At 47.2% G+C, this 104,411-nt stretch overlaps 2 protein-coding genes across 4 annotated transcripts; both read left to right on the top strand.

Annotated features, from left to right (window-relative positions):
- Positions 1-3,274: 3,274 nt before the first annotated feature.
- On the top strand, positions 3,275-44,482 carry LOC134146610 (protein diaphanous homolog 1-like). Of its 2 annotated transcripts, XM_062586949.1 has the most exons (17): positions 3,275-3,394; positions 22,653-22,679; positions 23,325-23,480; positions 24,469-24,570; positions 29,344-29,474; positions 29,704-29,790; positions 31,145-31,208; positions 32,006-32,145; positions 32,313-32,421; positions 32,674-32,784; positions 33,329-33,447; positions 35,426-35,542; positions 38,072-38,187; positions 38,775-38,839; positions 39,557-39,736; positions 41,307-42,230; positions 44,239-44,482. In XM_062586949.1, the coding sequence occupies exons 1-17, from the start codon at positions 3,278-3,280 to the stop codon at positions 44,401-44,403; spliced, it is 2,730 nt and encodes a 909-aa protein (XP_062442933.1). In that variant the 5' UTR covers positions 3,275-3,277; the 3' UTR covers positions 44,404-44,482. The 2 variants fall into 2 exon arrangements, with proteins under 2 accessions (XP_062442933.1, XP_062442934.1); XM_062586950.1 differs by lacking the exon at positions 22,653-22,679.
- A 23-nt stretch (positions 44,483-44,505) lies between these two features.
- Positions 44,506-95,907, top strand: LOC134146611 (protein diaphanous homolog 1-like). Of its 2 annotated transcripts, XM_062586952.1 has the most exons (12): positions 44,506-44,691; positions 72,132-72,230; positions 72,325-72,419; positions 72,686-72,787; positions 75,855-76,094; positions 76,240-76,369; positions 77,577-77,702; positions 78,401-78,564; positions 78,728-78,863; positions 83,963-84,049; positions 90,060-90,106; positions 93,080-93,203. In XM_062586952.1, the coding sequence occupies exons 1-12, from the start codon at positions 44,586-44,588 to the stop codon at positions 93,116-93,118; spliced, it is 1,371 nt and encodes a 456-aa protein (XP_062442936.1). In that variant the 5' UTR covers positions 44,506-44,585; the 3' UTR covers positions 93,119-93,203. The 2 variants fall into 2 exon arrangements, with proteins under 2 accessions (XP_062442936.1, XP_062442935.1); XM_062586951.1 differs by lacking the exon at positions 90,060-90,106 and having other exon boundaries at positions 93,080-95,907.
- Positions 95,908-104,411: the final 8,504 nt, after the last annotated feature.

Genomic DNA, 104,411 nt, shown 5'->3' with positions numbered 1-104,411 from the left:
TCTGCAGAGAAAGACTTGGGAGTGCTGGTGGACGACAGATTGATCATGGGCCAGCAATGTGCCCTTGTGGCCAGGAAGGCCAATGGTCTCCTGGGGTGCATTAGGAAGAATGCTGCCAGCAGGTCGAGGGAGGTGATCCTGCCCCTCTACTCAGCCCTGGGGAGGCCTCATCTCAAGTACTGTGTCCAGTTGTGGTCTCCCCAGGACAAGAGAGACATGGAGCTACTGGCGAGAGTCCAGCATAGGACTGCAAAGATGATCAGAGGGCTGGAGCACCTGCCCTGCGAGGAAAGGCTGCGCGAGCTGGGCCTCCTCAGCCTGGGGAAGAGAAGACTGAGGGGGGGATCTTATCAATGTGTACAAGTCCCTGAAGGGTGTCAAGGGGGCAGGGACAAACTCTTTTCAGTTGTCCCATGTGACAGGACAAGAGGCAATGGGCAAAAACTGAACCGCAGGAAGTTCCACCTGAAGGTGAGGGGGAATTTCTTCACTGTGAGAGTGACAGAGCACTGGAACAGGTTGCCCAGGGAGGTTGTGCAGTCTCCTTTCCTGGAGAGATTCAAAGCCTGCCTGGATGTAATCCTGTCTAACATGGTCTAGGTGACCCTGCTTGAGCAGGGTGGTTGGACTAGATGATCTCCAGAGGTCCCTTCCAAACTTACCGATTCTGTGGTTCTCTGAGGTGGAAGCCCTTGATCTGGGAAGTATGCTAATGGTGACAGAGTTGTGGATCCCTCTGACAGTCCCCTCCAGAGCCTGACCCACCTTGGCCAAGGAGGTGTTCTAACAGGCCAGCCTTGTGCTTTCCTCGGATTTTGCAATCTGCAGTTGTCCCAGAGGAACACAGCTCTGATCAGTGCTGATAATCTGAAATGACGACTTTTCATATAGCCTGACCTGGCTCACTAATTGCTTTGGAAATTAAGACCAAAAGCCTTAAACAGCTCTTACAAAAATGACTGGGTACCAACAGAGTGACTAGAGCAGGTGCTTAAAAGGAGATGAAAAGAGAGGGAAGACAAGGTACTGTCCTGTACTAGCAGCTGCCCCTTGGACACAGTGAATGACGTAATTTAACCTGGAGGCCACAGATGAGTCACTAGCTCCCCGTTTGGAAGCAAGGCGAGTCAGTGGAGCTCCACAACTGAACTGGCAGCAAAAGGAAGAGTGCTTAGTCATCAGCAGCACATAGTGACTGTAAGACTGGAACATGGATGCACCTCCGTGACTAGGAGCAGCTTGGCTTTAATTACAGAGGATGCCTTGACTATCCCCTCAAAACATTTTCAGGTCAATGTCAGAGTGGTCTTGCGTGGTGTGAATCTGGGAAAATGGGTGCTTGGCATTAGAAGTGTCCTCCCTCCTTTCAGAGAGGAGACAGGACTGTGTTTTGTTGAGCATATTCTGGGATTTCACGGGCAAATGGAACAGAAGCAAACAAGCATTTTCTTGTCATTAAAAGGAGAAAACTTGGACTTGTTTGATGAATGCACTTTTGAATAGCTGCTTGTTTCAGGCTTGCATACTGTGCATCAAATACTAGTTATGACATAAGCAGGAAAGATGCGTGGGCATTATTCTGATAATTCAGTTTATCAACAAGCAAGTGCGGCTATGCTGCCCTGCAAGGTGACTTGCAAATCTTTTGGTGGGAACAGGATGTAATGCTGGGTGCTGAATAAAGGTGCGACTGTTTTTGCCACTGCATTGTACCTCAGTTCTATTTAACAGAAACTTAGATGAACAGGTCCTAAGAATTCATTTGGATCTGAAGAGTGAATACATTCAGAGATGATCCTGTCCTTGGTGAGTAACTCTGCTTTATTTCTATTTTAGTATTTGCATAGATCATGTTTCAAGAGAGAAAGGCTAGCTGGAAATGAATGCATGTTGTTGTTACTCCAAGGATGTGATCAAGCTGCCACTGCAGTAGTGATGTTTTAGAAAAACGTCATGTATAATCCAAGTGGTGGATTGTGAGGCTTCTGCAACAGTGCTCGCACACTCGGGTCTAACCCTTCCCGTTAGGGACGCGTCTGCCGACTCCTGGGGGCTGGACACACAGCATGGCTAGTTTGGATACCCAGAATGGATGCCCCATTGCCCTGTAGGGATAGGGGCTAAGGGCTGAAGGAATCCAACTTGAAACAAAAGCATCCTTTTTATCCTGAGCTTGGCACCCTTCGAAATATCCTGTGCCTGCTTGTTTGAAAAAGAAACAACCTGAGGCCCAGATGGATGGAGGGTGGAAATTCCCTAGCGATCCTCCAGGAGGTGGTAGAAAAAAAGGTTGGGAGAAATACTATGGTATGTTGGCAGCAAAACAATAGGTAAGTAAAAGCCCAAAGGCCTTTGCTTGCTGAAGCGGACCTTAGATCACTGGCACCACTACCTTTAGAGAAGGGTTGTGACCTGAACCATGTTGCAGCCTCAGAAGGACCCTCAGAGCGCGTGAGTGGGATGTTTCAGGCACGCTCAGATAACACCCGCGTGGGTGAACTGGTGCCCGGCCATCCTGGCCCTGCCTGTTCTCTGTGGTGCCGCGGAAGGTGAAGCGCCTTCACTGAAGGAAAGAATACGGAAGCACCTCGGAAGAGGATCCCCCGCGGCGTGCCACCACGCGCGCCTCGCGCAGCGCCGGGGACCCCACGCTGCCGCTCAGTCTAATTCACCGGAGTGTTTTTCGAGCGTGTTAAATTCTGACCACGTTTTTTTTTTGGGGGGGGGGGGGCGCTGCCGACCCCCGGCTTGCGGCCGTGCCTGGAGTTATTTGGAGGAGCGGGCGCTCTCGGGAAGAGGCGCCTCAGCCTTCACGGCTGCTTCTGCCGCGGCTGCTGGAGCTGCAGCTCGCGTTTATTCGTTCCTAGCGATGCTTTTATTGGCTTTTTTTTTTTTTTTTTTTTAAGGCTCGTTAGTGGGAAAATTGCCAGACGACAGAACCCCGGCCCCCTCCTCCGGGGCGCCGACACTCACTCAGGGGGCCGGGGCCGGGCCCCCCGCGCTCCGCCGCCCCCGGGCCGCCTCGCCGGGGCGGGGGCGGGGCTGGGGGCGGGGCTGGGGGCGGGGCCGCCCGCCGGCGGGGGGCGCGCGCGGCGGCGGCGGCGGCAGGAAGTGCGCGCGCGGCGGGCCGGAAGCGGCGGCGGCGCCTCCTGCATATTCATGAGGCTAATGAGATGCTGCCTGCGGGATGAGGCGGGCGGGGCGCGGCCGGGCGCGGCCGGGGCCGTTGGGCAGCGCGGGCTCGGCGGCCTGAGGAGCCGGCGGCGGCGGCGGCGCCATGGAGGGCGGCGCGGGCTCGGCCCGCGGCGGCCGCGACAAGAAGCGGGGCAAGGCCCCGGCGCCCGAGGAGGCGGCGGCGGCGGGGCCCGGCGACCCCAGCAAGTCCAAGAAATTCGTGAGTGGCGGCGGGACGGGGCGGGACGGGACGGGACGGGGCGGCGGCGCCGCCCGCACCTGCCGCAGGTGCCGGCCCGGGCGGCGGCGGCCCGCCGCGAGGGAACGCCGGTGAGGGGCGGCGGGCGGCCGCTCGCCCCTGCGGCCGCTGTCGTTTTCCGCACTCGTTTCCCCCGAGAAAAGGGGCGGCCGGGGTGCGCGGCGGGGGGCGGCCCGGCCCGGCCCGGCCCGCGCGGCGAGGCGAGGCGGAGCGCGCGAGCGGCGGCCGCCTGCGCGCTGCGCTGGAAGCAGCCGAGAGCCCGGGCGCGGAGGTGCCGCCGGCGGCGCCCCGGTGGCGGTCGCCGGGCGATTTAAACTCTCCTTTCCTTCCGCTCGGGTCCCGCACCGCTTCTGCCGCTCAGCGGCTCTTGCTGAGTTGGACGGTGGTTTCCGAAACACCCGCCGTAGCAGTTAAAGGCGAAAGTGCGGTGATCTGACTGTTCAGAGCTGCTAACGGTGCCGGCTTGTTCCCAGCACCAGCCGCGTGGGCCCCTCGCTGCCCTGCCCTGCCCTCCCCTCCCGGCACACCGCCGGGCCCCCCCGCCGCCGCCGCCTCTCCCCCGTTAGGTACTTTCTTCTCCCTTGGTTGCAGCCCGGTCGCAGCTCATGCACTGGCGCGTTGGCCTGATGCCGCTTGCCCGGAGGAATCACGTTCCCAATTGGCGAGTAGAAAGTTTTGATCTAAAAACAGGGATTAGCCTTGTTTGTTTAGTGTTTGCACTTTAAAAAAAGAAAAAAAAAAAAAAAAAAAAAACACAAGCTCACTTTCATAGATTCAGCTGCTCAAACATGTTTTTGATGTGTAGCTGTGTCTATCCTTTTACCTTAAAGCTGACACTTTTTTGCTATCCATAAGGGTATGTTGTGTCCATACAGTTTATCTATTAGCTTATACAGCAGGCAGGTTTTTTAGTTCCATTGTTATTACTAAACACACAAAAAGATGTCATGTTTAGTATCTTCTGCTGTTTATAGAGGTTTGAGTTTGGTAGTTTTAATCTGCTGTACAGCCACATAGTAATGTGTCAAATGGCCTTAACTAAAACAACCAAAAATATATTGATCATACTGGTTGCAAATAATTTTTGAAGAATGTATTAAGCAAGGGGATATGAACTGGAATTAGATGAGATGGATTCTTGTCTTCTCACTACATGCCAAATTTTCAAAGTTAGTAGGTACTTAAAGAAGCTGCTACTGGGATTTTGACAAGTCTAAACACCTTTGGAAACCTGTCCTTACTGCTTGTGATTTCAGAATAGAGGGTTCAGTTCCTGTAGTGAGCTTTTTATTTGTGTAAAAGGGGGGGGGAAGAAATCAAAAACAGACTCCAGTTTGTTAACTTTGAATGACCTGCTCCAAATTCAGAAGCTAATCTTCTATGTCTGCTGGCTAAGCAGAAATCCAGAGTAATTAATGCACAAGACTTTTTCCATATGCTGGGAAACAGAGTACTTCTACCTGGGAAATACAGCAATAGCAACACTTGCTCCAAGGCTGAAAATAGCCTAAGCACCTAATACGATAGATGATGTGGTAACATATTTATGAAGCTGACTTTAGCCTCACAAGTTAGCTATTTCTTTGTCTTCCCTCTTGTGTACTGCACAGTTTTGCATATGAATTCAGTCTTCTGTGAAGTAACATTTTGGCTGCTGAGAGCTATAAATACCATGCAATTAATTGTTATTGTTTCCCTAGTTGCAAACTTATGCTCTCTAATTTGCTCTAAGCGTGCAAATCATCACTGCTCTCTGTTAGATTAGTTTACTGCTGCTTCTGCTGGAGTTGCAAGTGCATCTCGGCTTTTAAGCAAGTCCTGCCACTGCCTTCCCAACATCCAAACGCCGACCCACCCTTCCTGTCCCAGTGACTAACATACTTGTGCACTCCTTGGTCATTTCCCAATTTCTTCATTGCGGCAGCCTCCTCCTTGGTTCTGTTACTTCATTCTACCCAAAATACAGGTCCTGTGTTTGTCCCTTGTGATAAGGAAAAAACAGATTATTAAAAGTCCGTTTATGCTATTTGTTTGCATCAGTTACAGCTTTCTAAACAAGTCATTGAAAAATGCTGGTGTGATGTTAGAAAGCAGTGAAAACAATTCTCTTCAGAGCTCTGATAGAAACTTGCCACTTTTTTTCCCCTTCACCTTACTTTGAGGATCCTGTTCAGCTCTGCCTTGTCTTGCATCTGTTTTTGTTTCTTGTCATAACCTATTACATTTAGTTAGACCAACTTCTTCCTCCTTTTCTCTCTTTTCCTCTGAGGGAGACTGATTTTTCTCCTCCCTTTCTCTGTGTATCTTCTTCTGAATCTGTTTTCTGTAACTGTTCTTAATGGAAACACTTTTTAATACTGTTATTGCATGCTGGCTTCAACCTTTTCATTAGTCTCACTAGTCATGCTTTTTGAAGCATTTTTGAAAAGTTTGGAGTCTGGCTTATGTCACCGTTTACATCCTTTCTGATATGGTTAAGAGAAAGGGGCTGCTATAAATATGCAGCTGTAGCTCAGATGCAGAGGAGACCAGTGTCAACAGGGAAGACGTTTGCAAACTCTCCCACGCTGCCGGAGTCCGCGAAGCGTAGAGCTGTCAGGTCTCACAGCAGAGCGCGAGAAGAAGCCTTGTCTCGGGGTGCGCATCTCTGCTCCGCAGCTTTGGGCTCTCGGTGGTTTTCAGCGTAGCCGGGTGCTTTCCGCCTCTGGGACGCGCCTTGCCTGTGGATCCCGAGCTCGAGGAACCCGGCAGTGCTGCCCGCAGCTTGGGCCCTGTGACAGCCCGTTTCCATGCGTGCTGGAGACCCTCTCGTCGCACGTGTGGCGGTGCGTCGCTCGTACCCACTTGTCACTTGGAGCTTCTTTTGCTAGCTTTCAGATAAACTGAGGTCTGAAAGCACCTTACTAGCACACTGTCTCAAGTTTTTTTTGGTATTATAGGGAGGAAGTGCAGTAGGTTAGAGCTATATATCTCTGCTAGATCTTTAGGGCAAAGTCCTGTTATGTTTCTAGATTTTAGAAGAGTTAACTCTAAAATCTTGTTCTGCTTATTTTCTTTTTTACTAAACTATTGCTGATTAATATGAAAAGTTTTTTTCCATTTGACCTACTGCTATTTTGATAGTTTATGCAGGCACCTGGGGTTTAGTAAAATGCAATGCTTAGTAAGTGCTGTTTTTCTTTCTGGAAAAAAAAATCTAAGGTATATCCTCCTGTTATGTCATGTAAGGGAAATCATATGAAATTAGATTTGTTATTTGTGGATGAATGCTGAAGTCTGCCAAGCTAAGCATTCAGAAGTTGAAGTTAGAATGAAAATTGTGTGACTGTAAATTTGCATCTTCAAAAGACTCAAAAATATGTAAGGTATAAATTGTTTGGTTAGCTGGTTGATGCATTTATCCTGTGATACTGAATGACGTCCCCACCTCTTTACAGGTCAAAAGCCAGAACAGGATTTGTTTGCCTAACATATTGTAGCACCTGACTGATTTATTACTTGAAAATTTGTTGTTTATGATTTAATAAAAATCAAAATGATGTTAACAGTGTATGTAATATATGAAGTTACTTGAATATCAAAATAAACAAGCATAGTTTCTAGTAAGCTGTTAGATGTCTCTTATTTTTATGTTTTGCTCAGCTGAAGCAAACTCTAGTTTGGAATCTGAGGCTTTTCAGGAGCTTCTTTCTTTCGTATGGAAGTGTGGAGCGGAGCGCCAAAGTTTGAGACTAGCTCAACATGGACTAAACAGTATCTTGATTATAGGTTTGTGGTTTGTTTAGGCTTTGTAGCCCTTTCATTATCCTGTAGGTGTTCAGATTTTGGAGTTTATGAGCTTGTTTTGCAGCTGATGATTTTTCCAGGCAATGCTGACTGTTAAACCCTTGCCTACTTTAGGGAGGGGGGGAAAGTGTTAAGCTCTAATCTCTTTCTTTAGCCTGTTAATTAGTGAGAACACTACAAGCCATCAAGCTCCAATCAGATAATTTAAGAGCTCTTTTTTTCTCCTAGTTGAGAAGACAAGTTTGTGCTTGGATACCAAGAGTCCTGCCCAGGAGAGGCCTGATGGTTTTAGCTTCTTTGTGCTGGACTTTGCTTGTGGCCACACCAAAATGCGGCTTATTTGCCCCTGGGAAGAGCACCCTTGCCAAAGCCCTGTCCAAGTGACACTGCCTGGCAAACGCTTTTAGCTGCTGATGTTGTGATGTGAGCAGAGGAATCTGTCTCTTGCAGTAGTTTTCTCACTGATCTACTGATTTTTTTTTTCTTTGCCCCCCAACTCAAAGGGTCCACGCTAGGGAACGCTGATGGTATTTGTGGGCTTTATTGATGCAGTGACTGGTGTAGATTCCAGGCTGTGTAACTGAGATCATAAAATCTCTCTTCCAATTCCAGAAACTGTCGGATTGGGCAGTGGTTAATAATTAAAGAGTAAATTTTCCTAACAGCACACAGAAACTAATTATACTGTCTTGTTTTTCCTCACACTCAGAAACCTTTGAGAAGTGACCCGCGACTGCTGCCTTGGGTAGTATTGTACTGTTTTCCCCTCGCTGCAGCCTGATGTGGGTAGGAAGGCAGGTTTCCCACTCCTTATTTTCTATTTTTGCTTTTGGAATGTGAAAAACCAAACTCGGGCACTTCCAGCCAAAAGAACAGCCCTGTTTAGATTGTGCCTGTGATAGGGGAAGATATGTTTTAAACATGTATTTGGCTGATATGTGTTAAAAATGCACCTTTTCCTACTGCAGGCCTATGACTAAGGTCTGTGCCCGGTGAAACTCTTTCCCTCCCTGCTGCACAGTAGAGTGGAGAGGGGGATGGGTATGCAGAAGTTATGCAAGAGTGCAAGTACAGCAGCAGTGGTGTTGCTACCAGGAGGACTTTGGTCCGCTCTTTTCAGGCTGCCCGGCTGCCCAGGTTCTTCTGAACAATCCCTCCCTTTCCCCTGTCTGCTCAGCAATGTGATCTTGCTTGTGAGCTTTCTTGTCTCTTTAATTCAGCATGGTCTTAACACGAAAGCTTTTGTTTCTCATTAGTGCTTCTGGGGTTGAGGAGGGCTTTTCTTTTTGTTTGTTTGCTTTTTCACTTCCTGTGCTGTTTTTAAAAAGCTTGTTGTAACTCTTTGCGTTTTTCATTAAATTAGGTAACCGGACTAAGTTTCTGACTAGCAGCATCCACTGCCGTTAACATCAGTCACTCACCACTTTTATACCCATGGAATTTGACCTCGGAGTTGAGATGGATGGATGAGTTGTTTCCAGGATAAGTGAAAAAAGCAAAATTTAAGAATCTGTGCTCTGAAATGCAGATCTGATAGTACTGCTGCATCCACATACTGGCTTGAGAAATCTTTGCAGAAGAAGAGCCAGGTGGAGGAGGGATGAAATCTCTGCAAAGCGGTTAGCCTTGGTAACTTTGCAGAACTCCTATCATCACTTCTCAGTGATGCAAGCAATGTTGGTGTGCTACAGCTTGCAGTTGATGATCCCATCTAAATAACACAGAAACAGGCCCTCTCGTATAGGTTATTCAATATGGACCTCGAGCACTCACTGTTTGAGTTTGAATCAAGGGCTAAGTGAAAAGCATGCCATGTAAAATGCAATGAGATGCTCCAGGACTATTAGGGAATCAAACACCCTGAAACTGTTTGGCATCAGAACTACCTGGATCAAATTTAATGATGAGTCTTTGGGTGTCATTACCATGCCACGTTCAGACTCAGCTATGAGATGGAAGTTGCTGTCTCTGCTGTGGGGTGACTTGCATGTTGGGCGGGTTTTTTTGACTGTTGGAGATTGCTAGGGTTTGTTCCGTTAGTTTTAGCACAAGTTTCGTTTGCTTCCTGTGCTTGAAACCACAAGAAGTGGCAAGTGTCTGTTTTAGTCAGATATGCTGTATGAGGGGGTGAGGGAGGGGAAGCAGCCTCGCTCGTCCTGGGTTGAGAGTCTTTCTTTGCAGCAAGAGTAATTAGGTTCTGGAAGAGGTTCTAGATGAGATGGGGTATAACCAGAGGTATATGGGAAAATAAGGGGGTCTGTACGAGACCAACAGTGATGTCTTAGGTCAATGCTGAAGCAAAATCAAGTGTCCCTCGTCTCTTTACTTTAAAGCATTTAAAAGGTAAACCCGCTGATATAACCGAATCACAGCAGCTGTAGTGGTTAGAAGAGTGGCTGCATATGGAGTTACGTCAGTAACGAGAGCAACTTCACTGCTGCAGAGGTCATTTTTCTGTTCTTGCTCTGGCGCTTGGCTCTGGTTCAAGGCTCAGGTGCCCTCATAATAGGAACAATAACATACCTGTGAACCTGTGTGGAACTCCTGGTGGAACGTGTTTGTTGGTTTTCTTTTCATAAGTGGTAGTGATTTGAGCTCATTTGTATTTGATACTTTGAAACGCCTCCTTACTCTAGCTTGGAAAGGAATGGAAGATTTTCCCTCTTCACTTATTCAGCAAATCGAACCTCTGCGTTCTGCTTTCTTACTGACTTGGGTTGGTATCTACAGCTGCCGTTGCTTCCTCTTCTGTACCCATCCCCAGTTTTGGGCAGTGATGCTGTAAAACTGGCAGGACTGCTCGTTTTACAGCTGTCCACAGCTCTTGGAGCTGTGAAGCTAGGAACAGTGGTGTTCCCGTATTTGTGCAAGTGCTGTATCCTGATAGGGGCAATGGAGCTGCCTGAATTAAGACTTAAGGAGAGGGGCAGTGTAGTAGTGATGAGCACAAATTATTGCTGCCTTTGGGTAAGGGGTCAGCAAGACTCTTGGGATGGAGGAGTAGGAAGTAACTGTCTGTTGTCTGCTGCAGGGGCTTCCCCCTTAATGTGAACTCACTGGAAGCCCAGGATTGACCCTTCTGCTAGTGAAGGCTGTAGTGCAAGGTAGAGCTGGAGCTTCCTCCCTCCCTCCACCAGGAATCTTATTCTTACTGCACTGTCACCCAGCACCTTCATCTGAACCAGAACTCAGCTGAGATGCAAGAGCAGAGCTGCTAGGTGAGGAGCTGGGGCTGGGGGATGGAGTTTGGTCAGCTTGAAGCTCCTTTGCTCCCTACGGAATGAGTGTGCAGAGATCATATGAATGCACTTCTGCGTAGGGAGAAAAGGAGAAGGATGAGACAAACATACCTAAAGAGTCTGCTGGACCGTGGAGCATACTGGGACAGGTAGAGACAGAAGTTAATAACTCAGGTGATACTACAGTTATATGGAAGTAGTTGTCTTGCATGGATTTCAAATTGCAGTGATTCTGTAATAGGTGTATTGCCTACTGCTGTGGTACAACATCTGTTTAAATTCATTTGAAGGCTTTTCAGTTTGACAAGGGTTAGTCTTCAAATGTCTGAAAACTGAAATCTCAATATTATAATGACTTAATATTTTTGTAGACATCAAGAAAAAAACTTTTCTCCCCTAGCTTTGAGCTAATTACTTTTAAAAGACCCTAGGGTTAGTGTTTGTCCTTCAGCCTGCTTTTCATTACCTCTTCTGTTTCCCCTCCGACCCCCCACCTCACATTCTTGCCTCCAGGACTGTCCTTTTCTGCTTTCCTGAAATTTCTCACTCGAACATGTGGTGTTCTTTGGGGAGTTATCTACGCGTTCTTTGTTCAGGAGGCTCAGTGGACCTGGGTACTTCGCTGGTGATGGGTGAAGAATAATGAGGTAAGGGAGGAAGAGAAATCATGGGCCATGTGTACTTTTAAACCAGAACACAGAAGAATAAGGAGAAATTCCTATTTCGAGTTATTTTAGAAAGGATCTTGGCAGAAAACCTGCTTTATGAGATGTTTTTAAAATAGCTAGAATATCTAGTTTATGTTACTAAATGGAACAATACTGAATTTTTTTCTGTTAGCTACAGTTTAAAGATGGAGAAGTTCATCTATGTGCATTGGTACTGGCAGCAATTTGGATTTGTCAAACATGACTAGCAATGACTGAGCTTGCGTGGAGGGGAAGCGGGGCTCCAAGAGTCTTGTGATGTGGAAGGCATCAAGAAAAGGCAAAGTCACGGAGCAGAGTCGCTCACGGTGCTTGCGGAAGCTTGGTGCTGTGTATTTTTTTTTCCCCTTCCCCGTTTCCCCACCCTTCTCCTGCGGGTCATTTCTGTAATCTGGGTGCGCCTCCGTCATACCCAAGCTTGATGTGTGGCAGCAGTGGCAGTTTCCGGTGTCCCAGGTCTACCGCTTGCCCCCTCTTTGGCAGGAAAGGGCAGTGCCCGCTGCTCACATGCATGGTGCGAAAGGGAAGCTTTACTGTGTTCCCATAGTAACAAGTAAACAGCATTCCTTAGTCACTGGGACAATTTTTCTGTTTTAACAGACCAACACCCAGGTGAAAGGCTTTTCAGCGAGTGGAACAAATTAGGGTAGTTTTTTGGTTAAGGTTGGAGAGGCGAGAGGCTGTTACTCTTCTAAAAATGGGAGGTTTTCCTACTGCGTAGCTACAAGTATCTGTACATGCTGTCACAGGCATTTGTTGCTTGAAGGTCCGTATGTTTCTTTTACGGCCACTTGGAGAAATGTCCCCTAAGTGCTCAAGAAGAATGCACCTTGAGATGCCACCCCAGAAATGTTTTGGTAATGAAAAAAATGAGATCTGCCTCTGATGTCTATAAATACAAGCTATTTTGGAAAAGTGTTCAGGGAACCTGTGACAAGCCCTGCTATAGTGCCTCCTGCGTAGTATTTCTTTATTTCTTTTTCTTTTTTTCCCCCCTCTTTCCCTCTTAGTAGCTAATCCTTCTGACAGATACAGTATGCAGCAATGCTCTTTCAAAAAGAGCAGTACAATATGTCTGAAGAGCTTGCCCGAATGAAGCAGCAAAGTAGCTCAGCTATCCTCAAAGCAGATATCTGGCACTTGGGAAGAGCTGCATGTGTCAGTACCTGGCAGTCTCTCCCATGTACTGCTTTCTGAATGTGACCTTTAGGCCGTTCAATACCAGCATCAGGATTTATAATTTTGGCTTTGGTAATTCTAGTACTGACATTGTCAGCACACATTGTTGCTTCAGTGCTGGTGATCTCAGAATTGCCTCCAGCACCAGCAGACTTGGAACCAAGATTCATGGTACATAAAGATAGTGCCTGACTGCTGTGTTGTTTGGCTGTTCCTGACCTTACAGGCAGATGTCACTTGCCCCTTGAGCAGTAAATGTCTTCCCAAATACGTGTGCCTTGTCTGCTCTCCATCCTCCCAGAGGATTTGCATGCATCATGTCCTAGGATGCTTGCCAAATCAGCTCCCCTGGTGTGCTTCAGGTCTTAGGGATGACTATTCGTGTTCTCCCCATTGCTTTGCTCTTCATCATGTGGAGGCTTCAAGACTCGCATTACTTCTAGAAATGAGATGTTGGGATGGCTATCCTATGTGGTGGTGTTCCCTAGCTTGCTAATAAATTTTAACACTTGACAAAGTCTCCATCCTGTCAAATTGCTTTCTTTTCCCCCGTCCCCTCTCCAGGCTCTTCCAGCAACCTGAGAAAGAGAAGCTATTGCAACAGAGGGTGCAATTACCACTCAAGTCTCATCAAAAAAACAAAATAAAACAGAACAACTGCCACACCCCTCTCACTGTGTTCTCTTCCCTTTTTTGGATAATGAAAAGCAAGAGGTCATTTAATAGTTGACTTGAAGTTATTCCTAGAGTTAAGTTTAGAATCTCAATGCTCCAGTAACTCCTATCTCTAGTGCTCAGGACTGATTTGTTACTGTCCATCTGCATAAAGAACATCTGTAGGATCTCTAGCCAGGAGTTAGATGTCCAGAAAAGTCTGTCTATATAGACGTAGAGGGCTGTCAGCCCTCAGTCTAGTAAAATGTCTTGTGGTAAGTAGTGTATATTTAGGGGGAATGTAATTCACATGCATCTTAAATAAACAAGTTGTGTCTTTTTTGCTGGTTTGCCTGGGGGAGGTTTATAACCCTCTCAGCAGGTCATAAACAGTATGTTATGCTATGCTTTACCAGTTGGAAATAATACATAACCAGAAATGCCTTCCCTTAGCACCCTTACAGAACAAAAACCTATGAGAGTATTTCTGGATGCTACAGTAGCAAGAACATGCTTACCTTAGGCCTTCAAAGCAGTGGATAATTGTAAAGAGGTTACAAAAAGCCAATTCCCTAGTGACTCTGTGTGTGTGTGTCTAAATCCACACTCATTCATCATGGCGAAACTTTTTGTGGGCAAGGATGGGTGAAGTGCAATATATTGCAGATGCAAGTATTAAAACTGGCCAGCCAGTATAGCCAAAGAAGTCAAATTGCTTTTAAATGAACTTGTGTGCCTTTAAATATCCACATGTGTTGCTTTTTTCATTCTTGGTCTCAGAACAGCATGCTGAGAGGTATTTGCCATCCAGGTGAGGGAGACTCATCTAAGAGCCATCATCAGTCTCAGTATTTGTGCTCTTTTGTGAAGACTTAAGTGTTTAGGATAATTTTATTGTTGATGTTTCTAACTCTGCTCCTAGGTTTTTCATTAATGTTTGGTATTTGCTTTGTTTGCCTTTGTAATGACTTGTAAATGCTTTCCGTTCACAGCTCTGAGCATCGTCCTTTTCTTTTTTAATGGCATGTGAACTACATGTTTCTTTGAAAACCCATAAATAGCTTTTGGGTTTATCTTGAGAGCAGAGAAAATAGGGGACTCTTTAGACTAGAGAAGCAAATGCAATAGAGGGAGCACTTCAGTGTTCTTTCTGTGATGATAAAAGTCTTTACTTGCTTTAAGTTTTGTTTTTGTTTTCGCATTCTTTAGCAATATGTAGTTAAACAATTGGTCACTTCAGCAAAAAGAGGAGGAAATAGCTTCCGATGACTGTGCATCCCTTTGAAAGAAGTACCTTGGATATACAGAAAACTTATGTGAAAAGCCATTCTTTCTGTGTCAGCACTGGGCACCACATCTCACTTCTAGTGCTTCCTCGATGGGTAGGGTAGTGTTTCGTCCGTGACATTGTCCAAACTGCTTTTTAAACTGAGCAATTTATTCATTTGCAACTTTTAGTAATATTTTACTTGACATGCAGCTTCTCGTGGTTCATGTGTCATCTGGTGGCTTCCAAGAAAGTGCCTGAGATAGCGGCAGATTTTGTTGTCACTGCCGTGTCCGCTCTTTGCGGCTTAAGAAAGCAGCAGGGAGATGGGGCACCTCTGCATTTATTTCTGGCATTTGATCTGTGATGCTCGTTCCAGATTGCTATCGGTTGCAAGATGTAAGGCAAAAGGCTTATCCTCATTAAATGCTGCGTGTGTAATTTCAGAGGCTGTCTACGTAGAAAGATTTCAAAATTAGACTTTTTGTACTTATTTTGAGATCTTACAGAAAAATAGGAAGTTTTTTTCCCCCCCTTCAGGACTGTGCCACCAGGATAGCCTTTAGGAGACTGACCTTCCCCTTGACCCTTAGAGGAAGGGGCAGTGAAATACCTGGGAATCTTGTGCATGTTTCTAGTGCTCACTGGAACTGTTTGTTTTTGTGGCAAGCCAGAGGTTGAGTAGTTGTTAAGGTAGGTATTTGCTAAGACTCACGGACCACGTGCTGTCAGAAAATAGACTGGTTCTGTCTCAGTGGTGTCCTTGTGTTGTGGTCCCAGACTTAGTTTTTTTGCTGCTTAGTATCAAAGTAATTTCAGACAGTGTGTGGATTCTTTGTCACTTCTGAGGAGGAGGACTATGATATCTTGTGTATTTTAGGAGAGAGACTGAGTAATGTCAGGGGTGGAAATGTGGAAAGGCTTGTAAGGGACTATTAGCTTTAAAATATTTTGTACGGGCCTTCAGGACAGAGTTTTAAAAGCCATTTGACTACAGGAAATTCCCCAAGGTGAATTACAGCATTTAATTCTGATAGCAGTATCTGCTTCTTTCATTAAAATGCAGAAGTTTTGAGTGATTTGGCTGTTTTTCCTGATCTCCAGGTAGATTACTTTGCTGGTGCATCTGTAGCAGCAAGTGACTGTAGTTTCATGAAGGCCTCTGACTGGCATCTGCTGAGGGGATGCTCCTGTGCTTGGAGCAGTTCCTCCCTCTGCTTGCTCGTTCCAATACACGCGCTGCGCTGTTGAATGAGGTTGGGGAAGTAACCCAGCTTAAAACTCATCTGGCAAAAGTGGTTAGTTTTAGTAGTTAGCGTTAGAATTAACTTAAATTAAACTTTGAATTAATTTTTAGGAGGGCTGTGAGATTAGGAGGAAGGACCAGGACATAGGAAAGTATGTGCTTACTCAGGTGTCAGATATTTGTTTTCTGTATCTTTCTTTAAGTGAGTGTCAACACAACTATCCCGAGTTTAGGCTGTTCAAAGGTTGACCTGAACATGATATCAGGCCTATGCCTTGCAAGGTGAGGCCTGGATGCAACCCTTTGCAGCAGCCTCTGGCCAGGCCTAGAAATCTTCGCCCTCCCTTTCCTCCCCAGCTTTGTGCACTGGAGTTGCCTCCTACTGTTAAAATAATCATCTGGCAAATGCTGCACACTTTCGCACAGATGCAGGACTGAGGAGAAGCAGAAATGGCAACACAGATGGCAGCGTGATACTCTCACAACCGAGTAGTTTTTTTGTGTCGCTGTGTCAGAGGAATTTCCACGGCTTGGTATCTAGCATGGAACTATGGAGATCCTCCAGTTTTTCAGGTCTGGCTAAATGATTGCGCAGCTCTGAGTGGCTAGCAGAGTCTCTAGGAGTTTTGGTGTGCGCTCGCTAAATAGTTTGCGGACAATTAGCTCCCTGGGGCTTGGCACCTAGGGAGAGGAGCACAGCTGAAGCTGTCACTTCGTGAACCTCAGCAGCGCTGTTGGATCAGTGCAAGGGGATACACTGTACAGGTGCTGCAGAACCTGAACTTCCAAGCTTTAGATGTAAAGCCTGAGGGAAAAGGGTGGGAGGAGGAGGGAAAGGGTCTTTTGAGACTGCAGTTATTGATCAGGCTCTGGAGCTTTGTAGGCAGAATGCTCCCCCTGAAACTCCTCCTCCTCAAAGGTCTGCTGTGCACTGTACCTCCTGCTTCATTAAATGCTACCAAATATGACTGCTTTTCTCTCCTGCCTGAGTTTCTAACGAGGCACAGTACTATAGGAAAAGAGCTATGTCTGGTGGTAATAGCTGAGTAGGAGGACACAGAGCAGGCACTGCTGGGAAGGATTTGTCTTGCAAGGTCCAAATGCTGCCCACACTGAAGTAGGAGGCACTGAAACATGATTGGGAGAGGGGGAAAGGGAAAAAGGGAGAGGTGGGAGGTAATAGTTGAAAATTAGATCCCTGATTTCCCCCCCCCCCCATGCTGCAGTAGTATTTGCATCTGGATTCTCCTTTCCAGTTTTAAATGTCCTTTTCTAATGATCATCTGTAGCAGAGCTCTGGTCTGTCTTTCAAGTAAGATGAGCTGAAGCAACAAAGTATCTGCTAGTCCTACTGAGCAGGGCTAACGGAAAACACATTCTGCATCCTTGAATTACTGGTGCTTCTTTCTTTATGATCCTACTAGTATTGACTGAGCTCCTCTGGGGCTCCTGCCCCACAAGTTAGGCATAGCAGTAGCGTGGGAGAAACCTTCCCAACTTGTGTATTTTCACTAGTGCCAGATACAAAGAAGGGTCAGGTAGGCAAAGGAGGAGCCACAGAAGTGGCAGGATATGGGAAAAGGTGGCCTGTGTTTGCCTCGGAGGGTGATGTGGGAAGTGTTTGACTGTTCAGAATATAGTGTCTGGGCTGGAGTGTGTTTCGTGTCTTTGTTTTCGGTTCCTCTCGTCTCTGTATGCCTCTGCTTGCAAAGGTAAGGGCTTTTAAGGGAGCTGCTATTCCTGCAGGTGCAGCCAGGACTGTCACCGTTCTTGAGACTATTTCTTTCTCATGCTCTGGGTGGCAGCGTCCCTTGATGTCCTAGCTTTGCTTCTAAAGTGAGATCTGCCTTGTTTCTGCTGGCTTGGAAGTCTTTCATTTGCTCAAAGTGTGAGCTGCTTTATATCTGCGCTTAGAGTGCCTGCGTGTGTTGTGGGCTAATGCTTTCCTGTGGGAAGAAGAAATCTCCCTTGAATGGCACTCTGTTCACTAATTAGATAATTCTCCAAGACCTGGGAGCTGGTGGTGGTTCTCGCTTTCCTGTCCTTGGCTGCCCTTTCATGGGCAGCCGTGGGATAAGGCGGCTGCTGTTACCAAGTTTGCAGCCCTATGAGCTTTGGGATTGGAGCTACCTGAGCTGTTTCCACTGGTTATGGTAGTTGTTGGGTCCTTGTGTTAGACTCTGTGTGTGACTAGTGAGATAGCTCTGATCTACTTGAATGCTCCTCACGCCTGTGCAAAGCATCTAGCATTTTGGATTTTCCTTATTGCTCCAGCCACTGAAAGCCAAGTGGATTTTTTGTTTGTTATTTAAATTAGGATGTAATATGTCTCTGTTTTGGAGAGAAGACTGAGTAAAAGAGCAGAAAGCTGAGGTAGGTCTAGAAAAGTGGAAGGGAGAGGAGTGGAAGAATATTATGGCCAAAATCGGGTATAGATTTTGATCTGTCCAGAAATTTTTATATCATCTTTCAAACTTACTTTTAAATGAGTTAGTAACAGTGAATGGAGAATGGGGGGGGGGGAGTGAGAGAGAGGGAGAGGGAGAGAGAGAAGGGCTCAGAGAGGATTTGCAACATCTCATGCTGCAATAATCCGTTCAGTAAGGGATCCCTCCTACTCTTCCCAGAGCATTAACATGCCACTGCTTTGGAGTCAAAAGGGATGACTCAGGAGGACAACTTGCCAATGACACAGCTGTAACTATTCTTAACTTGATAATTTCCCTTTAACCCCTGACCATGAAAACCAGAAATACAACCCTTCTCTTGAGAATATACATCAGACAAGCGAGTGCACAGGGAACCAATGCAAACAGTAGGTAGTGAGAACAGGACTTCTTATTCCTGCCTTCTGGTGGTGGGATGCAGTGGGCTTTAAAATCTTGTGGAGGGATGTTTCAGGGGGGATGAGACACAGGGAGCTGCTCGTCCGTCTTCCTAGAGATGAGACATCAGCCTGCCACAGTTGGGTTTCTACTGTGTAGGAAAAAAATCCACTTTTCATCCTGATTAGTTAGGACAAATTCATTTTAATACATACTATCTTTATTTGCCCATGGAAAATCAAAGTAGGCTGGTCCCCACATGGATCTGTTCCAGCCAATTTTGTAATAGCCTACTAATTTTATCACCAAGACTTCTCCTTATTTAGCTTTTGGGTTCAACCTTCATTTCGTGTTTCCTGAAGCTTAATATTTATCCAAGTCTGTGTTGCCATAATTACAGTTTGAAGAATACCCGATGTTTTTGCAAGTGGTTGTAGAAATGATGTCAAGCTTTATGGTTCAGCGTTTTTAGGGCTAGAGTGTGTGTGGGGGGGGAAATGACAATTTCTATCCCAAGAAAAAATTTCAATGCCACCTTTTGAGGTTAAAATTTGTCACAGAATATAAATTCGTTTACAAATAGTTTGATGCTTCTGAAATCAAAGTACTTCATTGGGGGGGTCCCCCCCCAGTTTTGGCTTTTCTTTCAGCAAAATGTTGGGTCGCTGCAACATCAGAGCACGTTTTTGACACGTTTGTTGCTTTCTCACACTTTTCTCTCATGACTCCATGCTCTGCTTTCTTCTCTGTTACCATCTCTGCGAGGACCTGTGCAACACTATCAGAGGGGAAACTGTGTGCTGCTTGGCATATAATACAGTCCTCTAGTAAGCCTGATGCACAGTACGGGGTATGAGACAAAACTGTAATTTTTAAAAGGGATCTCAGGTGATTTGGGGGGAAATATCCATTTTTTCATGGAATTTGATATGAAATCTTTCAAGCTGTTTCAGAAAAATGCAATGTTTTGATTTGAACTGAAGCTACTGTTTCAAGCACTTGCTGATGGAAAACTAAAGAGTTTCTGTAGAATTTGAAACTTTTGTGTGGAAAACTTAATCTCTATCAGAAAAAACAATGTAATCTGGCAATCTGCTGGGGCGCTATGCAAATATACCCTCTTAGCACAACTGAGTTTATTATATAGTTCTTCATTGGCTAGTTGAGAATTATAATCTCTTTGAAAGAATAATTGAGCAGATGTCTAGGCGATAAGCATAAATAGCACCTCAGAAATATGATAGCAAATAATAGTCCTGGTCATATTATTTGGAGATAATTCTATTTGCAATGAGATATACTAGACACTTTGCTTCAGAATATAAATAGACATCTGGTACATCTTGGAAGCAGCAGAGAACTTTCTTAACTTCTTCATATCTGTGCCTGCAGTTGAATTCCTTCCTTAGGTGTGACAATTTTAATAGCTGCAATAAATTGAAAACAAGATTCTTCTTCTGGAACTGGAGTGAGAGCAGTAAGTGATCTAGCAGAAAAGCCTGTCTTCTCCCCAGTGGATAGCAGGGTCATGGCCTTTGACAAGTCTGGAGTTACCACTGGAAATAAACACTTACTCTGTTTAAATTTTGAGGAACGGACAGCAGTCTGGTAAATCTAGCTTTGCCTCCTGTGCTGCGTGCTTCTTTTGATGCTGTTGGGCCATTCCTGTATTTTCAGTAACATATTGTTACTGGAGCTCATTTCCACTTTTTGAGTAAGATTGCACTTAGATGACATGGAGGAAGAAAAAGGTTTTGGAGTAAATTCTAGTGTGTGTTAAAGAACCAATCCTACGTGGTGCACTAGTTGTCTTTAGGTAAAATATACCTAGCTGGCAAGGATCCAGTCTGCTGCAGGAAAGACGTGAAATCCAAGTGAAGAGCGTTCTCCTGAGGCAGTGGAGTTCCTGTGCAAGGCCACCATGAGCGTCTTTGCGTCCAGCTTGCCATATTGAGAGTGTAGCGCGCACCTTCCACTGCCTGGCTACTTGCTTGTCTCCCTCCCAGGAAGATGGTAGAAGCTGTTCCAGGAAGAAAGCTTACCTGAGGTAACCACTGCACAGTTAACTCTTCCCCATCTTCTCTTTTTTTCCTTAGAGCCTAGGATTTTGACTTTACGTTTCTTCAAGTAGTGGAAAATATCTCATCTCCCCTACTTTTACAGCCTTGCCTCAAATGTTTGGATTTGTAAAGACTGAAGTGCATCAAGGGCCCTGCTTTTGAGAATATTACTGGCCAAGTTTCTCTTTAGTTCCTCTCAAAGGCAGAAATATAGAGGGGTCAGCAGAACTTGGTTAGAGAGATGCATACCTCTATTTATCTTTCAGAGGCCCCTGCAAAACCCAAGTTGAACTGTTATCTTTCTGTGCTGCAGTTGCTCTGCTTGCCACTCGTGTTTCCTCTGGGGGAGGAGGGTTGTGGGGAGTTGGTAGTTCGTACCTGGCACGAGCGGTTCTGCATCCTCTTGTCCAAAAGGACAGATCCCGTGCATCAGCCTCTAAAGTCTGCACGAGTGCTAATCTATTCTGTTTCCGTTAAATTCCCCTCATTCCCACCTTCTGACCCTTCAATCCCTGTGCTTGGCTATGAGTCAGCAGTGCAAACTGAAGGTTTTTTAAAGAATGAAAATAACTATATGGGTTTTACTTCCTCATAAATGACTTCTGAGGGGGTTTTTCTGCTTTCATGTGCAGCCTTCATGTGGCCAGATTTGTGATACGGGCCTCAGCTGGCGTTTTGGGGTCGTTGGGCAGTTGGGTCCAGGGTTTCTTTCCTTGCTTTGGATGGTGTATAGTGCGTTTCAGCCACTCTCTTTTAATCTCTTGGCTGCTATGACTCCTGCCAGCCAGCCGCACGCGGGAACGTGGGTGCGCAATTCGGTACTCTCCTTCCTGCTAGGAGGAAGACTGACGGGAAGGGAAGGCTGGGGAGCAAGAGGCAGGTAAGTCAGACTGGTGAAATAACAGGTGACAGCAGGTGACAACCTAGAATGCAGTGGGACATTCCCTGGCCAAACTCCTGTATTTTCCTGATATGTGACACTTTGCAGAATACAGTAAGTGAAGCCCACAGAAGCTGGCCTGAGATGAAGACATAGTGGATGGCTCTTGGTTAGTTTTAGGTTATTTGTAGACAACTTCTAAGTTGCTTACATTTGGTTTGTGTATTCAAGGTCATTTTATTAAAATAGGAGCAGAAATTCTGTCTTCTTTCCTTAATAAAAAAAAGATCCTGTTGTTAAGGGATTTGGGAGTGTTTCAGGTCCCAGAGATAACAACAGATTGCCACAATAGGGAATTTTTGTCTCGATTCTATCACACAATCTGAAGATAACTCTTCTAATATCTTAAAATTTCCAAGTTATTTTTAAGTGCTCTGTGGGGCATGTGATGCGTTGGGTTGCCAGCTGAAGGACTGCTGTTCCTGTGCTCTGTTAGACCGTGTAACCTGTCTCCAGGGCTCCCGCTCTGCGTGCTCACTACTGTGTTTATGTTGTACTCGGTCTGTGTCCTGTACCGGAGGCAGATATGTGGCTTGCTCGTCCTGTGATGTGGATGCTTTCTGCCCTCTGCTGGAATTTCATTCATGTGAAAAGCTGAAACTTTTAGTAGTAGTGGGAACTGGCGTGACGCAGGATGAACCCCACAAGCAGTGTGACTAGGGGACCTGAGCACCAGGCCTCGCGGTTTGGGTGCAGTTGTGATCATGGAAATGCACGAAGTCGAGCTTGGGATGGATTTGCATTTCTGAGGAGCTGCTTCCCAACGTACGGTTTATGACAGGTTCTCTTTATTCAACTCTGCTGAGCCGCAAGACCTGTAAGCTGGGGAATTTTAACTTTTAGCTGTTTGCATCTCTGGTGGAGGAAGGTCTGGGCATAGCCGGGTGATGGCTCAATTCGTACCCCTATGGAAGGAAAAGACGGCATTGCATATTGAAAGCAACTGTGCCCTCCTTGCTGCAGGGTATGCACAGTGGTGGGATTGTCTGCTTTTTCCAGAGCTTGTCAATATATGACGTTAGACAGAGTTTTAGTGTGGGACAAAACTTCCTGCCCTGAAGGAAGAGGTGCTTAATCCATCACTTTAATTGCTATGAACTGCCCTGGTGCTCTGAAATGTTTATGTTGGAGGAACTCGCACCAGATATAGCATACAGGATGTAGAAACTGAGCATTTCTGGCTTTTGCTCAAACTGAAGAAAAGGAAAATCTTGGATGATCACTACATACTTCCTTCCCTCCACTTGTCCTCTTTTGTGTCTGAAACATTTTGTCACTGATTTGTTTTTCCCATTTCTCCTTCCCTTGTCTCACAGACTTTGAAGCGGCTCATGGCAGATGAAGTAAGGATGGTGTTTTTTTATGCATGTGTTTTGCTTCTGCTTGTTGTAACCTCTTTGCGCTGGCTGTTTCCCCAGCAGCCGATGACACGTCATATGGACTGTCTGTTTGCTCATGGCAGGTTCTATTCTAGTGCTTTACTCATACAGGAATTCTGCCCGTACTCTGCCAATAATGTTTACCTGTTGCATGCGAGTTAGTCCTTGTGAAAGGCATTTGGGGGATTTTTTTGTTGTTTTTGTGGGGGGAGGTTCTCTAGTTTTGCTTCTTGGGTAGAGACTAATGTTCTCTTCTATCTCTGTTCTTCTAAGTGTCTACCTAACTGGCAGTCTTAACACTAGCGTGAATCAGAAGTTTGGCACTATAAAAATGTTTGGATCTGGCTAGGATTTGGTCTTTTCCAAAGGAGATATTGAATTTACATCCTCTCTAATCTAAAATTTCAAAAGCTTCCTTACTAATATCCATTTGGGTACTTAATGTACAGGCTCAGGACTCTTGAGCTGTCAGGTTCAACTTTCTCCACTGCTGAGTATATCTGGATTAACCAATTGTAGGATTGCAGGCAGGATGCCTGGTGTAACATTTGGGACAGCACATAGGCCATGAATGATTGCTGATTTTTTTTCCTTTGTTTCTCACACCAGTTGGAGCGATTCACCAGCATGAGGATGAAGAAGGAAAAGGAAAAGCCCAATGCGGCTCATAGGAATTCCTCTGCCTACGTGGATGTTTCTACTTCAGGACAGACACTTCAGGAAATACCGGACGAAGATGTGCTAGCACTCTTTGAGCAGATGCTGGTAAGTTAATGTCATGTTTTCTCTATCTTTGTGTTATTATTTCCTGCTTTCTGTGACAACTTGTTTAACAAGCACAAGAGTAGAAATGATTTCTGAAGTCTTCCACTGGCCTGCTTCACCTGTCCTGCTTTTATATACCTCCTTGTTATTATTTTTATCATATACCTCCCACTCTTATTATTTGGCAGCTGTTTTTCAGATCAGAATGAGGTGTTCAGTTGGCTTGTTGAGGACACTTTTTCTTTCTGGCTCTCCAGGCTAGATCCTGCAGTCTGCACTTGAGAAAAATAAACTTGCTTCAAAAGGCTGAAAGCAAGTTTTGATTAGAGCTGCATCTCTAGTTTCTCTCCTAGTGAGTTTTAGTCTCATTGCTGAGACTAAATTCAAATGGGTATCAGATAAGCTTAGAAGTAGTCATATTTAACCACTAAAGACCCTGGATGATGTGACACTGCCTGTTGGGCCTTGTGAAGGATAGCATTTTATGTGAGCACCATACAGCAGTAGCCTTGCTTCTAAATGCCTACCTTATAACTGAGCTGGGAGCAGCTTTGTGGACCTCAGTGTAATAAATGTTGAAGTTAACCACTTAACATGCAGGATCTTTAGTCACATGTTAAAAGCTTCATATTCACCTAGAATCCCAGAGGACTTAGGGGCTGTCCTCTGCCTTTTTGGAAGGTCAAGAGTCCTACTGAAAGGAGATAATCTTTTCTCTCCTTTGAGCACTGATACCTGCTTTGGAAAAGTAGATGAAGGTGGCTCTTGTCCTTTTACCATAATGTCACCTTTCTTGGGGAATATTAGAAGGGAAGTGCAGGCTCTCTTTGCTGCTGACATGCATGCTCATTTTACCTTGGCAAAAGTGGAAGACTTCTACCACAGCTCAGTAACAGACTCTGTTCTAAAAGGTAAATGATGCTTTGCTTGCTGAATGTTGCTCTAAGAGTAAGGGCATTTGAAAACTTTTTTTTTTTTTTTCCAATAGTTGGACATGAACTTAAATGAGGAGAAACAGCAACCTCTGAGGGAGAAAGACATTATGATTAAGAGGGAGATGGTGTCCCAGTATCTGCACACATCTAAAGCTGTGAGTATTTTCCTCCCTCAATGCTGTGTTGGAGTCGTCAGGGGAAGCTGCTGTAAGCTCAGCAGTGGCTCCAAATCAAAACTCTAACCTGACTTTTAAATAAAAAAAATTCAGAAGTTTCTTAAGTTAAAACAAGACATAAAACATAACCTTCTTGAATAAGTCAAAATAAATGTATCTAGACAGTTGATGTAAAATCTTAATGTCTCTAGGATGTAACTCCACAATTATTTATTCAGTTGTCCTTGGAGGAAGTTTTCAGTGAAGTGGTTGGTCATGCGGTAATTAAGCTGCTATTAAATTGTAAAGATTCAGCTGTCATTTATTTTTCATCATTTGGCTAACTTCTGTAGCTGGATTTACTGGGGAAGAGGGAACCAAAGTATTCTATAGCTAGTAATGGCATTTTTTTTAATACAACTTCTTAAAAGTTCCTGCAAGTACTCACTTTTTTTCAAAACTTTGCTTTATAAATTTTGTATTGATATTTCTTGATATATTTTAAAAGGCTTCTTCACAAGAGAAAAAAATAATGGAGAACTGGTACACTAAACTGTTTTATGGCATGACCGTACTGCTAAATGCCGAAGAGATCCGGTAGTACAGCCTTACTAAAGACTATTTCAAAAGTTGAAACATTGTATTTTGTTCTTTTGATTTTCCACCACCACCTGTCTTGGCACCACATACCTTCTTACATTTTGGAAAATGTAAGAATTTTTACATCAAATAGTGCCTATTAAATGAGGGAAATAAAAAAAAAATAAATAAATAAATAAAAAGAGAGAGAGAGAACAGAATGTTGACCCACATTTTCATGTCTTATGTGGGGATGATCTGGAGTTTGCATGTAAACATTTTATGCTGTAAGCCTGAATTGAGCCCTGACTGCTTCCAGATCTTTCACAAGTTTGGCCAGAGATCATTTTAGATGGAGAGGAGAGGAAAAGGTATCTTAAAGCAAGATTTCTGGTGGAATTTCCAAGCAACTTCTGCAGTTTGGGACTTGAGCTGTGTAGGTGTATTCTCTCTGAAATTCACTTGAGGTGTGGTGGGATGGGATCTCAAAATTTGATTTTTTTTTTTTTTTTTTGACAGTCCGTATAGTCTATATTGAGACATTACATTCAAGAGCTAAGTTACTGGATGAAAAACCTGCTTTCTTCTCCACTTATCTTTAAAACTGTTTGCTTCTTGGCTACTCCCTCACTGCTTCATCTCTCTTCCTCTTTACAGTCTTTGTGGGTGTGAGCTCCTAAAACCCTTTTTCCTCTACTCTTGGATCTGGTAGACGCTTGCTGCCCTTGGCTTGATCTTGATTCCTGCAAGTGCCTTTTCTCCTATTCTTGCTGCTTCTGTCACCCCATCACCTGTGGGTATTTGTTTTTTAATGTAAGGTGATGGCATCCACACCTCATCCCTCCTGTAGTTCTGAGTATTGACTTGCTGTTTTGAGATCCCATCTTTTTTTTTTTTTTTTTTTTTTCCCTCTACTGGAAGGTACCAAGATTCCCAATTTCAATGTGATGCTCATTAACCCTGTTCATTAAGAAAATATACCTTTTTCTTCCCACTTCTGTCTTTTGTGGTATAAGCATTTAAAATAAGCCAGCTGTCTTCTGGCTCCCCGGTTCCTGGAGGTGGGAGTGGGAAATTGAAGATCCAGCATGTGAGTTTTGACTCCTCCACTTTAACATCCATACGCAAGAGAGGCAGGGCCCGCAGAAGGAAAGGTTATAGTCAGTTGCCAAGTTTTATGCAGTCTTATTTTCTGCCCACCTCCACCTCTGAGAGAGTTTCTAACTTCTGTTAGTGGCGAGAGGTGACGTGCATGAAATTAGTGACCATTTCCCATACTGCAAAGTTGATCCAGTCAGAGCTTTGAGCTTGGGCAGGTGTAAGGGTAGAGGCCTTCAAGACTAGGTAAGGTAGGGGCTAAGGAGTAGGACTTGCAGATATGCGCTCCTGTAAGAGGAAGAGCTTTTTGCATTATTATTGGAGCATTATATAACATGTAGCAGAACAGTAAATTTTGGAAGTATAATTACATCACATCACGCTGTGATGTTAGGCTAGAAGGGAGTTGTCTAAAACTACCAGGCTCAAATCCATGACTTAAACAGTCAGGAGGTTAGCTGTATTTCTTATTATTTCAGTGAAGACTTGACTCCTGACCTCCCAGCTCTTTAAAGTGACTGCAGGTGGTTTTTTTGGGGTGTCAGTGGCATGCTGCCTTCTCCCTAGGTCACGTTGCTGGTTATCCTGGGCTAAGCTTGAGCAAACGCACTTTTGTCAGTTAACTCTCCAATTAGAACCCTGTAGGGAGGAAACAGTAGCTTAAATGGCAAAACTGATTCTAGAACTTGATTTGTGGAGCAAAAGAATTTGGAAAAAATAAATACTTGATATGGCAAATTCCAGCTATCTCAGCATGTTGGCAATACTCTTTAGTACGTCTTTTCTAAACCCAACACAAACAGCTAGAGCTGGCCCCAGTATCTGCATCAATAACAAGGTTCAGAGGCGTTCTAGAGGAATCTGAGGGCTGCTTTTGGTTAATAGTGTCTACAGCATGAGAAAAGCCCAAGTGAGCAGTCCTCTAGTCCATGTCCTTATTCTAGGATCATGGAAAGGTTCATGGTCATCTTTTTGGATTCAGGCAGACTGTTTTTACAAAACTCCCATGTATCTTCTCCCAGTGGTCACTAGAGAAGGGAAGAGCACTGTGAGCACACTATCTCTAGGCTCCTACTGTGTGAATCCTGTCCTTTCTGCACTCTTTTTCACAAAGGCCTCTCTCTGTTCTTGGAGTTGGCTGAATCTTACTGGGCTGTTTCTTCAGTTTTACTTGGATCCTCTGCGCAAGCTCCTGTTCTGGCAGGATTTCCTCACCTCTCTCCAGGTAACTCTCATGTTACCAGGTCTCTGTTCTTTTTTCATTGCTCTTTTTTCCTGAATAGAGCCTCTGTGTGAAGACAATTATAAAATTGGAGTGTGATGCATTAAGTCATTGGGCACCTGGCCCTCTTGCAAAGGTGCAGTACAATAAAGTTTGTCAGGACTTGGCAGAGAAGAGTTTGTGTTTCAGCTGTGGAATTAATTGTCATTGCCTGAAGTGACCAAGTAAGTTCACACGGTTTGCATGTAGACTAAATGGAATCTTATCCTTGGAGTTCTGCTTAAGTATCCCATGAGGAAACTTTCTTGAACTCCACACTGAGCCAATAGCATCAGATTTTTTTTTTAAGCCCCTTTCTATGTGCCATGAGTAATTCACAGTACCTATAACCTGAGGCATATGACTTCGACCTGTCACATATATACGTGTGTGTGTGTGTATGTATACACATGTGCATAAAGACCTGTATGTATATCTGTGTACATATATGTACTTCTTATGAAAACATATATTGATGTGAACTTTTAACAATAGGTCAGGTTGAAAACAGTGACACTCAGTCTGCTCAGAAAATGCTATGAGCATCGTTAGCAATGATATACTAATGTGCCAGCTTTCCTTCCTTCTAAGCAAAGGCTACTATTGCTACGTGTTCATGGAGGAGAGCTGATCTACCTGCCAGGAGCTTGAGTGATAGTGCTTGGAATAGGGGAAATTTTTCAGTTACTGGCTAAAAGCAAGGATTTGTCTGGGAGTTTGTCTTCAAATGCGACTCTGGTGGTATGGGTGTTAGTTGAAGCTTTTCAGTCCTGTTCAGTAGCCGCTTGTGCTAGATATTATCTGAGGTAGGCGGACGATTTTCTCTTTGTTCCAGAACATGTACCTTTTCCTCAGGTGTGAAATTGGGCTTAGTGCATCATTAGTTCAGCACCTTCTGGCCTCAGTTTTTGTGGTACAGAACTGGTGTTGAGAAAGGCTCATGTAGCACAGCAACTGCCTTTCCCTATGAAACAGGCAGAGGTTGTTAACAGAAGTATATGACTTCCTTTTGAATTCGAAATACTATAGTCACAAAAGACCATCCTGTTAGAAACTTATTGCAAGATTATAAAGATGAACAAGTACTAGTTTCTTCTTTTGACAGAGGAATGTTGGTATGTCCTTCATTACTGTGAACAGAAGCCTGTGTAAAGAAAAAAGCCTTAAAGGGTGTATAAGAGCTTGAATGATTTGGGCATATGTGATGTTTCGGGATTTGTAACCACATGGGTTCAAGGTAAAGATTTTAGAGAAATCTCCTGACTTTAGCCTTTCTACTAGAAGCTTTGTCAAAGTCACAACTTCCTGGCAGAATATTAGATCGGTTTCTTTGAACATACGATGAAATGCTAGCCCTTTCCTAGCAACAGGAACAACAATGTAATCATTTCCTACGTACTCTAAGTACCTCATAAAGTGTTATGTCGTTTATGCGCCTCATATTGTTAAATATAAAGTGTAGGAAGAGGAAAATTGGTCTTTTGAACAGAATTGTACTTCACTTACAGTAAAGATCTACTAGTTTTGAAGCTGTTGAACAGCATGATATCAATACAGCCACATGGCAGGCAAAAGAGAACTTCCTGTAAAACAATGACAGACCGTGGATAAATAAAAGAGCAGATCCATGTATAGGTTCAATACAGCTTCTGTGAGGAACCTCTTGGAGAATTACCTGCCTTGCAATCCTTAGAACAGTTACTGATTGAAATGTGCAAGTTATCTGTTTTACATACAATGCCCATTTAAAATTCCTGCTTAAAACTGTGTTCCTGTGCCTTGGTGCTCCAGCTGCAATTAGCTAACTTAATGAGCTTACTTTCTTCCCTGAGCAGGGCATGAACCAAAAGGAGAGCTCTAAGTCAGCCATGATGTATATCCAGGAACTGAAATTAAATCTCAGGGATGTGCAGCTGCTCAACTGTCTAGAGTCTTTGCGAGTGTCATTGAACAACAACCCTGTCAGGTAAGGTTGGGAAGGCAGGTTGGGTGGAACACTAGACAAAACTGGAGTTACAAATGGAAAGGTTGGAGCCTTTCACATTGGGAGCTGCACTGTGACTGAGTGAGAAGGGGTGTGGGGTAGTGCCAGACTGCTTGTACTTGTTTTTTTTTTTTTTTTTTTTTTTTTTTTTTTTTTGGGGGAGGGGGGAGTGTATATGTGTGTGCTCATTATTTTTTTATGTTTCTGACAGCTGGGTGCAGAACTTTGGTGCTGAAGGCCTCATCTGCCTGCTGGATATTTTAAAAGGGCTCCATGAGGAAAAAGAAGAAGCACTAGGGTGAGGAGTTGATTGCATGAGAATCATTTTAGAGTGTAATAGTTTCCAGAAAGCCACAAAGCTTGTTGCTGCTCTGGGCTCTTCGCTCTCCTAGTGTGGCCCCATGGATGTGAGGCTCTGAGTCCATCTCTTACAGAGTGGGTGCGAGGACTGTAGTGCCTGTTTGTCCCCCGCAACACTTGCTATACACTTCTGTTAAAGATGGAGCATATGCTATTTTTTCTTGTAGGGTTTATTCCATGTTGTATGGTGATCAGGTAGCCACCTTAGACCAAAGTGAGGTTTATTTTAGATGTAAGGGAAAAAAAAAAAAAAAAAAAGGAAGGAAATAAATTTGTAGGTATTTTATAGGTTATGATCAGACTGCAGAAAACCACAGGTCTGAACTGGATTCTGTCGTAAAGCTAAGGCTGACCAAGCTGCTCTAGACCTTCAAGCAGGTATCTGTGTTCTTCTACCCCTCAGCTGCTCTGAATCGGTTATTGCTTCTCTCATGAGAGCATGTTCTCCTGTCTCTTTTCACAGTTCTTTTGTCCTGTGGATGCATGTGGACCTTCCTTCATGCTGGTTAATGTTGATTTTGTGATTTCAGTCAGAGGTGAAATCAAATGCAGTGCAACTGGCATTGCCCCTTGGCCACCTCTTGTCTGAAATAATTATTTCAAGTATTTTTCATCTTCCTGTCTCTGTAATGCTGTATTTGAATTTAATGAGTATAATACAGAAAATACTACAGCAGCTGACCATCTTGCCATACTTGCAGTTTATCACAAGGCTCCTCAGAAATGGTTACTCTTGAGATCAGACCAAGCAGTATAGTGCCTGGAGAACGGAGTTCAGAGCTGTGCTTTTCCACGGTCTGATCATAACTCTTACCCATATTGTGTCTGCATGCAGTCTGGTTATTGAGAAGAGAAAGAAAAAAGCATTCCAGTGTGGTAAGGCCAGAGAGACAGCAAAAAGGGAAGACCACGAGGGAAGGCTGATTGTGTGAAGATGAGGCAGTGGGTTGTTTGGGGACTTAATAAATATCTATTTTGGGATGGAGATGTGTATGTGTGAGAGTGGTGTTCAGGGCTGAGCTGAGGGATTCTTGTGAGTAGGGGGAGGTAATAGATGGCAATGTGAATATTGAATATATCAGAAGTCAGTCTGGTGGCTTCTTGCATAAACAGCATTTTCTACTGCCTTTTGAAGAAAAGGTCTAAATAAGATGGACTCTCAGTGTAATAGAGGATGGCCAAGGCCTCATGTTATCCATATCTAAGAGCTCCTGTTGAGAGGGATGGGGCAGGGGATGTGTCTTGTTCGGTAAATCTGTCTGTCATCTGGCTGATTTTTTTCTTCCTCGCAGTTCATATGACACACGGAGCAGACATGAGATCATCCGATGTCTGAAGGCGTTCATGAACAACAAGGTGAGTGCCCTGCCCAGTGTCCAGAGGTAACTGTGCACAGCCACAGCTTCCTCCTCCTATTGTCTAGCCTGTTATCTTAGGGTAGTTGCCTACGTTCCCTAAAATGGGCACCGAAAACAGTAGTGAAAGTATCTTACTCTTTAGTAAATCATTACTGTCATCACATTGCTTGTCTTGTTTTTTCCCATACTGTGTTTTCTGGTACTGTTACCTCAATCCTATACTTAGAGGCACAGTATTTTGGACATCCAAGGCTATTTGTTCAGTCCTGTGGAATTCTAACTGCTGTGCCCTCTTTCTTGGCTTCTGCTCATCTCTGATTGTATCTCTGTCTACGAGGGCTTGAGACATACCAGTATTTTTAACTTGTCCCTTGTATTCTTCTGCATCTTTTTGTCTTACTCCTGTGCAGTTGATACCTGTTTTCTCTTACTTGTGATTGAGCTAGGGTACTTCCTTCTCCCTGTATGTGTTCTTCTTCACTCTCCTCAAATAAACTAATAGTCTTTACTTCCTCCCAAGTTCACATATTCCTTCTGCAGTTTCTGGAATCTTAAGTTCCACGGACAACTTTTTCTCTTGCTGGCAGTGTATACTTCGAGGTATATCACTCCCTTTCTTGTCATTCCTCTATTTCCTGTCAGAAACAAGGATAACACATGTTCAGACAAACGTTTGGAGCAAGTGTTGTGTGTTTCATTCCCCATAGCATCCTGAATCGTGAAGCATTCCCACTTCACTCCTCTATAGGGCTGGTTCAATCTTGGACATTAATTCCAACTTTCTCTTCTCTTTAGTTTGGAATCAAAACAATGCTGGATACGGAGGAAGGGATCCTACTACTTGTGAGAGCTGTTGACCCAAAAGTCCCTTCCATGATGATAGATGCTGTGAAGCTTCTGTCTGCCCTCTGTATCCTGCCTCAGCCTGAAGGCATGTACGTGGTAGTAGATATTCTGCTTTTTGCTCTTGAATTTTGACTGTTACTTGCATCTTTGTGAAGTCTATCTGTTGACTGTTGCTCTTCTTCATTTTACAATTGCTGTGCACATGCATGCTCCTCTCCTGGCCTATGAGGTAGCTGCTGATTCTCTCTCATCGCAGGTATGAGCGAGTTCTGGAAGCGCTGACTGAAAGAGCAGAAATGGATGAGGTGGAACGATTCAAACCTCTGTTGGATGGCCTAAAGAGTGGCACCTCAGTGGCACTGAAGGTACCTAATTTCCTAAGATTTGGTGGGTGCTGCACTTAGAATCTAACACAACAGCCAGAGAGCTTGTGGCAAGATCAGTTTGGGATGGATGAAATACCTTTTGGCTTAACTTTTTTTTTTCTACTGCAGCTTTTTTATGTGGCTTTCTGGTTCCTTTGAAGTTCTGAAGCACTGAGTTCCAGTCCTTGCTCAGAAGTTTTTTCTCTCTCACGCTCTTCCTTTCCCCCCCCCCCCCCTTTTTTTTTCCTTTAGGTGGCCTGTATGCAGCTGATCAATGCAATGATCAGCCCTGCTGATGAACTTGACTTCAGAGTTCACATTCGTAGTGAGCTGATGCGTTCTGGACTGCAACATACTCTTAAGGTAAGGAGCAGCCATCTTTCCTGTTCCCTTGCCCCCAGCCCTTGAATATGACGACCCCATTAAAAACACTCAGAAATGCTATATTTCTAGCAGACAAAGCAAAGCTGACATAATGAGATATGCTGTAATGCAGCCCTTTCAGTGCCTTTTTAGTGCCCGCACTTGAAGAGACATACAGCTCTGAGCATAGACTGTTTATTTGTTTAATAATGGTAGTGCTTTTTCCTGTAAACACATGATAATCTCTTGCAAATGTGTTGTTTGTTCCCTTTAGAGGTCTGTTCCTTTGGTATCTGCTGGCCTCAGCTGTCCTCACTGTATGGTTGTGTGCTTTTACTGGGGCCTTTTTCAAACCTTTAAGAATATTTTCAATAAACCTGATCCAGACCATGTTTGTTTGAGCTTTACTGTAACCTCTGAACCACTGCCATCTTCAAGCAATGCACTTCAGAATTACTAGCCTGTGACTTGGGAATGCTTGATTAATATTGTAATACTGTTAGTTTTCACTGGATGTTTCTGAGTATGCTTATGTCATTGGCAGGAGCTGCATATGCTGGAGAATGAAGAGCTGAAAGTGCAACTAAGTATATTTGAAGAACATGGTGAGGAGGACTCTGAGGACCTCAGGAGCCGTCTAGATGACATTCGCATTGAAATGGAATATCCTTTTGCTATTTGCTGGGCTGAGGATGAGCTTGGGGAAGCTAACGTTCCTAGGAGATTTCTAAACTTGCATCTAGGTGGAAATATGAATAGAGCTGCAATCTCTACCAGACTAGAAAACGTGCATATATCCAAACCCTTTACACTACCAGGCAGGCATGGGGCTGTGTATGTATTGAGAAAGAAATCTCCATACAGCCCTCTCTTTGTGGAGAGATGGATATGTGCTGATTAGGTTTTGGGTTTTTTTTTTTCAAACCCACTCACCCAGTCCAAGTCAGAAAGAAGATGAATTGAGATAATTTTCTGTCAAAGACTGTAGTAGTTGTTAGATCTACTGGAAAGTTTTGCGTTCTGGGATTTCTGACTCACTGTCTAAAGAGTAAAGGAATCTGACTAGAGGTCAGTCTGCAGTTAAGTGCTTGGAGCCTGTGAGCAACAGGAGGCAGAACTGGCTGCAGAGATTTGGGAGTCTGTGGACCACGGCTTGGTTTCGTGCATCTGTGCTCAGGTTTTGACCTTTATGGCAAGCTATGGTTTGTCTTCTGGTCAGTGCGTAGTACAGGTCATCTGTCTGTGCAACATACAGTGAGCTTTTGGAGATAGCCACCAGAGGGCCTGTGAAACAGTAGCTGCTTTGCAGGAATGTAATTCTAGAGTATTTTCATCAGTCCATTTTGCTGCTCTCCCTAAATTATATACCAGTGTCACTACTGGATCCTTCTCTCTGGATAGAGAGATGTAATCATAGGGCCATATCGTGTGAGTATTGCAGCACCCACACTTTACTGCTGCAGCTAGTTTGGGGCATAGATTTAGTCTGATCAGGAGGGTGACCAGATAACTCATCATCAATTCCAAAAGACAAATGCTATCCTTGAAACGGTACTGACAAAATCCTAGGACGCTTCTCATCTTGATTAATATATGGGGACTTCGAAAGCTGGGTAGGCAGCTGGTGGTTCAGGCCTGGCTTTGGGAAGAGGTGGGCAGGTGTAAAGAAATGGGTAAAGAGCTTACTGTTGCCCTGCTAACAGGGGGCCAATATGAGCAAGAGACTTAAACTGAAACGGTTTCACATAGGAACGCTCAGAAGTGGCCTGTGTGCTCTTTCCACTTATCAGTTCTGTTAGCACCCACTGAGTCACTAAATTGTCTCATCAGAAACTAGAATAGGAATTTCAGGGGTTTGTTTTTTGTTTTATTTTTACAGGGAAGTGAGAGAGAGAGAAGGCGTCTGGGAGAAAGTCTGGTTGCCTGTAGGTCTGTGCTGCTCTATTTGGCCTGCAGTTCGGGAGCTAAGGGTGGCCTTCTTCAAAATATTTCTGTGAAAGAGTGCAAGCCTAGTGTTGCTTGGCTGTGATACTGCAGCTAGTTTACTGCTGTCCTTAACTAAAATTATTCTTAAACAAAAAAACCACACACAAAACTAAATTTAAAAAATTGCCATGTTTTTTCTTGTGCTCTTGTGGGAAAGAGAAAATTCTTAAATTCTCTGGTCTCCACAGCAAACTTATTTCCCCTCCCCCCCCCCCCTTTTTTTTTGGTTAAAATGACTTTGTGCAGTTGTGAGGGAGAACTGTAGGACTAAATTTTTAGAGGAAAGAGAAAATAAGAGTATTATGGAAAAAATCCAAAGGGATCGTGTGGAATTGGGTGGTGAACAGGGAGATGGACCTCCTCCTGGCTTGTCTCCTGTGAGAGGGAAACGAATGACCTGCTAGCAACCTTTCTTTGCCCATCCTTATGGGAGGTAGAAACCTCCTGGAAAAAGAGGTGCACACACCCATTTTTCACACCTCTCAGGTGATGCTTTCACTGATTTCTCCAGCAAAATTTCTTGAGGGAAGTGTAAATAGCTCTTTGTAAGAGCAATGCCCAGAAAAGCTGCTTTTACAAAGAAAGGAGCGAGAGAGTAGGCAGATAACAGGTTTCTGGGAAGACATTCAGGCATTTTCCTTAATCCATTTTTCACTGATTTCAATGAAGTCTTCCAGATTCTCCTCAACACGGTGAAGGATTCCAAAGCAGAACCTTTTTTCCTCTCCATCTTGCAGCACCTTTTACTAATTCGCAATGATTACGAGGCCAGGTGAGGAGGAAAATTTTAAACTGGACTGATATAACATGAATGTTTGTTTGTAGTCTCTAGCACACTGCTTTTGTACTGGAGGGAGCAATGGATTAAAATTGCATAGGTAATACAAGAAGCTCTCTTAGCTTCAGTTGGCCTCAAATGCAGAATAAAGCAGACAAAAAACACAAATTAAGTTAATTCCTAATGAAGAGTCTTTAAAAGAAAATTAGCACAAGTATGGAAAGAATCAGACAAAAGCACAAAATTAAGTACAAGTACTAAAAACTAACAACAAGAAGAAATAATTTCATAATTTTTTTTATATTTTTATTGAACTCAGTATTAATGATCCACTACTTGCAGTGGAATGTTATGATTCTCGTAAGCCTTATATATTTACCATTGTGTTTCAGGTGTCACTAAATGAAAAACACAGCTGCACTTAGTTTAACAAAATGAACACTAATAAGAAAAACAAAAAATTTCATAGTAAAATGTGGGGGGAAACATAAACTAAAGATTAAAGAGCATCTCTGAAAGCTAGCTGTTTTCAGATTAGACTTACCTAAACATAGTGGCCCTAATATTTTTAGAGAACAAACTGAATTTGCCTTAGAGTTATTAGTGGTCATTCTTAAGAGGTCACAGAAATTCCAAAAGACTCAAAATGAGCAAACATTTTTATTTTGGATAGGTGATTTTTCGACATGTTAAAACTGAGAAGCCTCTCTTAGAGAACACAGTGCGAAACTGAAGAGTATACTAGGATGTTTGCAGTGGTGATTGAAAGTTTTAAAGTTACTCTTTGTCCTTTGAGGCCATTTTGCAACCATGCAATACAGTGTCAAGAAAGTCTTGATTTCCAAAAGTGCTGTAATAGTTTCAGCCTGGTAGTGGGAGAGGGGAGTATGTGCCAAAGGTGCAAAGAGTTATTGAAAAAGATCCAGGCAGATGTTTGACTTTGTCCTCCTAGAATCATTCTTCTAATGACAATAAATGAATGAAATTGTGTTTGGCCCATGATATCTGGTGACCTGCTTGTAAGAGGGATCTTTAAACAAAAATGTTATCACACTATTTCAAATAAAGACATTGGATTGCTTAATTTGTCTGCATCCCCATGTTTTCTGTATCTATATATGTACTGCCTCTTATGTCTGCCACTATGCCCAAAACATGCTAAGGATATAATCTTACAAGTTTTAGCGTGGGTAAATTTCTCTAAATGTAGTTTATTTGTATACCTCCTTGGGAATGGCTGTAGAGTTCATGACTTGCATTAGTCAGTTGTTGTTGTAGGATTTTTTTATACTTATGCTCTCAGTTTTAACAGAACTTGAATTTCAGAAGAGAAAAAATACTATGCCTGACTTAAAGAGAAAAAACATTAGATAGAAGAGCATAAAATAAAGCAGATAAAAAACAGAAAGATGAAAATGTTTCTTGGAAGAATAACTAAAATAACTGCCTTCTTCATTAGGTCATCAGTGAATGTGAAGCCCTGTGGAAGTTGTTTCTTGAATTAACTCAGTACAAATTGATCCTACTAGAATGGAAGTAAAGCTTACTACCAGCAGGAGGGGTTAGCCAGTTGCTGCTTGTATGAACAGAAAAGGAACCTAGTGCTGCAGGGTCTTGGGATAAAGGGCTAGTTTAGAGGTGGAAGTGCTACCAGCCAGTGGTAGCGAAAAAGCTAGGCAAGAAGCTGAAGGTTAAATAATACGGAGTGTACTCACTGTTCATCTAGTGTACTGGTGGGAAGTTTGTCTTAATGCTTCGTTGCTTGTAGTGCAGATTCTGGGACAAAGCGGAATGTGCCTTACTTAAAAAGCAAACTTGCTATTAAAAAAAAAAAAAAACGTAACATAGGGGGTCAGAGCATATATTTGATCTCTTGGTCTGCCCAGATATCTAGCCTAGTATCCTGTCCGTGACAGTGACCAAGGGCTGCTGTCTGGGGAAGCATGTAAAAAAGGGGGGAAGGGCTTATAAAATATGCGACTTCCCAAGAGTACTCTCCTAGCCTCCAGCTGCACACTGGTTGGAGACCATTTGAATCATTCATAGTTTCAGTGTAGTTAATAGCCCCAAATGAATTTGTTTTCCATGTGCTTACCTGGTCACCTCTTGAAGCTGTAAAATTTGTAAGATCCAAAGCAAAGAATTTTGTAGCCCAATCTTCTCCTTCTGTAAAGAGCTATCTCCTCTTGTTTTCCACTTGACTCCTGATGGCCTCTGGTCTTGTTTGAATAAGCAGTGAACAACAGAATCCTATGCATGTGACTTTTGTCATTTTATAGATTTATCTCCCCCCCCCTTCACTGTTGCTATTTGAGAAAGCTTGTTTGTCCTGCATGTAGAAGCCTTTCTATGCTTTCGTCACCCATGTGGCCATTCTCAGAAATCTTGAAAAGTTATGACTGTGTGCTTATAAAAACTCAACAACACGATGTTGTGCGCTGTTTCCTTATTTGGACTACTTGAAAACCATCTATTTTGTGAAGTGATACTAATGTTTTGTTGCGTTGTCTTCTTCTAATGCAGACCTCAGTATTATAAGCTGATTGATGAATGTGTCTCCCAGATAATCCTGTACAAGAATGGTGCCGATCCAGACTTTAAGTGCAGGCATCTTGACATAAACATTGAGGGGTTAATTGGTAAGTCCTTTAGCTGATAATAGCTCTGTTGAAACTAGCCCAGTTAGATCATGCTCTAGAACAAACTCTTACTGAATCCCTGTATTCATCTGAGCTGCCCTCCACCAGATCTTCCTGCTTCTCTTTGTATTTTGTCTTCTAGCTGATCTGTGTTCTGGTGTTAGTCCTCTTCCCTTCCAAATCCTTGGGACAGAGATCTAGGCTGTCCCTCACCACTTCACTTGGGCATGTCTTCCATCACACACAGTTATTCCACTAATATAAAATCCAGAATGCTGTGTTTTGGACAGGGAGCACTGCCAATGCTTTTTGATGAGAGCAACTTCCAGAAGAAACCAATTATTTTATGTATTATAGGAAAAAGAAGGGCATGTCCATTCTCAGACAGAGGTTCTGTAGCAGTGGTGTGGTAAAGGGGAGACAAAGTTTCTCCAGCAAGGGCAGAGCTCAGCCCTGAAATGAATGGTGTGGAGAATCAGCAGGCGCACTGTACGGCTTATGTGAGAGGTGTTGGAGAAGGAAAAGGGGAGCTTGTTTACAATGGTGATGTTTCTTCTTAATCTTATTTCCTTTCTTTTTATTTTTAGATAACTTGATTGATCAAACCAAGGTGGAGAAAAGCGAGGCCAAAGCGGTGGAATTGGAGAAAAAGGTTTTTGGCTGATGATGTGGCCTGGGTAGCAAATATGTTGGCAGGAATCAGAATAATGCCTATTGTATCTGACACTGGACTCTCAGTGCTGCCAGCCCCTTTACCCTAATTAATTACTGCTGTACACATTGTGCTTGACCCTTTTGTCAGTAGAAGAGCATATGTTTACATCCTAATTTAAAAAAAATTGTAGCTATCAGTGAGGGGAAAAAGTTTGAGCTGTGCTATGCTGCATGGGACACTTATACCCCTCGAACTTGCGGCTGATCTGATAGGAACAGATAGAAACTGCAGGTGACTATCTAATAAATTCCTAATAATTGAAGCTGTGATGGGATATAATTGAAAAGTTCAGCTCTTGCCACTGCCATGCAAGTAACTGCCTTGAGACTGTGCCAAAACTCTGAGGAATTCTTCCCAGCCGGAAAGATGTCTCTGCATGTACTCCAGTGTGAACATGTTTCACTTGGAGACTACCAGACTAGAGATCAAAGACTGTTACTTTTTTTTTTTTTTTTTTTTTGCCTCTTGGATTAGGCAGAGGCATGAATCTTCATCTCTATGTAATTGGAGTACTGCATGAGAGCAATGTTACCTAAGTTCTGAGAGGTTTTTAGAAAAAGAAAGGAAGGCCCCCATCTGTCCCCTTCTCGCCCGATACACTGTTACCACTCATTGCACATCCTTGTTCAACCCATGTGTGTGTTGTCTCTGCAGCTGGACTCAGAGCTGACTGCACGTCAAGAGCTGCAAGTTGAAATGAAGAAGATGGAAAGTGACTTTGAGCAAAAACTCCTTGATATATGTGGTGAAAAGCAGACACTGGATGAGGAGAAACAGCAAATTGTTGTAGAGAAGCAAGAGCTAGAAAGCAAAGTCTCGCAGCTAAATGAGGAGGTAAATAGGCTCATGGGCTCATGTCTGTGTATACTTGGTTTTGCTCACTGGAGAACCAAGATTGAACAAAGAAATAAATTTTTGGATCTTAATGCAGAAATTTCTGCCAGTTGAGTCCCTTAAGTGATAGAAAAGAAAATACACACTTTTTTTTTTGTATTGACTTGTTTACCCAAGAGAAAAAGAATATAGAGCAAGATAGAGCCATTTGCAGTTGTTTATACAGAACAGTCTTGAAATCAAAGTCCTGTTAAAATCCTTTTCAGGCAACATACTTCTGTAAGTATCTTCTTATGGAGCAGAGGAAGAAAAACCTCTCTATTATTGGATCTTATCACTCTTGCTGTTTATCATTGACAAGATTAGGAAGCAAACAGACAGCTAAGGGAGAGAAACATTAAACTTTTCTGTACTCTTCGAACTGCTTGAGATAGGCAGGCAGATTGTGGTAGCTACTACTCTGCACTGACTTCTTGCCATCAGGCAGGAAGGAGCTGACCAGTGGAAATGACTTCTGGTTGGTTACTATGGTTAAAAGACTTGATTTCATCTGGCTTTTACTATCTGATGCCAGAACTAGGTCAAAAGCTGAGAGAGAACAGGAGGGGACATGATGAGAAGGGGCCATGCAACGCAAGAGAAGGCCTGTCTGGTTCTTTGACATTGCACAGCAAGGACTTGTAAGGTGCTGATGGGTTGGACACACCATCACCAGTGCATGGACTCTGGGTGTCCTGAAGGTTCCTGAAGGCAATTTCTTTTGAGCAAAGCAGGGCTAATTCACCTTGGAGAGAAATGCCCCTTGGAAAATCTTTCCTCCCCATGGTCTCATCAAATTAAAAAAAAAAAAAAGAGAGAGAGAGAGAGAGAAGACTTTCTTATTCATTTGTCTGCAAACGTAGCCCAGCTTTTTGTACTGACTTTACCTTAACTTCTGATATGGTGCTCTCCAGTTCATAAATCAGGACCTCAGTACAGTTACTGAGTCGTATCTGTAACTCTTTTTATTGACACTGACATAGTCTTTCTTCCCCTCTTAAACTTTAATGATGGTAGGATTGGCAGATGGTGCAAACAGAGAATCAGGTTTTCTTTGTGACCTACACTCTCTCTAGCACCCTCACTGATATTCCTAGACAGAAATTGCTGGGGCATTTTATGTATTCATCAGCTTCCTAACAATTGAGACCATCCAGTAAATCACAACAGGCTCTCTGAGGCCTGGTTCAACCAAAGAATTTTTTTTTTTTCTTCTGCGCTGTCTGTGTTATGCTTCCCGCTCCGGCTGGCTGGATTCCTTCTGAGGCCATGGTGCTGTGGGAATGATTCCTTTCCTGTAGCAGCTCAGAGATGGGGGCTTTGAGTCCCCCTTCCATAAGTTTCATATGAAGAAGATAAAAGATAACCTGCTGTGCTGCTGTATGCTCTACCTTTTCGTTAACAATGGAATTTGATAGTATCTTGGGAAGGGAAGAATAGGGCTTTGCGATGGGCCCAATCATTTGGGAAAGGTTTAAGCATGATACCTCTGCATGGCTGGTAATGGCATGTTGCTTCTACTTTTCTTTAGATTGCTAAGTTGGAAAAAGAGCTTGAAGACGCCAAGAGAGAAATGGCTTCATTCTCTTCTTCCTTGCTTCTTCCTTCAGTTCCAGGGCATACAGGGAACCTCCAGCCACCGCCTTCACTCCCAGGCACTGTTTCTGGAGGCATCCCACCACCTCCTCCACTGCCTGGTGCAACTAGAGTGGCCCCAGTGCCTCCACCGCCCCCTCCTCTCCCGGGTGCAGTTTCTGGGGGCATCCCACCGCCCCCTCCTCTCCCAGGCTCTGCTTCTGGGGGCATCCCACCGCCCCCTCCTCTCCCAGGTGTGGTTTCTGGGGGCATCCCACCGCCCCCTCCGCTTCCAGGCTCTGCTTCTGGGGGCATCCCACCGCCCCCTCCTCTCCCAGGTGTGGTTTCTGGGGGCATCCCACTGCCCCCTCCGCTTCCAGGCTCTGCTTCTGGGGGCATCCCACCACCCCCTCCTCTCCCAGGTGTGGTTTCTGGGGGCATCCCACCACCCCCTCCGCTTCCAGGCTCTGCTTCTGGGGGCATCCCACCACCCCCTCCTCTCCCAGGTGTGGTTTCTGGGGGCATCCCACCGCCCCCTCCGCTTCCAGGCTCTGCTTCTGGGGGCATCCCACTGCCACCTCCTCTCCCAGGTGTGGTTTCTGGGGGCATCCCTCCCCCACCTCCACTTCCAGGCTCTACTTCTGGGGGCATCCCTCCCCCACCTCCACTTCCAGGCATTGGTGGGGGCATCCCTCCCCCGCCTCCTCCTCCAGGTGGTCCTGGGATCCCACCACCCCCACCAGGAATGGGTGCCCCTCCTCCTCTTCCCCCTGGCTTTGGTGGCTGGGGAGTGCCTGCAGCTCCAGTTCTTCCATATGGATTAGCTCCAAAGAAGACTTATAAGCCAGATGTACAGCTGAGGAGACCAAATTGGTCCAAGGTAAGACCTATTTTTTTAGGCCTTCATAAACCCTGTTCTTTCACCCAAATGAGCTCCTCTTTCCTGGTGTGGCATCTTGCCACACAATATCGTAGTGTCATGAAACCACTCAATCAGGATGACACTTTCCATGCTCTATAGACAAAGGTGATCTCAAGGTGATCTCGTCTGTGTGTCCAGAGAGAGCAGAGCAGAGCAGAGTGCACAGACTAGAAGTGCTTGGTGGCTGAAGGGGCACACAACTGGGACAGGCTACCTTTGCAGCGTGATGTTGTCCCTTCCAGCTTGCAATGCAAAGGGACAGGCTGTTTCCTAGTTAGTCTGCAGCCATGGATTAATTGACTCTATTTAGTTTCACTGATGTTCATTGAATATTTTCTGCCCTCTGCCTTGTAGAAAGCGCTTTGAAGGTGACTCCATGGTAACAATTTAATAATCACAACCTTTTTGAAATATGCAGGCAGCAGATAATTACCCTGCTTGATAGAGTACAGACTACTTTTGTCATTTAAATTACATTTCCCCCCTGCTCTTTCTTCCTTTTTTACTGGGATGCAGCTAATGAATGTGTATGTGAACAGAATTGCTGTCCTAGCTGCTTTTGCATTTGAGCAGCAGTAGGCTCACAAGGTCTCTGCTGGCAATAGAGTTTCTAGTGGAGAAATAGCTTTTAGCCTAAAGCGTATGTATCTGCCTGCACACAGCTTGTTGTCACAAAGATACTCCAGGTAATGGCTTATTTGTTTATTAGGCTGATCATTTGCTTTGGTGGCTTGAATTCAAATGCTGCTATCTCAGAACTGCAGTTGTGTGGATGATACTACTACTTGGCAGTCTGACACCAAATGAGTTTGCTGAAGGCCAACCAGGGTAAATTGAAAGAGCTGCAATAGTTGGAGTGCTATTTGCCACAGTGCATTAGACCTGTACGAAAGTTATTCCATCAGTCTGTCAGCAACAAACTTGTCAATATTCAGTGTGTTCATCATTCCTACATTGTGAATGAAGTTTTATTATCATGCTGTTACTGTGCTAGTCTTCAGGGCAATCATAAATACAGTCAGGAGAAGGTTTTTCAAAAAGTGGTGGTAACGGAGTTATCAGAACTGCTTGTGGTCTGATTCTGTCTCCAAATTCCAGGTTTCATGTTCAAAAGTAGGTGGTTCCTCTGAGCTTAAAAGTCATCGATTTAAGATGCCAAACAACTGTGACGAGCGTGAGGGAGGGAAGAAATACCCAGTCCTCATATCCCTTCTAAACTCATGTGTTCATTAACATGGTAATTCTTTGTGGAGGGTATTGGGCAGGAGTGATTTGCAATGAAAATGAAGTCTAGATGAAAGATGGTCAAGAATGTCTGAATGGATGGTGAAAGAGAATGGCACATGAAAAAGAAGAGTCAGGTTATTAAGGGTGATTGTTTCCGGCTCTAAATTAGTGCTTAAAAAGAAGGAAAAATCTATGCTCAGAGTGTTTGTGAAAATAATAAGAGAAGTTAAGAAGGATTTTTATTATTATTATTTTTATTATTTAAACCAGAGAGAGATGCATTTAAGTCTGGAGATAGCTGCTATGAAAAATTTTAGAAGTTTAGAAAGGGAAAGTGATTCATAAGCTAATGGAGAAACATGGTAAAAATTGGCTGATGCCAGATGTAACAGCTGAGAAGAGCTGATTATATAAAGTGAAAAGAGGATGCCTATCTCTGGAAGGGAATGCAGACTTACCTATGACTTGTTTATAGACAAACCTCTGTCTCTTACCTGATAGCTTGAAGAGTCAGAAAGAGGCAAAGGTAGATTTGGAGGTAGTGCTGAAATCCCTGAGAGATTTAATGGAAAAGGAAGGGGTGGAGGACTGAAGCAAGTCACAGACCTTGGGCACTAATGAAAATAGAACGGAGCTCAATGTGAGCTGGGACAAACTGAAGCTGTGAGCTGTGATAAACTTGAGGGGAAGGAGTACTGTTCTAAAGGCTTCTGGGGTTCATGCTTTGTGTTTCTTGCAGATCGTGGCTGAAGACCTCTCTCAGGATTGTTTCTGGACAAAAGCAAAAGAAGACCGGTTTGAGAATGATGAGCTCTTTGCTAAGCTTACACTCACCTTTTCTGCCCAAACAAAGTGTGAGTGCCAAGCTCGGCATCATTGTAAGAAGGACTGGGGTAGTGCTTGAAGGGTTGCTGGCCCCCTTTGGAGGGGATTTATAGGAGCTAGGTACGCCCATCTTGTTGAACAAGGGGAAATGGATCAAGTGTATTTAAGTAGTTCAGCACCTTGAGAAAGAATTTTGCATAGTGACTGTGGATTCGAAACACCACAAGTTTGGAGGAGAGTGGGAAGAAAGCTTACAATCAAATGTCTTCAGATGAACTAATTTTTTTTTTCTCTCCCTCTGCCATCCGCCGTACGTCCCTGTGTTCTTCTCTGTGGATTCATCTCATGTCACCTGTAGCCTCCAAGGGTGAGTAGTATCTGAGTGGTTTGGGGAAATCTAGTCTTTGAAACACAATTCAGTGGGAGTGGGAGTTGCTACCTCTCAGTGAGAGACACCTAGGCAGAGAGTAAGCCTAAAGAAGGATTTCACAGCAGGAATGTGCTAGCTCGAGCTATATGCCTGTACTAGTAATGGGAAAGGACTCTAAGGATTGCTTTACCTCTCAAGAGGACAGTGTTTCAGCTGTGTTGTCAGGTTACTGCATCAGCTCCAGCTGCCTCCTTCTCTGTTCCTTTACTTTGAAGTGGTTGAGAACAGGATGTGCAAATCTTGTTCAGCAGGCACCAAGCTCCTCTAGTGGTAATGCCCTCATGCTAGGTGACTGTGACAAGTTTTCCCCCACCTCATTGTGAAAGTTTTTCAGTGTTGAAGATGCATTGTTCCCCTATCCGTGTACTAATTCTCAGCTCTTGTCCTCTGAATATTACCTCTTAGCCAAAAATCCTGGTGACTTGGGTTTGCTTAGGTATGGAAAGGAATAGACTTTATATAAAAAGAGGTTCCCTGACAGACAAGTAAGGCTCTACCTTCTTGTTCAGTCTGTATTTCCCCTCTACCACTAGACCCTCCTGACAATGCTTTGGATGTGAAGTCCTTGTCAAAACAGTCTTGGTAGCAAGGAGCTGTACACATGTCAGGGCAGAGCAAGTTTTAAGTGCTAATCATGCTGCAGATTGCTGTTGCAGCCCAGCTAATACACTTCCTTCCTCATTCAGTTTTATCTAGGTTTGTTCACTTGACCCTTAATGAGTAAAGCTAGTGTCTGTGGCTTCAGAACTACCATCCTCATCTCCTTGCGTAGAATTAATGTGTTTATAGATGGTAGAATTTTTTTCCTCTTTCTCTAAGCAGCAAAACCAGAATTCATCCCTGTTTGGAAAAGGGCGTGCAGTCCTTGTCAGCCTCCTGCATGCTGCTTTTTGGATGATTGAGAGGGGAGCAGTGCTTTGTTTCCCCCTTTTCTCCCTATCCCTTGACACTGACTCTTTCTACTCCCTGCCTCTGAGAGCAGAACATTAACATTAGCCTCTTAGTGACAGACTGCTTTCTCATTTCTAGGACCCTCGAGGGATCTCCAGATTATGAGAGTTTGGTTTTTAATAGGAATTTTTTCAGCTGTGTGCACAGATGACTAATCCACTGACCCGGAGTTTTGCATGCTGCATATGTTGATTCCGGTTTTATCAGATGTGTGGGTGTGTTTTTAATGTTGATTTGACAGAATGCTGGACACAATTTTTTTTTTTATTGTCCTCTTGTCTATTCTTGTTAAGAATCAATTCTTCCCCTTCAGCATCCTCATTTGTTTCAGTTATTGCTGAATGAGTCTTGTGTTGTGTGAGATCACGAGTGATGCTGGGTGAGACAAAAGGCCCGTCCAACCCAGTATTTGATCTTCCAATTCAGGATTTTCTCCTGTCAGGGCTCTATTTGTTCTTTGTAGGCATTTTGAACCACCTTCTGGAAGGAGGCTGGGCCTGATCTGTATCTATAGCCAGCTTGCCACCTTCCATCTCCAGGCCCTCCAGAAACGGCACAGGATGTTTGAATCAGCTTGATGATGTGTGCTTTCCACCATCATCTTTGAAGGTTTTGTACTTGAAGTTCTTCGTGTTTGACCTGAGATGTCTATCCTGTGTAGGCTGGCAGGAGTAAGCTGTTTTAGTAAGCTGGCCTTACTAAGATCTTGTTAAGATATGGGAGCCCTTCAGGATGAGGAGTTCCCATGCAGCCAGCAGCAAAGAAAGGGACCTCCCAGCTCAGCTGTTGCCACACTATACCCATATCTGTTTGTGGTTGGCAGATGTTCCCTTGACCATTCTGGCCAATTCTCCAGGTGGAACTGTGGCAGGCCTCAGCGTTTTTGGTACATGAAAGTGGCCTCTCCTTCTGCATCCTCTTCTTCCCCTTTGGGAGAAGAGGGCTACCTTAAATACTGCAGTCTTTCTGTATCTTGAACATGTTCTACAACAAAATTAGGCAAATCTCTATGGTACTTACATCATTTTGTACTGGTGTATTTTTAATATGCTCATGGTACATTTTTTTGAAGAATTTGTGTGGCTCTTTCAAACCAGTAACTGATGTCCGGGAGAGCTCTGTTGCCCTTGTGGTATGGAGCAGTTAGTCAGACCACTCTGAGCATCTGTGATTTGGTTAAGGGAGATGGGCAGCTTCTGAGTCAAGACAGTTCTGGCCCAGCTGTGTGCAATGTTTGTTGTGGTGATAGAAAGGGTGTGGTGACAAAATCCATGAACAGGACCCAAAAGTAGCGGGGAAAAAAAAAAAAAAAAAAAAAAAACCACTCTGAATTCCTTGTTTTTCGGCTATGGAGCTTGTTCTCTGAACCAAGAGTAGAGATGAATGAGGTCAGTAACTTAGTCAGCTGTGCATGAGAGTGTCTCTATTTCTTGCTTTCCAGCTCCAGTAAGTTGATGCAAAGGCTGCAGCATCTTGGTATCAGGCATGAAAGTTCCCTAAAGAGACACTTTCAGAAGTAGAATCTGCTCTGGCAAGGCAGCCTTTAATTTTTAACTGCCTTCTAATTAAAACCACTGAGTTGCACTTAGTTGTATCTGATGAGATTGGCTGTTCATGGAGCTCTGCTCTGCAAAGACATAAGCTGCACTGCACTTGGCCATCTTCTTTCTTGTTGTTCTTGCCTGTGACATAAGCTTCCAGCTGTGACAACCAGAAGTTCATTTTTCCTGAAGTTAAGCTTCCCCATCCCACCTTTAATCTGGAGGTTTAAGAACCACCTTTTCCATGTATGAGAGATCAGTGATTCTACCTCCCCTTGATTTTTTTTTAATCCCTTTCAATAAGTCAATAAAATGGCCAGTGATGATTCATCTATTTAAATGTTGATTCTCCTGGACTTTAACATCCCTTTCAGCAAAATGAATGGTCTAGCAGGAAGAGTAAGGGCAGAGGTGGTGCCCAGAGTTCCTCTGTTCCCTAAAGCTGCTCAGCCATTCCCAGGATGTTATGGAGTGTGGTGGTGTACTGTTAATCTCATAGCTGCCTATGAGCTGCATTTGAAGTCTGGATACTGTGATTTGGACTCCCCTATCCATTCTCTTCCCCCTCCACAAATTCTGCTTTTACTACCTGACCCAAGAAGTCTGTTAAGAGTAGGCTGCTTGACAAAGTCTGTACAGAATCGTGTACAGTGAGTTACTACTCTTCTCACTGACTGTTTTTCCTCTCTTACCCTCTGTGTTACCAGGTGAATGTTGGGGCTCTCTTTCCCCATCTTAGTGCACTCTTTATAGTCTATTTCACTGTTAAATATTTATGGAGCTAGGAGCAAATGGAGCATGTGGTGCACTTTCCTCCATAGCAAGGTAGGCTCTGCTCTTCAGAGACTCCAGGCCTGTGAATGTTTTACAAGCTTGGAGTATGAGTCTGGTTGCGATGGATGCACGGCTGGGAGGTGAGACCCCAAACAGACTACTAGGCAATATCCCAGGTGAACTGCGAGCATCCTTTTGGGCTTTTGCTATTTCCCTACTGCTACATGTGAGGAAGATCAGCAGACTCCAGGAGGCCACTGCATAGTTGCCACACATTGCCTGGGGAAAGGGAGCGCCCCTGGTAGAGGGTGCTCTCTGCCTTTTACTCCTTGAGGAGCTCCAGGCCCTATCCTTCAGAAGGACCCTGTCTTGAGGACAGAGTTTGTGACTGTTATTACATCCCAACACTTATGGTTAGCCCTAAGACTGTGCAAAAGAGAGGATGTATGAATAAGAGGATTTGAAAGGTGATTAACACAGACATTCCCCCCCCATTACGTTCCTCAAAAGGTAGAAGTGAGGGAAAAGGTTCAAGCTGATGCCTTTTCACTTACCCATCACCTTAAAATAATCTCTCAGTCATGGAAATAGGTTTACTATGGGTTACAGTAAGTCATATGCTTTCCCTCTCACCCCACAAATAGATGCAAAGTTATGTGAGGGATTTAGGCAGGGAACTTCATGGTTGCCTGTCTGGATCAGTATAGCTGAGAGTTGTTCAGCCAGGTTACATTTGGACTATGCTTCTTAGAGGCCAGAGGTATTTATATGCCTGTGACCTTTGTGTCTCTTTGTTGCAGAGTGCAACATTCTCAAACTTTTCATTGTCAAGGCCTTGGGTTATCCGTATCCTAGTGTGCTGCTCCTACAGAAGTCTAGTTTGTCTACAATTCCTTGTACTGAACTCATTTCTCAACCTTTGGAGGCTGAGGCATGTGAGTGAACCATGCTTTTTGCCAAGGGCTCACATTGCCCCAGAGGAGTGTTTGTGTTTGACTCACAACCTTAGTTATTCTTTTGTTGTTCCTTGTCAAGGAAGGTGGGAAGAGAAAACCCTTTGGACTTCATCTGAAAGCTAAAGACCCTCCTAGTGTTTGCAGATGAGGGGCTAGCAGCTTGCAGAGCTTATCTTCTGCTTTTAAGGAATTTTGGCTGTTCCCCTCGTCCAGGGGAGTCCTTGTCTACGGCTGTGGTAGCAGCAGTCCCACACCTCCCATAGCTGGTAACTAAAAACACATGTAAACACAATTTATCTCTATTTAAACCTGCCAAAAAAGTGATGTGACTGGGGAGTGCAGGAGCCACACTTCATGTTCCAGTGCTTGCAGTGTGGAGGAACATCTTGCAGTGAACCAAGGAAAGGAGGACTCATCCTTCTGCTCAGATTGTGATGTTCACACAGTCTGATCTGGGGCAGTGTGCTTGGCCGTGAGCCCTTCTGGAAAGAATTCACTTTTGGGGGGGGGGGGGGGAAGGAATTGATTCACCTGGTTGGCACAAGTGTCAGGTTAAGTTGGACACCTGTAACCACAAACCCTCTCTGTTAAGTGAGACTTTTTTTTTTCTTGCCAGGCTTTGTGGATGTGATGCTGTGCTTTCTGTAGCTCTCATGAGAGCTTTCAGTAATAGTGGCATTCCTACTCACTCCTTTTTAGGTAGGACAGAACTCCTTCAAAGAGGACTGGAGATAGCTGAACAATTTTGCACAGAAGGCAACTTTGCTAGTAATGCTGAGAGCAGTGTGAGATCATGGACACAGCAAATGGCAAGGTGGCCCTGTGTCCTCTAGGAGCTAGTTATGGTGCTTTTGGTTCTGTTGATACTCTTCTGGCATAACCACTTTTCCAATATTTCATTTCTTTAGAAACATTTTAATTGCTTTTGTGTTCTCAAGTAACTTTTGTTCAGTGATTGCACCTGTCTTCCTTGGAGTTAGGGATATATTGCATGGTCCAGTCATGCTTAACCTACAGTGCACAGAGTTCCCAGGACACTTAGAGTCTGTGTGAGTGCAGGCAATGACTCAGTGAGGAGAGCACTTTAAAGACATTTTCCAGGAGATATCGGTAAACCCCAAACTCTAGGTCTGTATGGAAATGCTCAATTTTCAGGACCATTAGAGGGAAGTATGCACTTTCTGCATTATTTGTTAAGTAAATATTCCTTGCTGCTTTTCTGTGCTCTGTGCACGTCCTGGCCTCAGTAGAATTGGAGGATGGAAACTGCGTGTTGTGGGCTTGGGATCACTTTGGCTCCACAAGACTAGGGCATGTGGCTGTGAAACATGTAGTTGATGCAGAGCTTTGCAAAGACTAGGTGAAACCTGAGTGCACACAGGCAGTGTTAGTGCTGTGGCTGGCTGTATCTGCAGGGAAAAGTGTTTGGACATCAGTTTCCTGTGTTTCCGTATTTTTTTCATTGCATAATGCAGCCCCCACTACCCAACTATGCAATGCACTAATGCTACACTTATTTCCTCCCACCAGCTGTATTTTGTATTATTTCAGCTACTAAAAATCTCTGTTTTGTGCTGCTCTTCTCTCAGGAGGCCTGTGTGTCTGCTTCTCTGTCTCTTTTGGAAGCAGAACTGCTTATGCTTTTACTCTGCCTTGGTTTTCTTTTTCTTCTTTTTCCTTCTCCTACCCCTTGAGGCTCAAGGACTGGTCTTCTGGGAGAATTATTACCTCCATCCTGGGCTCTGGTCATGTTCGGACCAGCTTGTCCAGGTGCAAAGGTCGCAGTGAGAGACCATCTCCCAGATTTCCTCACGTTCACGGCTGCTCTATTTCTGTCCTGAAGAGCTGTCCTTCAGAAATGCAGCTCCCCAGAAATACCACCCTCCCCTTGGTGCTTTCCTGGGAAAGTCTTCAGGCAGCAGTAAGAGGCACTTGTCAGAGCTGTTGAAATTTGCTCATTTTCCACGCTTCACAAGGAGCATAAACACTTCACTGCCAGAAGTGCTATCAAATTTGAATGAAACTGGGGGCAGTCCACACACACTGAATCCCTGTCCTGGTGGCCTCTAGGTATTCCTCACGATCTGCCCACCCATGGGGGAAAACCTCACCCTCCTTTCTCCATCCAAAAATTTGCTTTGGCGCAGGGCAGGTGAGTCAGAAACTTTCTGATTCCTGTTCTCACTGGGATACTGAGTACTCAGAAGTTGGGAAATACCAAGGGAAGGGTGACCATGCTATCTCTACTGACCTCTCTGCAGTCAGCTCTTGTCATGATGAGAGTTATCCGGATCGAGGACTTAACTGAGCTTCAGGCTTAGAGGCAGCTTGCATCCAGCAGAACTTGTAAGCTGTGGCTTACTGTTGGCCTAGCTCTCCAGATGGCTCTGCACCCCGCTCCTTCGAGATTTGCTATATTAATCAACGTGTTAAGTAATACTTAACACATTGAACTCAGTACAGGGCTTAGAAGGGCTTATCAGCACAGCTTCAGTGCTGCATCAATCCCTGGAGTCAGATCACATCAGCGCTGTGCCAAAGCACCTAATGCTCAGTCAGACCTGACTTCAAGGATTCCTGTGATACTGAAGCCAGTGATGAACATCCTGCAGCCTGGAGGGAGGGTGTTGGAGACATATTCGAGCGACAGTGCAGACCTGCAATCAGTCTGGCAAGGCAAGCGCTGGGAGCTAATGCATGTGCTTGGACAAGAGGGAACAGACACCCAGCTATGTCTGCGTTACCTCCCCATCACATCTGCTGTGTGTGTTCTTCCATCATCTAGGGAATCAGAACCTGGTTTTTGTTGCATTGTTTATACACAGATCAGACATCAAAACTGTCTTTTATATTTGCTGTGGGATGTCTCAGTAATATGTCCAGTTCTTTCCAGTAAGTTGCATTTTTAGTAGGTGGCAGGCTATTAATTTTTAGGTGCTACTGATTTTACCCAGCTGCTACTATAAATACTCATCCTGGCCCTGCAAGGCTCTTGGTAGATGCTCAATACTTTTTATTATCTGCCATGCTCCCAAGAATTATGTTCTGTGGCTCCTCCACACACGGCAGCCTCGTGACAGATAGCTTGTTTGCTCCATGCAGCTGGCTTTTGGACAGGATGGGTCCAGATGACACTTGGAAATTGCAGAGTTGGTAAGAGAGACTGCGTCTGTGCCTTGAAGATCAAAGGCAGGAGGCACAGTAATGTATTGAGGATCCAGCAATGACTGTGTAAGGGCTCTAGGCTAGAGTGGCGTCTCTGCTGCTCCCCCGTGCTCTCCCTGCTAGAGCACAGCCACCTGCGTGCTGATGTTTTTGCCTCTCTGACAGTCTGTGGAACTAGCAGCCATGCAAGGCAAAAGGGGAGATAGTTCCTTAAAGCTGTTACCAAATCAGCCCCCGTATGTAGGGAACGGATCTTGAAGCCAAAATTCCTGGTGCTGTGAACCAGGCAGAGCCTGCCTACGTAGTAGTGCACCCCTGGGGAGTTGTGTGAGATTCCTCGTTGCTTAACGGGGTGGAGAGAAAGTAGAATGAGGAGGCATGAGAACATGCAGGTGTGAATTACTTTCTTTGCCCGGGTAGGAAGTAGGAAGTGATAGCTGACCATGCCTGAAAATTCATAGCACTCTCCTCTATTAGGTGAGCTACATCCAGAAAGTAATTAGTGAAGAAATAATTTGTTGCATGTGGTTTGGACCCTTGTAAATAAAAGCAAACAGTCTCACATATCATGCAACAGATTAAAATACTGCATGCTGTATCCACTGGATGGCGTTCTCACTCCTGTGCTCAGGAGATCCTCTTCTGTTTCTCTCATGGAGTATCATTTATTTATTTATTTATTTTCTTAGCTTAGGTGCTGCAGAGGGACATGTGTGCCAGGTAGGCCCTACTGTTGAGGAAGAGAGTAGTTCAGTTGTAACTGTTGTAACTGTTAATCAATTGTTAGTTGACATTTTTTTTTAATAGAAAAACTCCTATCACTTCACACTCTGCTGTTCACATTCTGTATATTTCCTTAAACCTTTATCTCCTGGACTTACAGGGAGTTTTTGTGTCTAACTCACGCTGGAGAAGTTGTTTGCAGGATTACCACTCAGGCACCAAAATCACCAAGATTTGGACTTTGTTGTGACCTGGTTGCCCAGCACAAGAAATTTGACACTTTTCTTTTGCAGCTGAGCATGCTTTGTATAGTCCAAAAAATCTCATGGAAAACAGAATCTTCATGAGCAGAACTTTAAGTGTTGTTTCCTGGTAACTGCAGCTGAAATGACACTAAATCTGACAGTGAAAGCAAAAACAAAGTTCAAATTCCGAGACTGTTGTGAGGACAGAATGTCTGGCTTTGAGAGAGGTTCTATTTCCTCCCCCCCCCCTTATCTGATTTTTTTTTCCAGCATTCTTGCTGCCTTGTGTCACACCTCCCTGTCCCCGTAGCCAAGGCTCTGAAGTCCATCTCTTGCAAGAACAGCTGTGAAAGCAAATCTCAAGTGTACCTTCTGGGAGCCAAGTCAGAGTCTTTGGCAGACCTCTCCGGGAAAGAAGCATGGGCTGGGTGGGGAGAGAGCCTCCAGTTTCTGTTCGTGGCTTTACCTCCTGGCCCCTTCTGGGGCCTTGAGCAAACCACTTTTGAGTGTCCCGTTCCCAGTGCTGGAGTCTTCTCATCTTTTCTGCAGGAAAACTTTCCCCCTTCTATTTAGACACTTGGTTTTTTGTACTGCACCACTAGCGATATTAGCTGAGAGCTGCTTGGTACAGTCCTTTATGCTCTGTAATTTCTCTGTGATCTTCAAACTATCTGGTTTCACTTGGGATTCAAGCTAATGCCCTTACTGCTTAGTCTTGCTTTGTGTGTGTGAGAGGGATCATCAGTGTTTTGTGCAGTCTGTGCTGTTCTTGCTTCTTAAAAATGGAGAGCAGGGCCCTTCTTAATATGTGACCAGTGCTGATTTGCAGCACTGAGTCGCTATGTTTATTTGGGTTTTTTATTTCTAACACTGGTACCAGCAAGTGGTGCTTGTGATCTGGATGCGGCCTGCTTCCTAATAGTTCCTGCCACGAATTCATTGTTTCCCCAGCACGTCTCTCTCTGTCTCAGCCTCTGTGGATCTAATCTCTAAAAACTTGTGGATCAAATCTTGAGCGCTGCAGATGTGCCACAACAAAGGTGAACTGTTGCATTCAGGCCTTCTTCTGATGGACCCGGCAGTGACTGAAGGGCTTGGGAGGCTGCCTGTCCTGCAGCCATCAGGTAGCACGTTGTGCCGTGTGGGGCTCGGCTCGGCTCACGCGAGGTTGCGTTTTAGCACCTCTTAAACGGTTGCAGCACTAGCTAGGGACAGTTCCCCACTTTGCATCTACGTCTGCATGGCAACGCAGAAGACATCACATCCTATTTTCTTTTGCCAGTTGGCATTGATAGGAGTGGATGCTTAGCATCTAGTTTACTTTATTATTCTAGAATTCATATAATATTTGGTACAGAGGAGAACCTGAAACTTCCCAGATGGGAATGGCATCTGCACGTATTTATGGAAGCGTGGCTGTGTTTTTTTCCATCTTTCCTTTATTGGGCTCATGCCCCATCTCTTGCTGGAGCCCTTAGGCTGGCTGTAGCCAGGCCTGTAAGCAGCTGTTACCAACTCCCCACAGGGCAGTTGGTTATATGGGGTTATGTCCCATGAAGTGCAGCGATCTCGTTGAAATGCTGATTTTGGTGCCTGCTTTGGTCCCAAAGAGTAAAGGAGCACACAACCTAGCAGCCTTCACAAGCTCCCATTAGCTGTCTCTGCCTGTTAAAATCTCTCCTAGGTTCCCAGCACAGCTTTAATTGGGCTCATAGTTAGCTGCAGGCTATGCACTCTCCTCTGATCTGATGAGTCCCGCTGCAGCCTGAGTGATGCAGAGGTGAGGATGGCATGGGAAGTTAATGAAGTGGGCTCGTGTCCCCTGCAGCAGGAGCTGTACCAGACCTTATGCTGGCCCCCTCCTCACCCCCAAAATACAGCAACTCAGCTAATTAACCTTGCTGTTGCCCTTTCTGGCCCTCAGGCTGATAAGCAGGAAATACAGTATAAGCTGGGAGAGTGTACATTCACATGAGTGAAACTTCAAGGTAGGAAAATCCTGATCACTTTGGGGCTGTAACCCATCATTTCTTTTTGTAATTAATAAGATTGACTCTCTAAGATTCCTGCCTTGTCTTTCACTGTGTTGAGATGGGTCCTTTGCACTTCCATCTGCCTTAGTTCCCCCCTCCCTTAAATTACCCAGCGCAAAAGCGCGATGTTGCTGAATGAAGTTAGTGTGACTGAATAGGGAGCGGAGAAAGCTTGGCCCTGTGCAAGGGACCACAGATGGAATTAGGGGATGAGAAGAGATGCCTTCTGAAATGCAGGGAGCATTTCTGTATCAAATTCTGCTGCTGGAGGCCTGCATTGCTGTTGTCAGGGCAGACCAGTGGCCGTTTTTTTTGCCTTGCATCTCTCCACTAACCAGAAACCCCTACCTAATATTTCAGAGGAAATCAGGGCAACATGTCTATTTAGGTCAGGCAATGTAACAGTGTTTTCAGCACTGTCATACCTGCAGAAACAGACCTAGAAACACTGTTGATAATTTGTTTCCAGCACAGCTCCCAGGACTGCTTTGAGTGCTTTTCCTTGCCTGCTTTCACCCGCAGAGGGCACCAGTCTGTAGGTCTGAGCAGGGAAGGCTGCGGGCTGCACACACTGGTATTGTAGGAACTGAGTTTTGTTTTATGCTGCCTGGCTTCACTGCCCACATCTCATTTTCATTCCATAAAACATGTTCTTCTGTTTCTCCATCCCATGGCAGGACAAGGGGGCCTGCTGTGCCTTCTAGACACTTGAACTCATGGGCACGTCTTAAGACTGAGGTCTGGCATAGACATAGTACTGTTGCAATCTCCCTTTCTTTTTTTAAAAAAAGGATTGAGAGTGCAAGGAGCAGAAAGGTATTTTAAAGCCAAGTCCACACTCTTTGTGCTGAGTGAAGGGACAATTTTACAGGTAACAGGTCCGCCAGACTATTACCTCTACCTCCCTCAGTAGTAGATGCAAGACTTGTTTCTTCCCTGAGGCTTTCCTGTTCTCTGCCCTGCTTCTGTTGCACACAGCGTTCTTTCTGGAAGACAAGCTTGTGTTCAGCCTGCTTGGTGGGGTTTTTTTGGTTTTATTTTTATTTTTGTCTCTTTTTTCCCCACAGACTACTCTTTTTTAAAAAAACTATTTTATCTCCTTCCTTTTAACCTCTGGATGTTGACTTTGTAAGCAGATATGATGGAACACATTCTGTTTCTTCCTTTAGGCCTGAGCAGTGTAACAGTGATGTAGTAACAGCAGAAGGTCTATTTGGAAAATTTCTCAGTGGAACAGTGGCTATGGGATGAGCAAGGGCTGCACATCCTCTGGCTTGCGGGTGTTCTGGAAACAGGTCAAGGGCAGGTGGGCAGCAGTAGCATGTTTTGGTTATATTTGACTATAAAGCTTCCCATGAGTAGTAAGGCTGGCCTGACAGAAAGTGAAGTTTTGAGACATGTGCCGAGTTACATGTCGTCTCTATCGGCTCTGCAGCGTATGCAGTCGTATGAACACAAAGGCGGTTTTCTTGGTGCTTTGCCCCGAAACCAGCTGTGACTGCTCTCTCTCCTGTGAACGTGTGGCCCAGGACCTGGCTCTGTGATTGCCCTAGCTGCAGGGAGAGTAAGTTTCCATCTGAAGACCGTCTCCTGCTGTGTTCTCACGAGGAGCACCTTGTCCTGGTGCTGTGCAGCGTCCCCAAGCTGCTGGTGTGGCAAGCGTCTGCTGTGTGTTTCCCCTCCCTTTTTGCTCTCTGAGCTTAGATCTGTCTTTCTGAACGTGTTTAATGTCGTCACTGGAGTTCAGTTTTGTGGTTTGAGTTGTCTTTAGGAGTTGTCAGGCTGGCAGACTTTCGTAAGGGGCCACAAGTGATCTGTGTGAAGGGTGTTCAGGTGCTTGCTGAAGATCTGGGCTGCTGTAGTCTACTGCACAGGTGTTTGGGACAGGCAGGGTGGCAGTCCGTGCTTCTGCACCCGAATCAAGCGGTGCTTGCCCTGGTGGCCGGTGTTGTTTAAATTTCAGGCGTTTTAGTGTCTTAGTGTCTCGGCAGCTCAGGTCACAGTGCAAGACCTCCTTTTGGACACCAGGTGGCAGCTGGCTCTCCTGCTTTGGCACTGAGGCTTTGCGACACTGCTGCAAAGGGTGTTTAAATGCAGCAGCTCAGGGACTGTCAGCAAATTTCCAGTCCTAAGGGGGTGTGTGTATTTTTTTTTTTTTTTTTGTGGCGAGCAGAGTCCTGTCTGTGGTAGCTGTGAGAAATCCTGTGGTGCTAGTGCTGTGCAGCCCGTGTGGAGCTTGTCCGAGGCAGCGGTCTGGCAGTGCTGTCGCCAGGTGCAGAGGAGGAGAGTTTGCTCACCGTGGCACGGTTGTACCTCTCTGCTGTGAGTCTCTGCGCTGGTCCAGCAACTGCTGTGCCACCAAGCCTGTGGCCGGTGTGGCACTGCTGCCGCTCTGCACCAGCTTTAGTACGTGGAGAACCCTTTTGCCCAGATACTCCTCCCTTTCTGTGATTCTGCATCTTCCAGCCACGCAGAGCCTAGCTGCACGCCAGGACAGTTCCTGTTGTGGCCGTGCTGGTAACGCGGTGCAGCTCAGGTGTTTCGGTGTCAGGTGTGCAGCTCCAAATAACGCACTGGGAGACCGCGCGGTCGTTCTCCGCGCTGGATTGTTCCACGTGTTAAATGGCCCGTGGGTGAAGTTCCTTGCAGGCGCCTCTGTCTGTTTTTCTTTTTTCTTCTAGTAGGTGTACTCTAGAGAGGCAGGAGGCAGTGGTGTCAGAAGGTCTAGACCTTCACTAGAGAGCAGTGGCCTGTTAGGTCCAGAAGGCGCAACCCGCAGAGGGTATTTAATTTGCAACACGTAAGTAGGTAGTAAGATGCTACTGCAATTGTTGGGAATCTGAACACGTAGGTGGGGGAGATGGAGAGGTGTCGGAGCTCTGAATATCTTGCGTGGACCTGAATCAAAATCCCTCTTGAGAATGAAACTTGAAGCTTTTCTGGAGGGGCCGCTCAGTGCTTCAGGCAGTTAACAAAAAACGTGTGTGTGTGTGTGTAATATATATATTTTTCTTTTTTGGGTTAGCTGGGCCCTCTAAGTGCTCACAAATACCTTTAAAGCTTCCCCACGTGCTCTCCGTGCGTCTCCAGATCTATGAAGCCCTGGAGGCATCACTTCCTCCAGCTCACAAACCTTTTGCTGCAGGCTTTCCTGACGCAAGTGCCTCATCTAGCTGCTGCCGGCCTTCCTTGTTCCTTTCTCAGCAGTGTCAACGGCTTGGTCGCGTCGGTACTTTAGGAGGCAGAGGCCCTCAAAGTTTGGTCACTACTATTGCTTTTTTTATTATTGCACTATTTTGCTCTAGCAGCTGTGCATTTTGTGTCGTTGATGGCTGAAAGGTGGTGATGAATAGGAAGAGAGACTTGGCTTCTGTATTGCTGAGGACTATTTTCAGACAAAGCAGAGATACCCGTTCACAAGGCTAGGAATCCAGTAAATGTCAGTTGAGAACTTTTTGCTAAGGGGAGTAAACGTGGAGGAGCGTGTGCACTCGTCAGGTGTCCTTACAGCCTCACAGAATGACGTAGGCTGGAAGGATGCTCTGGGAATGTCAAGTCAGTCTGTCCGCCTCGGAGCAGGGCCAGCCTCCAAGTTTGCTGAGGTTGCTCAGGGTCTTGCGCGGTCAAATTTTGAGCCTCTTCAAGGTTGGAAGTTCTCCCGCCTGCCCAGGCTTAACCAGACTCCCTTTCCAGTGCTTAAGGACCCTGTTGTGAAAGGCATTCCCCTTGTATCTGCTCAGGATTTTGCTTGCTGCAGCTGGAGACCGTTAGGTCTTAACGTTTTCCCTGCTCTTGCTGGGCTGCTGCCTAGTTTCTCTTGAAACAAGCTTGGATAATGCATGCTGAAAGCATCGGGGTACTTTGTGACGGGACGTTGGGTGCTGTTGCTGCTGGAAGCCTGAATAGTTGCCTTCTCAGGAGGCAGGCGGCATGGAGGGCTTTCTTCCGAGGTCTCCTACGTGTTTAATTTGTGTGAGTACGCGGGGTCCCCGCTCCCCGCACGGTAGCCTGCGAAAGGGCTGGAGGCTGTGCCTGGAGTTACTGTTCCTAGAAGGGTGTCTCGTTCCTCGTTGCGAGTGTGCGGTCCAGATCTACGGGCGTCTAAACGTGTTTCAGACCTGGCAGCGCTTTGTGCGTTACCTCTGTTTCCTGCCTGCGCGTACCGGAGTCCGGAGAGGAAAAACCACAACCAGCTCAGAGGTTTTGCTTGTGCCGAGTTACGTGTCGTCTCTATCGGCTCTGCAGCGTATGCAGTCGTATGAACACAAAGGCGGTTTTCTTGGTGCTTTGCCCCGAAACCAGCTGTGACTGCTCTCTCTCCTGTGAACGTGTGGCCCAGGACCTGGCTCTGTGATTGCCCTAGCTGCAGGGAGAGTAAGTTTCCATCTGAAGACCGTCTCCTGCTGTGTTCGCACGAGGAGCACCTTGTCCTGGTGCTGTGCAGCGTCCCCAAGCTGCTGGTGTGGCAAGCGTCTGCTGTGCGTTTCCCCTCCCTTTTTGCTCTCTGAGCTTAGATCTGTCTTTCTGAACGTGTTTAATGTCGTCACTGGAGTTCAGTTTTGTGGTTTGAGTTGTCTTTAGGAGTTGTCAGGCTGGCAGACTTTCGTAAGGGGCCACAAGTGATCTGTGTGAAGGGTGTTCAGGTGCTTGCTGAAGATCTGGGCTGCTGTAGTCTACTGCACAGGTGTTTGGGACAGGCAGGGTGGCAGTCCGTGCTTCTGCACCCGAATCAAGCGGTGCTTGCCCTGGTGGCCGGTGTTGTTTAAATTTCAGGCGTTTTAGTGTCTTAGTGTCTCGGCAGCTCAGGTCACAGTGCAAGACCTCCTTTTGGACACCAGGTGGCAGCTGGCTCTCCTGCTTTGGCACTGAGGCTTTGCGACACTGCTGCAAAGGGTGTTTAAATGCAGCAGCTCAGGGACTGTCAGCAAATTTCCAGTCCTAAGGGGGTGTGTGTGTTTTTTTTTTTTTTTTTTTTGTGGCGAGCAGAGTCCTGTCTGTGGTAGCTGTGAGAAATCCTGTGGTGCTAGTGCTGTGCAGCCCGTGTGGAGCTTGTCCGAGGCAGCGGTCTGGCAGTGCTGTCGCCAGGTGCAGAGGAGGAGAGTTTGCTCACCGTGGCACGGTTGTACCTCTCTGCTGTGAGTCTCTGCGCTGGTCCAGCAACTGCTGTGCCACCAAGCCTGTGGCCGGTGTGGCACTGCTGCCGCTCTGCACCAGCTTTAGTACGTGGAGAACCCTTTTGCCCAGATACTCCTCCCTTTCTGTGATTCTGCATCTTCCAGCCACGCAGAGCCTAGCTGCACGCCAGGACAGTTCCTGTTGTGGCCGTGCTGGTAATGCGGTGCAGCTCAGGTGTTTCGGTGTCAGGTGTGCAGCTCCAAATAACGCACTGGAAGACCGCGCGGTCGTTCTCCGCGCTGGATTGTTCCACGTGTTAAATGGCCTGTGGGTGAAGTTCCTTGCAGGCGCCTCTGTCTGTTTTTCTTTTTTCTTCTAGTAGGTGTACTCTAGAGAGGCAGGAGGCAGTGGTGTCAGAAGGTCTAGACCTTCACTAGAGAGCAGTGGCCTGTTAGGTCCAGAAGGCGCAACCCGCAGAGGGTATTTAATTTGCAACACATAAGTAGGTAGTAAGATGCTACTGCAGTTGTTGGGAATCTGAACACGTAGGTGGGGGAGATGGAGAGGTGTCGGAGCTCTGAATATCTTGCGTGGACCTGAATCAAAATCCCTCTTGAGAATGAAACTTGAAGCTTTTCTGGAGGGGCCGCTCAGTGCTTCAGGCAGTTAACAAAAAACGTGTGTGTGTGTGTGTGTGTGTGTGTAATATATATATTTTTCTTTTTTGGGTTAGCTGGGCCCTCTAAGTGCTCACAAATACCTTTAAAGCTTCCCCACGTGCTCTCCGTGCGTCTCCAGATCTATGAAGCCCTGGAGGCATCACTTCCTCCAGCTCACAAACCTTTTGCTGCAGGCTTCCCTGACACAAGTGCCTCATCTAGCTGTTGCTGGCCTTCCTTTTTCCTTTCTCAGCAGTGTCAGCGGCTTGGTCACGTCGGTACTTTAGGAGGCAGAGGCCCTCAAAGTTTGGTCACTACTATTGCTTTTTTTATTATTGCACTATTTTGCTCTAGCAGCTGTGCATTTTGTGTCGTTGATGGCTGAAAGGTGGTGATGAATAGGAAGAGAGACTTGGCTTCTGTATTGCTGAGGACTATTTTCAGACAAAGCAGAGATACCCGTTCACAAGGCTAGGAATCCAGTAAATGTCAGTTGAGAACTTTTTGCTAAGGGGAGTAAACGTGGAGGAGCGTGTGCACTCGTCAGGTGTCCTTACAGCCTCACAGAATGACGTAGGCTGGAAGGATGCTCTGGGAATGTCAAGTCAGTCTGTCCGCCTCGGAGCAGGGCCAGCCTCCAAGTTTGCTGAGGTTGCTCAGGGTCTTGCGCAGTCAAATTTTGAGCCTCTTCAAGGTTGGAAGTTCTCCCGCCTGCCCAGGCTTAACCAGACTCCCTTTCCAGTGCTTAAGGACCCTGTTGTGAAAGGCATTCCCCTTATATCTGCTCAGGATTTTGCTTGCTGCAGCTGGAGACCGTTAGGTCTTAACGTTTTCCCTGCTCTTGCTGGGCTGCTGCCTAGTTTCTCTTGAAACAAGTTTGGATAATGCATGCTGAAAGCATCGGGGTGCTTTGTGACGGGACGTTGGGTGCTGTTGCTGCTGGAAGCCTGAATAGTTGCCTTCTCAGGAGGCAGGCGGCATGGAGGGCTTTTTTCCGAGGTCTCCTACGTGTTTAATTTGTGTGAGTACGCGGGGTCCCCGCTCCCCGCACGGTAGCCTGCGAAAGGGCTGGAGGCTGTGCCTGGAGTTACTGTTCCTAGAAGGGTGTCTCGTTCCTCGTTGCGAGTGTGCGGTCCAGATCTACGGGCGTCTAAACGTGTTTCAGACCTGGCAGCGCTTTGTGCGTTACCTCTGTTTCCTGCCTGCGCGTACCGGAGTCCGGAGAGGAAAAACCACAACCAGCTCAGAGGTTTTGCTTGTGCCGAGTTACGTGTCGTCTCTATCGGCTCTGCAGCGTATGCAGTCGTATGAACACAAAGGCGGTTTTCTTGGTGCTTTGCCCCGAAACCAGCTGTGACTGCTCTCTCTCCTGTGAACGTGTGGCCCAGGACCTGGCTCTGTGATTGCCCTAGCTGCAGGGAGAGTAAGTTTCCATCTGAAGACCGTCTCCTGCTGTGTTCGCACGAGGAGCACCTTGTCCTGGTGCTGTGCAGCGTCCCCAAGCTGCTGGTGTGGCAAGCGTCTGCTGTGCGTTTCCCCTCCCTTTTTGCTCTCTGAGCTTAGATCTGTCTTTCTGAACGTGTTTAATGTCGTCACTGGAGTTCAGTTTTGTGGTTTGAGTTGTCTTTAGGAGTTGTCAGGCTGGCAGACTTTCGTAAGGGGCCACAAGTGATCTGTGTGAAGGGTGTTCAGGTGCTTGCTGAAGATCTGGGCTGCTGTAGTCTACTGCACAGGTGTTTGGGACAGGCAGGGTGGCAGTCCGTGCTTCTGCACCCGAATCAAGCGGTGCTTGCCCTGGTGGCCGGTGTTGTTTAAATTTCAGGCGTTTTAGTGTCTTAGTGTCTCGGCAGCTCAGGTCACAGTGCAAGACCTCCTTTTGGACACCAGGTGGCAGCTGGCTCTCCTGCTTTGGCACTGAGGCTTTGCGACACTGCTGCAAAGGGTGTTTAAATGCAGCAGCTCAGGGACTGTCAGCAAATTTCCAGTCCTAAGGGGGTGTGTGTGTTGGTTTTTTTTTTTTTTTTTTTTTTTGTGGCGAGCAGAGTCCTGTCTGTGGTAGCTGTGAGAAATCCTGTGGTGCTAGTGCTGTGCAGCCCGTGTGGAGCTTGTCCGAGGCAGCGGTCTGGCAGTGCTGTCGCGAGGCTGCAGAGGAGGAGAGTTTGCTCACCGTGGCACGGTTGTACCTCTCTGCTGTGAGTCTCTGCGCTGGTCCAGCAACTGCTGTGCCACCAAGCCTGTGGCCGGTGTGGCACTGCTGCCGCTCTGCACCAGCTTTAGTACGTGGAGAACCCTTTTGCCCAGATACTCCTCCTGTGTTGCTTTTTGTCTCGCACTTTCTGTGATTCTGCATCTTCCAGCCACGCAGAGCCTAGCTGCACGCCAGGACAGTTCCTGTTGTGGCTGTGCTGGTAACGCGGTGCAGCTCAGGTGTTTCGGTGTCAGGTGTGCAGCTCCAAATAACGCACTGGGAGACCGCGCGGTCGTTCTCCGCGCTGGATTGTTCCACGTGTTAAATGGCCTGTGGGTGAAGTTCCTTGCAGGCGCCTCTGTCTGTTTTTCTTTTTTCTTCTAGTAGGTGTACTCTAGAGAGGCAGGAGGCAGTGGTGTCAGAAGGTCTAGACCTTCACTAGAGAGCAGTGGCCTGTTAGGTCCAGAAGGCGCAACCCGCAGAGGGTATTTAATTTGCAACACGTAAGTAGGTAGTAAGATGCTACTGCAGTTGTTGGGAATCTGAACACGTAGGTGGGGGAGATGGAGAGGTGTCGGAGCTCTGAATATCTTGCGTGGACCTGAATCAAAATCCCTGTTGAGAATGAAACTTGAAGCTTTTCTGGAGGGGCCGCTCAGTGCTTCAGGCAGTTAACAAAAAATGTGTGTGTGTGTGTGTAATATATATATTTTTCTTTTTTGGGTTAGCTGGGCCCTCTAAGTGCTCACAAATACCTTTAAAGCTTCCCCACGTGCTCTCCGTGCGTCTCCAGATCTATGAAGCACTGGAGGCATCACTTCCTCCAGCTCACAAACCTTTTGCTGCAGGCTTCCCTGACACAAGTGCCTCATCTAGCTGCTGCTGGCCTTCCTTTTTCCTTTCTCAGCAGTGTCAGCGGCTTGGTCACGTTGGTACTTTAGGAGGCAGAGGCCCTCAAAGTTTGGTCACTACTATTGCTTTTTTTATTATTGCACTATTTTGCTCTAGCAGCTGTGCATTTTGTGTCGTTGATGGCTGAAAGGTGGTGATGAATAGGAAGAGAGACTTGGCTTCTGTATTGCTGAGGACTATTTTCAGACAAAGCAGAGATACCCGTTCACAAGGCTAGGAATCCAGTAAATGTCAGTTGAGAACTTTTTGCTAAGGGGAGTAAACGTGGAGGAGCGTGTGCACTCGTCAGGTGTCCTTACAGCCTCACAGAATGACGTAGGCTGGAAGGATGCTCTGGGAATGTCAAGTCAGTCTGTCCGCCTCGGAGCAGGGCCAGCCTCCAAGTTTGCTGAGGTTGCTTGGGGTCTTGTGCGGTCAAATTTTGAGCCTCTTCAAGGTTGGAAGTTCTCCCGCCTGCCCAGGCTTAACCAGACTCCCTTTCCAGTGCTTAAGGACCCTGTTGTGAAAGGCATTCCCCTTGTATCTGCTCAGGATTTTGCCTGCTGCAGCAGGAGACCGTTAGGTCTTAATGTTTTCCCTGCTCTTGCTGGGCTGCTGCCTAGTTTCTCTTGAAACAAGTTTGGATAATGCATGCTGAAAGCATCGGGGTGCTTTGTGACGGGACGTTGGGTGCTGTTGCTGCTGGAAGCCTGAATAGTTGCCTTCTCAGGAGGCAGGCGGCATGGAGGGCTTTCTTCCGAGGTCTCCTACGTGTTTAATTTGTGTGAGTACGCGGGGTCCCCGCTCCCCGCACGGTAGCCTGCGAAAGGGCTGGAGGCTGTGCCTGGAGTTACTGTTCCTAGAAGGGTGTCTCGTTCCTCGTTGCGAGTGTGCGGTCCAGATCTACGAGCGTCTAAACGTGTTTCAGACCTGGCAGCGCTTTGTGCGTTACCTCTGTTTCCTGCCTGCGCGTACCGGAGTCCGGAGAGGAAAAACCACAACCAGCTCAGAGGTTTTTCTTATCTTAATACCACCGTGTATTTTAGCATTAGGTATTTTCATCTCGTAACAAGCAGTGGGTTGCGGATAGGTCTTGAGCTGACCTTTTCTTGCACCTTTAGGATTGGCAGCACCAGACTGGTGCTGTTGTATGGACAACGCTTAGTTTTGTGGGTTCTCGGGATGATAAGTGAGCTTTGTTCTGGGGTGCTCCTCCTGCCTGTCTGGTATGGCCAGCCACTTCCATCAGCTCATTGCTGTTATAGAGAAACTCTTGCAGTGTTACTAGCATGTGTGCAGGTATGTGGTGCTCAGTGAGAGGTGCCAGTACCAGGGACAGGTCTGTAGTGCCCGCAAACCCGCAAACTTTCATCCCTGGTGGTAGCACTGTGCTGTCAGTGTTGAGCAGTGGGTTTTAGCTTTTTTTTTTTTTTTTTTTTTTTTTTTCTCCAATTTGAAGTTTGAGAAGCCACTGGGTGAACCTCTGGTTAGGGCTGTGGATGTCCTAGGGTTTTCTGGCCTCACGTGCATTTTGGGGCTTGTCCAGCTTGGGAAACCGGAGGATTTTTCTGGGAAAATGTGTATGATGCCCTTACTCTGCATTAATGTTTCCAAATCCCTTGCAGTGCTGCTCGCAGCCGCCAGATGTGCGCAGTTGAGCTGTTTTGGCCCGGTTCCTGGTAATGAGGTCAGAGGCCTGGGATTGGGAGAAGAGCTCAGCTGATTTCCTGGCGAGGCTCTGACGCAGCTCTGCACCCTCCCCTGGCTCCCCCCGCGCCCCCCGCGCTGACCTCCTTCTGCAGACAAAGAGAGGAAACGCCGGCCGCGCATGCCCGCCGCCGGCTCCTTGCTTTGTGCTGTGTCCCCCCGCCCCGCTTCTCCATCCCCTGCCCCGGCTCAGCCTGGAAGGAGCAGTTTGGCTCACGTTTCAAGGAGTCTTTGTCCTGCCGGGCAGCCTCGTGCAGGAGATTTGTCCCTCTTTTCAGTGTGTGACAAAATCCTATTTGTGGGGAGGGGGGAGGTCTCCATCTGCTGCTGGGGTGGACCGGAGCGGGAGGGGGGTGTCCCGGGGAGAAATCACCTGCCCGTGCACACAAAGGCACCAACTGCCCCCCGGGCAGCTGCCCCAGCCTTTGGGGTACTTAGCTGTTCTGCTGTTTAAAAGCAGAAGGAGGGGGGGATTAGCAGTCTTTTATGTCGGTGGAAGAAACAGAGATCTCTGAGACAGTACACAAGCCCTTTTCTAGCTCTCTGCCAGTGGACTCTTTCTGTTCCTCTTTTATGGGGCTCCCGGCATTTTTCCAGTGCACCCCATGCCTGTCCTGTGCTCTCCAAGCCTATTGCTATTGTGCTTGTGTATCTCTTTTTTTAAAATAACGAAAACTTTTCGCTCTCCCTACTGGCATTACAGATTTAGCCAGCTGCACGGCGGTGCCAGCGTACCCCTTCCCTGAGCTTCTACATAGTTTTGCCCGTCTTCCTCGCTCCTGCCCTGTGGCACTGTCTTGCCAGGCTGGGATCCACCCTTATGTGTGGCTTGTGCTTTCCCAGCGCTCCCATACTGAGTCACCTAGGGCGTGCTGGGAACGCACCAGGGTTTTGTGGCCTCAGAGCTGTGTTGTGCAGTTATTCAGTCCTGCATTGCTCCGAGGCTGAGAGATTCCGGTGTTTTTCCCTGCTGACACCCCTTCCTGTGCAGCAATGCTGCAGAAACCGGAGCGAGTCAGTACCCTGGCTGTGCTGATCCTGTCTTGCCGGCCAGTTTGGGCATGCAGGTCTCTGCTGTCCTGGTGCTGGGCTCAAATCTTGTCTCTTGACAAGCAGGGGATGTGGCTGTAACTTCTGCAGCTAGTACAGTCAGCAAAATGACAGCAAGACTGAATCTACCTGTGTTCCCTGTCCTGCGTGTGCCCCTCGGCGTTTGCACCTGGGCACGCTCCTGCTGCAAAACACTGTTGCCAAGCTCAGGCTCCACGTCAGCCTGGCAGCGACTCACAAAATGGACTATTCTCTCCCAGAAAAGGGCCTTAGAGTGAGCTTTTCATAGTGGCATGGTTCTTTTTTTGGGGGGAGTGGGATTGGGACTGTTATATAACCTGTGTGGTTTGCAGTATGTGGCTTTGTAGCGCGTGAGCGCTGGTGCCCCCAGAACTTGGGCTTGCGAGGGTCTGTCCCCGCAGACAGGGCGTATAGTGTTACGGTGTTTAAACATGTGCTGTGCTGAGACCCCTGCTACTGACTGAATTTAATTATCATTTTAGGTGCAGTCACTTACATAAGTGTGTTCTCTCTGTATTTTCCTTTTCCTCTCTCTCTCTCTCTTTTTTTTTTTTTTTAAATCCTTTGCTTTTCCTCCTCATCCTCCCAAGTATATTTGCTCCAGTTGTCATAAAGGATTTGGGATCACGAATCTGTCTGGGATTTTTCCCCTGTCGTTACCGAATGCTTGCCCTTGGCCTCTTGTTAAACTAATCCGAAAAAAAAAAACTCCTCTAAGATTCACATGTGAATCTTAATCTTCAGATTCAGCTAGATTTGGCCCTAGGCTGATTTACTCTTAGCTTAAAAGTTGGAGGATCAAGGAGTGTCCTTATTCTGATTTTCCACTTGTCCTTTGGCTCCTAAATCTTGTGGATAGGCAGTATCTGGTCATCTCAGTCTTGATCTGTACCAGTTCTCATGCAGCGTCTGGATTGCATCCTTTCTCCTGTCCTTGGCTCTGGGTGCTGGCCAGCCCCCATGCTCCTCGAGAAGGGCTATTCCCACAAGAAGAAACACCAGACTTTTAGCACAAATCCTAAACTGATTCCTAGTGCGGATGTTAATGCAGATGAAACTTGGTGCTTTTCCCAAACCTGGAAAAATCTATGAATATGGAGGGTAGCAGCATTAGTTATTGGGAGTTGTGTATGTGAAATATGGTAGAATTTCTGCAGAGTAAAGGAAATATTAGCCTTACCCTCTGGATTGTGCCTATAACAGTGTGAAAGATTGAATTAGAAAAAGAGGGGGTGAGAGGCAACCAGGAAAGCTCAGGAACAGACAAGGCTGTGAAAGTGTTTGAAGCAAATGATTTGGCTGTGATGACAAGTTAAATGACCCATTAAGAGCTGGTTGGAGTCTCCTTTTCTGCCTGTGTTGTGCACAGCACCTAGGTATGGGGCTGGCATGCTGCTCCCCTCGCTCAGCAGCCTGTCCAGCGGCAGATGGTGCTCTTGCACCGCTGTGCGCATCCTTCCTCTTCCTCAGCCATTTTAGGCAAAGTGTTTTCCTTCTTTGCAGTCTCCATTTTATGTTTATGACGCAGAAAATAAAAAGGTTGGCAAGGGAGGAGCCCGGGGGAGGAGGGGGAGTGAGACAAGCAGAGGCAAAGCTGTTGCTGGAGCTCTGCGGCAGCTTTCTTGGCTCCGAGACTGGATGCAAGGCCAGGAGAGGCAGCTGGGGGCAAGAGTGCGGGGCATTTGGTGGGGGGATGCCAGACCTGGGGGTCTGCAACCCCTCTGCTCTCCATCGAGTTGGTATTACAGATGAACAGTTACCCCAGGGTCACCCCCCTGCCACCTCTCAAGGTCTGATATTACCCTCCCTTGCTGGTATAGGATGCTTTAGCTGCAACATAGTTCTCTTGCCCTCGCTTCTGTAGGAGGCTGGGCAGATCAGGCATGGGTTATCCTTCAAAACTGTGTGGAAGCTGGATGCAGTTAAGCCTTCCATGATCAGCTGCTGTAGTCCAAGCTCCCCGACAGACGGGAGTTTCCTGTTCTCATTGTTCAGGATACAGATGCCTTGTTTTCCTTCCTGCCTGGGCAGGTTGGGGGTGGATCCTTGCCCCAGGTGCGTTAGCAGTAGATCCTGGCAATGGCACCTCTCCCAGCTGCGTGGAGACCTCCAGGAGAGCTGCCAGCATATGACATTTGAGTAATTGTTATTAATGTCTCTATTTGTAGTAACAACTCTTATCTTACTCATCAGTGCATCCTTCTTGTGATGCAGTGGAGCACTTAGAGGTAAGCAGATACTTCTCAGTCCAGGAAGAGAGCTGACAGACTAAGCTGTTGGAGGCTTAGTGCTGCTTTTCGTAAAGCAAAAGTTTCTTTGCAGAAATTCCCCATCGCAACCTCAGAATACCTTCTTGTCTCCCCAAAATTCCCCCTTGAATCCTTCCCCCAGAAGACTGCATACTGTCTTACATGCTAGTGGTCTTGTGTTCCTCCTGAAATCTGGCACTGAGCTATAACTCGGCACTCTTGGAAGAAACAGGTTTGGGTGCTGCTGGGTCTCCCAGCAGCAAATGGTGTCGTGCTTCTGGTGAAACCCCAGGTACCTCTCTGAGAAGTGGGGGATACATCATCCTCCAGCAAGCATGCCTGATACGGCTGTCTTACACTGCTGGGACTCGGGGCTTTACCATGCACTCAAGATTCAGTGTAGCTTTTTCCTTGTTAGTTATATTCTGCATAAAAATTCTTTTGATCTAGTTTGTGGCACTGCACAGGACTCTGTTGTTTTCTGGACTATTGACTCTTACCTGTGTGCGGCCTTCGTTGGGGTTAGGTGGGTTTTTCTGGGCATCATTCCATTTCTGGGCTCTTTCCTAGGAGCTGGATAGTTGTGTTACTCCTATGGAGGTGTGTAGGGTGTGGTTTTTTTGTTTGTTTTTTTGTTTTGTTTTCTGTGGGATTTTTTTTTGGTTGTTGTTGTTTTAGTGTTTCTATTATCTCTGCAATTTGAGTCTCAGGCTACAGAGTGCCTTGGCTGCTAAGGGAGGCTTGTGACTCAGAAGATTGGGAAGTTAGGGAGTTCACGCTAAACTTGGATTTGTCACTGACAAAATATGCTGCTTCAGATCTCTGTAATGTTGGCGCCTCTTGTCTTGATAGTGAATTCTGTTATACCAACCTGCTAGTAGTAAGATATCAGTGAGGCTGGAGGCTTTCCAGAAGGATGGGTAAAACATGCTTATATTTCAAGGAGGTGGGGGGGGGGGGTAAATGGCTTTTAGTGTAAGTGCTATAGGCAGAGATTTCACAGCTTCGAGCTTAGTGATGAACTTCACTGAATCAACTAAAAAAAGGATGCTCTAGGCTCAGCGACGGACTCGCTTGCAGCTAATCATAGGCGTATCTTGCAGTGTATGGTCTGCTTCCAGTAGCTGCCTATTTGCAGGCTCTTGCTCTGTTACAAGCACAGCAAATCTTTCCCTTCCATGAAAGGAGGAGAAATAGTTTTATGAGCCTCTGCAGGGTGCCTGTTTCTTTTTCTTTTTTTTCTTCCCTCTCCAGACTTGAGTGTAGTTTAAGGGTTAATTTTCTTTTTGTAGCATCTGTTGTTCCAATACCCAGCTTTCAGAGGTGTATGTATATAGATTGTGCCTGGTTTAAGTGTATCTGACTAACTTGAAACTAGCTAACACTGAAGCTGCTGTCTCCCAAAGCTGCCTGAGGTATGGATTAAAAGCTTAGCAACTTTGTCCAAGTCCATCTGGGATCTTAAACAAAACAATTTAGTGAGACTGACTTGTATAAAACTGGTTTAGATTAGTCCACGCAAGTAGCTTGTCACTGAGTGACGGAGAGATGAGGGATATATCTGCAAGACTACTCAATTCCACCTTGGTGCATTTTTATAGATATTTGTTCCTTCCACCTGAAATAAGTGAGACCCTTCTACTTATCAAGTCCTGGGCCTAGTTTGTTCTTAAATCCTCAGGATTGAATCTTCAGCAATTGTCCTTCTGTTGCTTTCTTAGAAGTATTGTTTTACAACTTAACGGGTTTTTTTGTTTTGCCTTTTATAGCCATGTGGTCTGTGCCTTTTCTTCCCACAGCCCTTCACAAGGATGCTTCTTGGGAAGATAATGAGTATCTTTGTCCTAAGAACTGATTGTGGTTTCCAGGGATAGCTATATGAGTGTCTTTTCCTTTAAATATCTCTAAGCAACAGTGCCCTTTGCTTGTGATCGTGATCATGCCCACATATATGAAAATAGGTCAGTGAATCTGTGCCTGCAGCAGCTGTACTGTCTGCGCGCTAGCCTGGGGTGTCAGCACACGTCTGAGGGCGGAGGCATGGAAGAGCAGCACAGCCATAGGTTAGCTCCGAGAGGAGATGCTCGTCTTCCCTTGCCTTGTTGCTGGGCAGCATGCTCCCTCGCAGACTGAAGAACGGGGTGGGATGCTGAGGGTGCTGCAGACTGCAGTTGTCCCCGTGCCCAAGGTGTTGAAGGGGGAGCACCTTGTAGGACACATCAGGGTTGTGTTTGTGTGCTATTCCCCTCTCATTTACAGAGTTTGAGGTGCAGGAGGAAGGATCGTCTTGGCTTTCCAATTGCTCGTGTCCAAAAGCAGACTGGAGCCGTGCTGCAGTTGCAGGGCAGTGTAGCAGAGCTGTAAAGTTCCTTTTTCCATGGTCTCACCTGCCAACTTGTGTCCCTGTTGGCCTCAATGTATTAGCTACGTGGCTTGTGAGGTCGCCATGGGACAAGGATCAGCTGCTCCTTCCAACCCTTGATGTCACTTACAGCCAATGAAGCAGTGAGTGTTTAGGCCTCTAAGCAGTGTGATGCCTTAGTCATCCCTCTCCTGGTATGGAAGCTGGCAGAGCATGTTGCAAGACAAGGTCCAAACCCCTTCAGTGTTCCTGGATGTGCAAGTCTCAGGAATGCCTGAGTGTAACACAGAGGAGAGGACTGTAAGCAGGCTGAAAGCAGGTCCTGGGACTGTGCTGACACTGGGCATCTATTTTGCCTCCTTTTCTATGCAAGACACCACAAATTCCATGCATATGGTATCTGACGTTGAGCTCTGATGTATAGCTGGAGGTTGTCACCTTGACCTGAAATCTCTGCTTTTGTTTAAGGCAATAGCTGTCTTTAGCAAGGGGGGTCGTGGAGTTTTTTGTTGTTGTGGGTTTGTTTTGTTTTGTTTTTATGGGAGAGTAAAGACTGTGTCCATGTGTGACAAGGTCAAGGAGAGCAGCACTCTGAGCTTTCTCTATCCCTTTGTAAAGACATTTGTTATATAAACTAGCCAGAGCTTTGTCATTGATTACTAGGGCAGTTCTTTTCGGATCTTACATGAAGAAAAGCTCTTGCACATTCAGCTTTTTACAGCTTACCTGTATTTTCTGTACTCGCAGCGAAGAAAGACCAGGAGGGTGGAGAGGAGAAAAAGACGACTCAAAAGAAAAAAGTCAAGGAGCTGAAAGTGTTGGATTCAAAGACTTCCCAGAACCTATGTGAGTATGACAAAATCAGGGACCATTTCCTTTAAGCACTTGACAGGATATTGTCCCTGAAGATTGACCTATGCTTCTCTCTGGATTCTGGCAGCCATTTTCCTGGGATCTTTCCGCATGCCTTATGAAGAGATCAAGACTGTAATCCTGGAGGTGAATGAGTCTGTGCTGACTGAGTCCATGGTTCAGGTGAGAGCGTGGACTGGGCAGGGGAGAGAATTCTGCGGGCAGTTGTTTCCTAACTTCCACTGCACTGCAATTTGGGGGGAGAAGGGAGTGACCTTGTTCACTGCAGAACTCTATTAAATTTGTATCCCCTTCTTTTCTTGAGCAGGAGGAGCATAGAGTGTACGGGGGCTATTTCTACTCTAACATTTGGGCGTCTCCATTGGTTGCATGTGTTGGGTGCTGGTTCAGGCAGTCCTCTGCCACACATGTATTCATTTCTCTTGTAGAACTTGATTAAGCAAATGCCAGAGCCAGAGCAGCTGAAGATGCTAGCGGAGCTCAAGGATGAATACAATGATATGGCAGAGTCTGAGCAGTTTGGAGTTGTGGTGAGTGCCTTTTCCTCTCCCCAGGCAAAGAAAGATCCATCAGTTGAAAAACTGAAAAAAACTGCATTTCCCCTGGTTTGTTCCTTGTGTGATATCCCATTCCACCTCCACGCTCCTTGTACTGTCTCTGAATTTCCTCTGTCTAGCGTTGTGCAAAAGATCATCAAACAGGCTAACATTCACACAGATTTATTTCCAGAAAAGGGAAGACTCTTCCCCAGGGGCCAACTAGGAGGAGAGACAATGAGAGTCTCCCCAAATGAGCATTCTTTGTCCTCCAAGTACCTTTCCCACAGTAACTATTGGGTTCTTCAAGCACCTTTCCCACAGTAACTATTGGGTTCTTCAAGCTGTGCTCGATTTCCCCATTAGGGAGACTCACTCATTAGGCTAATGGTGTTGATTGGAGCAGGCTTTGATCAGGTGCAGCTGTTGCAGTGCTAATTGGCTCGTAAGCTTTGTGTTGTCCATCATCAGGTAATGTTGGTTTTGGTTGTTTAAGTGTCCTTGTCCCCTATTGTTATGTACTGAGCACTGTGTTCCTTTGTGTAAGGTTACAGATCAAAGCTACAAAGTGAGAGGTGGAAAAGGAAGGACAATTGGCCCATCAGGGACAATCACTTCCCACTGCAAACCCCCTCCCCCCCCCCCCCCCCCCCCCCCCCCCCCCCCGCATGTTAGACTTAATGACCTTTTCACAGCACACCTGGGCAAGACCCCGAGGCTCAGAGTACTGTCCTAGAGCCTGGGAGTGGAGGTTGCAGGGCTCTAAGTGAAAAGCAGACTGCAAGGAGTGGGAGGTTACAGAGGAGAGGCTTCAGATTTGCAAGTAGGAGGAACTTAGCATTACACAGGTGAAGGCATTATGCAACTTCAGGACTTCTAGGTCTCATTTTTAAGCCTTTGCCTACATTCAGGATAAATAAAAATTAGAAGGTCTCTTCCACCTAGTCTCTCTGCTACACATCATGTCTTTCATTTGTATACTCTTTTTTTTTTGTTTGCTTGTTGATAATGTCTTTTAGCATCCTTGCAACAAACCAGGAATTAATTTAAATACTATACTTAATTTGTCAAAAAAGCTGTTAACATATTTAACCCTAGATAGAAGTTTTTAAAGTATTTAACTTGCCTGGATAGAAGTAATTCTCTCTGGGCTGCTTTATCAGGACCAACTTTATTACCTAGGTTTCCAAATAGGCTGACTCTCCCTGTGGAACTGGTAACTTTTATCATCTCACTTTGTGTGGGGAACCTAGATGAGTAACTCTTGGACCTGGTGGATTTTTAGAGCCAAATGGTATGACAGGTCCTTCTATCTGTGTTGTAGAAAATCTATTTCTCCCTGTTCTTATTCCTTGAGTGCAAACTTTCATGAAGTGTATGGTCACTTGGGTTCTTCTTTTTTTCTTTCTTTTTAAGGCAGGAAAAAAATGAACACTCAAGAGCTCCCTATTTGTCTTCCCCAAACATCTTGAGAGGGTCTCAAATATAGTCTTTTTGAGGCACAGATTTTTAGACTGTCTACATCTGAGAAACCTTGTGCTTGAAACGTGCAAGGATCTAGTGGCCAGTAAAACTCCAACAGAATTAGTCCATTTCTTCAGCTACATTTAATTCCAACAAATAAAACTTTGATCGTGTAACGCCAGAAGGAAACTCAGAACAGTGGAGAGGGTTTTGTTTGGAGTTTTCTTTTTTTTTTTTTTTTCTTTTTTCTTTTTTTTTTTTTTTTACTTCCTTCAGTCCTCTGTAAAGAGGACAAGTTCTCCAAGAGTTAAAACTGACTTCAGCTAAGAGTGCTGCTCATCAGAAACAGCAGAGTAGAAAATAAATCTGATCTTGTTACTAATGCCAGAATCTTTATGAACCATGAGAAGTACAGGAAGGATGAAATACCTCAGCAATGTCCTGTTCCTATAATATTTTTTCACTTTATTGATCAAAATAGGATTCTTACAGTTAAGATGCATTTAATGCTTAGAATGACCTTCTCCACAAAGAATAATGATTCTGCCATCGTTCAGCCCTTGCTGATGCTCTTTTTGGAAGTCTCTTGTCCCTATACCCAGGTGTCTGTAATCTGTCCAGTGTCTGGAGTCTGAACACAATCCCCTTCCTCAGGCTTATGCGCAACTTTTAGGCCTGTTCCTGGCAATGATAACGTATGTTTGCTCTGAGATTGCTTCCTTTCCAGACAGCTTGCCCGAGGCAGGGTTTTGTGATCTGAATGTAAAACTTCTCTGGGGGCAGAACCCAACTGCTCAGAAAATTGTTTGCATTACTCTAACAAATTGAGAAGCAGCACAAGTAACGGGCAGTTGTTTGGTAACTGTATTCAGTCATGTGGCAGTCAGGAGTTAAGAGCAGAAGGCCTTGGCTAACGAGCTGCGGCTGCTTCAGAGACGTGCCTGCACTGCCAAAGGATCCTGTGGCCCCGATGGGCTTGGTGATATCCCTTGAGGCTAGATCAGTCAATGCTCGTCTTTGGGAAGCACCTCTTCATCTCTCTCTAAACAAATACTTCTGTGTTATTCTCCTGCTGATTTCTGTGCTTGTAGCTGCGTTGGACTTTGACTCAGGTCAGCATGAAACAAGTGCTTGATACATCTGAAGTCCGTGGGACTGCAGGCATCACTTTAATGTTTTCCGGATTTGATCTTTCAAGTGGGAGTTGGCAATAGCAATTCTGTGCAAAGAAAGGGGTTACTGACTGTCACTCCTAGTGCGTATGCACAGCCTGTGCTACTCACCTGCCTCCTCTGCCCCTTCAACTTAATTTTTTGCTTAGCAGAGTGGGTCTGAGTTATGATATGGGGGGTGGGCCCAATCTTTTCAGTTAAAACCAAGTACCTAATGTGTGACTGGGTGTGAGTCTCTGAAGGACAATTGCTGGGGGGTATCTTTGGGACTCTGGAGGTGTGACGCTCACCCCTAGAGAGTGGGTCCATACAAATCTGTAATTGGTAGTGAGTAACCATCTGTTCTCATCCCCTTCTTTTTCAGACCACCTCAGTTCCCCCTCCCCTTATGCGTGAACACTTTTCCTTTCCCGTTCCCTTCTCAGATTAGCTCAGTTTCTCGTCTCCGACCTCGTCTCAATGCCATCCTCTTCAAGCTGCAGTTCAATGAGCAAGTAGAGAACATCAAACCTGAAATTGTCTCAGTGACGGCAGCCTGTGAGGAAGTGCGCAAGAGTGAAAATTTCTCTGGCCTGCTGGAGTTCATTCTGCTGGTGGGTAACTTCATGAACGCAGGCTCTAGGAATGCTGGTGCCTTTGGCTTCAACATCAGCTTTCTCTGCAAGGTGAGTGCTTTTTGATGGGCAGCTCAGGGAACTGATTTTTGTATTCTGTGTTTATTTCCTAGTCACCTGCACGTGGGGCTGGAAATAACTGCTGGCTAATCTCCAAATGCTCTCTATACAGTCCTGTTCTTTTTTTCATTACCAGCTCCGTGACACAAAGTCCTCCGATCAGAAGTTAACACTGCTGCACTTTGTGGCTGAACAGTGTGAACAGTCCTACCCAAAACTGCTGACATTTCCAGATGAGCTCATCCACGTGGAAAAGGCCAGTCGAGGTACTGCTGTAGGGCGGGTGGCCTGTGGCTGGGTGCACAGGGAGCCCTTGTAGATTTTTTTTTTTTTTTTTTTTTTTTTTCCAGAAGAGCTGAAGCTGGATGTTTGCCTTGACAGGAGACAGGGGTTTGGATCTAGGCATTTCTGAATGAAGACAGTTGAAGTTTGTTTATGTCTATGGGTGCTAGATGGAAGGTGGCTGCAAAGTCCAAGGCTGCTTGCCAAAGATGCATTATTTTTGTTGTTGCAATAGAAGCCTTGCTCCTATTAAATAATTGCTCTAGCTGTACTTTACTGTGCAGAGTAGCGAAGGAAGCGTCAGTAAAATAAACAGATATGCTGCCTGGAAGGAAGGATACACATTGTTTTGTCTTGCAATAAAAGAGTTGGTTATGCTGAATCAGTATCCAGGGAGGAAGGAAATTGCATCTCAGCAGCAGGATGCAGACTGCAGATATATCCTTCTCTGAGAAAGGATGAAAGCTCTCTGCAGCAAGCCTGACTACTGCTGCCCCTACCACCACCCCCCACCCAGGACTGTGCTCTTTAGCTTACTCATCAGTGTTTCCCTGGTTCTGATCTAATATTCCCTTTTAGCTACTGCTAACACGTAATGATATTGCTGGTGTAACGCTGTCCTCTCTCTTGTCCCAGCACTACTGAGGCAACCTTGATACGCTGAAGTAGAGGTAGGCAGGTAGCTTCACAGTGTCTTTGCAGATAGCCAGTGTTGGAGCTTTGTCAGTCTTTAAATAGCTCTAAGTCAAAAAGAAGTTCCCTTCTATATTTTAGGGACTGGAGATTGTTAAAGCTTGGAGAGCTTTCCCGTCCTGTCTCCCCAACCAAAATAGTGCAGAAAAGGAGAGTAGAGAACAGTACTGGCTGGTATAACTTGGGGTTTGTACTTGTACCAGAGATTTCTCCTTTCACTATCCAGGAGCAGAAAGGGCTGTAGATTCAAAGATCTGCTGTTCACATTTTTGGAGCACTGAGGTATTGTTTTGCAGCAATTAATCATCAGCGTATGGGTGTGATTTGCCTGAGCCTAAATTGGGGTAAGACACTTCTGGCAGATGTCAAACATGTTTTCAGGGATATATGTGCAGTCCTGATAGCAGCTGCAAGATATAAAGCATGCTCCTGGTTCAAGTAAATATTTTGGGAGTGTCTTTCTCTATTTTGGTATGTCTTTTCTGGGGTCTTTTTCAGTGTCTGCTGAGAACTTGCAGAAAAATTTGGACATGATGAGGAAACAGATTTCGGATGTGGAACGCGATATTGAGAATTTTCCAGCCGTTACAGACGAAAAGGACAAATTTGTGGAAAAAATGACAATATCCTTTTGCTTGTAGGAAGAAAGATGTTCCAAAATAGGTGTGAGCTATGGTAAAAGGGACTCCAAGGCTTAAAGTCTGGAGAGGGAGAGAGCAGAAGGACCTGTTGTATGGAAAAAGACCTTTCTGTCATGATGCGTAAGGAATGTTACTATATAGCTTTAGAGAATCTTGCATTTGTCCCAGGGATGCTATTTGCCATCAACAGGGAATCCTCTGTCGTTCTCAATCTCCATGGCAGCTTTGGGCAAAGGGATTGTCAGTGAGCTGGCTGATGCGTTCCTGAAGTTCCTGAACCACATCAAGGTTGATGGGCAGGCTGGGAGCGCTGTGCTCTTGCAGAGGGGCTTTGAGTTGCATTGGTGTCAGGATGCAGCTGCACTGATGCCGGCGGTACTGTGGTGCGTTGGGGGTATACCATGAAATCTGGCTTTTGTAAGAGGCACTTGCAGGAGTGTGTTTTGAAATTATAATCCAGGCTGTGAGGTGGGTTACAAGAATGACACCGTTTACTTCGGAGCTGCTTATTCCTACTTCTTTCCTTTGAAGTAGGAAGCCGAAGCCTCATTCAAACACTGAACAGATTAGGCTGAGTTCATCTTAGCATCACAGTCTGGTGATGGTGGAGTATATCTGATCAGCTGCTTAATAATGCTTTCTACCTAGCAACTGGCTTTTCCTTGACTTCTGGATTTCACAGCTTCATTAAGGATGCCAAGGAGCAGTACGATAAGCTGCGAATGATGCACTCAAACATGGAAAACCTCTTTAAGGAGCTAGGCCAGTACTTTCTATTTGACCCCAAGAAAACATCTATTGAGGACTTCTTCATGGATCTGAACAACTTCAGAAATATGTTTCTGGTGAGCAGGATGCCCTTTCCTACTCTTATCCTTGTCTCCATTTCCTTCATTGCCCAGATCTACCACTCTTCTTCCACAGAGGAATGTTAACTGCTTTTACAGGTTTTTTTCCCACACCCCCTCAATCATGCAGTCCTTCAGCATCTGTTTCTCCTGTTTGCAGCAAGCTGTCAAGGAGAATCAGAAGCGGCGTGAAACGGAAGAGAAGATGCGCCGAGCAAAGTTGGCAAAGGAGAAGGCTGAGAAGGAACGACTGGAGAAACAGCAGAAGAGAGAACAGCTGATAGACATGAATGCAGGTATGAGATGCAACTGGGCTTTTGGGACAGCAGAGGTTTTGGGCTCAATGCACAGCCCTACTAGCAATGTATGCAGAGAACTGCTGTTGCAAAGAAATGTTCTGGAGTTGGATTCTGAGAGATGGAGTTTTGGGGATATCCTCCCAGTAAGAAATGGAGCAGTATTACTCAGATGAAGTTCTGTGCTTGAGAGCAGCAGCTTGCGGATTTGCATGAGAGCTTTAAACATGAGGGTTAGGTGAATTGCAATAAACCCATCTCCAGAGATGTGCAGAGCCTACCAGGGTACAGAAAACCTGACTGAATTTGAAAGACTTTTTGAGGGACTTCTCATCAAAATAAAATGCAGAAATTGGTATTACGCACCAAAAGCGATAGGACAAAATGAGCAAGAATTCAATGCTATGGTCCTGTGCTGTCTTTTCCCTTGTTTTATTTGAGAGGCCTGGTGCACATTAGTGTGAGCACTCATGTTTCCCGCTTTCCAAACAGTTCTGCTGTACACTCTTCTACTAATGCAGAAGTCTGGCATTCGACTCATCTATTCCAACCACATATGTTTCAGATTTCTTTGCAAATTTATTTTTAAAAGGAAAAGGGGAGAGATTTCCCTTTCCTCATCCCTTCAGTGCCCTAACTTCTGAGTGGACCAGTCTGCACAGCAGTAAATATTCCTATGCTACAATTTTACATCTTCCTGGGAACAGAACAGACCTGACAGAACCTGCTGGCATTGTTGATGAATGGCAAGATCATGTTTTGATGTTAGGGTTGTCCACATTGTTCACTTTCCTTCCTAGATCCCAAATACTCTGGAATGACAGGGGTATATTTATACCCATGTCACTGCCCAGTGTAAATCAGCCATTTTTGTGACCTTTTTTAATATTAACTGATTCATAAAAATATTAATGAGTTTAAGGTTGCTGTTCAGGACTGTTAAGACAGGTGCAGTCCTGAAAGTCCAACCTGGAGGAGCATATGAGTGACAAGCAGCCCATTTAGCTTCATCTGCTGTGTGACTAGTATGATTTCAAAGACCACTACAAAGCTCTCTATTTTAATTCTTGACCCAAAGTGTAACTTTGCTTGTGAAGTGCTCTGCTGTCCCCCCAGCCCAGGCTTCCTCGCTTACACTCTTTTCCCGTCTACAAGATGCATTCTTCTGTTGCAACATATGGACTCAATTATTCTCTCTCTCTCCCTCTATTGATTTCCTGTGTCTTTGGATTTCCTGAGTGCATCCCCTCCTCCTGAGCTCATGCAGTGAAGTGCCTCAAAAGCTCACATTCCTCTCTGCCTCCCACTGCTTTGCATCCTTTAACAAGGTGGTCCTGACCCAGAATATGAACAGATAAAACCGCAGATCTGTGTTGTCGTCATAGCTGAGCTCACAGACCTTAAAGGCTTGGGTTGCCACAGAAAAACTTACCGGCCCACTAAATGCATGTTCAGTGACTAGCAGGATCGTGTTCTGACTCTTTTTCTTGACAGAGGTCCCCACCCTGTCCCAGCATCATTCCTAGATCACTGTATTGTTTGCAGCCAACTGTTTCATTTGCAAAACTCAGAGGCTCAGAGGAAATGGAAAGAAAGTCTGAGTTTTGAAAGAATGCATTGAGAAATGTCAAAGTGCTGTGTTTCTCCTGGATGCTGTTTGGCTTCTTTCCTGATCATCTACTTTTACTGGCCTCCCCCAGGGAAGCTGTGTGCCCATGGTTTCTGCTTTTTTAGAGCATTTAGGGAGGAGGGAAGAGGGAAGCAGTGTGTTCTCCATTAGTTCTCTCAGCTCCTGCCTGCTGCTCTGGGAGGGGGCCCAGGCGCTGCAGCATCTGAAAGCTTGAAATCTTAAGAAGTCTGAGCTCATTTAAGAGGTGGTGAGAGATGGAAACAGTTAAAACATGCAAATGTATAAGTTAATGATTTCCATCCCCTCACTGGCATGTTACAGTTTTCGGAAGAGGGTCTGGCCGGCAGCTGTGCCAGCAACCACAATTGTAGCTCAAAAAGGGTATTATCTTCTGTATCTGCTTTCAGCTGTGGCCCCTTTGGATTCTCCTGGTTCCTGCAGATGCCAGTTTCCAGGTCTCCTGCTGCTGCTAGTCCTTGTGACTGTTTTCTCTCTCATCCCCAGCAATGGAGTTAGGTGATGGGGGGAGCAAAGAAGGCACTGTTTGCTCACTGCTTGCTTTCTTCCCAGTCCTCTGGCAGAGTAGAGACTCTCCCAGGATCCAAGTGACTCAGCAGCATTCACAATTAGAACAAAAAGCTGCAGTTTCTCTGCCTCTGTAGCTGAGAGCAGGGAAGTAACTTGCTCGTACAGGGTTTCATATGGAGATGATTCAATAAATATCTGTGGCTGAGCAATCCTGCAGTCAGCTTCATATGCAGAGACGCCCATGCAATCACTGAGTATCTAGGTCCTCGCATCTGAAAATGCTAAGTAACAGGAATATGGAAATGGGTTATTCCTGTAGCTGTTCTGAAATCTTTCCTTGAGAGATGGTACCTGTTCTTTAGCAGACCACTTCCCTCATGATTAGTAGCATCTCTCTAATATCTTCTCATTGTTAGCTCCTTGCTTGCTCAGTAATCAGCCTTTTGTGAGATACAAGACTGAACTTGGCACTGCTTTTCTTGCCTACAGCTGGAATGGATCTCTTGTTCTGGCATAAGGAAGATCACCTTAAGGGATTTGTGCAGCACCTCTCTAGCTTCCTACCTCCAGCTGGTAGGAAGTTTTAGGAGGTGACAAACTGCAAGAAGAAAGCCACCAGGAGTGCCTTGTTGCCCAAGAGCAGAGTTTGGCTCTGTGGACAGACCTGAGTTCATGCTGGCAGAAACCTTTTCCTATTGCAAGGGGTCACAGAAACAAAGAAAGGAATATGTATTTTCTGAATCAACTAAATTATCATAAAGGATGTTTCGATTTCCACGGGCACTTAAAATCTGAAGAGAGAGCGTTTAGGCTTCGTTTACTGATGGTCCAGGGTCCTTGTCTAACTTTAGCTCCCCAGCATCCTTCCTCTGTGTTCCTGTCTTCCTGTTGTCTGCCTTGGGATGAGTTCAGTTTGAAGTCCCTTTTGTCCTGCCTTGTCCTCAGAAACCCTGCAGAGCAACCTAGCCTCTCCTCTTCGGTATCTACCAGCATAAGCAGATTGATAAATATTGGAAACTAGTACGTAGCACCTGTAATAGATGCTGATGGCCTGCTGCTGTCACTGTATCCTGCCTATCCAAACTTTACAGGAGTCCCTGGCATGTGTTTGAACTGGATTGCTCCAAGAGTGGTCAGGTCAAAGTCAGTGATCAGTGTTGCATCTGTCCTACAATTCCCCCCAGCCCACGGCCCTGGTGACTTGTGGGGTACCCTGCTGCCTAGACACTTGGAGGAGCGTTGCAGACTCCTTTCTGTAGCTTACAGGCCAGGTCTGGTAGCCAGGTTTCAAGACCCTAGTTTCTTCCTTAGCATGCTAGCACTGCCCCTCCTCTTGTTTCCATCTCGGGCAGGACTGGCTGTATTTCTGGGGTGCAGGGTGCTGCTAACCTGCTGTCCCAGCATGGGGAATATAGGTCAGCACAGCGGGGTGGATTTGCCAGCAGGTGGCACCCTGCACAGGCTGCATAGATGGGCGCTGGCAGATGTTTAATGGGATTTTATAGCTCTAGGTTTCATTGGGAGCTGTTGTTATGGAAACTGAGATTTGCAGAGTGCTCATGCATTCAGAATTAACTACTTCGATGCCTCTCTGATCACCAGAGAGGCAAAGGGAGGATGAGCAGGAATCTTTCCTCTGTTACTACCAGCTCTGAGGCAGAAAGGAAAACCAAGGGGCTCCTCTTAAAGATATGCCACAAGCTATGTGCACCTGGAGCAGGACAAGTTAAAAAGTTAGCGCACTCATCCTCTCTTTCCAGAGCAGCAGCGAGAATGTCCTGCTGTGTTTAGGACTGGATTTTTAGCAGCCTTTTGAAAACTGCTACTGTGCTTTACCGGTACAAGGCTATGTCCAGGAGGGATGCTGGGGAGCTCTGTTGTTTGTCAAGGAGCCCTGGACCTCTTCTCTGCAAGCTTTGGAAGCTCCCACACAGACAATAGGGGATAGAAGGAGAGGACCAGTATAGGTCTCCAAGGTTGCCAGCTAGGGTAAAGATGCTGTGCTGGTGTCTTCTTTCCAGCATATCTAATTCTACCTGAGATAAAATGAAAGTGTATGGCTCATATGCCTGCTCTGGGCATGCCTGAGTAGGCAGGGGAAGGCACTGGAGATCCACTGTCCCTGATGCGCTGTAGAGTCACCGCTGGTGTGGTGGCAGCGCATGTGCCACTGCTGGCACATGGGCTCCCAGCACAGTGACATCCTTGTTGCTAGGGAAAGAGCATAGCTGAGGCCGAGCTAATCTCCTTAGTGGCCTGAGTATCATCAGGACAGTGAAAGGGAGATTAGAGGGCAGTGTCTGGCATTAACAACCAGGGACTCTGATTGGAGAGGACCAAGGAGACAACTGAGCCAAGCAGAGAAGGAGAACGCTCAAGGGAGGTTTATGGAAGGGTCTGACGGGCCTCAAATAGCAGCAGAATCACCCAACAGCTGGGAGCTCTGAGGGAAAGAAAAGCTTCAGAGAACTTGCCAAAAATCCTGCCTGAGCTGTCCCTGTTTTCTTCTCCTTGGAGAGGAAAGTGTTGCCAGGCAGTCTGCATCCTAATTCGTTCCCTCCCCTCCTCTGTGCAGAGAAAAGGATGTCCTCTGGGGACAGGAGGATCCAAACTTCCCTTAACCCTGCTAGAACAAAGGAGGAGATTGACTCCTTCCACCCTCTGTGGTACCTGTGGGACATGAAAGCATCCCCTCAAAGTATACTCGGAGGGAGGAGAAAACTATCTGAGTTTTGCCCCATACTTGTCAGCACAGAGGAACAAGATGTAGAATATTTAGTCCCTTCTCTGATATAGGAGAGAAAGAGAGATACTGTTTTCCTTAGACAAAGGAATGTGAAGCTGTTCAGTAAATTTGAGCTGCCTGAGGGAGCCCAGATGCTGGAGTCTGCTCCCTTTTTTTGCCACATGAATTTCACTGGGTATCCTGTTTTCTTTGCAGAAGGTGATGAGACAGGAGTGATGGACAGTCTGCTGGAGGCCTTGCAATCCGGAGCTGCCTTCCGCAGGAAGAGGGGACCGCGCCAGGGTAGGTATTGCTCACAGTGGCATGCTAATTCTGCTCCCTGAGGAAAGAAACTCGGAGTTCCTTGTGTGAGGCGTTCCAGGTGTTTCAAGGCTGGCAAGGGAAGCAGGGGGAAAAACAACAAAATGTATCCTATTATTTGAAGCTTGTTCTTACCTGGTGATGATCGGGTATCAAGTAAACCCATGGCATGGTTGAGATATCTAGCTAGCATTGCTGCATTTGCTCAGCATTTACATGCTGCATTTCTTAATCCATTTTCCAAACAATTCTCTGTTCTGCTCTATTAGTGCTGGCTTGCACAGCACTTTTCACTGTGTACTCTCATGTGCCATCTGCTCTTCCCCTACATAATGATGTGGACCAGGACTCCAGAATTTCTTTTCCAGACTGATCAAATAGAATTGTACCTTTTACATGTATGAGTGTGGTCAAGACAGGACTGTGTTCCTGCCAGGAGTACTTGCAAAGAGATGAAGTTGAAGCAGTGGTGAAACACATGAAGGTACATCCAGCGGCAAGAAGCTACATGAAAAATTAAAGAGAAGGGACTTGTGTTGCACTATAGGCAAAAGGAATAGAGATCAAGAGAGTCCTGAAAAGGAAGATAACTTGGAAGCAAGTCCAGAAATGGTTTGGTTTAAGGAGAATGATGTGAAAGACAGCTACAGTTATCTCAGCTTTGAGTGTGGCCTGGCTGAGTGTGTAGAATTCTGGACCTGAGGTAGCCAGAATGGAAAAGAAACTACAACTGTCTAGCAGGGAAAAAAAAAACAAAAAAAAACAAAAAAAGAAAAACACAACACTGAGAGCGAGGTCATGGGGTACTGTATCTGTGCCACAGAAGTGGCTGCAGGCAGATGACCAGGTAGAGGTGTGGGAGGGAGATCTTTGAGCCAAGGTTTTGGAAAATGAGAAGCAGAGCTCTATGGGAAATAGAGATGCAAAAGAGAAAGCTACATGTTTTTTTTTCCTCAAGTATAGGAGGAGAGTCAGGAGAAGCATTGACAGAAATCTACAATTCAGTTTTAACAACCTGCAGTGACAGTGGGATGTTTCTGCAAGTAAAAGAGTGGCAAAGGGGTAAGGATTTAAATTAACAGTGTTCTGCAACGTGATAGAGAGCAAGGGTCACAACCTTTTGGTAAGGAAAAGCTTGAGACTACTGCAGATGACTGCAGAACTGAGTTACTATAAAAGTTCAGGTAAGTGTTTTGAGTTTCACAAGTTTGACAAAGGTCCCAGGCAAAACAGATCTGATGGCAGAGTGACATACAGCACAAAGTGGGGAGGAAAACCATACTTTGAGAGAGAAAGGAGCAGCTGTCCCAGGATCCCAAGTGTTGTAAAGAAGGGATGAGAACAGAAGTGATAGGCTGCTTTCCATTTCTTCTCTTTTAAGTTACTACAAAGCAGTAAGCAGTTGGTAGTCTTCTCTGCTTTGAGAGAGGAGAGAGGCAGAAATTTGAGATGAAGTGATTTTGAAAATAGTTGCTTAAAATCAAGATAGGCTAGAAAAGGATGCTCAGGCTTCATAAAGTGACATTCCTTGGACTCTGGTGGGCTGTTTAAGAACAGGGAATAGCAAAAATGACAGCTATCAACTTTGGGGCTTTAGGAAAGTTTCAACCAGGGTTAAGGAGTTTGCTCAAGATGGAAAGTCCAGGGTCTCAAAGCCCCTGAGAGAAAGTAAGGATGGTATTGCTTTGAAGAATAAGCCAACACAACCTCACAGAGCATTAGGGAGAGGTGGATGATCATGAGTTAGGTAAAGAAAAGAGAGAGGGCTCTGTACACTAGCAGCAGGTGGTACAGATTAAATTTTGATAACTGATAGCAATACATGTCTGAATGCCACCCAATAATGTGTTACTTCTGGGCAAGAGTTTAAGATTTCAGAAGTCAATGTTTTTAGCAGGGATCTTTGTCCTTCCTAATTCTTCGGTGTTAATGCACAGGGCATGAGAAGAGGAGTGAAGGGGCAGGTCTTCCCCCCACCACCACCCTCCTTTATAGAGTAGCTCTGGATGCAGAGATCTCCTCCACTGCCTCCCAGCACAGCTCCCTCCCACAGTACCAACTCTGAGCATGGTGCTCAGCTCCAGCACTTGCTAGCAAGCCCCTGGGAAGGGGGAACTGTCTCTGCATTTTAGCCACAGCAGGACCTAAGGCTAATACATGATTAGCATAATCTTGCAATCACATCAGGCTTGTGTGTCATCAGGCTTGTGTGTCATCTTGGTGTGCGCTTGGCTGAAGTTAGTTGGTACCATCGCAAGTGCAAAGCACCTGTGGTACCCCACCAGTGATGGGACCATGGCTGTGACTGGGTGCAAGGGCAATGCAAAACCTGTATTACCAGCGTGCACAGCATCACATGTATTCCCATAGCCTTCCTTAGCTGTTTCTTGATAACGTGTCCTATGGCCTTCCCCTCTCCAGACTTGGTTCGCTCTGGTGTCCCTCCTCTCTTTCCCAAGTCAGCCCTGTTTTCTCCAAATGCAGGCTACTGGCAGGAAACTCCCAGCATGTAATCAGAAGCCTGTGATGACATTAGCAATCTTCACAGCAGTTTCAGATCCTGCTTCCCTTTGAGGGGGAGGATTTCCCTTTCCACACCTGTGAAAACAAGGGGCCATTACTCACTGCCTACAGCATGCCAGGTACAGCACTGTCGGAGAGGCTGCTGACTAGGAATCGCCTGAGGTTCAGGCAGCTGTGTTTTGTTCCTGGGCAAAACCGGAAAAAGGAGACCTTGGTTTTTGCACAAATGGGGTTTTGGAGTGACCTGCTGCTACAATGAGGGTCTTCAGTCTCACTGTCAGTGTTGGCACCAGGCACCTCTTTGCTGTTACCTTGGCTGCAAGGGGCAGGAGAGCTCCCTTTACACCATGTCACATAGGTAGAAGGTGGGGTGGTCTCAGACACACAAGCCTGAAGTCTGCATATTGCTGGGGATTTCCTTTAACTGCTTTCTGGATTTTTCTGTCTCCCGCTGTCTTTTCGAAAGATGATTTTTGTACAATTCTACAGACCGCAGCAAATGTGTGGTCTGAGTTTTGGTATTGCCATGTAGCGCCCTGAGAGCATGTGTCTGTAGAAGATCTTGCTGAAGAAGGTGCTTCTCCCCCGAGTTGGGACTTCTACAGATGCTGCGTTTCTGATTCTTTATGCCTGCCAATCTGCAGTGTGAAGCTTTGTGGTCCCTGAGAGCATTGCTTCGGCTTTCCCCGTGGGACATCATGCTTCCTCATTGCTGTGTCGCCAGTTGTCAGGGTGCATCTCCAGCCCCCGTCACTCCTCGGGCTGCCTTGTCACGGCCGCTGAGGAACACAGAAGCTCTATGTGTAGATCCTGTCAGCTCTGATCTTTGACTCCTGTTCCTTCGTAGGCAGCTGTGCCTATTCAATCACTAGCAGTTTCGTTGCTGGGCTGTAAAGGAATGGGAAAAGCTGCCAGGCCTCCGGGGACTCTGCTTAATAGCTTAAAGGACTCATTGTGGGGGACGGAGGTCAGCAAAAGGGGATTGTTCCAGCTAGCTCATGAAGAAAGGAGAGCAGGCCGCGAGAGTCACCGGATGCGCACACAGTAGCTCAGTGTCCTCCTCCAGTCTGGCTGCGCAATTGTCCTATAGTCATGGTTTCGGCCTGACGATTCAGAACTGGGTTCTGCTTTAAGTGACTCAACTGGTCTCCTTTTTCAGTAGCCTCGACGTCACGCATATGCCATCTGCTCCCCACAACAAAGGAAAGCGAAGACAGAAAATCAGTCATGAATCCATCCCTCCCACCCTTAGCTCGTTGCTGGCCCAGGCGTCCAAAGCATGGCCCAACATGAATGGGAGCAGTGACATATATGTATCTTGGCTGGGTGCAAAGAGCCTCCTTTTCCCTAAACAAGATAAAACTACAGTGTACAGAGCAGGCAAATTACCTCCCAGTCCCTATTGCTCAGTTTGTTGCCTGATTTGTGGTGGAGAATAAAGCTCATCCTTAACATAGGTGTTGCACCATTGACAAAGACTGTAACCTGTTCAACTCCCCTGACTTGTTATGGGGTTAGCAATCACACCATGGCAAAAATCTGTGCCTCTAGTAAGAGGCAGCAGTCTCCAAGTCGTCTTAAATGTTTTGCCAGTGCTCTGCAGAGCCACTGCACTCTTGAATTGGATTTACTGGGGAAGACCAAAGAAAGCGTCTTTGGGCATGGCCTTGCTTGTCCTGTTATCCATCAGCTCTGCCATAAATGCTCACTGCTCAAAAAATATTAATTTAGTCCAGTAGCTCCAGTGTGGTGGTCTACTGCTGTTGAAGATGGCTCGGGGGTCTGGTTGATAAAGCCTACCAAAGGGCATTCAACTTAGGTGAAAAGGTCACTAGCTGAATCGTATGAGAATCTATCTATGCTATTGAAGATATTCATAAATGGGCTGGATGAGTGAATTGTAGTAATAACAGTAATAATAAATGTCTGTGGTGATGTCAGCTAAGTGCTCTGTAGTCGTCAAAACCTAAAAGCCCAGTTTGAGATCTAGGAATCTTGGGGGGAGGGCGGAGGGAAGAAAAAGAAAAGGAACAGTAATGGCATGGTATAACAATGTTATGTTGTTTTAAATCTGTTTTACGGCTGCATCTTGGATATGGCATGCAGGAAGGACACGATGAATTAGAAAAAGTGCAGAGGGAAGCAGCAAAGATGATTAGGTAGACCTGGGACTCTTCAGTCTGGAAAAGGAGGATGGGAATCAGGGTGTGAATAGGTGTATGAAATTATAAGCTGGAACTTAAAGGCATAAATGAAGCTGGGAGCAGCAGGCATAAATGAAAAGATACAATTTCACACAGCACTCTTTACAGCATGCTATGGATGCTTAAAATTTACATGGATTAAAAAAGCAATTGAGTGTATTTATGGAAGAAGAAGGTAGGAGGACGTGAGAGAATTTGCTGGTAGAGAAAATCAGTGGGGGATGTGAGAGAATATTTATGAGAGCTGCAAGGAGGAGCGGATATGATTGTCTCTAGGAGAACTTGCTGGTTTTGTATCGTGTGTTGGGGGAAGGGATTTGGTTTGGGAGTGAGCCAGGCTGCAGGAGGAATAAGAGCTTTCTGGTTTGTGCTGGAGCCTGGAAGAGGAATGGGCTCAGCCCACAGGAGAGGAGGTGACTGTGGACAAACAAGGGGTCAGGGCTATGTGTGAGCGAGACTGAGCTCTGAACAGGCGTTTGCAGTGAGAGGGGCTTGCTGGATCACAGGAAGGCTGTCAGGGAGAGGAGGATTAGCCAAAGGAGAGGGAGGAAGATGACATCGAGTACATTTAGTGCAGGCTCCTGCTTTCTCTTTCTAGCTACAGTGTGGTCCACCTGACAGCTGGTGGGACCGCTCTCACTTACCGTTCTGCTGTAGCCCCAAAAGGATCAGTGCAAAAAGCCCAACAGCTATGAAGGCTTCCAGCTTTGTCTGCACAAACCACACACCTGGTCCCTCATTTGCCACTGTATCGAGGTGGGAGAGCAGACCTTGGACTGCCCGGGCCACACCTGCACACAACCTAAGCAGCAGCTACCTCCTGCTGAGAAGCTTGAGAGTGGCTGTCCCTTCAGCAGCACCTGTAAGGGCTGTGTAAAACCTGTCGCCAGGAGTCAGCGCTGAGAAATTCCCACCCTGCAAAGGGGGTATCTCGGCAAACCTGGAAACAAAAGGGAGGCAGTAAAGTGTCTTGGTTTTGAGGGCTGTCAGTCCCTTCTTGAACTGTGTACATCCACATATCTCTTGCTTTTTCAGTCTGAGGGAGACCCATAAGTGATCTCCCTCTACCTGCTGCATAGCTGTTAAAAGGCTGGAGGTACAGAGCTTGGCCCAGCAGGACATGGACCTAGCAGGTCTCAGGGCTGGGAGCCCTGCTTATAGCAGGAAGGCACCAGTACTGCTCTGGTCCCCTTGTCCCAGTTTGGAGGTACGTTCTAGCAGGCTCGGAAAGCAATCTGACTGGAGACTCTTATTTCCTCTGCTAGACTCTCTCCTGTCCCTCTGTGAGGTGGAGGAGGATACGCCTGAGCGGGTAACACATGGGCATGTTGTTCTTCACTCCCCCACTCATGTGTCTGTAACCCCTTGTGTGCTGCAGGCAGGGAGGGTTAGAAGAGGAGACTGAGACAAGCTTGCAGCCTGAGGCTGCAAGTCCAGCGATACCTCCACAGTGGATTGAGGAAAAAAAGGGGGGGGGGCATTTTCAATGGTAACTTTGGGAGTGTTTACATTTCCTGGTTCTTCCTTTTCTTTAAAAACTTCCATGCTTTTCCAGACCTAATGCATGACCCAGCCTGGCTGCCTGCTTGGGAGCCAAGGGCTGGCTCATGCTGCTGGGCTGTGGGACTCCATGCTCTCAGGATCTGGCCAGAGCAGACTGTTTCTTGCTGTCTCTCTCCTCATTCCCCTCCCTTCCTGCTCTTGTGTGCCCTGTTTCTGACTCAGTGCTGCAGTGATCCATCAGGCAGGGAGTGCAGCCAGCTGACACTGTCCTATCCTCACTGCTTCAGTTACTCACTCTTTATCCCCCAGGGTAGGTACTCTCCATGCCAGGGCACAGTCTTGGGTCTTGCAGATATCAGGTGGGGAAAGGGAGCTGTGTCTGTGTGTGCCCTTCCAGTTGGTCGCAGGCTTGGAGGATTGTGATGGGGGTGAGCCCTTCAGATCCGAGAGACAAGCAGTGGACCGAAGGACTTGACTGAAGCTGCAGATTAGCAGCAGGCTGTGGGTATGGGCAAGGCATGCAAAAAGAAACTTTCTGGACCTTGTTAACTCTTGGGCAAGGATTTGACTGGAAATGGAGTGTATATTGAATTTTTATCTGGATTCAGGTAAAAGATGGGACACAATCAATTACAGAGGGCAGTGAGCCAGGGAGCAGAGCAGCTTTGGATGGGAGGGAGAGAGCGATGAGGGTGAATTGTAGAAAGGGACCACAGATGTCGAGCCAGAGGAGCACGGCCAGAAGTAGTAGTGCTAGCAGTGTGCTGGGGAGAAGCTCAGAGGTGCTGCCAGGGGAGGGGGCAGGCTGGATGGTCCTTTGTTGTCCTTAGGATTTGGCTGTTTTCTGTGGCCAGGTAGGAGAGAGCTCCCTGTGTCTGAGAGATGTAAGAAATCTCTGAAAGTAGTTCTTGAGAGCTAGGGTGTAGAAGCATGGCAGGAAGAGGCATGCATGGCAAGGAGAGGTGAAGGCAGGGCGGTTATTTCAAGGGTGCTCTAAGGCACGGAGGAAAGAGGGGTTCCAAGGATGATCTGGAAGAGGGGATGGGTTTGTGGTAGTTATTTCGGCAGTCTCTGCAAGGCGTTTAAATCCTGTACAGGAGCTCCCCGGTTCCTGCTGTGTTTGCCTGTTGCATGCCTCTGCATGGGTTTGCATGCCTGCCCTTTGTGTTCACAAGCCTGCTCCCAAGGGCTGCATGACAAACTGCCTGTGAGAAAGGGCTGGAAGGTTTTTCAGTCCTGAAGGAGTTAATATTGCTTGTCTGCAATCTCTGGGCGGTAATTCAGCCACTGCTTTGTATTCCTGAGAACATCCCCTCCCTTCTTCCTTCTCCTCTCAAATGTAAAGATATTTCTTCCTGGACATTCAAGCTGAGGAGGTTGTGCATGAACCACAATTGGAGCTTGTGAGCATGGCACTCGTGCGTGGCCTGCCTGCGTGTGCCACAGCGTGAAGGTGTCAGTGCCTGCCTGAACATACCCCGCAGTAGCTCGTTGGAGTGAGCGGAAAGGCTCCGTGCACACTTCACACACTGCTCATGTGGCTGTGCAGTCTGGGTGTTACGCATGGGTGTACGTGTTGGTAGTGTGTAGCAGCTCACCAAACTTGTGCGATGTGGCTGATGTCTTTCCTTGTCGAAAGCACTGTGGCCTGTTTCTGCTGAGTGCCCCAAAGCCTACAGATGCCCTCAGTGGGGCACAACTGCTGTTCTAATTCCAGGGTATTAGCTTGGCTCAGCCTCAGATGTATCTACCACATCGTGATCTGTATCAGCTCAGGCCTTAAGCTGTAAAGACATCTTAAGTGTTATGTGGTGCCTGGCCCTTGTTACTGGAACACCAAAGCTCAGCTGCATCTGGAAGGTAGCACTGTTCTTAAATGGGTAAGACCGTAAGACGAAGCATAGAACAAGGAAGGACGTGAAAGGATTCGGAGGGCTATAATCCTCCCCTGACACAACGCAGTAAGAACCTGACAGACAATATTCGCAATTAGACCATTGCTTTCCTCTCCCGTGGAGAGAGGCTGCCTCCCTAGATTGCAGTGTGTCACGATGCTTCTAGCTGGGAGCTGTGACTGCTGTAGTCACAGTGAATACAGAGGAATCTTGAACCCCAAGCTGCAATGCCATGCTTGAGATTGGAAACACCCTTTCCTGCCATCAGACTGCTGGTTTTAAGGACTTTGTGTCCCAGTAGCAGTGGAACTGGAAGGACACAACCTCACAAGCATTTGGATCCTACCCCATGCTTGCTTGATGCTGTGAATGCAGAGCAGATTTCTCCCGTCTGGTGTTCCTGGTCCCTCCACCTGCCTTGCCAATGTGTTCTTGATGCTCTCTCTTCAGTGCTGTTGCCATGCTGTCTGGGGCTACCAGGTGTTTTTTCTGCACTTGTAGTCTACGTACCACATCACACAAACATTATACTCCACATCTTCCTCCAGGAAACTTTTCTACATGCCATAAATCTTAAGTGGGGGAGATGTTTCCAACAATAATTCTTGCTGTATTTAATCCCACCATATAGGTCCTGGCTGCCCCCAAACTGAGCTTCCACAGGCTTACCTTGTGGTGCTTACATCCTTTGAACAGCATGTGTTCAGGCAGCTCTGGCCCCTGTGGTGGCAGCTTCGTGATCCCTAGTGTCTTGAGGACTGTTGGCCAAGTGGTTCTGGGGCTTTCCCCCAATCCAGGTAGTCACTGCCCTGGAGGAAGATGATCTGTACCAAAGCAAGCCTGAAGGCACTTGTCTCTTCTGTTTCTAACAGTCTTTTCTTTTACAGCAAAAAGAAAGACTGGCTGTGCTGTCACCTCTCTGCTAGCTTCAGAGCTGATGAAGGATGATGCCCTGAGTTCAGTACCAAGTAAGATGCTCAAGAACAGTGAGAAGACAACAGATGGAGAGGTACATGAGGAAACCATGGAGATGAATAGCCGCTCAAGCTAGACTTTGGGCCCTGGACTAGGGCTGAAACCTGCAGGACTGAAAGTTTTACAGAGGAAGTAAAATACACTGGGTCACTGGAATCTGTGCATGAGCCTGAGGGGGTAATTTAATTTCTGTCTTGCTCCTGGGGCTGCTTGTGCCAGCTTTGAGCCTTTTGTTATTGTTCTAGATCTCCTCTCCAGTCTTCGGTCTGCCTCTGTAGAGAATTGAGGGGGCAAAATGCTTTAGCTGAGCAGAAGCTATGCTCAGCACAAAGGGGAGGAACTTCATTTGCAGCCCTCCTTTTCTCAGCAGGAGTGTGGTGGAGCAGACTGGGCAGAAAGAGGCATGGACAGAGAGGGTAGAGCCACAGCCCCACCTACACATATCTCTATGTTGGGGTGCCAAAGCAGAGACATTGTAAGCTGCCTTAACCCCGACTTTTTTAGTCTCTGTTACTTTGGGACGTGCTGATGAGCCAGACCAGCCAAAGCTCTTGCTCCAGTTGACTCTCCTCTAGCAGTACTGGAGGCTCCTAGCCTGTTCCTTCATCACCTCTCTGCAGGAGAGAACCCTGTAGGTCAATTTAGCTGGACTTCTCCAAATGCTGTTGTGTTATTGTACCAGCACCTTCTGTGCCCTCATCCTGCTGCCCGCTGGGAAAGGAAGCGATTCCTGAGCTGTCGGAGGTGGGAAGCTGCGCCTTTGTTTGCCTCAGGACCTGTTGCTTTCCTGCTTTCTCTCTGCTTGCTCTATTTATTACTAGTGTCCTTTAGCTGAGCCCTCCCTGCTGCTGGAGAGAACACAGTGATATATGTGCCCAAAGGGAAGGGAAAGGATCCTGCTGCTGATGGCCAGGGCAGGCAGGGAGGAAGCTGCTTCTACTCCAGTAGCTGCCTCTGCATGTCTTGAAGCCGAGAGGACTAAGGTGAAGTGTGTTAGTCTGTGTTACTCTGTGCTGTGAGGTGAGGAACTCTTCCCCTCAGTGGCACATGCCTAAGCACTGGCCGCAGCCCCCCGGTGACGTCCGCTCGGGACAAGCCAGGGGCCGCTGTTCTTAGCAGCGTACAATCTTCACGGGATGCCGTGTCAGGAAAACACGGCCTGTCGTCTTTTGTGGTAACCCCCTCCTGTGGCTGTAGCCCGGGGCCTGGGAGCAACACCCTGGGGCCCAGACCTGTTGCAGCTGCTTGCTTCAGCTGTTGCGTTGTGCCATGCCGGACTCCCGCTCACCCTGCCGCGGTGATGAGGGCGGGAGCCTCATTCTACAAAATCACTTTGCAAATGTATCTATTTTTGTATCAGATTTTGTTTTAAAAGAAAATTTGAATGTAAGATGAAAATATCTGAAACATCTGCATGTTCCTCGGAGTCCGCTCCGTGCCCTGTGCCAGCCAGACGAGCACTGCACCGTCCTGACCCTCCCTGGGTGTGGAGGGGACCTGCCTACCTGCTTGAAGCCCCCAGCCCCAAGGTCAGTGGAGCTGCCTTGTTTGCTGCAGCTGAGCCTCCACATCCTGGGCCTTCAGTAAGGTAGCTCGGACTGCCTCTACTTACCTCTCCCCTTGTGGGACTGTTATTTTATACGTGCTGCTGAGCAACTCTGATGTGAGCAGCTGCGGATACTCCTGTCAAAAGCCAGCTGCTTGGGCTTGGAAAGCAAGATGCGGAGCGGTGCTGGACACCAGAGGTATATAGGAGCACAGGCCCCCCCCTCCTCCCCACAGCAGGACCCCAGGTCTGCACTGCGGGGTGCTGGCTGATGGTGCAATAGTTTGTGGTGGGAATGTCTCTGCCCTAACTTGTGATATCCAGAAATTGAATTTTGTTGTTGTTTTAACTTAATACGTTTATAATGTTGAAGTGATGGAGTGGTCTAAAGCAGCCCAGTGTAGTCTGGGCCTGGCACGCAGCCTGGCTGCTATTGCGCCCATGCACTTCTGCACCCAGAAGCGTATGGATGGGGACTTGGCACATGCATACAGTGTCACAGGCCACAAGCTGTATGTGCGTGTGGCAGCACAGTGACATAACCTGCCTGCGGTGAAACCAGGAGCAGAAAGTGCCAGCCCCTTGGGCAGGAGGAGGCAGTCCATGCGCTTGCATGAGGTTGCCTTCTAGCGTTGTTACCTCCCAGTATGGGGTTACAGTGATGCTTCTGCATTTGAAAAATAGCAAATTAGGCATTTGCTGCGCCTCACATAATGATTGCTGCCTGCAGACACTGCCCAGCTCTTCTTGGGAGGAAATGGGCTGATCCCACCTAAGGTAGGAGTTGGGTACAAGGAGGCAAGGGAAGGAAAGGGGGTAGAAGGGAATGCTTTTGGAGAGAACACCATTTGGCACCCTCAGACTTGGGGAGCGCACAGGAAGGGCTTACCCAGCTGAGGCAGTGCACTGGGGTCTCGGGGACTCTTCTGATAGTTGATGTTGCCCAGGATGGGGCAGGTCCTTTCCTGCAAGAGCGCATGCCCGGCAGAGGTGCTGGTGGGAGAGCTGACCCCCTGGTCCCTCCCACCCCACCAAAGGTGTCACGCTGAGGCTTTGCAGCTTTTATTTTTAATCTACTTCTGTTGTGTTCAGTAGTAAGAAAATTCCATTTTCATAGTGTTTTGGGGTGTTCCTGGGATTTGTGATCACATCTGATTATTGGCTGAAAATGTTAATAAAAAAAATGGAACTGTGCAGGGCTCTCAGCCTCCCGTTTCCTCTGAACATCACAGTCTGGCTGGGAGGGAGGCTCAGGAGGCAGGTGCCACATCCCCTGCCCTTTCAGCCTGAATATAAGGAAAGAAATGGAGGGGCCAGTGGATGAGAGGAGCTAGGTTATCCCTGCGGCTGCACACGCCCACTCCCTTCGCTGGCACGTGGCGTGGCCGCTGCTCTGCTCGCGGCAGCGTGTGCGCTCAGCAGGGCTCTTTGTGCAGGGCATGACTTCCAATAGCTGTTTCAAATGCACTTTGTGTCTATTATCTCTGTCCCATCCCAGGTACTAGGCTCTTGCATGAAACCCAGTGGTGCATGAACTGGAGAGAATAAGAAAAACAGCTAGTGAGCCCCTTGTTCTGCAGAGTAGGCCCTTGGGAGGAGGTAGATACTTGCCTGTGTGTCAGAGACTTGTTTTTTAAATGAGACAAACCTTGATTGTGGAGGGGACAGGGATTACTCCTGTTCAGCCCCAGGCGACCAGTAAGGCAGGATGATGCTGACCCCGTGGTGGCAGCAGTGGAGGGACTCGGCTCACTCAAAGCTGGGTCGATCGGGAGGCTGCTAGAAGCCAGGCTTCGCTGCCTTCCCCTGGCGTCTGCTAGCTGCTGCCTACCTGGAAAGGGGTGAGAGAGTCGGAAAAGGCAGGTAGGACAGTTTGTGCGATGGCCCCTTTACCCTGTCTGGCTGAGAGCAGGGTGTCACCCTCGCAGCCAGGTGGTGCAGCAAGCTCTGCCGGGTCTGTGACTTTGTATTAAGGAGGAGTTGTCTTTGCCTGGCCAGATGCCAGCGGCTGGATCCGGTGCCCCCAGGAAGCTGCAAAATGAGACGCAGAGATATGTGAGCTGCACCTGGGCCAGTCTGGAGCCTTGCCCGAGAGCTTTTATTTTCTGGTGGGCTTGTAAGGGTTTCCTTCATTAAAACCTTTTTTTTTTTTTTTTTTTTTTTTTTTTTTTTTTTTTTTTTTTTTTTTTTTTTTTTTTTTTTAATGGCTTTGCAGCTGTGGGCAAGCACTGCTCTGGTAGCACCATGGTATCATGACAGTTTCTTTATATGTACAAAATATGGAGAAATAAACATTATTTTGGGTACAAAAATGGCTGTGGTCTTGACCTTTCTCTGCTTCTGTATCATTTTTCTGCTCTTTCTTGGTGTAGAGACAAGCCTGGATTGGAGACCTGTGGTGCTAAGCCATAGGGACCCGCTCTGGGCTGAAGTATGTGTAGCAGTGAGGCAGCTTTGTGACACCCTGTGTCCATCCTGGTCCAAGACATTTGTCCCTGGTCCTGCCCTGCATGGCAAGGCACCTAGGACAACAGATGCACTCACTGGCTCCCTCTGAGTTGGACCTGGGCGTGTTTGGAGGGTGACCCAGCAGGAAACCTGCTGAGCTGTGACCACCTGCTGTTGTCTTGGCCTGGAGTTTTTTTGTTCTGCTTTTTCTTTCCAGATAGCTCTTCAGAAGTGCAAATGCATTTCCCCATGTTACTGTCTCAGGGTTGTTAGTAGGGGAAGAGCTTTTTCTTGTGACTGCTGCTGTATGTGGGACAGGGAGCAGCAAGGCCGTGTCCTTTGTGCAAAGAGGACCACATCCCAGCTGAGTTCCTCACCGGTGGGGTCAAGTGCATGTTCCAGCAGCTGTTCAGTACTGAAGTACCCTGATCTCTAACAGTGCTCTGGGCTGTGTGAGATTCCCCTCTCCATCCTGCCTGCCCTGGCAGTGCCATGGCCAGCCTGTGCTCCCCTTTCAGCTGGAGCAGGAGCAGAGCATCCCAGTAGGGTGGAGGAGGAGGAGAAGAGAGCCAGGGAGATGAGATCATTTGGGGAACAAGTGAGCTGGGGAGGGATCCTAAAGCCCCACAACCTACCTCTCATCCAAACAGCTTAATGGTGTTTGGAGGAGACTGGAGCTGGGCCCTGCTCAGATGTGAGCAGGATTAAACTCAGCTGTACCTGCAGCCCCAAACCCTCCATCACTGCTTTTTCCTTGGGCCCCTTTGGGAGTTAGGCCATCCCCGTTCCCGCAGGGGGAGGGAAGAGCTGTCGTGCGTGCAAGCGAGGCCAGGCCCAGGGCTGCTGGCTGGCTGCTAATCGCTCCGCTCAGGTTTCTGGAACTGGTCCCCATGGGCGTGGAGGGATGAGATTGCCATGATAATTTTAAACAAGGGCAGAGACCTCATTATTGCCCTAGTTTGATCTCAATCCTATAAAAATGTTAGGTAGCATATTTAATTACCTTGTCAATGACAAGTTGCTAATTGAAGAGCATGAGGCCCTGGCCAGGCTGATGGCACTGGGACCATGGTGTACCAGGGTGCCTGTTGCCTACCTAGCTACAGTCTCACTGGCTCCTCTTACAGCTCAGCTCAAAGAGCCTGCGTTACCCTGCTAAAATGGAAAAAAAACCAGCTGTGATAAACTGCTCTTAAAGTAGAGCTGAGCCTTGCCAGAGGGGACCCAGGTGTGCCCAGCTGTCTGTGCTGGCTGCCCAGCAGCCTGGCTGCTGCAGGATGGGACCTTGTGGGAGAGGAGATGGGGCAGTGACCAGTGCACTGAGCTGGAGCTGCTGCAGAGAAGGAGCTGGGATGAAGGAGAATAAACCAGCTCTGAAGCCAGTGTGGGAAGGCAGCAACCACCGAGGCCAGCGCTGGCATCCAGCAGTCTGGTGGCTCAGCTCAGAGCAGCTGGTGAACAGGGCACTGCTCTTGTCCCTGCTGGTTAAGTGGAGATGGTCAAAGCTCAGCTTTGGGACAGAGGCAAATAGGAACCCCAGGGCTGATGGCGAAGGCGCATCTCCACCAAGCTGTGGTTGGGAGGGCAGAAGGTGTCTGGGGACTCAGACACCTGTAAATGAGGCTCTGCCTGGGCTGCAGCTCCTGCAGCCAAACCACCAGCTGTGGTCTTGCTGGCCACGGCACTGTCGGAGCTGGGAGCAGCCCAGACTCTGAGGAGAGCCCGACCTTGAGCTCTCCTTCACCTGCCAGGTCTCAGTGGGAGATGCTGCTCCCAGGCCCCGGCAGCAGGCGCTATGGGCCAGGCAGAGGTTTTCACCCCCCCCCCCCCCGTGTGCTTCCCGAGCCCCTCCGAGGGATTCCCCTTCTCTCCATTGGGGTATCCGGTGGGGGGGCACGACAGGGCTCTGCGCCTCTCTGCCAGGCATGGGGTGCTCGGTGTGGGCATGAAGGAAAGCCTGCCTGAGGGCTTACTGGAGACGTCCTCAGGGGCCCGCCAAAGTATCGGGAGGGTCTAGGGCGCTGGAGGGATTTTTAAATTTGCGGTCGATGCTCGGTTAGTGCATGGGGACAGATGCCCAAATGTCAAAGCTTTGAGCCAAAATGGACTTGAGAGACCTCAGCACAAGGCGAGCAGAGACCTCCCGGGCTTCCCGGGGGAGGGCTGCTGCGGGGACCGGGAAGTGTCTGGACTTTGCCAGCGAAGGCTGATGCCTGCTTGGGTTTATGCTCCTCCAGCATTGGGCTGCACCGCGGTTAGAGGGAGCCAGCCCAGACCCCTGGCACCCCCTCGCCACCGTCTGGCACCCAGCAGGCCCAGAAGCCTCTCCCCCCACTGCAGCCCCACGGGTGCTTCCTGCACAAAGCAGCCTTGTCTGCCGCCTCCTCCTCCTCCTCCTCCTCCTCTCCTGCCCGCCTGGCCGCTCTCCCCTGCTGGCGCCCACCCTGCCCTGTCCCCTCTCCTCTCCCTCGGGATTCCTCCGGCTCCTCTCTCTGTTTTGGCCGGGGGGAGGGGGGAGGAGAGTTTTCAAGCAGGTTCCATCTCCGCCGGGGCTCAGCGCTGCATCGTGAGGCTGGGGGAGGTGGTCCAAGCCCCCCTCTTGGCCCAGCCCGGCTGGGTGGTTCTGCCCCCCGCCCCCCGCCACGAGTTTGCCTGCTGCTGGGTTTTGGCAGCGATGGAGGTGACGTGAGAGCCTGCAGCCCCCCACCCCACCCTCCTGCCGCCGGCCCCGGTCCCCATTGCCCCATCGCCAGCACAAAGTGGGGGGGGGGGAGCGGCACAGCTGTGCGCGGGGGCCTGGCATGGCAGACGAGGGGCTGGAAAGCAACGCGGAGGCTGGCTGCGGCATGCCGCGGGGCCAGCATTGCCGCGGGCTCCGCCGTGCCTTCCCTCGCACCCAAGGGGCGGCTCGGGCTCCTCCGCACTGAAGCCCAGGTGGTTCCCGGCCCTGCGAGCTCAGCGAGGAGAGGGAGACCTGGACTGCGGCCACATGCACTGTGGGAGGGTAATTCTGGCTGCTTTATTTATTTTATTTTAATTTAATTTTTTAAGTTTTTTTAATTTTTTCCACTTGGGGTTTCCCGAAGCACTAACTCTGCCCTGACGCCCCGCAGGGACGGATGGCTCCGTGCCCACCCTTCCTAAGAGCTGCCACGGGCTGGGGAGATCCACAAGGGAGTAATTTAGGATTTCTGTTTGACTCAAGGCAGAGGCTGCAGCGAAGCACAGAGCTGTGAGCAGGCTCTGCGCGAGGAGGCAACGGCTGAGTCATGTCCCCCGGGGTAGGGAGCAGAGGAAGTGCTTCAAGCCTGGACATCTGCGCTGGGGGAGGATGTTCGTCTCCGGCTCCTGCACCTCGGCCAGATGCTGGCGAGGCCTTGGCCTTTCTTTTTTGAAGCTCTGCCCCCATCACGGGACAACATCTGCCTTTGCTGATGCTAAAACAGCCTGGCTCTGTGGGGCAAGGGGCTTGCAAAGCCCCACTGCCTGCCCCCACAGTGGGGACATGGTGGGGCCCGGAGCAGGCACGTGCAACTTGGGTGCACCTTCCACAGAGCTGAAGTTTAGGCAGGACCAGCCAGGAGCCCTCGCTCCCACGGTATTTGGGACAGGCCTAGAGGAAGACAGCTTAAGATGTAGTGCCATCCCTGGCTTCATGTTTGGTCTAGACCACCCTTAAGCACTCGGGCTGGTGAAGGTCATGGGTGTCCTCATGCTCACACACAAGCAAGTCTCCAGCAGCATCTGCAGCCGGTGCAACCTGTCGAGATTGCAGGGGCAGAGGGGGGGGGGAGGGATGCAGGAGGCTCTGACTTGACATCTGGCAGAGCATAATGTGACAACTGATGGCAGCCATTGCCATAGTATTAGCCACCATGGGCCTGCTCTGGGCCACACCAGGTGCAAGGACAGCATGAAGACACTTTTAGGCGGCCACCTCTCCTGTGCAATGAGCCACCTTCAGCTAGGAGTTGGCAAGGAGAAACTAAGTCTTTTCTCATCAGTAGTAAAGGATCCACACATGTGAAAGCTGGGTCTTGCTGGTGACACACACAGGTGAAGCATCGCATGATGACGACCAGGCGCAGAGTGGTCAGTAGCCAGCACCTGGGCTGTTGCGCACACGTCCAGCAAGAGAAATGCCAGCACCAGCAGAGCCCGGCAGCTTGCAGAGGGAACTGGCACCCATGGATGCGTGTGGATGGCATTCACCCATCCCCAGTGCTCCCAGCAGTCAGGTTTGGCACTGTCTGAGGTGTTTCCACTTAGAGCTGAGCCCCTTACTCTGCCATGGCCTGGTGGCAGCGCCAGCGTCCTCTCCCCTTCCTCTGCCCCTGCTGCGGTGGTTCAGTTCGCCTTTGCCCCTGCTCTGGGGGTTGCTCTGTCCCTTCCCTTCTCTTCCTTCCCGTCCCTTACCTTGTCTCCCTCCCCTTTCCGGTGCTTTCGTTTCCCAGCTCTGATTTCACGGCCTTGGCCACAGCTGTCATCCTGCAACAGAGCTGCTCTGATCGAATCCAGACAGCTTCTCCCAGACAGGCTCTGCTGGCGCTGCTGCTGCATGCAGCCGTGAGCATGGACAGGAGGAGGGGTTTGCAGGCCAACTCTGAGCAGGGGGGGGAGGACAGGGTGGCCAAGCCGAGGTCCGGAGGTGCCAGCCTGAGGGCTACGTATACCAGGACCTGAGCGCCTTGTGCTGCGTCCAGCTCCTGTCCATGCAGGCAGGCGAATGAAGGGTCCCACCTGGGTGCAGGCTGCACGGAGAAGCTGCAGAAAGCTCCCGGGTTGAGCTGGGGAACGATTTTGCAACACCCTGTGCAGCTCCCGCTCCAGAGCCTCAGTGGAGGGGCCAGTTTGGCTCGCAGCTACACCGTGGAGGCCACTACAGCGTAAAGCAATGTGTAGGAGGGTGAAATCCCACCACGTCCTATTTTGCCTGGCCTTCTAAAGCCCAGAAAGCAGCTTAGGGCTGACCTCCCTCCTTAACCTGGTCAACGAGTATAGTCACACTGACCTCCCGGCACTCTTGGCAGCGATGTCGCATTTAAACCAAGGGCTGGCAAAGGCAGGCACGTGCCCTCTCCCGTGCTTGCTCCTCCAGGGCAATCACAAGGTTTAAGCAATCAAAAGGCAAATTTTATTCTGGCCCCAAACACTGGGCTTAAGGTGTAAAAGCATCAAAGCATCAGGAAGTGGGTTATGGAGCAGGAGGAGACTTGCAGGATCATTAAATGCTGCTCATTCCTACACAAATAGTTGAAGCTGTAAAAGAAGATGGTGGCATAACTCAGGGGGGAAATAAAATCCTGCAGTGATTATGGAAAAGCAGCTGGCTGGGATGCAGACGGCTCTGTCTGCAGGAAGGGGTTCCCATCCCCTGCCCGGGCAGCCCGAAACGCCCCACGCGATCGCCGTCGCAGCCAGCTCCCCACGCCGCCCCGCGCACCGCTCGCATGCGAGCCACCCGGCCGCCGGGCCCAGCCAGCGCTCGCACCTGTAGCGGTCACAGTCTTTGGAGGGGACACCACAAAAACGGGCTCCTGTGGAGAGAAATGGGCCGGTTTTGGAAGCAAATCCACGGCACTGCTGCAGGGAAGCTCCCGCAGGCTGGAGCTCAAGGGCGACCGAGCTACAGTCCTCCGGCCCCCGGCACGTTTTCTTCACCTGCTTTCTGATGAGCTCAGGTGGAAGGGGCCCGCTGCAGACGTCCACGCTCGTGTGCTGCGCTGCTTACACCCTCTGCCCCGCCTGGGCCCTGCAGGAGCCAGCAGCGCGTGCGCTTGGTTTCGGCAGCAGCGAACACCCACAGTTACCTGGCTGCCGCCGTTTAACATCCCAAGCAACAGGCTTTCAAAGCGCTTTTTGGTGGGATCGGCCGCCCTCCCCTCGACGCGTTCGTCAGAGAGGCACTCGCTTACCCGCCGGCTCCCCGGCGCCGGTATAGGTTAGCTCTGCGCAGAGGCAGCTGGCGGGCGAGCTGCAGGCTCTCGGCCGGGATTCACCGCTGAGCCGGATGGGCAAAGCCCCGATCAACCCCGCAGCTCTCTGCCTGTGCCTACGGCACGCGGCGCCAAGCGCCCGGCGCCGGAGCTCGGTGCCCCGCGCGGCTCGCCAGTGGGACCCCAATGGAGCAGCCCTGCTCCCCGCATGGCTACACGCAGAGAGATGGAGGGGCTTGAGAATGAGCTTTTTTTATTATTATTATTATTTTCTCCTTTTTGCTGGGCAGGAGCCCAGCTGGATGAGCTGCCCTGGACTCATCTTGTGACCGCAGTCTGACGCAGGGGAGCACGTGGGGGCCAAGCCCTCCCCAGGGCCACCTCGTCCCTCCGTGTGGCCTGCAGGGAGCTGCTGCCGAAAGGGGGCAATCCCGTCTGGGGCTACAACGGGTGGTCAGGGGTCAGTTCAGCTCACTAATCCAGCAGAAATCTGTTTTCTCTCTCTTTTTTCTTTTCTTTTCTTTTATTAACAGGTTAATTTGGCAGGAAAACAACTGCTCTGAACAAGCTGGTGGTGAGCTGCTCACACCTTGGTGCCAGCCCACGGGACACCCTGGGGGCAGAGGGTGATGCTGCCCTCCCAGCCTGGCTGCATCAGCAGGCTTTTCCGCTCCTCTTTGCGTAAAATGCTCCTGGCACCACAAGTAGCCAGCAGTGATCTAGCGATAACCGCTGGAGGACGGGACACGTGGCCTCTGGTCGCTGTTCCAGCTGGTCCTCCACCACCTTGGCCTCTGCTTTGGCCAGGATGGTCACTGATCCCACCAGCCCCCAGCTACGGGGCTGAGCCACCACGGAAGAGAGGATGTCAAGGAACTGGGGACGGACAGCCTGCGAGCTGGTCCCGAGAGGGTGGGAAACCAGCAGAAGGAGAAGTACAAGGAGAAAAAAAGAGGGGGCAAGACAACACCAGGAGATCCAGCCCCAGGCTGAGGGGGTGATACAAGCCTCTTTGGAGCCAAGAAGCCCCTTTGCCATTTCCGGGGTGCCACGGGGAAGGACAGTGATTGCTGAAGGACTTGAGGGCTTTGGCTCCAAGCACGCAGGGAGGCTGCAGTTTCCTGAAACGTGACCCACGTCCGCCGCCAGGCCGGCTGCCGGCTTTGCAAAGTCTCTTTGTTTCTGCTTCCCAAGCTGGAGGCGGCTGTAGCCCAACCAGGAAAAAAAAAACACATTTTTGCCCTTTTCCTGCTCTTTCACCCTTAGCCTCCATCCGAAGGGCCCGGCGCCCCAGGGTGGGACATCGCCCTGGCT

Source organism: Rhea pennata, chromosome 14 (assembly GCF_028389875.1).
Source record: "Rhea pennata isolate bPtePen1 chromosome 14, bPtePen1.pri, whole genome shotgun sequence".
Lineage (NCBI taxonomy): Eukaryota > Metazoa > Chordata > Aves > Rheiformes > Rheidae > Rhea > Rhea pennata.
Note: the sequence above shows the minus strand (reverse complement) of the source record. Positions and strands in the feature narration are given on the sequence as shown.

Bases quoted from the DNA above. Each gene is read 5' to 3' on its own strand.
- LOC134146610 (XM_062586949.1), top strand. From the start codon at position 3,278: ATGGAGGGCGGCGCGGGCTCGGCCCGCGGCGGCCGCGACAAGAAGCGG. The intron at 29,475-29,703 runs GTAAGGTTGGGA...TGTTTCTGACAG, and splicing joins TTGAACAACAACCCTGTCAG to CTGGGTGCAGAACTTTGGTG. The intron at 29,791-31,144 runs GTGAGGAGTTGA...TCTTCCTCGCAG, and splicing joins GAAAAAGAAGAAGCACTAGG to TTCATATGACACACGGAGCA.
- LOC134146611 (XM_062586951.1), top strand. From the start codon at position 44,586: ATGTCTTCAGATGAACTAATTTTTTTTTTCTCTCCCTCTGCCATCCGC. The intron at 76,095-76,239 runs GTGAGTGCTTTT...TTTCATTACCAG, and splicing joins ACATCAGCTTTCTCTGCAAG to CTCCGTGACACAAAGTCCTC. The intron at 76,370-77,576 runs GTACTGCTGTAG...GGTCTTTTTCAG, and splicing joins CGTGGAAAAGGCCAGTCGAG to TGTCTGCTGAGAACTTGCAG.